Here is a 121896-nt window from a genome sequence, read left to right on the forward strand (position 1 = left end):
TCTGCAGTTCTCTGGAGTTCTCTCTGTGGCGCGGAGCGAGCGAATCTGCATTTGAATTGAAATTTCTGGTTTATGAACCATAAACTTAATCAGAGGCAAATAATCAGCGAAAAGCAAACAAGAGTCAAAGCCAAGAGTCAAAGGCAAAGGCAAAGGCAGGGAGAGAGAGGCAGAGAGAGAGGCAGGGAGAGAGATGTGGCAGGGAAGAGTGCTGGAGTCAGTGAAGATGTGGCAGGCAAAAGTGCAACTCAAACGAAGGCTTGGCTCTGGCTCTGGCTCTGGCTCTTCCATTGAATAAATATCTAGAAGGCCAAGGAGGAGCAGAGAGCAGAGAAGAGCAGGGCAGGGCAGGGCAGGGCAGGAGGAGGCCACTTGGCACTTGGCATTGGCCAAAAGTCACACAGAGAGAGAGAGAGAGAGAGAGAGAGAGGCGTAGGAGAAAGCCAAGCCAGGGGCAGGGGCAAGGGTGCCCCCAAAAGTGTTGCCTCAACTTAAGGCCAATCTGCATTTTGTTTTTTTTTTCTCCTGCAATGGAGGGGGGGGGGGGCAGGGGGGAAATTGATTCAAGGTGAAAATGCATCTCTCTTTTGCAGAGATTTTCCAGAGCTCTTCTTTGGTTTATCAAATTCCAAACTCAAGTGGCACTTAGGATAGCATTTCTCTCCCTCCCTCCCCTCCCTCCCTCTTTCTCTGCTGATTCCCTGTATCTGTGGCTGCCTCCTCCTGCCCCTCCTGCTTGGCTGCTCTTTCTGTTAAACTATTTATTCGTTCTAACAGTTTTGCAAATTGCTTCTCATGTGGGTTGAACTTTTAATAACAAGGCAGCCAGGCAGCCAGCCAGCAACTGGCAAACGAACAACAGTCAAGGCGAAGAAGAGAAATCTCAGCAATTTATACGAGTACGGGTACGGGTAGGAGTACGGGAAGGAGTACGGGAAGGAGTACGGGTGTACGGGTACGGGTATAGGTTTCGAGGCGGGGGCCCATTTCATGAATGGGTTGGCTGGCTCTTCCTTTCGATTCCTCCTCGGTGTAGGCCTAGGCCTAGGCCTAGGCGATGCCCCAAATTGTGTGTTCCGCAAACGAAGGAAAACGCAATGCAATTACTTATCACAGTATGCTGCTGCCACAGTCTCCAGTGCCACCTCCACTGCCACGAAATTACTTCACAGCCTCGCCACGCCGGGGCCCGCTCGGAGGACCGGGGGGACCGGGGGGGCCGGGAGGACCGGGAGGACGTACGAGTGCGAGTATGCAAATGTCTAGTGTATGCTGGACACGACTATTACCTGTCACATTGTCAGGTGATTGCGAAATTGTTGCGTTACGCCAGCGCCCAAGTCGAAGCCCAAACCGAAGCCCAAGCCCAAGCCCTCTGCGCGGCCTTAAATTTGTGGGAAACATCAACTGTTTGTTGGAGAGAGAGAGAGAGAGAGAGAGAGAGAGAGAGTGCCCCATTGATGGCTGGGGCTGGGGCTGCTCCTCTGGAAACGTGACTCGAACGTGACGTTTGTGTGCAAACAGGAAGATTCCTCTGCCATCTGACGGGGCAGCAGACATTCGGCAACAGTTGGCGCTCTTTTCAAGGCATAGAAGGGGGGTGGGAGGGGGGGAAACAGAGACACACCGAGAGACACACAGAGAGACAGACAGACAGACAGAGAGTTAATACAGTTCGGCGCGAGTTAAAGTCGAAGTCGAAGTCGAAGTCGGAGCAAGAGTTGACTTGATTGCCGGCGTTCCAAAACGACGTTGGTGGCTGGTTTGATGGTCAAGAAGAAGGCAACCCAAAGCCAAAGCCAAAGCCAAAGCCAAAGCCAGGGCCAAAGCCAGGGCCAAAACCCAACTTGAGGCCCAAAAACGGTACTCGCAAAATTACTTAAACTGCCGCCTGCCGCCTGCCGCCTGCCGCATGCCGCATGCCGCCTGCCGCCTTTGCTGTTGCCTTGACTCGACTTTGAATGCGTTGAACTTTTGTTTGCACAAACTTGCAGGCCCTCTGCCCCCCCTGTGCCCCGCCCTGTGCCCCCATTCAGGCCTCGAAGGCGGGCTTCCCTGCTCGCCTGCTCGCCTGCCTTTTTATCAGCACTCACATCATATTTACAATATGGAAATCATTTGCATTGTAATAATTTACAATTTTCGCTGGGGCTCTCTGCTTGTGCGTAGGTTGAAAGAGCTCTCCACAGAGAGAGGGCCACCGAGAGAGAGAGAGAGATGCAGAGAGAGAGAGGCAGATCCATGTCCAACAACAGACTTGTAATTGATGAAAGCCTCAGCGCAATCGCTATTAATGTCATCGATAACATTTCGATTCGTTCTCTTTTCCCTTCCCCCTTCCCCTTCCCCCTCCCCCTTCCCCCTCCCCGTTCCCCCTTCCTGTTTCTGTTCTGTCGAGATCTGTCGAGTTCTGGAGGCCCTCTCGTCGTCCGTTAGCCAAGCATTGCTCTAGTGGTTTCTTCGTCTCTGCGTCTGGCTCTGCGTCTGGCTCTGGCTTTGGATCTGCCTTTGGCTCTGGGTCTGGGGAGGTCTCTGGCCATTGTAATGTTTTGGCAGAAAGACTTACAAGCCTCGCGTCGTAAACGTCGTCGCCGGACCCAAACACACAAATCAAAACATGTCACAAACAGTTGCTACGCCTCGAAAATTCCTGGAAAGTCAAGAAGGGGATTGCCATTGTAGAGCATTTACTTCCTGGTGTCGGCGATCTCCCGCTCCGTCAAGGCACCGCAAGTCATCATAATCGCAGGGGCAGCAATAGGGCTAGGCCAAGAAAGGCAGAAAGGCAGGGGAAAGGGGCACTCTGGCCCATCCATCCATCCCGCTCCACGTAGCCAACGACAGACCAATGCAATCCTCAGCCAGGACAGCCGGATAGATCCCGGCGTGAGGCCAGGGAAAAGAGAGAGTGTGAGACTGTCTTGGGTTGGATCCAAGGCCTGGCGTTATATTTGATTCAGATCTCTATTTGAGCCCCAGAATGCTGTCGTATCCAGTCCAGAAACGAAGAGACTCTGGTATAGACCGTAGGCAGGTGGGTGGTGCAGTTCCGGCTGAGGCCATGGGAGGTCACTCCCAGGAGTACGAAGTCCCCGCCGTCCTTGAGCACCAGGGGTCCCCCAGAGTCCTTTCGGCAGGGCGCATTCCCGCTGGGGGCGATGCAGATGAAGGATGCCGGGAACATCCCCGGCACGAGGGGTCGCCGCCTCTCCTCGCACTCCTCGTTCGAGATGACGCCGATGTCGTAGTACTTCAGGCGATCGTGCCAGAGCAGCTCCCCACTGGCCGAGGCTGGAACGGAAGCTGGGATGAGAACCGGGGACCCGGGAAGCCGGAGAGAGGACTGTACCTTGGTACGCACCCCAGCCGGAGACGGTGGCCTCCGCGTTCACGTAGTCGTTGGCCGGCTGCGGCAGCCTGGCGGCCCGAATGTACTCACTGAAGGGCACATTAACGGGCAGTCTTATGAGGGCGATGTCGTTGTACCACGTGAGGGGCTGGAACTCCTCGTGGATCACCACGCAGCAGCGGTCCACGACCAATCGCCGTTGTCCCTCTTCGCTGGCGCTAGACTTGTCCACGGCTCCGAGGTAAATTCTCAGGGCTTTGCTTTCGAAGTCCAAACAAAAATCAAATGAATCTTCGGGGAGGGACTTGCTGGGCTCTGGAGGAACTCACATGTAGGGATCCAGCGCGAAGCAGTGGGCAGCCGTCAGGACAATCCGCCTGGAGACCAAGGTCCCTCCGCAGGTGGGCCTCCAGAAGGAGCTGTCCTCGAGCACGAAGGTGTCGTAGAACACCTGGTAGGGGAACTGTTTGGCAGTGGCGTTGCCGCCGTTGATGATGCGCGGCAGCCCCCCGCCGCCGTGGCAGAGCTCCAGGAGGAGGCCGCAGCACACGAGGGCTACGACTATTCGGCCTCCCATTCCGGCTGAAAACTGGTCCGAGTGTCCGCCAAACGGGGAGTACTTATACCCCAAACGCCTCGAAAGGAATGTCTTTCAATTAGTGGCACATTCCTCGAGCCAAAACATTGTCTCGAGCGAACCCACGAAAGATTGTGCAACACTGGAGTGCGTCATCTCGGAACGTCAGCAACGGAGACAACGGATAGTCTCCGGTGAAAAACATACAAAAAAGCAATCAACAGATGGGCATCCTGGATTCCGAGCTCGAGAGGGGAGAGAGGAGCCCTCAGAGAGAGAGAGAGCAACGCCTTAAATCATTTTAAGCAAACACTTGGAGAGCCCGCGTCCACGCCCATTGTATGAACAGCAGAGGAATGAATGCCCGAATACCCCGAAGAATGGGGATCTCTTATCAAAAGAAAGCTTATTAATAACTCATATACATAATGCACACAGAGCGAGAGAGAGGGAGAGAGAGAGATCGGTGGAATATAATCACTAAATCACAGCCAGACATGAGAAATGCGAAAATTGAAAAACGTTTCAGCACTGAGCCCAAGGAAAAGAGCAACCGAAGCGCGCGAGTGCGGATTCCGAGAATCCCCCAGCCCCCCCCTCTAACCCCCTCTCCCTGTCGCCTCGAAGAGAAATCCACCGAAAAATCTGAGCAGCAGAAAGACGCCCAAAGCGCGATACTCAACACTTTGGACAAGTTCTTGACACCGGACCGGGGCCGGACCCACCGAAGGGAGATGTGGCATGCAGCACATCTCTTGGAAAGGGAAAATATTGTATTTTTTATTGGCCATTTCAATTATCTTAATGCACTTTAATATGCCATATGCGAGGGCACTCTTTTACGCATTTACCGTTTCCCCCAGACGAGGATCCCAGAGACCAGACCCGAGCCCTGCCCCTGCCCCAGCCCTGCCCCCAGCCCTGCCCCCAGCCCTGCCCCACCCTTGGGATCCTTCGAGTGTTGTGATTATCAGCTAATAAGGCATCAATAAATTTTGGTAAGCAGCAGCAAGAGCCGCAAGAGCAGTCGCTGGCCCCAAAAAAAAAATGCCAGAGAGAAGAGATCACTGCCTCGAGATGATGCCGCAGATTGAGGCACGCAGATTGCAATTAATTTGCAATAACTTTTGATAAATGTTCCACTGGACTGTTCTCGACTCTGTCTGTGTGTGTGTGTGTGTGTGTGTGTGTGCTGGCTCTGAGAGTGGTTGCAACGTCACACGATAACGAGTTGACGCGATTAACTGCCAAAGATATGGCAGAAAGTCGGAAGATACAAATGGAGAGGCACAGATACAAACCCACAAAGGGTTACCAGAGACTCCTTCCACCACGGACCTGCTGGATCTGCTGTATGTACTGGAATCTATCATCGAAAAGAGTCCCAGAAACGCCTGTGCACTCCGCATCCCAGAGATAGTCATAGATACACCTCCCCCCTCTCTCCTCCTCCCCTCCTCCTCCTCCCATCTGAAGGACTACCGTTATGCCTCAAGTGAGGCCGAATCGATTCCCATCATTCTGCCCAAAGCTCTGCCTCCTGGAAGAAATATCGAAGAGTATCTTTTTATGGCAAGTATTTTTCCATCAAATTTGATGTCCATCCGAGAGTACAGGGAGGGGGGGGGACGATGAGTGGCCCCAAGAATGCCCCCAAAACGATCGAATGTGTAAAAGTCTCGCATGCGACAAATTTGCCAATGCATTTCCCGCTGGCGATTTAATTCCTTCCTTTCCAGCAGAAGGAATGCTTTGAGGGGTGGAGAGGGGGGAGGGGGGGCGAGGGGCATGGGGGAATGTCTCCTGTCCGCGGGCAGGCAGCAGGCAAGTATTTGAAATATTTTATCAATGAGCGAAAAGTTAATAAAAAATAATTAATTTAAGCGAATTTCTGCAGCAGAGAGGGAGAGGGGGAGAGAGAGGGAGAGACAGAATGAGAGGGAGAGGGGGAGAGATCACAGGGCGGGGCACTGGCAACACTGTGGCAACATATGGGAGGCCACGGAATACGCTGCAAGCGCATTTAAATTGAATAAAACGCTGCAATGCTGAAGAGACGCCACCAAGCGCTCGGGGGATAGGCTGCCCCGTTGACGACAACGTTGCACGCTGCACGGTGCACGGTGCACGTTGCAACTGCCTATTGCCGCTGCCACTGCCACTGCCGCTGCCGTTATGCGCTTAACATCTTGGCATCCAATCAATTAGTTTTTATGCGCTTCCATTGCCAACTGTTGGCTGCCTGCTGCCTGCTGCCTGGGCCAAGCCCCTCTCTTTCTCTTCTTTCTTGGGGGGCAGGGGCAGCGGCAGGGGCAGGCTGAAAGCCAAGTCGTCAGTCGTCGTGTCAGCAACAAATTGGCGAAGGGACCAGGGACCAGGGACCAGGGACCAGGGACCATGCAACAACGGGGCAGCAACGATGACAACTCTCGTTGCAGCTGCAGGCCGCAGCAAAGCCACACTTAAGCACCGAAAAAAACGAGAAGAAAAAGAAAGAAAAACTATATGGAACTGTATTTCTTATAGAGATGCAATATCTCGAATGCAGAAAGTTGTGAAGGCCGGCCTTGAGACTAGATCGTACCCTGTGCTTCGACTAGAGGCGTGGAAAGCGATGACGAGGTCCTTGCTGGATGGTGTCAGGATCCCACCGTCCGAGGAGTAGGAGCCTTCGATGGAGCGGCCAGAAGGACATCCCTCCATGGCTCTCCTTTCGGCCTCCTCTTCCTCTTCCTCTACCTTCTTTAACTCCATCTGGAAGATCTCCCATCAATATCCTGGCAATGATCGGAGCGGGAGTGGGAGAGGGCACTCCCAGGGCACTCTCCATGGAGCATTCTGTGGCCAGTGGAATCCGAGGACTCGCCACACACTCCTCTATCCTTTGTTCTGCTGCACAGCACACATCATGCCCGCGAATACCCCGCATAATCGGGCAGGAGAAAAGCCATAATTGTTTCTGCGGATTGTTTCCACGGGGTTCTCAAGCCCCAGTTGTCTAGTGTTTTAATGTCAACCAGCAGTTTTGCCCTCTCTCTCTCTCGTCTCTCTCCCGCTCTCTCGTCTCTCTCCAATGAATGCCGAATATCCGAGTGCGAGTGCGCCCCATACTTTCTTTCCTCGCATCGGGAGGCGGAGAGGCTTAGAGGCGGCGGGGCTGAGGGGCGGAGGGGCTGCCCAGCCTCTGGCAGAGGTCTCCGAGTCCCGGCTTTGTCTCAACTCCCGCTTTGGGGACCCGCGGGAGAAATGTTATTCAAATGGCTTTCAAATGCCAAAGAAGTTTGCGGTTTTTCGTTTCTTTTTCGTTTCTTTTCTTGTTGTGTGTTTGCCAGCGATTGACAAATCAATTTGGCGATGGCTTTTGGGGGGATTTTGCATTTGAAGTTTCGAGGCAGCAACACCTGCTGCCGCTGCCACTGCCACTGCCGTTGCTGCCACTGCCGCTGCCGCTGCTGCTGGTGGCTGGCATTTCTTATTCTTATTTTTTTCGGCCAGAAGACACCTTCTTCTTAGCCAGAGGCTGGGTCTGGGGCTGCGGGGGCTGCGGGGGGGGCAGGGGGCACGTCGATCAAAGCCATTCGAACACTTGGCAAATATATGCGCATTGCTAAGCAGCTGCTGGAGAAAGGGGAGCAGCATGAGAGCTGTGGATGAGGCAGAAGATGAGGATGTGGCTGGTGGCTGGTGGCAGGGGGCAGGGGGGCAGGGGGCAGGCCTGCTGGAGGTGATGCTGCAAGGTAAATCGACGACAAGCTGGCGGCAGCACTGCGTCTGCGTCTGCATAAATGCATGAGGATGAGAGGATGAGGGGCGGTGAGGAGGGGGTGAGAGGTGGATGCCTCCATTCCGGCCGCATCTGCATTTTGTTGGCGGCTTAACTGCTGTGCCGCTGCCAATGGGCTTTTGGCCAAGTCATTGCCGCTTCTCTGTGTGTGTGTGTTGGTGTGTGTGTGTGTGTGTGTGTGTGTGTGTGTGCCATTGTTGCTGTTGTCCAAACACAACTGAAGTGCTAAAAACATTCCAATGTCAGGTATTAGCAATTTAAGTTAAACCCCCCTCCCTCCCTCCCTCTCCCACCCTCTCGCTCTCCCTCGAATGCCACCAGTCGAATGCTCTTCTCTGCTCTGTGGCATTGGCGGCTTCTCTCTCTTTCTCTTGTGATGAATCCACACACAAAGTGCGATCCCCTCCCCGCCAAAGCAGAAAAATAAAGAACATTTCCCATTTGATTGCAACAATGTGAATGCCTGCCCCCGTGCCTGCCCCCGTGCCTGCCCCCGTGCCTGCCCCCGTGCCTGCCCCCTTGGCCTGCCCCCGTGCCTGCCCCCTGGCCTGCCCCCTGGCTGCTGTCAATGCTTTGGATGCTCGCCACAAATTAGACGCTTGGCTAATTTACAGCTCATAAATCATATTCGCCAGGGCGGCAAAAGGTTCTCTTATCACTTGAGGGGGCGGGTGGGGGGCGGGGGGTGTCTCCCCTGATGGACAGGCAAGGCATTCACAGTCGCATTTGCATTTCCATTTACTCGTATCTCCGGCTTCTTGGAACTCGACAAAAACATTGTTGGAGCTCAGCTATTTTAGTTATCGTAGAGCACTGATACGATATATATCGCCTAACACCAGAAACAGATCCCAGAACAGCCTTTAAGATGAGTTTAAGACTGGGGAAAGGGGAAATACGATTAATTTCGAGACCTTTGGGCATAAATTATTCGATCGTCCCCATACAACTGGCCATTTTCCAACTGAAATCGAACTATGGGAAACAAAATACAAATTTCACGCCACGCTCTTTTTGTAGAGTAATCCAATTTATTGGCACATTATCTCCGCTTAGGCCATAGCCATGGGGCTCTTTAGTTTCGTGTGGCAGGGCTTGGTGCACGCCGGACCATCGTCATATACCCAGCGAGTCATCACTAACAGGAAAAGAACCAATTCAAGGTAATACTTATTTGCAGATATCGCCAAAACAGTCTAAGGGAAAACCTACTCCACTTGGAACCCGCGATGACGGGGCAACCCGTGTGGCGTGTTCTCATATCGTGATCTCCGGAATGGGCCAGCTCTGTGAACAAGGTGGCGCCGCCCTGGGGCACATCGCTTAGCTGTGACAATAGGCAGAGGGAAGGAATCGTCGTCCATCATTCACTTACGTCAAATATGGCCGTGGCAATGCGTTCCCTCACTAGATATTAGTGAATATCAATTAGATGGAGACTAAGGACATGCTTACGGGGTGCAAAAGGTCACTGTGGCGCATGAACGAGCCTCCCATCCCATAGTTATTGACCTGGAACATTTCAGAGTTGCTAATGCTCCGATCTGCTCTTCGGGTCGCCTCTGTAATGGTCGGCTCCAGCCAGACGAAGTGCGCTGTCCGGGAGTTAGACAACTCATGCGGCGCATTAGGATATTGAATGGTGATGGGACAGGGACACCACATCGGAGTGGGTCAATACATCGTAGGACAACGCAATAGAGGGATCGTCAGAGAGAATCTCAGTCCTAACCCTCGCCAAGAGCAGAAAGGGGGATCCTCGTCAGAGAGGCTTCGAAGGTATTCAAAACATAAGCAGCGATTCGGCAGTGAGAAAGGATCATTCCCCATCCACATACTACATGAGGGCACGAGGGGATATCTATTCGAACTATAAGAAGGTATTCGGATCGTACGATAGGATATTGAGCTATGGACAAGTACATATATGGCATGTTGTTTCTAGTAATTCCTCCAAGTTCTACAGAACTCATTCATCACTTTCCCTTTCCCCAGCCCCCTGCCCCCTTCCCCCTGCCCTTTCCCAAGGAAATATAAATATTACAAAAATCCATCTCTCGGCGGAGACGCCAAAAAACGAATAAAAAAAGAGACTCAAATCCAAGGCTGAGCCCTGAGGCCTTAAAGACAGAGAAAAAAGGGTTATGTTCCACAGGAGACACGGGACAGGAGACACGGGACAGGCGACAGGAGACAGGAGACAATCCAAAAATACAACAACCAAAAACAGAGAGCAACAAAAACTCGCGATGTTCTGCTGCTTTCTGGTTGTTTTGTGTTAATTGAGTTGTTTGCTGCTGCCGCTGCTGCTGCTGCTGTTGCAACGACTGTGTGTTGCAGGCTTCGTTGTTGCTTGTTTTGTTCGTTTGTTGCATTCATTCCGTTAAGATTTTTTCTGGTTAAACACAACGCTGCCGCTGCCACTGCCACTGCCACTGCTGTTGTGATTTTTGTGTTCTGCTGTTTGTTCTATGTATGTCTGCCTCCTGGCTGCATGCCCCTCCCCCCATCCGCCATCCACCATCCCATGTGGCTCCATTCTCCAGCTCCTCCTCCAGCTCCTCCCCCTCTCTGTCTCTCCATCTCTGTGTTTGCAATTTTCCAGCAATTAGTGTTGCCTGTGTTGCCTGTGTTGCACAGTCTGACAGTTATTTCTCTCTGCAGATTTTTCGAGTCAAGTGAGTGTTTGTGGCCGTTGCCCGTTTCTACTGCTGCTTTTTTCGCCTCTTAATGTCGCGCGCATCAGCCAAAATGAGTCATGGGAGCGAACCCCTGCCTTGGGTTCCGCTTCGATGCTGCCACTGCTGTTTGTGGCATGCTGCTGACTAATATGCGAGAAACTTAAATTGAAAAACGGACACTAAATTAAGGAAAGCCAAAGATAATTCCCTGGTAAGCCGCACTCTCGATGCACTATCTTTTATTTATTCCTTTATTCCATTTATCTGAAATATTCGAGATTATTTCATCGACTTTCATCCTCTTGCATTGCATTTAAAATTAATTTAAAATAAAAAATAGAAATAAATAAATAAAACAATACAAGTTTTACATAATTTTTGGGCCTCGTCTTTTTTATTTTTATTAATTTTTAAATAATTTCCTTTTTTGACGATTAATTAAGATTTAATTAATTAAGATCACATTTACGGCCACCTTTAGAGCATTTTAGAGGTGGCTTACTCGTATATAGTTTGTAGCTAAATATTTCGACCGTTTTGAGGTTATATCTTGCATTCTTCAAGTGTTTTTTGTTGCCAATTTTTAAGATACTTTTTAGATACATAATTCGAAGCGCTTTGAGGTCCTACTTCTATCTTTTTAATTGTTTTCCCTCCGGTTTAAGATCATTCTATAAATCGTATTTAAGTGAGTTTTTTGGATACTGCTTTTGGATCATTTATCTGGGGCACTGTGGCACTCACTGTGGCAGACACTTCTTCTCAATGATTTGCTTCTCTAACCTTCTCTCTGAGCGTTGAACCTTCACTTTCTGGGACACCTAGAGGGCACTCCAGGGCAGCAGACCCTATCGATAGGGTTATGCGATAGGGTATACGAGGCATTTAAACCCATGGGGGGGGCACCGCCCGAAGAACACGCCCAAAAACTAGAAAAATGGCCAAAGATTTGCCACAGACAAAAGCCAAAAAACAAATATGCAGCGAGACCCACAGCGGCAGTCAATGCTGCCACAAGAGAGCTGCAACTGCCACAGCAACGGCAACAGCAACAAACGTTTTGTGTCACAAAATATTTGAATGTAAAGTGCGCCTCGGTCTCCGATCGGGTCTTTGCTGGCGTTTTGCTGTCTTTATTCCCGTCTCTGGCTCTGTCTCTGGCTCTCTGGCTGTGGCTTTGGCTCTGACGTGCGCCTGCGCGACCACGCCTCCTCCTCCCCCTCGCTCATAGCCGATTCCCCCCCCCCCAGTTGGATCACTAATTGGTCACGACAGGCAGCAGCCATAGCCACAGCGTTTCGGTTTATTTTCTGCCTGCTTGTTTTTTGTGGGGTTTTGTGGGGTTTTTTTTGTGTTTTTTTGGCTAAACGAAAAGTAAAATCCATTGAATTTGGCAAGAGGCCCGTCCGTTTCTGTTTGTGCGGCTGAAACCTTCAATTTTGGTAGCTTTTCGCTTGCCACAGACGGATGGAGAGACGGACGGACAGCCACCTCTCCCACTGTACTGGCAGTGCACCAGCACCAGCCACCCCCCCTGGGCCCCATCCGTTGTTGGGGCATTAAAGTTTAGCGTCGCAATTGATTTTAGTCGTCAGTTTTATGGGCTTTTGATTTTTCTTCATTGTTGTAGTTTATTTTGTTGTTGTATCTTTTTTGCTATTCCAAAAGATATTTGTTGGTGTTGTTGTTGGTGTTGTTGGCCATGAGATGGCGCAAAACATTCAACATTCAACATTCAACAATTCGTTGGGGAACTTCGTCTGGGGGGCCGTTTTGTTAGCCAAATTTATGCGATGCTGCATTTGGTTGTTGTTGTTGTTATTATTTCGGCTTTATTATTCGAATATAAATCTAAATGCATTTTTAATCATTTTTTGATGTCTGCCCAAATTGTGCGGCCATTATTCACGATGCCATTAACTTTTATAATCCAACGATTTTCCAATAAGAATTTTCCGCTGCCTGGGTCTTGGCTCTTCGATCTTTTGTTTTCTGTTTCGTTTTTCCGTGCAACAAGTGGCCGGGCCGGGCCGGGTCGGATCGGGTCGGATCGGTCTTTTGTGTTGCAAATTAAATCGATACGGATTATAACTAATCGGAAGATTGCTCAGACGAGTGCTCGAGGGGAGTGCTTAATGGGTTTTGCTGGGCTCTACTTTGATTCGAACTCGAAACAGATCCCAGGACAGCGCGCAGGAAGGATCAGGGAGCAGGATCAGGGACTCTTTCCCACCGCCAGACCTCCTTGGAGAAGCCCACTTATCGTCCAATCATCAACGATCTATATACACGAAAATATTGGATGCATCTCGGCCGATTATTGCCCCCCAAAAGTCTTCTACCCTCCCCTCTGTACACCCTCTATAAGCGGGGGGGAAGCGGAGAACAAATGCGCACACATTTCCATCACAAATGGAGGCTAGCCTTGGAGCTGTTCCATTTTAATCTTCCATTTTCGGTCCATGAAATTTCGCGTAAAATTCTTTGGTCCCTTATGGGTTATTATTGGATCTTTTTCAGATGTGATTGCTTACAGGGACATCCTTCTTCGCCAAAGGAGGACGAACCACTTCAGTTGGGAAGCCTTGCGAGCCTCTCTGCGCCCCTCCACTGGGCCCATGTCCTTGGTGGCCAAGGGCTTCTCCCAGAAGGGTCCCTCCACAGATTATAGACTATATATATAGGGTGGTATCGTGGTGGAGGTGCCCCTGGTCCATAATCTCAAAATACCCTCTAATTGGTATTCAATTCCAAGTCCAAATCCAAATCCAATTAAATATTTCCCGACCAATTTGACTCCCACATTAATTTCGGGTGCATTATTTATGGCATCTCTTTAGTGCCGCTGCCGCCGCTGCTGCCGCCGCTGCTGGCCACCAAAACAAAAAACAAAAATCACAGCAAACGGCAACAATCGGTGGGGGGGGGGGGGCGGTGCGGTGCTGCAAGGCGACGGAAAAAGACCAAAAAGACAGCGTCATTCATCAAATAAAATTTACTTAATGAAATTAATAAATAAATTATGATATAAATCTTGCAACAGTCACCGCGAATCGAACGCGAAGCTGCCACCGCCAACGGTGTTGCTGCTTATTGCTGTTGCTGTTGTTGCTGTTGCTGTTGTTGCTGTTGTTGTGGCTGCAACAGCAGCAACATTTTTATTAAAAGCTCTAAATTATTGGCAGTCGCATGCGATGCCGACAAACGAGGCAAGAGTCGGTCGATCGGTTGGTCAGCTGCTGCTCGATTGGAGTCGAATCTTGGCCCGAAGCCATGGGACCCAAGAGCCACAGCCAGGCCATAGCCAGAGCCAGAGACAGAGTCAGAGCGGTGGCGGCGGGGCATGCAGCACGGCACACATTAACGAGCAAATGTCAATTTCCAGGCAATCTTTTTGCAATTTCTGTGTTTTTTAGTTAATAATTTTTGGCTGTCCAAGCGGCTGTCCCCCCACCCCTCCGTGCCCCAGTCGATGCGCTGCGGCGGCGGCGGCGGCGGCCACAACGAATCGAATATTTCGTAATCGCCGCAAAAAACAAAGTATGAGTATTTTCGCGACTAGCAAAATTAAGTTAATAATTCTCTTATTTTTAATTGGGGGGAAGCCAAGTGGCAGAGCTACCCTCGGCTGAGCTGCTGTGGAGGGGTATGCCAGGCAGGAAGGAAACAAGAAAAATTCCAAGAGATGCAACAGAGAACGGAGAACGGAAAAGGCCCCCAGAAAGAAATCGGCAAAGAAGTTTAACCTTTTAATAATTATCTTTTATAAGATAAATTCCTATAAATCCAAAATCTAATATAAAAAAAATAATATATACATATATAATATAATATAAAATATAAAAATATAAAAATAATTCTTAAAATATCCTTCATGTAGGTTTTTAGCACCCCATAAGGAATACATTTCGAATACTTTTCTCATATTGGATATTCTTTGAGTTCGTATCCTGAATAGGATCCTTGAGAGGGTATCTCTCATCCCTTCTCGAATGCTCCTTCTCTTCAGCCGAGTCCAGGGTATTCTGTCGCTAATATCTCCACAAGACACCCAACGAAATCCTTTCCCTTTCCTTTCTGCAACTCAATTGATAAATTTCGGAATTTCTTGAACTCTGCCGCTGAATATTTTCCTGGCTTTTTATTCGCTGTTTTTACACCGATTTCTCTAACGCCGCGTAAAATCTGTCAGATATTGACAATTTTTATGGGGGGGAAAAAAAGCAACAAAAAAAAGACGCTGAAAATATCGAATGGTAAGAAAATAAACGACTACGAGAGCTCGATTGGTTTTTTTTTGTCTTTGTAATTATTTCTTCTGTGTGTGTTTTTTTTTTCTTTTTTTCTTTCGAATATTTGATTAGTGTTGGTGTTGGAATTGTTGTTGTATTTTCTGATTTTTGTAGGCGTTGGAATGGTTGTTGAAATGATTTTATAAGCAATTGTTGTTGTAGTTGTAAAAAATGAATGAATTTATTGTTGTTGTTGTTGTTGTTGCTGTTGGAATCATTGCAATGGCTTTTGTTGTTGTTGTTGTTGTTGTTGAAGCCTCCACAGTGCAGTGTAATTTTTGTATTGAAGTGAGTTTTTCGTGTCTGTTGTTCTTGGAATTATTGTTGCAATTGCAATTGTTGTTTCTGCTGTTGCTGTTGCTGCCTCTGGCTGTTGCAGTGGCTGTGGAGATTGTTATTTGCAACCCGCTGTGCGTACGAGAGGCACACACACATACGAACAACCGCAAGCTCTGGACAACAACTTAATTTGGCCAAAAACGTCCGCTTGTTAGTGTTGCTGTTGTTGTTGTTGCTGTGGCAGTTGTTGCATTTGTTGGTCGGTCGTTGGTGTCGCAGTTTGCGGTCCATACACGATCGCCGCCACATCATATTCGCACGCGGAATGCCAGCCACCAATTGAGGCACAGACCGAATATGAAGCCACATCTTGGGGTCCCTCATTCTGGGGCCCGGGGAGTGTTGGAGGGGTGTGGGGGGGGATGGACAAGTTTTCCTGTTCATTCGAATGGCAGGGAAATGGGAATCACAATTAGAGAAACATGAAATTAGAATGGGAAAATCGAGTAAATCGAGTGGCAGTAGGAGGAGGCTGTTGGAGGCTGTTGTTGGAGGCAGGAGTGGCAGCCTCCATGGATTTCCTGTTTCCCACACATCAGACCGACCAGATCCATGCCTCCCTCGAGCATCTGGGGGCATCCTTGGGGGGCTGTGCCTTTGTTGCCTTTGTTGCCTGTTAATTGCTGCACGTCTTTGATTAATTTGTTGACAATGGCCATGCCCCAAAGTGTTGCAGCTGCGGCAAGCAGTAAGCAAGCAACATGAAAGTTGTCACGTCACAAAATGCAGCAAAACGACAAACGACAAGCGACAGGCGACATTTATCATGTTTTTAACCTTTGAAGTGCATTTGTGTCTAGACGTCTTCAACGAGTCGCTTCTTGTTGTTGTTGTTGTTGTTGTTGTTGTTGCAGCAGTAACCGATGTTGCCACTGCCTTGGCCCCTTCCGTTGCCGCTTTTCCCTTCATTCTGTTGCATGTGGCAGCGGCTAAAAATGCGGAAAAAATCGCGCACAAAAGAGGAATCATAATAATTTGTAATAAATTAACGCCTCTCCTCGTGTCGTGTCGTGTGTGTGTGTGCGTGTGTTGCAGTGACAACCGTGCAACACAGCAACACCTAGGCACTCGGCGGCTTGTCTATGGATGGAAGGTTGAAGGATTAAAGCACACGCCTCCTGTCTGTCCTTCGAGGAGCCTCCTTCGAGCGGTCGCCGTCGTCGTCTTCATTAAGTCAAGGCGCGTCCTAGCCGCCGCTTGGAGAGTTGCTCTTGCAACCCCCGAGCAGGCATGGAGTTGCACATGTGGCACACACACACACGGGACACACACACACATACACCTTCCTCCCCCTCTGCTTTTGTCTAATTTCACGCTGTCGTTTCTCATCAAAGAGTGACGCGCGTCCCCGGCGAGTAATTCATCATTTCGCGTGACGTACTCCACGGACTCGCGAGGATACCAGAGACTCCAGCCAGACAGCCATCCAGAGCCAGCGAGAGAGATTCATTCCGCAGGGGGGCAGTAGGGGGCAGGGGGGGGCAGGGGGGGCAGGCACATAAATTCTCAAGTGCCAAATGCATTTTTTATAGAGGCGCACCTCTCCGGCTGCCGGTTGCCGATTGCCGCCTTTCGTCTTTGACTTTGACGTTGGCCTGGCCTGGCCTTAACTTCTGTTGGCGTGACACAATCATCGACAAGAAGTTGAAAGCAGTCTGCACTCGTCCGTCCGTCTCGTGTTGCAGTTGCAAGTGTGGCTGCATTTGTTGTTGCTGTTGTCTGCTCTCATCGTTCGGCTGCTAATTATTCAAATTAATTGTTTCGAACGAATCGCAGAGGCGCAGGCGGAGGCGGAGGCGCAACTCAAACGCCAATCAACGGTGGCGAGGCAGACAGTTGGCTGCCACAGGGGAGGGGCTGCCACGGTGCACCGCAACAGTTGACAACTTGCAACACATTTGCGGTGCACAAAAGGGGGGGGGGGGGGGGAAATAATGCTAATTTGTGGCACTTAATGCTAGATAATTGTCCATCTCGATTGTTTGGGTTTTTCGTGCTGGCAAAAATGTGCAAAAATATGATAGGAGGGAGGGAGGAGGGAGGGAGGGAATCCCAGAGGATGAATGATCGGGTCTGAGTCCTTCAAGGGCCGCTTCCATGCGCCTCCCAATAGATCTCCTCCAATCGGGGATATCTGTGGGGATTTACAGAGATCTGCCTCATTCTCATTCTCCTTCTCCTTCTGGCCCCAAATCGAATCATTTGCTCTCTGCAAAGTTTCCGCCCGCCCCTTTTTCGTACCCCCTACAGCCCCTACACCCCCTACACCCCTTCAACCGCTCCACCATTCCGACAGGCAATGGACAACGTGGCCAACCCATGGCGACCTGAAATCGGATTCGGATTCTGATTCAGATTCGGCACTGAAAATTGCAATTTCTATTTGTTTTCCCTGACAGCTGTGCCACAACATGTGCAACATGTGCCAGCAAATGTGGCAGGTGGGAGGAGGAGTTACGATGAGTGGGTCGCGTGTCTATCCGCCAAAGGCTCCCCCAAAACGCGCTGAGAACCCGTTGGATATTGAGTTGTTAGCCACATTCCATCCTCCATCGGCCATCCTCCATCCTCCATCCTCAATGGACCATCCTCCATCCTCCATGGACCATCGACCACCGATAAAGGACGAATTCGAGAATCGAATGAGCCACAGCGACAACTCCATTCATTGGTTTGTCGACATTTGTTGGTGTTTTTCTGTTTGTATTTCAGAGGAATCGGAAATACTCTTTCGGGGAAGCCAGACCTCTCAAGGGGTCCCCCAAACTCCCTCAGAAGTGGGGAAAAGGTTTGAGGATCCAGGAGGATCCCCATCATAATCCCAAGTCCCGAATCGCTTCGTTTTTACAGGGCATCCAAGGGCAAGCTTCGAGCGGCCACAAGAAGTTTCGGCTTCTTGCCCCAAAGATTAGCATCGATTTGTGGCTACTGTTGTTGCTGGCTGTTCCACTCCTGCCAGCTGATGATTTGCCTGGCAATTGTGGCAGCCGTGGCAGCCGTGGCAGCCGTGGCAGCCGGAAAGCGGGTTCTTATTTTTGGTCTTGAATGCTCTTTTGCGGAGTCGCGCAGAAACCAAAAGAAATCGGCCACAAAAATAAACACTGTTGCCTCCAAGATTATGACGACTTTTCGGAGTGAGAGTGAGAGAGAGAGAGAGAGGGGGGGAGAGAGAGGGAGAGAGGGGGAGAAACAACGAAAACGTTTTTGGGGGATAAATGTTAAACGAATGTTTATGCAAATTAGAAGCGATCGCCGCTTCTGTTTGATGTCCTTTCCGCCCGAAAGAAAAAAGGAGAAGGAGGAGGAGGAGAAAAAAGAGTTGTTGCCGTGTTTTGTATTGAGGGGCAGAGCAGGGGGGGAGCAGCAGCCAAAGGAGGATCCATCGAACCAAACGAAGCCCCGAAGATGATGATGATGATGATGAGATCAAACACTGCCACTGCCACTGCTGCCTGCCCCTCGCTTGCGTTGCCAAAGCGATTTTGGGCAACACGGGTAGCCGCTGCCGCAGCAGAGAGAGAGAAAGAGATTAAAAAACGATACCAAACAAAAAAAGCACTGAGGCTGCATCTACAAGATACTTCTTTCGGCAGCGGCAGCCTGTCGGGACTGTGGCAAAACGGTAGCTGCAATTTGGCATAACATTTGTGCCAACAGTTGGCCAGCCAAAAATCACTGGCAACTGGGGGGCATGCCCCCCCCCCCCCCCCTCGACAACGGCCAGGACCAGAGGAGGAGGCGCCTCCCGAAAGAGAGACATTTGTTGTCTTAAACAAATCGAGAGGTGGCGTTCGAATCGAACGCATGGGGCATTCCCCCACGAGGGAGAAATGCGAGATGCATTGTAATTAAGTTAATTGCGGGCTGAGGGGGCAAAGATACTCGCGTATCCCACAGATACTCACGCTCTCGTCCGCTGCTGCTGGCAATCATTACTTTTATCTGCACCGCCAACAAGCCAACAAGCTAGCAAGCCAACAGACACTCGTATTAGCCAAATTGAACCTTAAAATGTCACAAAAGCATTAACACAGTACGCGAATCCAGCAGATACTATCCCACAGATACTCGTACACACACACACACACACATGCAGTGCCTCGTTCGCAGCAGCTGCCACAAAGAGGCTCGCTGGGTTCGCTCCATTCGAAGGCTTTTAAGGGGCCAGAGCCAGGCCAGCAGAGACCCCCAGATAATTTGCGACCATTCCACATTGATGGCATATCGATGATGAGATGATGCCGCAGATACCGCCGCGCGCACTCTCCCCGGATCGTTGCGGCATGCAAATATTGTCACAGCAGCAGATCCCGCAATTGGCAACAAGTTGCGGCAACGTTCTGGGAGCCTCCCTCTCCCTCTCTCTCCCTCTCTCTCGCTGTCTCTCGCTGTCTCTCGCTGTCTCTGTCTGTCCCAGAGATCGTGTAGATAGTTAAGATCGCTTATCGGATCCCCTGAATTATGGCAGAGCTAAAAGCCTGCCAATGGAACTCTCTTATTGCCACCACTCTCTTTTCTTCTCTCTCTCTCTCTCTCTCTCTCTGTCTCTGTCTTCCTTTTTATACCCTATACTCAAAATGAGTCCAGGGGTATACTGGATTTGTGGGGAAAGAAGGAAGTGTTTCCGACCCCATAAAGTATATCTATTCTCGATCAAAGCGCCCGACGACGTGTCCAGACACGTTTACTGTCTCTCCCGTAGCCCCACTGACTGCGTATCGGGTATAAGTGTAGAGTTGCGGTCGCAGCAGCAACACCCAATGGTCCCCCTCGCTAAATTTCAGTAGGAAGCCATCGCCAGCCGACTGCTGAAACCCTCCCTTTTGGTGCTGGACTGAGACTCTCCCAGAAGGCTCCTGCTCCTCCCGCCTGGAGGCCTGGAGGCTTTGCTCAGGGCGCAGGATCGTCGGTGGCCCAGTCCGGCTTTGGACTTGGACTTGGACTTGCTCCGGCCTTCGGGGTCGTCGAGAGTCCCACCTTTGGGGAAGCCCCAACGTCTCCGCAGCACCAGCCGTCGGAGCCCCAGGGACACTGGCACTGGACACAGGCGGCAACATCTTCGATTCCTTGGGTGGACAGATATCTGGCTTATCCTTTGATAGATAGATAGATAGATAGACAGATAGATAGATGGATGGGTCTTGGTCTGTTCGGAGCTCTTGCTGCTCAGCTCTGACGTCCTCCGATCTCCTGGAGGAGCCACTATTCGAAGATCTAATTAGCAGAAGCATCCATCTGCTGTGTTTCATTTCGGCCGCTCCTTGTGGGGAAACCTCCTTCAACGAGGTTGGAGATCAGCAGCAAATGCCATGAAGAAAGCAGGCTGTAGATCTGACAGAAAGCCGGTGAAAGAGACGGCGGTGAAAGACGATGAAAGAGGCTAAGGATCTAGCCAAGAAAGCTCAACGACGAACGGAGGCTCGAGATTGGATTTGCTGGAAAACTTTCGATTTCACCTGACCGACTGGACGACTGGGCGACTTGGCGACTGGCACTGGCACTGGCTCTTAGCCTGGCTCTCAGCCTGGCTCTTAGCCTGGCTCTGAATCTGTATCTTTCGATGGGGTTTCCATTGGCAATTCAATTAAAAGTCCCAGCTAAATGTCGAAATGTTATCGAAGTCGACAAAAACAAACTCCTTTTTGTTGTTGTTGTTGTTGTTGCTGTTGTTGTTGTAGCAATTGCAAAAATTGAAACTCCACAAAACTCGATCGCTGTTTGGGCTTTCTGGTTCGATTTGTGCCTCAATTTCTGCCTCATGCTGAGCTCAAAATGAATGTCGTGGCTAAAAGTGAAGCTGGTCTTAGCCAAAAGCCATAGCCACCAACCCGTGGTGGTGTTGTTGTTGTTGTTGTTGTTGTTGTTGTTGTTGGTAGTTGCCTCTAATATGACATATCTACTAATAACAACGGATTGAGTGCATCTGTATCTGTATCTGTATCTGTATGGCTGTATCTGTATCTGTATAGCTGTATAGCTGTGTGTCTCTGCCCCAGACTTGGTCTGCCAGTATAAGGGCTCGTTTCCCATTCACTTATGGATTCGCGAGTCACAGAGAGGCCCCAAAGAGGCAAAAGTGGGGCCACAGCCAAGCCAGGCCAGGCCACGAGTCGCGCCGCGCCGCGTCGAGTGCATTGGTGAAAAGTCATAAGGCAGCAGAAAAGTACAACAACAAAACTGTTGAAGAAAACCCACTAGGTAGTAGGAACGAAAAACCCACGATATCACTATACAAAGCAGTGATTCGACTGCAAAATACCCTGTAGGAGAACTGCAACTGCAAGAACTTCAACAACTTCCCCAACAATTTCAGAGGGCAGCCCCCAAGAGACGATTTCCGGGACATAGAAGCCCATCTTTATCCGGAAAGATGTCGAAATTAATTTCCATCTTTAGGTAGAAATTATCTTTCGAGTCTTGTGTCTGCCTTGTAGACTCGGAATACTCGGAAATCCCAAATCGCTGGCCTTTCGATGGGTTTCAATCAGCTTTCAACTCCATTCTATTTCCATTTCCATTCCTTTCGAATACCCTGTAATAATATGCTTGTAAAAATGGTTTATTTTGGTTCAAATTGTCGTCGGTTAATGGCATAGAAAAATGTCAAGCAAAAACAAAACCAAAAAAAGGTTTGCCCAACGATTCATTTTTTGTGTTTCGTTTCGAAGAGTTTTTTATATGAAATATGAGTAATGTGGATGTGTGTGTGTGTGTGTGTGTGTGTACGGGGGGCGGTGGCGACATTTGCTTGTAAATGATTCACAGAACTAATAATCGAATCGAATATATTCCGTCGAGTATTCCCCAAATTGAATTAAAAGTCAATGGAGCGTAAAAGATATGTTACGCTGGTGTCTCGAGGGGGATCTCCCCCCCTCCCCCTCTCCACACCCTTCAGGGAGGGAGGGGCCTAAGCAATGGGGCCCAATCGATGCATCGATGAGCCGCACATTAATTTCATTATTCCAAAATACAACACGGGGCAGCAGATCTTTTCAATGGGGAATCCGCTCTAATGGGATATTAAAGCCACAAAAGCCTGAAGAGCCTCCTTTGGCTTAAACGCACTATAAAAAAAAAGCGAAGAGAAACGAAAAAACGGACGGGACGGGACGGCTGGAGGCCGCCTCTCAAAGAAGTCCCCAAAGCGGGGGGGGGGGGAGGGACAGGGGACAGGGGACAGGGAAAAGGCACAAACAAGTGCCCATAAAATATAATAAAAGGAAGTGCTTAAAACTTGCAACAACAAGAAGACAAGAACAGAAGGAGCGCAGCAGCAGCGGCAGAGGAAGGAGGCAGAGGAAGGAGGCTGCAGGCGGGTGGGGGGAGGCAGTGTGGCAAGTACATTGCCAGGAGATTCATGAGAAGAGAGAGAGAGGAGTACGATGGCAGAGCGACAGAGGGACAGAGGACTCTTTTCCTTTTGCATAGTTTGGTGTCTAAATTTATTACCCGCGATCTAACACGATTTCTCGCACTTGTACCTTACAATAATCATTATATGCACAGCATACACACACACACACACACACACACACACACACACACACAGATGCGCGGGGCAGTTGGGGAGCAAAGAAAATTACATGCGCCAAAGCCTTTTTTGCATATTTGGCATCCAGCAGAAGAAAAAGAAAAAGAAAAAAAGGCACCAACAACAATTTAAATTGATGCCAACGGATCGAGAGTCGAAGAGGGAGATACCCTGGAATGAATACAATGCAGGGAGCCCAGGATTATGCCTAGAGACGGCCTCCAAACGAGCCCCTTGGCAGGCGGCCCTCCGAGGCACAGCTGGCTGGCCAAGGCCAACGATTCTCCGACTCGAGCAATACTTTGCTATAAGAAACCGTCCCGTAGTGTTTCCGATTCAAGACACTTGCCAGTCGAAATCGCATCCCCCCACGGATGCTTCAAATCTTCAAAATATCGATTCTCCTGGTGGTGGCCAAAAGCATGATACCCTGTTTTCTGTTTCCCTGTGAAGGGTATATAGAAAACGTAACAAGTGCAACGACAGCGACAACGAAAGCTTGGGAAACTGGTCTGCTGCTCGGCTCCTCTGCTGCTCTGTGCCCTGGGATCTGTGTGTGGAATCTGGGGATGGGATGGGAAGGGGATGCCTCATGCCTCATGCCTCATGCCCCCTCTGTACGAGTATGTGTGTGTGTGTAGATATAGTTTATGTATTATATAATTTGGTGGACGCTGTGCTGAGATTCAGCCACCGCCACCGCCATCGCTGGCGCTGCAGCAGCTCTAATGAGGCAGAGGAGTCGGAGTCGTCTCCAAGTGCAAATATGCAGGGTATTCCAAAGCGATGGGGTATGCCAGATAGCGAGCGGCAAGGGGGCCAGAGGCAGAGGCACAGCTGATAACGAGATTAAGGAATGAGGCAATGATTAATTGCCATGCGGTGCAGCGTCCAGGCAGCGTCGTTTGTGCAACATCTTCATGCAGCCTGCCAGCCAGCCAGTGAATCAATTATAGGGTATTCTACGAGTCGACAAGTCTTTGGGCCTTCGAATCTCGATAATAACCAAATACTATACCATAATAATACTAAATACTAAATACAAAAAACTGGATACACCGAAACATACTCGAATTATCGATCAGGATCCAGCCGTGCGCAATTCGGCCAGTTCTCCGGGTTTATGCAGCCCGTGCCCGTGCCCGTGCCCGTGCTCTTTGAGTTTCTCCACCAACTGGTTGTGGAGCTGAAGATGGGCCAGATGGCCAGCCGGAAGCCACACACATGGATCGCATGCTCTATGCCCTGGAGATTTTCTGCGAGAACCTCGAGGAATGCCAGGATTATGCCAAGTCTGCACATAATTTTAGTCCTGATTGTACGTCTTTTTTATGTCTCGTGCATGTGATGAAACTTCGAAATCCTTTCCTCAGCTTCCTAGACGTTTATCGACGGATGAACAGAGATCAAAGTTCAGGCGAAATGTTGATAGGGATTGCCATGGGAGTGGCTTTGACTCAAGAAACAGGAAGAGGGCAAACCCTGGCCCCATTACCAATAATAGATATCTGAGTTTTATACGAAATTTCCGCCAGAGCAACAGGACCTCAACATTGGACCTCAAGCCGCAGGATGTGATACGACAGGCGGCCAAGGCCTGGCGCCGACTTGCAGCAGCAACTCCCAACGGCCTCCTCGCTCAAAGAGTTTTGGGTACGAAGAACTGTACGACGTATACAAAGCTCTCCAACAGATGAGCTGCTGGAAGCCGTCCCCATCCTTGGCGTTCAATGGCAAGTCTACTCGTAGATACATTGACGATTTGGGGCGGTATTTCTAGTATTTCTAGTATTTTTGTATTTAAATTTAGTTTCTGTCTTTCAGCTGCCATCCACACTTGTCAGATGGGCATCAGGTGCGGGTCCTGCCAGAAACATCATTGTCCTGCCTTGTGGATGCATCTGGAAGAAGTGCATATACCCTGCTACCCTATAACTACCCTATAACTACCTGAAATAGCAATCAACAGAGCCTGCAGCAGAAACAAGAGCTACAAAGGCGTCTTGTCTACAAAATATTTTGCGTTTCTGCGGCTGGGAGCTGCCCCAAAAGCACGGGGTACATCGTACTCGAATTTATATGTGTTTAGTATAAAGAAAATACAGGCTGGAGATTACAATCGCTTGTAATAAATACCTTAAGTATCGCATATATCAGTAACCCAAGGACGTGGATCGTAAGTCAGGCCCCGGCTTCGAGCCCGAACATTATTATTAAGCGGAGAAACCGAGCGGAGCAGTAGCCACCGCCACAAGATGTGGCAGACGCAGACGGAGATGCAGACGTCGACGAAGGCGGGGACTCCACTCACCGAACGACGGACATCCGTCGCAGGGGCAGGCAGCGGGGATCGGGGAGCAGGCAGCAGACAGCAGGCTCTTGACTTACGTGCAACAATTTAACAACTTAATTATTGCTAAACTACGCGAGCAACAACCTGCAACCTGCAGCAGCACGAAAGAGGGAGCAGGGAGCAGGGAGAGGGAGACCGGCACCAAACTCTATCCATAAATAAAACACCAGTGCGTATGAGTAATAAGAGCAGAAATAATAAGGCTGTTGGCTGCCACAAAAGATTGCAAGACTGCGATATGCCCCCAAAAGATGATCATCCCCGGGAACGATGGAGAGAGCGAAAATAGAAACAACAACTGGAGGCGGCTGCTCCTGCCTCCTGCCTCCTCCTCCTCCTCCTCCTGGGCTTCCTTGTCATTGAGTAATCTATCGACAGGTTGGCCATTTAGTCCCCCCCCCCCACTCCCGAGGGAACGTCGCGTCGTACGAGTCGGGGAGTGTGTGTAAATTAGCATAAAAACGCAATTTTTGAATATTAATGTGCAGCGGCAGTGGCGACATCTTCCCCCCATTCCATCCCCAGCCCCAGCCCCCGCCCAGAGTCGCTGTGCCACCGATTGCGTGCCACTTGGCTTACACGATGCTGCTCTCCTGCTGCTGCTCTTATTCTTGTCACACATCTCCAGTTTTCCAGCTGCTGCTGCTGCTGCTGCAGCACTCATTGCCACGGCCGCTAATCAGATTCCCCCGCATTGATAACACCCCCTGGCAATGGTGCCACCGATGCCACCGATGCCACTGCCACTGGGCTACGAGAGTTGCAGGTTGCACTATCGGTTTCTGGCCGCATCTCTCACTCCGTTTCGAGTGGCACTGCTGGCACGCATATGGCTCTGGTTTTAGTTCTGGCTTCTGGCTGCTGGCTGCTAGCTGCTGGCTGCTGGCTCCTGGCTTCTGGAGATACATGAGAAATGTATCCGTATCTCCGGGAATGCATCAAATATGCCTTTGCCGTTGCGTAATATGGGAAGCTGCCAATGAAATCTCCAAAAGATTGTCAGAAATTGTAACCAAAAATGGACCAAGCCGTGCCAGGGACCAGAAGAGCATCTTCCATTGGAAGAGGGCTGCGACAGGAGCTCCCGCATCTGGTGGGGGCAGGGAGAGGCATTCGATTTCGACTACCCCACTGGGTACCGTTTTACTTCTCTCCTTCTCCCCCTTTTGACAGCCGTCAAAAGTCAAGCCGAACATCTGTTGCAACAGCTGATTTTGAGCTATTGAATGCCTTTATAGGGGTGACCCGAATAGTCGCGTGTTTAAACGATAAAAATGAGATTTTGAATGAGTTTAGGACCGGTTTCTCGACTTCTGGTTATAGTATGATATAGTTGACCGATTCTAATGTTACACGTAGAGTGGATGTGGCCGTTTCGCCCACTGTGCAGCATCCCGCAGCAGATCTAGGCGCCTACAGGGGCAGAATACTATGAAATATACTATATAGGGTATGAGTCTGGCAAAGGGGCTCTGACATTACACTTGGCTAACTTTCTGCGAAGAGAGAAGGAGATTGCCTGAATGACTGAAGCACGATTTGTGGCAAAATTGGATCTTAGGAGTTTAACAATCGACTATCTCTGTCGCAGCGCTACAATGCTTTCAGCTCTCGCATACAATGAATCTCTCGTTCCCACTGCATGCTCTTCCCATAGGAATACCTCTTTTGCAGGAATCATTTGAACACTTCCACTTTGGAATGGGAACTGCCGATCGACAGTTTGGTCCCTCCCCATCCTGAGGAAGTAGGTAAGTAGGTTCTCCTAATCATCCAGAGTTGTCCAAACCGGAAAAGATATGACGCAGTTATAGGGCAGTAAAATCAATAACTGCAAATACAAAAATATCCACATTTCTCTTGATGCCAATCTGTCTCCCAACAATAGGCACAAGACTCAAGAAGACTCCCGATCACAAGAACCCGCGGCACGTCCAGAACGGACGATAGATGGCGGACAAGCAAAACCATTTAACATAGAATTAACATAACATGACCGTTCAGTATTAACATTCGACATGTAATAAGTAATGTCACATCTGCTCAACTACATAAGGGAGCGCCACTGCGCCGCCATGTAGATGACTACGACATGTCCATGTAGCTGCACAGCGCCGCTCCAAGCATTTGCTACATTTTGGAAGTGTTGCAGCCGCCCTTTTTCGATTGCTAGCCGGATATGACGTCACTTGCCATACTTTTGGTGGGGCAGAACCTTAAAATTCAGAAAAACCATCCAAATTATCCATAAAAGGCGTTTATTTAAGAGTGGATTCTGGGCGAAAGACAGATGGAATCATCTGTCATGTGTTGACAGGAAAGGTAAACACTTTTCTACGAAAAAAAATTAAGTTAATGATAATCCGCTTACGTTGAACATCGATGGGTCGATGGATCGATGGATCGCCTACACATTCTAGAGAACGAAGAAGCTAAAAATGTGGACAAGTTTAGATAAAATATTGAATGGCACACGCTTTTCGCATCTTCAAAAAATAAAACAAAACCTTGCCTCTGATTTTACAATGTGATGATTCATTTCTGCAAGTAACATAATAATTTTAACAAATCAAGCGAAAGGCCAACCATCTTTGACATCTCTTTATAATGTGCCTGCTGATGGACTCTTCGTCGGTTTGCCTTTGGGACCAGCCACGAAAGAGGCATTTGGCACACGGACCTGCTTGCCGTCCGAAAACTCCTCGCCCATCGATGGAACGCTGCGCATATAGCCGAGCGAGGCAATGTGGAGAGCCTCGTCGGTCTCGGCGGTTAACGGGCGGTTGGTCTGGGCCGTCAACTGCTGGTAGCACGGGTGGCTGGGATCAAGGACCGGCTCTGGGTCGATCCTGTACCCGCCTTCATTGGACTCGGCGTGGGCCAAGGAGTGCGAGCTGGGTTGCTCTGGGTCCAGTAGCTGGTGCTCTTCCTCCATCACGGTGTCGTGCGTGGCCCGTGTCGGGCCGGTCTCGTCCACGCCAGAACTTGGCTCGCACTTGCAGGTCGGCTCTGAGGGGAACATATCACCGAACTCCTCGGCAATCAGGCGACGGGCCAGCGGTACCGAGAAGTACTCCTTGTAGTGCAGCTTGCGGCGGCGCTCGAACTCAATGCGCCGCACCTTCTCCTCCACGGACTCGGGGAAGTCCTCATCGTCCGACGAGTCATCGGAGTCCTCCTCTATGCCAAAGCAGGGCGTCGCCGACTGCGAGGTTAAGCGCAGTTTCTCCATCAGTTCGGCGGTGTCCAGCTTCTTTGGCAATTCATCCTCGAACACGAACGGGGTCTTCGGCTCGTCAATGATCATGTGTCCGTAGGTTTTGCCTTCCGGATGGAAGGTCGCCAGCACGTTTAGTTCGTCGAACTTGGCCGTCTTCTGGTCTGCTGGCTTCTGCGGTGCCTCGTTGCTGCCGCCCTTCAGTATACCCTTTAAGTCGTCAGAGTTCATTGTGCGTTTGTGGAGAATGTTTGTCGCTTGTGAAATAAATTATTATTGTGCTATCTGATATTTTGTATTGTTTCGCTACGAGTGCTGCTGTACAACTGCTTGTTTTACTCGAATAGGCGACCTACTGGAAGGTGACAGGACAACAACGGCTTGCTTCCTTGCTGGCTTTCTTCCTTTTTTTCTTTCTTAAATTTCGAGTAATTTCTGTACTTTTGACTTTGTTTTCTAAACAAACTTCTCAATTCCCACATATCTCAGCCTCGGCTTACAGGTTTCTGCCTTGGGAAGTGCTTTTCAGAGTATTCCCTTAGAATTTCAACGCATCCCAGTGCAATACTGGACGACCTATTGCACCAGATGAACGAAAAGAACAACATGACCACCAAGAAGATGATGTCGCCCATGAAGGAGCTGCAACTGGAGGTCAGGTGCCTGTTGAAGAAGAGAAGGCAGCTACGGGGGAATGGCAATGCCACTGGCACACCGCAGGACCCCCACCCAGACCCCACAAAACCCAGAGTGGCCAAGGGACTCAGACAACACCAGGACTCCGCAGGAACGGACCAACACCCCGGGACAAGGAGGACGGCGTGCACGGTAAGCACAAACTACCGACGCCAGCCGACAAGAGGCGACCAAGAAGCCGTCGAGCGGCGAACTTCTCCTCAGGATGCAACAACCGTCTGATCCTGCCTGGACTTGACCTCTGACCCAGTAGTCTTAGAAGGCAAACCAGGCAGTAATATCTACCCTAGCAGTCGTGAAGCCCATCCAGCAGATAGTGGCGGACGAAGTGCTCGATGTAGACGGCTGCGACTTGGGGCAAGTACCGAGCAGCACCGGGGATGCGAAGAGTGTATGGTGCCCGCAGGTGGCCACACAGAAGTCCCAGCCCGCCCTCGCCCAGACGCTCCTGGGTTGTGTGCCGCATGCGACGACGTATTATGCCGATTACTACTACTGCTACAAGTGTATGGCCTAAGGACAGGAACAGGCTGTGGAGAGGCCCCTCTCCACATGCAGAACCATTGCAAGACCCCCCCAAGTGTCTTCAGTGCGTGGGCAACAACGGAGATACTCGCTCAACAGCTCCCTTGGTCCTCAGTCGCAGCCGTCCGCAGAACAAGACGGCCATTTCCCAGCTTATTGATGGGTAAGCTACTCCATCTTAACCTCAACCACTGCCGTACTGCCCAGGACTTGATGACACACACGGTTCTGAAGCAGCAGATCAACGTAGTGCTGCTCAGTGGGCCCTACAAGGGGACAAATCTGTGGAAGCGATCACATAGAGCATCCAGGTTGGGCTATATGTATATTTGGTAGTCACATCTTTGTATAGCTACTATATAGGGCCTCGCTTCACGCAGCACGAATATCAGGCGATCATCAGAGATCACAGATCCCCGGTCATAACAGCGGGGGACTTCAACGCCTGGGCCACGACTTGGGCACGCCCCGTGGAACAGCGCTCCTGGACGAATTCACAAGCCTGAACGTCTGTCTCCTGAACATAGGAAGCATCCCGACGTACAACAATGCGGGCCGGGAGTCATCATAGACCTCACCTTTGCAAGCATGGTGACGGACATCTCGCCATTAGGAATGAAACAAGGGTGCAACAAAGTGTCATTCAAGGCCAACTGGAAAGCCCTAAGAGACGCCATCAGAAGGAAACCCGCAAGGTCCTAAGCGACCACAGAAGCACCCAAGACGCGGCTCCAGCTACCGGAAGCGACAAATGCAACGTAGCGGTCGGAAGTATAACATCCTGGCTCGCAATGAATGGTCTGTCCTTGCCTTCACTACCTAGGGGTATTTGAAGAGTCCTCCCTCTCCTAACCAGTAAAGGTTTCTTCGCGACTACCACAGGGCAGCCACCTAGACCCCTTACTCTTCACACTCTTTATCAATGACTTGCCTTCGGTATTAACATACTCTCGAATACTTATGTATGCGGGTGATGCTAAGCTCTGTGTCCAGTATAAGGACATTTCATTACATTCCCGCTTGTAATCCGATCTCAACAACTTTCAGTCGTGGTGTTGTGCAAACTTGTTGCACCTCAATGGCTCGAAATGCAAAGCTATGACATTTCACCGTTCTAGCCCCTTGTTGGCTCCCTATACCCTATGTGGTGCTTCTCTTGGGAAAATTACCCTGGTGGATGATCTTGGTGTTATGTTAGATGCCAAGCTAAAGTTTTCTGAACACATTTCTACCATGGTAAAAAAGGCCATGCGCGTGCTTGGATTTATTAAGAGGTGGTCAAAGAAATTGGACGACCCCTATATAACAAAGACTCACTACACCTCGCTAGTTCCTGTGTATGGTGCCCGCAGTACAAAGTACACCAGGACCGTATAGAATCAGTACAGAAAAGCTTTTTACTCTTTGCTCTGCGGGGCCTTAACTGGGATGCGGGTGGGAGACTCCCATCTTACTCTAGCAGACTGCCATTAGTAAACGTCCCATCCTTAGTTGACAGTAGAAAAATGCTTGGTGTGACTTTTGTGCACAACTTGATCAGGGTTGACACAGACAGCCCTGTTGGGATCTGTTCCTATTAGACTCACTGGAATTTTGATACCGTTGTTCCTTCCTCTTTGTATATCGAATTATTCCTTTCATGAACCGTTTAGGGTCTTATGCTCGGATTATAATTCCGTCTACCATATTATATCCACCACTGATTCTCTTCCTCTTATTAAGTTACTAATCCTCACCAACCTTTCTAGTAATTATTAATTGTAGTGGTATTTGTATTTGCATTTGTATTTGTACGGGTGCGGTTCGGCTACGCGCCGCGCGTCACGCGGCAGCGCCCCTCGGTCGGTTGGGCGGGAGGAGGGCTGCGTTTTGCCTGGCATCCGCGGGCCACTTGACGGGCCACTTGACGGTGCAGTAATTGCATCGCCTCTTGTAAGATCCAATCATTGCCTGTCAACGTCCCAGATAGTGCTAGACCAGAGGCCTACTTTCAAGGCACACCTCGAGTACGCATGCGCGAAGGCAGCAAAGCAACGGCGGCCATTAGCAGGATGGTGGCCAACACAGGATGTCGACGACCTTCATAGTCCTACATGGATCAGTCGTGTGAGCACCAGCAATGAGGCGCCGTCATACAGCACAGACAGCAGAGGCGCATACAGACGCTGTGCCCTCAGGGTTGCATGCTGGTCGAACGGCTAAGCGGCAGAATGGCATGACGGTTCACGATGGGACAAAGCCGAGAAGGGAAGATGAAGGAAAATAGACGAGCCCAGGAGTAAACGCAGACACCCTCACCGAACGGATGATAGCCGACGAGCAGACGTGGCACGTGGCTGCCAATATGGCAGCAAGCGTCATCAAGGAGCCGAGCCAAGGAGCGAAGCCGGGAAGACCCCACACTCCGCACCACGAAGTAATACCTCCCCACAACATCCCGTTATTTACGTTCGACATGTAATAAGTAATGTCACATCTGCTCAACTACATAAGGGAGCGCCACTGCGCCACTGCGCCGCCATGTAGATGACTACGACATGTCCATGTAGCTGCACAGCGCCGCTCCAAGCATTTGCTACATTTTGGAAGTGTTGCAGCCGCCCTTTTTCGATTGCTAGCCGGATATGACGTCACTTGCCATACTTTTGGTGGGGCAGAACCTTAAAATTCAGAAAAACCATCCAAATTATCCATAAAAGGCGTTTATTTAAGAGTGGATTCTGGGCGAAAGACAGATGGAATCATCTGTCATGTGTTGACAGGAAAGGTAAACACTTTTCTACGAAAAAAAATTAAGTTAATGATAATCCGCTTACGTTGAACATCGATGGGTCGATGGATCGATGGATCGCCTACACATTCTAGAGAACGAAGAAGCTAAAAATGTGGACAAGTTTAGATAAAATATTGAATGGCACACGCTTTTCGCATCTTCAAAAAATAAAACAAAACCTTGCCTCTGATTTTACAATGTGATGATTCATTTCTGCAAGTAACATAATAATTTTAACAAATCAAGCGAAAGGCCAACCATCTTTGACATCTCTTTATAATGTGCCTGCTGATGGACTCTTCGTCGGTTTGCCTTTGGGACCAGCCACGAAAGAGGCATTTGGCACACGGACCTGCTTGCCGTCCGAAAACTCCTCGCCCATCGATGGAACGCTGCGCATATAGCCGAGCGAGGCAATGTGGAGAGCCTCGTCGGTCTCGGCGGTTAACGGGCGGTTGGTCTGGGCCGTCAACTGCTGGTAGCACGGGTGGCTGGGATCAAGGACCGGCTCTGGGTCGATCCTGTACCCGCCTTCATTGGACTCGGCGTGGGCCAAGGAGTGCGAGCTGGGTTGCTCTGGGTCCAGTAGCTGGTGCTCTTCCTCCATCACGGTGTCGTGCGTGGCCCGTGTCGGGCCGGTCTCGTCCACGCCAGAACTTGGCTCGCACTTGCAGGTCGGCTCTGAGGGGAACATATCACCGAACTCCTCGGCAATCAGGCGACGGGCCAGCGGTACCGAGAAGTACTCCTTGTAGTGCAGCTTGCGGCGGCGCTCGAACTCAATGCGCCGCACCTTCTCCTCCACGGACTCGGGGAAGTCCTCATCGTCCGACGAGTCATCGGAGTCCTCCTCTATGCCAAAGCAGGGCGTCGCCGACTGCGAGGTTAAGCGCAGTTTCTCCATCAGTTCGGCGGTGTCCAGCTTCTTTGGCAATTCATCCTCGAACACGAACGGGGTCTTCGGCTCGTCAATGATCATGTGTCCGTAGGTTTTGCCTTCCGGATGGAAGGTCGCCAGCACGTTTAGTTCGTCGAACTTGGCCGTCTTCTGGTCTGCTGGCTTCTGCGGTGCCTCGTTGCTGCCGCCCTTCAGTATACCCTTTAAGTCGTCAGAGTTCATTGTGCGTTTGTGGAGAATGTTTGTCGCTTGTGAAATAAATTATTATTGTGCTATCTGATATTTTGTATTGTTTCGCTACGAGTGCTGCTGTACAACTGCTTGTTTTACTCGAATAGGCGACCTACTGGAAGGTGACAGGACAACAACGGCTTGCTTCCTTGCTGGCTTTCTTCCTTTTTTTCTTTCTTAAATTTCGAGTAATTTCTGTACTTTTGACTTTGTTTTCTAAACAAACTTCTCAATTCCCACATATCTCAGCCTCGGCTTACAGGTTTCTGCCTTGGGAAGTGCTTTTCAGAGTATTCCCTTAGAATTTCAACGCATCCCAGTGCAATACTGGACGACCTATTGCACCAGATGAACGAAAAGAACAACATGACCACCAAGAAGATGATGTCGCCCATGAAGGAGCTGCAACTGGAGGTCAGGTGCCTGTTGAAGAAGAGAAGGCAGCTACGGGGGAATGGCAATGCCACTGGCACACCGCAGGACCCCCACCCAGACCCCACAAAACCCAGAGTGGCCAAGGGACTCAGACAACACCAGGACTCCGCAGGAACGGACCAACACCCCGGGACAAGGAGGACGGCGTGCACGGTAAGCACAAACTACCGACGCCAGCCGACAAGAGGCGACCAAGAAGCCGTCGAGCGGCGAACTTCTCCTCAGGATGCAACAACCGTCTGATCCTGCCTGGACTTGACCTCTGACCCAGTAGTCTTAGAAGGCAAACCAGGCAGTAATATCTACCCTAGCAGTCGTGAAGCCCATCCAGCAGATAGTGGCGGACGAAGTGCTCGATGTAGACGGCTGCGACTTGGGGCAAGTACCGAGCAGCACCGGGGATGCGAAGAGTGTATGGTGCCCGCAGGTGGCCACACAGAAGTCCCAGCCCGCCCTCGCCCAGACGCTCCTGGGTTGTGTGCCGCATGCGACGACGTATTATGCCGATTACTACTACTGCTACAAGTGTATGGCCTAAGGACAGGAACAGGCTGTGGAGAGGCCCCTCTCCACATGCAGAACCAATGCAAGACCCCCCCAAGTGTCTTCAGTGCGTGGGCAACAACGGAGATACTCGCTCAACAGCTCCCTTGGTCCTCAGTCGCAGCCGTCCGCAGAACAAGACGGCCATTTCCCAGCTTATTGATGGGTAAGCTACTCCATCTTAACCTCAACCACTGCCGTACTGCCCAGGACTTGATGACACACACGGTTCTGAAGCAGCAGATCAACGTAGTGCTGCTCAGTGGGCCCTACAAGGGGACAAATCTGTGGAAGCGATCACATAGAGCATCCAGGTTGGGCTATATGTATATTTGGTAGTCACATCTTTGTATAGCTACTATATAGGGCCTCGCTTCACGCAGCACGAATATCAGGCGATCATCAGAGATCACAGATCCCCGGTCATAACAGCGGGGGACTTCAACGCCTGGGCCACGACTTGGGCACGCCCCGTGGAACAGCGCTCCTGGACGAATTCACAAGCCTGAACGTCTGTCTCCTGAACATAGGAAGCATCCCGACGTACAACAATGCGGGCCGGGAGTCATCATAGACCTCACCTTTGCAAGCACGGTGACGGACATCTCGCCATTAGGAATGAAACAAGGGTGCAACAAAGTGTCATTCAAGGCCAACTGGAAAGCCCTAAGAGACGCCATCAGAAGGAAACCCGCAAGGTCCTAAGCGACCACAGAAGCACCCAAGACGCGGCTCCAGCTACCGGAAGCGACAAATGCAACGTAGCGGTCGGAAGTATAACATCCTGGCTCGCAATGAATGGTCTGTCCTTGCCTTCACTACCTAGGGGTATTTGAAGAGTCCTCCCTCTCCTAACCAGTAAAGGTTTCTTCGCGACTACCACAGGGCAGCCACCTAGACCCCTTACTCTTCACACTCTTTATCAATGACTTGCCTTCGGTATTAACATACTCTCGAATACTTATGTATGCGGGTGATGCTAAGCTCTGTGTCCAGTATAAGGACATTTCATTACATTCCCGCTTGTAATCCGATCTCAACAACTTTCAGTCGTGGTGTTGTGCAAACTTGTTGCACCTCAATGGCTCGAAATGCAAAGCTATGACATTTCACCGTTCTAGCCCCTTGTTGGCTCCCTATACCCTATGTGGTGCTTCTCTTGGGAAAATTACCCTGGTGGATGATCTTGGTGTTATGTTAGATGCCAAGCTAAAGTTTTCTGAACACATTTCTACCATGGTAAAAAAGGCCATGCGCGTGCTTGGATTTATTAAGAGGTGGTCAAAGAAATTGGACGACCCCTATATAACAAAGACTCACTACACCTCGCTAGTTCCTGTGTATGGTGCCCGCAGTACAAAGTACACCAGGACCGTATAGAATCAGTACAGAAAAGCTTTTTACTCTTTGCTCTGCGGGGCCTTAACTGGGATGCGGGTGGGAGACTCCCATCTTACTCTAGCAGACTGCCATTAGTAAACGTCCCATCCTTAGTTGACGGTAGAAAAATGCTTGGTGTGACTTTTGTGCACAACTTGATCAGGGTTGACACAGACAGCCCTGTTGGGATCTGTTCCTATTAGACTCACTGGAATTTTGATACCGTTGTTCCTTCCTCTTTGTATATCGAATTATTCCTTTCATGAACCGTTTAGGGTCTTATGCTCGGATTATAATTCCGTCTACCATATTATATCCACCACTGATTCTCTTCCTCTTATTAAGTTACTAATCCTCACCAACCTTTCTAGTAATTATTAATTGTAGTGGTATTTGTATTTGCATTTGTATTTGTACGGGTGCGGTTCGGCTACGCGCCGCGCGTCACGCGGCAGCGCCCCTCGGTCGGTTGGGCGGGAGGAGGGCTGCGTTTTGCCTGGCATCCGCGGGCCACTTGACGGGCCACTTGACGGTGCAGTAATTGCATCGCCTCTTGTAAGATCCAATCATTGCCTGTCAACGTCCCAGATAGTGCTAGACCAGAGGCCTACTTTCAAGGCACACCTCGAGTACGCATGCGCGAAGGCAGCAAAGCAACGGCGGCCATTAGCAGGATGGTGGCCAACACAGGATGTCGACGACCTTCATAGTCCTACATGGATCAGTCGTGTGAGCACCAGCAATGAGGCGCCGTCATACAGCACAGACAGCAGAGGCGCATACAGACGCTGTGCCCTCAGGGTTGCATGCTGGTCGAACGGCTAAGCGGCAGAATGGCATGACGGTTCACGATGGGACAAAGCCGAGAAGGGAAGATGAAGGAAAATAGACGAGCCCAGGAGTAAACGCAGACACCCTCACCGAACGGATGATAGCCGACGAGCAGACGTGGCACGTGGCTGCCAATATGGCAGCAAGCGTCATCAAGGAGCCGAGCCAAGGAGCGAAGCCGGGAAGACCCCACACTCCGCACCACGAAGTAATACCTCCCCACAACATCCCGTTATTTACGTTCGACATGTAATAAGTAATGTCACATCTGCTCAACTACATAAGGGAGCGCCACTGCGCCACTGCGCCGCCATGTAGATGACTACGACATGTCCATGTAGCTGCACAGCGCCGCTCCAAGCATTTGCTACATTTTGGAAGTGTTGCAGCCGCCCTTTTTCGATTGCTAGCCGGATATGACGTCACTTGCCATACTTTTGGTGGGGCAGAACCTTAAAATTCAGAAAAACCATCCAAATTATCCATAAAAGGCGTTTATTTAAGAGTGGATTCTGGGCGAAAGACAGATGGAATCATCTGTCATGTGTTGACAGGAAAGGTAAACACTTTTCTACGAAAAAAAATTAAGTTAATGATAATCCGCTTACGTTGAACATCGATGGGTCGATGGATCGATGGATCGCCTACACATTCTAGAGAACGAAGAAGCTAAAAATGTGGACAAGTTTAGATAAAATATTGAATGGCACACGCTTTTCGCATCTTCAAAAAATAAAACAAAACCTTGCCTCTGATTTTACAATGTGATGATTCATTTCTGCAAGTAACATAATAATTTTAACAAATCAAGCGAAAGGCCAACCATCTTTGACATCTCTTTATAATGTGCCTGCTGATGGACTCTTCGTCGGTTTGCCTTTGGGACCAGCCACGAAAGAGGCATTTGGCACACGGACCTGCTTGCCGTCCGAAAACTCCTCGCCCATCGATGGAACGCTGCGCATATAGCCGAGCGAGGCAATGTGGAGAGCCTCGTCGGTCTCGGCGGTTAACGGGCGGTTGGTCTGGGCCGTCAACTGCTGGTAGCACGGGTGGCTGGGATCAAGGACCGGCTCTGGGTCGATCCTGTACCCGCCTTCATTGGACTCGGCGTGGGCCAAGGAGTGCGAGCTGGGTTGCTCTGGGTCCAGTAGCTGGTGCTCTTCCTCCATCACGGTGTCGTGCGTGGCCCGTGTCGGGCCGGTCTCGTCCACGCCAGAACTTGGCTCGCACTTGCAGGTCGGCTCTGAGGGGAACATATCACCGAACTCCTCGGCAATCAGGCGACGGGCCAGCGGTACCGAGAAGTACTCCTTGTAGTGCAGCTTGCGGCGGCGCTCGAACTCAATGCGCCGCACCTTCTCCTCCACGGACTCGGGGAAGTCCTCATCGTCCGACGAGTCATCGGAGTCCTCCTCTATGCCAAAGCAGGGCGTCGCCGACTGCGAGGTTAAGCGCAGTTTCTCCATCAGTTCGGCGGTGTCCAGCTTCTTTGGCAATTCATCCTCGAACACGAACGGGGTCTTCGGCTCGTCAATGATCATGTGTCCGTAGGTTTTGCCTTCCGGATGGAAGGTCGCCAGCACATTTAGTTCGTCGAACTTGGCCGTCTTCTGGTCTGCTGGCTTCTGCGGTGCCTCGTTGCTGCCGCCCTTCAGTATACCCTTTAAGTCGTCAGAGTTCATTGTGCGTTTGTGGAGAATGTTTGTCGCTTGTGAAATAAATTATTATTGTGCTATCTGATATTTTGTATTGTTTCGCTACGAGTGCTGCTGTACAACTGCTTGTTTTACTCGAATAGGCGACCTACTGGAAGGTGACAGGACAACAACGGCTTGCTTCCTTGCTGGCTTTCTTCCTTTTTTTCTTTCTTAAATTTCGAGTAATTTCTGTACTTTTGACTTTGTTTTCTAAACAAACTTCTCAATTGCCACATACTCGTATCTCAGCCTCGGCTTACAGGTTTCTGCCTTGGGAAGTGCTTTTCAGAGTTTCCAGCAGGTACAGGCCCTGCAAGAGTTCAATAAACCCAGAGAACCCAAGCCTACGATTCATTTTGGGGCCACATTTCATCATCGCAGTGGAAGACAACGTCATGGCTTCATTGAGTGTGACCTGTGCACGTCTGGAGGGGGTCTGGGCGGTAGCTCTGGGGTGGAAGGGGGAGGGGAGGAAGTGCATTCGCATTGGCATTGACCCCCACACACACTGCGCCATGGGAAGGTGACCCACTTTCCGAGAGAGAGAGAGAGAGGGAGAGGGAGAGACTTTCGCAACAATCAAACAAAATTGCAGTGGCATCGAATGGGTGGGTGGCAGTGGGTGGTCGGGGGGGGGTGAGCTGAAGTTCATTCGTCAGCTGTTGGTGACGTAGTAAATGAATAAAATCGTGAAATCGAGAAGGGAAAGAGAGGGAGAGAGAGAGACCGGTAGAGCGTAGACTGTAGACTGCAGAGTGAATCATTCGTGCGTGTCCGTGTGTCCGTGTGTTCGTGTGTCCGTGTGTGTGTGCGGCTAGTCACGAACGCCGGCAAAAAACTTGTGCAGCGGGTATTCTCGCACTCTCCTTCTACTCTCTCTCTCTCTATCTCTCTCTCCCTTGCCCTCTCCGGTGGCGAATGGTGGTGAAATGCATGCATTGCCTCTCGGCAGGTAGACGACACGATTTACAGGGTGTTTTCAGAGTCTTAGCACGAGGCATAGACGATGACGTTCGCACACACCCGAGGTCTTCAGATGAAGATGGTATACCCTCTAATCGTGGGATCTTCCTTTTGATACCTCGTCACCTATGGGGCATCTCTTTCCCTTTTTTGGACTTATTCGAGTCCAGGAAATACCCTTTGCCTGGGCTAATCCCCTCTCGTATTTATAGGGCATTGAAAGTGCGGGAAATTCACACTTTTATAAATAAATCGCACGTCTGCCGCCAGCAGCTGTTGGCTAATTTAGTGCCGGTTCTGCAGCCGCCTGACTGGGCTCTTGGCCAAGAACAATTCCATACCTATTGACTGGATCTCTGGCGGGGCACGTGCCCCGACAGCTGAGAGCCCCGAGAGCCCCGAGAGCCCAGCTGTTGTCACGAGGCGACGGCAACGGACACAAACAACCACCGGAAAAAAGATCGTAGGAATCGGAATTGCTCAGAGATCCCGAGATCTCAGTAATTTATGGCTGAGGGAATGAATAAATGAACTCCTACGACAATGATATTCTGTGCTCTGATCCACAATCCACCTCTCAAGTGGCTACCCTCCCCTCCCCTCCTCTCCTCCCACTCCACCCACAGCGGAGCTGCCACGAGCTCCAGGAAAAGCAAAAAAACAACAAATCAAATAAGCCCCAAAAAACGTGAGGCCTATAAATAGCAGCAGCAGCAGCAGCGGCCGAGGAGGAGGAGGAGGAGGAGGAGCAGAGAAGCAGAGCAACCCACTGGCAAAAGGTCACCTTGACTTCGAACATGGCCCAAATGTGGTGGAGCCGAAAATTCTGGAGAGCCAGAGAGCAACCGAAGAGAGCAATGCTCTCACTTTCACCATGCCACTGCGGCGGTTTCGTCATTTCATCCTGCCCCGGCCGCTGCCGCTGCCTCTGCCCACAGCCACCGCGACTGCGGCTGCGACTGCGACTGCGAGAGAGCCTACAAAATCCAGTCGGCGGCGGCGGCAAGCTACAAATTCCATCCGCAGCCCGCATTTGTGGAGCCAACAGTTCGCAACGAACCCGCAAAGTGAACGGAACAAACAGTGTCGACGACCTCAGAGAGCGGTCCGAAAAGTATTTTCCATTTGAAAAAGTGAACCCAAAAAGAACCAAACAAAGCAAAAAGTAAGCTAAAGATACTACAGATAAATACTGGGAGAAGTATGGAGAAATCTGAAGTCTCAAATCTCAGTTGGCTTTTCTTTTTTTTTGACAATTTTTGAAAGTGACTGAAAAAGAATTCCCCCCTTCTTGGCCCATCGAAGGGCGGAAGGAAACGGGGCGGCAGTGTCCCCCCAATGGGGTTTATATATCCCGTTCTATAAGAGCGCCAAAAGAGCGGATCCCTGCCTCATCATCGAAAGTGCATTCAACTTTCGAAACCCTGCCCTCCCCTGCCCACCCCTGCCCTCCACCGCATCCAAGCCTCGCCCTTGGCCTTACACATTTGGCATTTCCCGGACTCGATTGGGTGCCCCCACAGCACCCCCCCTGCCGTCCCCTCCCCTACTCCCACTTTCACTTTCATTCTCATTCGAGAGCATGCGCTGTGCGCCGCCAAACAGCTGTTCGGACGGTGGGGGGGGAGGGGGGGGGGGGTCTTTGACTTTGAAGGAAGGTCATTCGTTCCGTGTATTTCCCGTATTTCGTGTGTAAGAGTGTCCTCCTGCTGCTTGCAACAAGTGATTCCACACTCACATTCCGTCTGTGGATGTTTATTGGAAAATTCGAGCACAAATACATCCCCCCGCCCCCAACCCTCCGCCCATTTTCTATAAATATTTACGAGTTTCCAACGAAAATAAACACGGGATGCTTTCCAATCATTCATCATTATTAAAGATCTCATTTCTAGCATTGCATATCACGGATCGCTATCGCCCTTTCGGAGGGGAAATTGCGCGGGGAAAAACACTCGACACCTGCGACAATATAGTTCTCATTAAAAACGTGCTCGAAATGCATTTACAATCCAGCGAATAATCTTATCGTGCGGGAAAATCTATCTATATGTGGCAAATGTTGCAAAGATACGGGGATGACGCACTATTCCTGTGACGCAAACCCTCCTAAGGTCTGTCCACAGTGGTGGCTTCCCATAGAAACTCTTCCTCCTAGAACCTCCTTTCGTATTCCCAAGTAGCCAATTCCTGGGGCACCCCTTTATACGGAGCTCTTCCCTGAAACACTCTTCTCCATGCGATCCGTACCTTTCTATAGGGTACAATCCCCTGCATTCCTCACACCAGATTCCATTGATATTCCACTGATAATTGGGATTAGCTTCAAGTGCTTTAATTGCCTCGATGCCTCCGATAAGATAAGCCTCTGAGGAAGCAAAATCTTCATCATTCTCGTATCACTAATGAAACGATTAATTGGGAATGGTTTTTCGCAATCTATTTCATTGATAAATCATCCCGTTATCATTCCGATATCATTTTGGTATCAGTTTTCGCTTCATTTGTGAAAATCTGAGCCTCCGATGAGCGGGTCGGGGGCTTCTAATTGAGCACCACGCCCCAGTCCTCCAGTGGGTCTCCAGCGATCAAGTGACAAGACCAGATCCCCCCCTGATTGCTGGCTTTCCCCCCTGCCCAAGCCCCTTCGGTGGTCACAAGTTTTCGGTCTATGAATTTCTATACGAAAAAACCTCGAAAAAGTTGAATTTTTTCGGCAATGTGTTCCCGCGCCAGTTGTTGCGTGTGGCTCTGGCGATGTCGCATTTTTCTCATTAATACGACCTTGGTGGAGGTTAAACAATGCCGCTATGGGAGCGGTACGTGCGTGAAATCTGTGTGAAACAGAGAGAGAGAGAGAGAGAGAGAGAGAGAGAAAAACCAGTGGATAAATTCTAAAGAAAATACCTTCCCTTTTCCCCTTCCCCCACAGCAATGGCCGCCATTAAGGATAGCCTCTTGGCCCAAGTAGCCGAAGTTCTGCCCAGCTCGGGTCACAAGGTCACCGTGGTGGGCATCGGCCAGGTGGGCATGGCCAGCGCCTTCAGCATCCTCGCCCAGGGCGTCTCCAAGGAGGTCTGCCTGATCGACGTCTGCGCGGACAAGCTGCAGGGCGAGCTGATGGACCTGCAGCACGGCTCCAACTTCCTGAAGAACCCCCAGATCACGGCCAGCACCGACTTCGCGGCGTCCGCCAACTCGCGGCTGTGCATCGTGACGGCTGGAGTCCGCCAAAAGGAGGGCGAGTCCCGTCTGTCGCTGGTGCAGCGCAACACCGACATCCTCAAGAACATCATCCCCAAGCTGGTGGAGGTAGGTGCCCCGCGGAGACCCCGCCCCCGCAGGCCTCCTCTCTGAATGTCCCCCTTGCCCTTGCGTCTCCTTGCAGTACAGTCCCGATACCATTCTGCTGATGGTCTCCAACCCCGTGGACATCATGACCTACGTGGCCTGGAAGCTGTCGGGCCTGCCCAAGAACCGCGTCATCGGCAGCGGCACCAACCTGGACTCGTCGCGCTTCCGCTTCCTGATGTCGCAGCGCCTGGGCGTGGCGCCCACCTCCTGCCACGGCTGGATCATCGGGGAGCACGGAGACAGCTCGGTGCCCGTGTGGTCGGGCGTCAACATCGCCGGCGTTCGCCTGCGTGAGCTGAACCCCATTCTGGGCACCGGCGAGGACCCAGAGAAGTGGAACGAGCTCCACAAGCAGGTCGTCGACTCGGCCTACGAGGTCATCAAGCTCAAGGGCTACACCTCGTGGGCCATCGGCCTGAGCACGGCCTCCCTGGCCTCGGCCATTCTGCGGAACACGAGCAGCGTGGCAGCGGTCTCCACCTCAGTGCTGGTAGGTCGTCGCCTGGTCGCCGGGCTCGAACACCCTTCACTCAAGCAATCGTTTCCTTTTCCAGGGCGAACATGGCATCGACAAGGACGTTTTCCTGTCGCTGCCCTGCATCCTGAACGCCAACGGCGTCACCTCCGTCGTCAAGCAGATCCTGACGGCCACCGAAATCGAGCAGCTGCAAAAGTCGGCCACCATCATGGCCGACGTCCAGGCAGGACTCAAGTTCTAGGCGGGGACTAATCCTAGAGGGGGGAGGGCAGGGAAAATCCAGTGAAAATCCCCACAAGAAGCCATCAAGTATTTCCCCGTACCAAATGTGTTTTATTTCTCTTTTTTTTGTTATTTTTTATCTTTCTCATTTGTATTTATTATTTAAACAACAAAAATAATAATAATTAAAAATTTAAGTTGAAAGATTTTTTTTTTATGGAATTTCTACCCCCAAAACCTCCCTCCCTCTCACTACTCCCCCCATTTTCTGTTCTGTAGCTTCTAAGGATCGTATTTTTAAGGCAACTCTCAGGAAACTCTCCTTCTCCCCCCCAGAGAGGGGCGGAGGAGGAGCAGAGAGAGAGAGAGTCTCGACCGAAAACAACCGCCGCTACCTCATTAGCAGAAAATTAGCGTAAATTTGGAAACACACACCAAAAAAACTCGGAATAAAATTCGGGTTCTAGTCGAAAAATTTACAACCACATATGAGAATATATTACAATATAGCCACAAACAAAACATAAACAAAAACAAAAAGGACACAAAGTCGAAGCAAAAGCCAATTCCGGGCGGAATGAGCGCCCGAAACGATGGGCGCTGCTGCAGGACGCGTGTCTGGAACAAAATCTAGTATAAATTATATATGTATCTTACCCTAGAGCACCCTTAGATATGTTGGCATCTCCAAGCACTCGAAAGCATCTGAAAAAGAACAAGATTAAGTAAAAAAGTGAATGAAAAATTTAATCTCGAATAAAGGAAACTTCTGGCACGAACGATCTTTGTTTTCGGTTTTTGAGAGCACGATTCGATGCCGAAAAAAAAGACATAATCAATCATAGATTGGGGCACATATCTCCAAGAGATATATCCACTATCTTAAGGGGTGTTTTTTTCGGCAGACGCTGCCCAGACGTCTCAGACGTGGCGTGGCGGTGGCTGTGGCTGTGGCACGAACTGCCAGATAAGAGAGAGAGAGAGAGAGAGACGATCGATAAGAACGTAGATCTATAAAAGCTCTGGTCGGAGCACCTTCAGCCATGAGAGAAGCCGTGGCCATGGAAACGATCACGTCAAACGCACTGAAGACCCTCCTCGTGGCCGTGGCCGTGCTCCTGCCCTCGATGATGGCCCTTGCGCAGGAGAATAAGCCAAAGACACCTGCAAGTATAGAGACCATCCAGAAGCACAACATTCAGCTGTTGACAGAGCAACTGAATCGCGGGTGGAGAGCCTTCTGTAAGCCAACTCCCCATCTCTTGCCCAGTCCATGTCTAACTTGCCTGCTTTTCCACCGACTCTTAGGCGATGCCCCTGTGGACGAGGGCGTCATGTCTCTGTTCCAGGGCATTAATCCCAGCGATGCGGCACTCCACGTGATGACCGTCACGAATCGGAGCGTGGAGCTGCCCATCAAGTCGATTTCGCAGCTGAGAGACTTCGACATCAGTCCGGAGAGGAAGACCCTCATCTACGTGAATGCCTTCCACACGGCCGACAGCTACTTCAGCGTCCAGGAGCACCTGTCGCTGCTGCAGAACAGCCGGCGGGATCTGAATGTGATTGTCGTGGACTTTGCGAGGGACGTGGCACAGCTCTACTACGCGGTGCGGCATCATCTCTCCGTGCACGGATATGCCATCTACAATGTGCTGAAGGCCCTCAGGGAGGCGGGCATTGCCCCGCAGGACATCACGCTCGCCGGACATTCGGTGGGGGCGAACATCGCCGCCCTGGGCGCACAGCTCTTCGCCAGGGGATCCAAGCAGCTGGTGGGCCAGCTGGTGGCCATCGATCCGGCCACCATGTGCCGCACCACCGATATCCTCGTCAAGCAGGGCGTCGCGGAGCGCGTGGTGGTGCTGCACGGGGAGGGCGATGTCTTTGGGGTGCGTGTGCCCGTGGGGCACATCGACATCTATCCGAATGGCATTGGGTACTTCCCGCGCAGGAAACTGCAGCCCGGCTGCGACTCCAAGATCTGCAGCCACATGTATCCGTTCGTTCTCTTCATGGAGGTATGTTCTGTCTCTCTCTCTCTCTCGCTGGGGTTCCCTCAATGTCCAACTCTTCTCCGCTCTCTTTCTCTGGCAGGCACTCATCGAGGGCGTCATGATCCCCGCCACCAAATGCGAAAGCTGGGCCAAATTCCGGCAGGGCGACTGCCAGTTCCAGAACACCCTCAACATTGGTCTCATTTACCCTTCGACTGCCAGGGGCCTGTACTTTTGCCTCACGCAACCGAACCCCCCCTTCACCTACATGGAGCACGGGCTGCGCTACAAGACGTCGCCGGCGCGTACCCGAGATCCAGAGAAATCCGCAAAGAGCGGAAAGAAGATTACCAAGGGAACCAAGGGTTAATACCGGTGTGGCAAGGGTTAAGCTTAGCTAATTTGTTTTTTTTTTGTTTTTAGTCTTTAGTTTTTGTTTAATAGTTAATTTATTAAAGTATTTTGTTAGTAACGAAAACGTTTACTAGTCCGAAAACTGGACATGCCCAAAAGTATGCTGCACTTTTTGGCGCATGCAATGCGACTGGAATTATTGCGGGTGCCCAAAAGTAGGCTTTGAATTTTTCCCGCGTCTTTGCCGCAGCAAAATGGCGCCAGCCCAAAAGTATGCTTTGCTTTTTTTGAAAATGTTCCCCTGCACTGCCAGATGGTGAAAAATGCAATTAAATTGATTAAATCTGCCCTGAAAAACTAGGACATGAAAGGAACAAGGGAAATTCTGGCTCACCACTGGACCAACCAAACTCCCTTTAGTTGTCCCTCTCTCTTCCATGGTGGAATTATTCGCTTTTCTCTTCTAAATGAGTATTACGCTCCCTCGCTCCATCGCTCTCTCACTCTCTTCGCTGATCTAAAGCCGAAACAGCTGATCAAAGCCACATCCAAAAGCCGACTCTCAGAGCGGCACAGAGTTTGGAAGAGAGAGAGAGCGAGTGCGAGGAGAGAGTGCATTGTATCTCCCTTTGAAGAGGCAGTGGCTGAGTGGCCCCAAAAGGGGTTTTTGGTTTTACCCGAGAAACCCCCCTCTAAAAGCGGACACCCGCCCCTGCCTCTAGACCCACATATACACTCGAAAATTTCAATGGAAGCCGACTGTCTGCCGCTGTCTCTGCCGCATGTCTCTGCCTCTGCTGCCTCTGCTGCCACTACCTGTTGCCAAGCTGTAGGAAAAACACAAAAAAAGTTCAGTTAAGAGCCGCTTGTGGCCAACGGTGGAGCACAGTTTCGTAGCATTTGGCGAGCCGTTTGGTCGGACATCGGAATCGGCATCGTCGGACATCGGACATCGGGGCTAAGCTAAGTCCAAGTCCAGCGTTAAACCCGTCGGACAGACGTCGGACATCGTGTCGCTGTGCGGTGCGCTGTGGTGCGGTTCGGTTCGGTGGTACGTTTTGTTCAGTTTCTGAGCTGGGGCCCACAGGCGCCCCAAAGCCCCCAAAGCCAATCGCCAGTTGATCGTGCGGAACCCCTTGCGTTGGGAGCCCCCTCCGAGGTCTGTCTTTGGCTCGCAGCACTCCAACACAATAGAGAGAGAGAGAGAGAGAGAGAAACAAACAGAAACACTATAATATATACATATACGAAAAAACAGACGCTGTTGCCACTGGCTGCTGTTGCACTGCTGTTTTCCGTGTAATCGTCGGATGAAATGCCTCCAAAATGCAAGAACAAAAATCAAACTAAAGTGCAAGTGCAAGAACATCAAATATTACCCAGGGAAGCCCAAAGACACGGTATCTTTAGCTGTATCTGTATCTGATGTATCTGATGTATCTGTATCTGCTGTATCTGTATCTCGCGCGTTGATCTGTAGTCGTAAGCACACGCCAGCGCGTGGCCTAGATGGGCGGCTCCACGTAAAGCCGCCGTCTATTCAGAGCTTATGTTTTTTTTTTTTCGTATATTTTTGTTGTATTTTTTGTTGTTTTTGGGTGTCGGCGGCAGCATTTGGCTCAAAGCCAAATTCGAATGCAATTTTTCAATTGAATAAAAGGCTAAATGATGCGGCAATTACGAGTAGATACAAGTATATAGATACAAGATACATATAGTAGAGTGGGATTAGCCATAAATAGCTGTGGAAGATTGTTGTTAATGAAGTAATTGATGCACTTGTGTGAGCCCCAACGGCATGGAATGATAAATGAATGGGGAAACATGGGAAAATCCACGACTAAATTGATTTAAAATCGTTACGGGCATGGAAATATTATAATCCACCAATTAATGTCCGAGAAAACTCATTAGATATCCTATTAGATATATTAGAACAGGAGAGAGAGGGGGCCTTTGGCCCAAGGGGCATGGATGTCCTCCCCACAAGGCACAAGGACTCATTCTCAAGAGAGATGCATCCGTTGGGGCGACTCTCCACAGGGGCTATCCATCTATTCATCGCTTTATTGTGTTAAATCTATAATTACTTAACGAACACGCTAATTTTATACCCAATTTACATCAAGAGGTGCCCATTTTCCCGTATAAATCCGCTCGTTTCGAGTGGCTTTCGATTGGAAGCACCTCAAATGAGTTTATGGAAAATGCTAACGATGCTAACAGAAGTCGGGCTGCCCCTCTTTTATTGTGTGCTAATGAGGCAAGAAATACTCCCACTGCCGTCTCAAGGGGGGGGATCCACCGCCCATCAATCTGTGGGGGGGGGGCCAGGGCCACCGTTTAGGCCCACTTCGGCGCCTGACTCATTTGTTAAACAATTCGGCGATTTCGGGCCCGTCCGAAATACGTCAGAAGAAAGTGAAATTTATTCGAGTCTGAATTTCGTCACCAATCAATGTCCGTGGGCACTGGCACTGGCACTGGCTTTGCTTTGCTTTGTTTGTCTTTCTTTGTGTTTGCCCGTGGCTTTGCGCCGCAGTGAAGGCTGCCTGGCAGGCTTCGCTCCGGAGATGTATCTCAGTATCTTTTTATCTCGGCATGTACACGGTGTAGCCTCTGTATCTGTCAGCTCGCTGTTTGCCCTGTTTGATAATATATTACGGAAGAAGGGGACACTTATTTGAGCTATCTTTTGAGCGGGTCAATGGGTGACTGTGGCTATTTACAGCCTCCGGCTGGGCGAGTGGATTTTTGGGCAAATTGCGAAAGAATTGCAGTTGTTTTCGGAGGCAGATACGAGGCGGACAGACAGACAGATTAGCCGGATCCCAGCTCGTAAGTGCGAGAATTTTTCATGGAAATCTCTCTATGGTAATTGTGCACTAGGCATCCAATATAATTATTCAGTATTCAGCAATACAATCGCTTGAGATACCCATCGGATAGTTCTTGGGAAACACACACACACACACACACACACTACATGTGTATCTATGTATCTAGCCACTAGATCGAGGGACAAGTGGGTGGTGGATGGCCGCCGGAGGGGCGACGGCTATCGTGACTTGTGACAACAACAACAACAACAGCAACCGGTTATCCATTGGCTGGAGAATTGGGTGGAATCTCGTATCACTCGTACATTCCTGAAGATCACCTGCCATGTTTGTAAACGAAATTAACGCCGCACTAGAGTGAAAACTCTGCCGTGCCCCTAGCCCCCTCCACCCCCCCATCCACCCCCTGCCGATACAGCCGATCCAGCGATGGAGAGAACCCGTTTCGGTTAGAACTCCCTCTCAATCCCCCTCCCTCCCCCTCCCCACTCCGCATTTATGCAAATACAAATATTTGCAGCTTTAAAAAATAAAAAATACAAATCGTATGCCTGGCGACTAGCCAAAAGCAAACGAAAAGGAGTAAAAATAACCTCGAAAACTTCTCTCCCTCTCCCTCTCTCTGCCTCTGTCTCTGTCTCTCCGGGCAACACGCAACAGGTTTCTCGGTTTCTCGGTTTCTCAAAATCAAAGATTTAGCTTCGACCAAAAATGATTCGATTAATCACAATTTTTAGGGAGAGAAACGCAACATAAACGAAATACACAACGGAATAAATCAAAAACCCTCCCCCCCCCCCCCCCCAAAAAAAAGTAAACAGACGGAAACTGCGACTTCGGGGGGCTGGGGGGGGGGGGGGGGGACTGTAAGGCGCTGACGGGGCACGAAATAAAGAGAGAAACAATCAAGGTTTTTCGGGTGAAAAAAAGAAGAGAAAAAAAGCCAAAAATTAAAAGATGATAAAACAGTTTTTGGCATTGAGCGTGTATCCCCCCCACCACCATCCCCGTCCCCTCTATCCCTTGCCTCCTCTCCGCTGATCGTATTTTTGGGGAAATCCTGGCAGCAGAAAACAAAAAAAAAAAGAGCCACAAAATAATTATGCCTCGAAGGTGAATGAAGATTGTAATAAAAAATAATACAAAAAATAGTACAAAAAAAAAGTGATGTGCGTGAAACTAAAAAAACAAATTAAATATACATATATAAATATATATTTCTGAGGTCTAAAGTGTTTCGCAGAGCCTTAAAACTCTATAAATGCAAATAAAAAACAGAAAAAACCTAAATCAAAAATAGTAAATAATTACAGATGATACCCCTACCCCCTACCCCCTACACCCTCCCCCGCCCCGTCGCATTGGAAAGTGCAATCGAAATTAAATGTCAAATAAATACACAAAAAACAAAACAAAAAAATATAGAAATGGAAAAGCAACAAAAACCCTTCGAAACGAAACGAAACGAAATGAAACGAAATGAAACGTGCGGGAATTTCGGTTTTAGTTAAAATTGTATTTTTGTTATTTGCATGTAACGAAAACATACGATATATATATACACTCGTGTGTGTGTGTGTGTGTGTGTCTTTGCTTTACAGTTGGCTTTTTCTCTCTCTCTCTCCCGCTTGTTCTCTCTCTCCCTCTTCCGCTGCAGCAACTATTGTTATGGCTTTTATTTTCATTTTTTGTTGTTTTGTTTTTGCAGGAGAGAAGCTTACAAAGAGAGGAGAGGGACTCCGTTTCGCAAAGAGAGGCAGAGAGAGAGGGAGAGGACGCCTTTGAAGAGAGGAAGAGATCGCTTTGGCGAGGGACTCTCCTCCGAAGAGAGCGGGAGAGCGACATGCGACGACGCCGTCGTGGCCGCTGCTGTCAATGACGAAACAGCGACGAAACATACAACAAAAAGCCAAGCAAAAACAATATTCGCGTACAAAATCAATCAGCAAGCAATTCGGATACGGCCTTCCCCCCACAGCAAAAGATACAGATACACTCCACACGAGTAGAAGTGTGGCCGAAAACCAAGAGCCGCCCCAATGACCGTCTCGTACGCGGGCGAAGTGCCGAATGGCAGCAGTTTCGGCTGCTTCTGGAAGATCCTATGGAAGTGAGTACCCATCCCATCCCATCCCATCCCATCCCATTCCCCGGTGGAGAGGGGACTTAAGTGGGTCACCCAGTGGCTCTGGTGGTACTGCTTCCTCGCACTGCGGGGGTTTTTCCCCTATTACTCATCTTTCCACTTGTGCCGCTGGCTGGCTGTTTACCAACGAAATTAACATCGAAGTTTTGTGTAAACAATCGCCATGGCGACAGCGACAGCGACAGTTCCGCTTCCACAACATCTGCTATTCGAGAGGTTTTTTGCATTAATTGTTTCCCCGAAAGTGCACTCACTCGTAACCGTCGAAACGGTAGGGCCATCGGGCCATCGGTCCATGGGGCCCAAAAAGTGATTCCGATTCCGATTCTCTGATGCTAGGAATGTGCGTTTTAAAACATGTTTTTTCTTTTTTTTAATAGTTTTAATAGTTAATCTCTCCTTGAGGCCTTTTAAGCAACAGATCACAGAGGGACCTTGGATCAAAACAAACAGAACAGAACAGAACAAAGACCCCGAAAGACCCTCATTGGGGGCGGGGCGAGGGGGAGTTAGACCAGTTTCAAAAGCGTGTTTCGATTCACAGACAAACACCATCGAAAGGCCATCCCCCAACCCCAGCCCCAAGCCCCAACCCCATTAGAATTCATTGGAAGCGACATGCAAGCTTATAATATCATCATCATCATCCATTAAGCATGAAAAATAGTGAACAAATACCAGGGTAGGGGGAATGAGGAAATCATCGTCAAAGCTCAAAGATATTCCATCGAACTCCATCGATCCAGTAATACCCAATACCTTCCCCTCTTTGCAGATGGCGCGGCAGTGTCTACAAACTGATCTGGCGCGAATTGGTCGCGTATCTGTGCCTCTACTACACCATAAATGTTATCTATAGATTCGCCCTGACCGCCAACCAACAGGCGTGAGTATTGGCCGCGTCCCTGGGCGTCCCTGGGCCACTGATTATCTCTCTACTGATCTACTCTCTCTCCTTGGTGGGGCCAGGATCTTCAACAAAATCCGGCAGTACTTCGGACAGCAGGGCGAGAGCATACCCATGTCCTTCGTGCTCGGCTTCTACGTGAACCTCGTGGTGAAACGCTGGTGGGAACAGTACCGCCTGCTGCCCTGGCCCGACACGCTGGCCCTCTTCATCAGCGCCGCCATCTCCAATGCCAACGGCGGAGTAAACGTAAGCGCCACAGACAGCGAGAGTGTATCGATATTAATCCCTTGGTCCCTTCAGAACGAAACGGGTCGCCTGATGCGCAGGAATATCATGCGGTACATGGTCCTGGCCTACGTCATCACTCTGCAGCGCATCTCGCTGCGTGTGAAGCGGCGCTTCCCCACCACCCAGCACCTGGTGGACGCCGGCCTCATGCACGAGTCCGAGATGAAGATCTTCGAGGCCCTGAACGCCAAGAGCCCCATGTCCAAGTACTGGATGCCGCTCGTCTGGGCCACGAACATCATCAATCGGGCGCGAAAGGACGGCCTCATCGCCTCCGACCACATCGTGCAGACGATTCTCGTCGAACTATCGGATATTCGTAGGCGTCTGGGTGGCCTCATCGGCTACGACACGGTCTGTGTTCCTTTGGTCTACACGCAGGTACGATACGCAGGGGGGGGCCCCCCCTCTCTCTCTAACGACTCCTTCTGCCGCTTACCAGATACTCTTCACAGGTGGTCACCCTCGTGCTGTATACCTACTTTATTGCCGCCCTTCTGGGGCGACAAATGCTCCCGAACGTCCTGGATCGCAATGGACGCGAGGACCCCGATTTGTACTTTCCGCTTTTCACCGTCCTGCAGGTGAGTTTTCCCCCCAACATCCCAACCGATGGCCACTGCTGCATGTCGCGTTCAATTCTCAAATTCAAAATTCTCAAAGAGCATTTAGAAGTTATTTGCTTATAATTTGCACGTTCCGCTTTATTTAAGCCATAAATCTTTAACAATTTTGCACGTCTCGTTGACGTTTTGTACAAATATTAAACAAAAACTTGTTGCGGTTTCTCTGCTTCTCTGTTTCTCTGTTTCTCTGCTTTCTGTTTGTTTTTTCCCCGCTTATTATTGTTATTTTTTCTGTTTAATTTGTGGCTCATTAACGTAAATGTAACTGAAACTGTGGGCCAGGTAGAGCCAGGCCGGGCCAGCCCTGGCTACCGCCAAATGTAATGGCGATACCTTGTCACCGATACGGAGGATGCCGATACGATACCCTCTCTCTGGGGAGTGCAGTGTGCACTGCAGATACATACATATAGATCTGTCTATCTATCTGTAGATATCATGATATTCGGCCAGCTACAAAGGCTGTTTCTGCTCTGCGGTTTCTGCGGGTTTTCTCTGTCTGGACAGATTTCAAGTGCTCGACGCCTGCCTGCCCCCTGCCCCCTGCCCCCTGCCGCCGCCTGCCACCTGCCTTCTTATGTAAACGATTCGCGGTCACGTCTGAGAAATACTTTTCCCCCAAAGTTGCTTCAGATAGACGGATGGATAGACAAGTGTTTAGCCCATTTAATTTATACTGTTTTCGCGCGAAAAGGTACCGAGAGAAGGCAGGAGAGTGGTGCTGTGGGGCTGAGGGGCTGTGGGGCTGGTATCTGATTCGATTTAATCGTGTTTCCCTTCCCCTTCTCCCCTTGCAGTTCGTCTTCTATGTGGGCTGGCTGAAGGTGGCCGAGGTGCTGATCAATCCCTTTGGCGAGGATGACGATGACATAGAACTCAATTGGCTGATCGATCGCCACATAAAGGTGAGTCACGCACACAGAGACGAGGCACAAGGTGTTTCATGGCTCGACATGAAAAATCTCTAATAAGCAATCATCAATATACAAATAATCCCCGCGGCGTATACGTGATATTTTCATTAAATTATTAGCAACAAAATCCCCCCCCCCCCCCCAACCCCCAAATGAAACGGCTGAAAACCTGTCCAACTGCCAGTTAAAATTATTTAACATACACTTGAGAGAAATTTAAATTAAATTAAATTTTAAGCCACCGATTTCCAAATAAAACCGAAAGAATTTTCAAATGAAACAGAAACCTTAAGTGCAATTAAGACACAAAGACCTTGGGGCGGGACAAGGCACATCCACATCCACATCGACATCCACATCCACATCCGTGTATCCATCAGATACTTAACAACAAACCATTCACTCCGCGTCCGAGTCTGAGAGCACAATTATATCCGTAATTATGAGCGCTTCCAAGTATCATGACTGCTCGGATCTTGGCCTTTTTCGAGACTCTGCTAATTGGGTTAGCGTGCTGCAAAAAAATAGTCAAAAAAAGGGGCAAAGGGGGACTATCTCGGCGATAATCGGGCGAGAAACTGCTGCTCCAGAGATTCTCTTCCGACTCCTCTCGATCATACGATTTATGCATAAATCTATCTTTAGTTCTGGTTCTGTCTATCTGTCTATCTATCTATCTGTCTTTCTGTCGTGTATAAATCTTTATTAATGTGTGGAAATCTTTGTACATATCCGAGAAATGTGTTTGTGTGCCAACTTAAGATCGTGGCCAAAGCAAATATAAATTTCCATTTGATTTAATGCGGTATTCGATGAACGATCGAATATCGACCATCGACTAACAGGGGTGTATTCGATGCATCGCACAGAACATGTCAAGTGTTTCCAAGCCGATCCATACCCGACCCGATCTCAAGTCTCCGATCTCCGGTCTCCGATCTCCGATCTCCGGTCTCAACCCGCAACCGCAGACTAATGAATAATGATCTCCTCTTTCTGGCTGCCAAAAGTCATAGCCATCGGAATCGATTTGGCTTTTTCTGATAGTAGCTTTTTTTTTGGGTAGTTAATTGTTCAAAATGAATACTTTAAAAACCCAGCAAAAGTCGAAAAAAATAGTTTCTTATTTTGTGATACATTTTTTCGTAAAGGTGCATTCATTGGGCGTCGTTTAAGGTATTGTTTGTAGCAATCCATGGACGAACGGCTGAGGTGGGCCGCATTACTCCTCCGAAGGATGCTGGGAGTCGCTGAAGAGTCGCTGGGGAGTCGCTGGAGAGTTGCTGGAGAGTCGCTGGAGAGTCTCCTCCAAGAAGAAAACCTGCCTCATCGTGGCATTCCCTACTCTGCGGTTTATCGCTTGTTTTTAGATGAATATTCGCTAATATTCGTATCTCGTTCCGTTCCAAAGATCCAGTATTCCACCTCGCCGCCCCTCCGCCTCTCCGCCCCTCCGCCCCCGGTTCTCTGGGGTATTTTCTGGAACGTTTGACTTCGGTTTAAAGCTCTGTTTTTGCATATCTGTATCTCTGTATCCACAAATGCTGTCTGCAGTGTGCCCCCATCCGCCCCCGTCCGCCCCTACCACGCCTGCACCACCTGTATCTGTATCTGTATCTGTATCTGTATCCGTATCTGTACCTGCATCTGTGTGCGCGCGCGTATCTGTGTGGGGGTCTGCTGTGGGCCGCTGTTTTGTTGCTTGCAATTATTTACAAAAATCCAGCAGCCGAGCCGAGCCGAGCCGAGCGGCCAGCAGCGGCAACAACAAATTGAAAACAGGTTTTTTTTTTTGTATTTTGTATTTTGTTTTTTGTTTTTGTTTCGTTTAAAAACTGAAAACATTGAAACCTCTTTTGTAGAGCGCTTTTATCATTGAATTTTGTTTTTGTTTTTTATTTTTTTTCGTACGAGTACGTCTGCCAGTGTGTGTGTGTGTGTGTGTGTGTGTGTGTGTCTTTTTATGGCTTAAACTCCGAAATTTCAGTGGAGAATCAAGAGTGTGGGGTGGGGTGGGGGGCAGGTGGAGGAAGAGGGGGATGGCATGGAATGGAGGGAGAAATGCATTTCCAAGAAAACGCTTAAATGCTTCGCTTATCACCCAAGAGAGAGAGAGAGGGGGGGGAGGGAGAGAGGGAGGGAGGGTGGGAGGGAGGTTATTGTTATTGCAAAATACTTCTACCATTCTCCCATCCCATCTATTTCGTGGCCTATTTCGCACCTATCGCACCCCACACCCCCACCAAAACGTGACTCTTGACGGTTAACGGTTAACGGTTAACGGTTTGAGGCTTTGACGATTGACGTGTGCCCATAAATAGAAAAAAAAAATGGAAAAAATAGAAAAACAGAGCACCACGAAATGATTAAACAAATGAGTAACACTCGTACATTTTTGTATTCATATTTTTATTTTTATTTACCCCAACAAATTGTTTCGGAACAGATGGTTGCCCACAGAGAGCCTCCTTGGGCCACCCCATTAACCCTGTACATGTGTCCTACCAATATACAGCCCTTAGAAAGTCTTAGTCTTGTTTCCTAATACAATGCAGTCGAGTTCCTTCGAGTGGGAGAGATCTATGGCATAAATCATGCACGGATCCTGGATGGGGGCTGTGCTCAGGGGATTCTAAAGTCCTCGAGAATCGATGTGCCCGCAGCCCGTGGCAGCTTATAGATAGGACCAAGGACGATCAGTCATTTCAAAAATTGGGACTATTTGGGAGAATAACTTTGGTCTTTCTGAAGATAACTCATGGATGCCCCAAGCCCTGGATATTACTATTTCATAAACAGAGTCCACAGTATTTTCCACGGTCCTTGAATGTGCTGGATCAGTGGGGATCCTTCAGGGCTGTTTATGCCGAGCCCTGCAGGGCGGACATCAACAAGTATCCATCTCGGATGAGCACAGCCAGGGAGGAGGTGTTCTACAAATCTCTGCCCCAATCAGAGGCAATAATCGATCCGCAAGGCAGAGCATTCCTTTCTCACTCTCTTCCTTTCTCACTCTCTCCCTCTCGATGTCTCTTTTTAACGCTACAATTTGTAATATCTTTGCAAATAAAAGTATCTGCTGTTGTGGGCTGCGAAGAGCCGAGCACTTGGGTTTTCGTGTGTGTTTTTTGAAGTGCGGCCTGGAATTATGAAATAAATTAACAAAAAAAAAACCATAAAAAAAAACTTATCAACAATTTCACTTTTTCTTTTGTTTCAAAAGTGGAACAACAATAAAAACAACACACAAAACAGTGGATTGGCATTAATATGTTTTTGTTTTTATTTCATTTATTTTTTTTGTGATGTAATTAGGTCTCAGTGCCGCCTCCTCTCTCTTTCGCTCTCCCTTTCCCTCTCCCGCTCCCGCTCCCGCTCTCTCTCTCTCTCTCTTTCTCCACTTGAAATGCCATCAGAAATGGGAAGCACGTGCCCCACATCCACCACCACCACCACTCCTGATTTCCATATATCTACCACTCGACTGATCTGATCCACTTTTGATCGCGAATTGATTGTGATCGATACATTTACGATGCATCAACGATACATTAACGAACCATTTACGATACATTAACAAACCATTTACGATGCATTTACGATACATCAACGAACCATCTACGATACATTTACGATACATTTACGAACCATCAACGATACATTAACGAACCATTTACGATACATTTACGATCGTATTTATTCGTAGGCCGCCTACATGATTATCGATGGGATTACATTTATGAACCATTTACGATACAATTACGATACATTTACGATACATTTACGAACCATTTATGATACATTTACGATACAACAACGAACCATTTACAATACATTAGCGAACCATTTACGATACATTTACGAATCATTTATGATACATTTATGATACATTTACGAACCATCTACGATACATTTACGATACATCAACGAACCATTTTTGATACATTTACGATACATTTACGAACCATTTATGATACATTTACGATACATTAACGAACCATCAACGAACCATTTACGATACATTTACGATATATCAACGAACCATTTATGATACATTTACGATAGATTAACGATACATTAACGAACCATTTACGATCGTATTTATTCGTAGGCCGCCTACATGATTGTCGATGAGATGCACGAGGAGCATCCGGAGCTGCTGCGCGACCAGTACTGGGAGTGCGTCGTCCCCAAGGACCTGCCCTACACGGTGGCCTCCGAGCACTACCGCAAGGACGAGCCCAAGGGATCCGCGGAGAAGTACAAGGTGAAGAAGGAGGACGCGATGTACGCGAACATAATGCCCGGCGGGGGCGGCGGAGGCAAGCGAATGCTCAGCGACGATGTCTATGCGGACTACGTGAGTACCCTGTAATATCCTGCAGCACACTGCAATACCCCAATACAACACCCTGTGCGCGCTCTGCAGGAGAGCGTCGACACGCCGATGGTGGAGCGCCGGAAGAACAACTGGCTCGTGCGGCAGCTGTCGCGCATGGGCTCGATGCGGAGCCAATCGACGGCCTACTCCTCGGGCGGCATGCCGTTCAATCGGCATCGCCTCAACTCGGTCTACTCCAGCCCCGAGTCGGGCCTGCCCCTGACGATCCTCCAGCAGCAGCAGCTCCAACAGCAGCAGCAGCAGCAGCACCAGCAGCAGCAGCTCCCGTCGATGGGGGGCTCCCAGTCGCAGCAGAAGTCGAGCCTCTACGGGAAGTTTGTGCATCGCAAGTCGATACGCGCCCAAAGGCAGTTGATAAAGCAAAGTGAGTATCTACCGCGGTACAGATGCATCTGCAGATACATGCCCCCAAAAGTATGCTTCACAAATGAATGCCAAATGATTCACGTTTATTCATTAGATTCAAAGCTAAATGGCCTGAATGTGAATGTGGCCAAGACACGGCCGCGGATCCCCACTCCGGAGGTGGCAAAAGACGGCAGCACGAATCCAGGTGAGCGGCATGCGTCTTTCCCCCCCTCCCCCTCACCGAGCACCCCACTCATGCACCGTATTGTGTATCCGTATCCACTGTAGCCTCTAGTGCCGTCATAATGGCGCCATCACAACACCAAAGCGCACCACAGCAGCCCCCGCAACAGGCACAGGGAGGGGCGCACCACGTGTACCCCTCCTCCTACACCACAACCAACACCACGAGCACCAGTACGGGAATGGGGGCAATGGGGGGAATCGGGGGCATGGGCATGGGCATGGGCATGGGGATGGGCATGGGCATGGGCATGGGAGGGGGCATGCATCTGGGGCACGATGGCGGCGGACAGGTGCTGGGCACGCTCCTCCTGTCGCCCATCAAAGAGATGGACAGCTCCTCATCGAATAACACTCTGATTCCAGGACACCCAGCCACAGCGGCCCTGGCGCAGGCCATCAACATGAAGGATGGCTTTCCAGCAGTCAGCAGTGAGTACCGGGCATAGATATTCCCGCAGATGCAGATGCAGATTCAGATTCAGATACTCTAACCACAATCTCTCTCCGTAGCCCTTTCTGCTGCCACGAACATCACGACGCTGTCGTTTCCCTTCACGATGGCCAACAGCAGCGGCGGCGGGGACACCATTCCCACGGGGACCCTGAGCATCCTTCCCATCGCGGCGAACGCCCAGCTGCCGACCATCACGACAACGGCCAGTGGCTACGAGCCCAATGACGTCATCACCACGATCCCCGTCTCGCTCTCCATTCAGCGCTCCCCCTCGTCCCTGTCCATCGTGGACCTGGGCCAGGATCAGGACGGCTACAGCAACAGTGGCTCCAGCAACGGCATGACCGTGGGACCGGGAGCGGGCGGCGGCATCACCACCACAGCCCTCCTGTCCGTGAAGCCCCTGAACGGCAGCGGCAGCGGCAGCGGCAACGGCAACGGCAACATTTCGCGGAACAACAGCTTCAGTCTGAGCTTCAACCTGCAGGACCCCACAGTGCGGTCCTCGGTGCGTTCGGCAGGAGCCCCCACAGTGGATACGGTGGACAACTCTTCATCCGGTGGCGCGATCGCCCTGCCCCAGAGCGGCGCCACGGCAACGGCCACGGCCACGAGTGCTCCCTCAACCCTCGCCAAACACAGTCCCGAGGCCAAGACAGGAGAGGTCTATGTCTGAGCGGAGGAACAGGACACCTACTCCGACCCATCCACTGGATTATAGCTTTCGTCGTAGGTTTAAGCACCCCCTTCCAGAACCACTGATACGATATTATCATCTAGGAAAGAGAACAAAACAAGAGTAATCCTCTCTTCGGATTGTACATACATATGCACACATCAATATACACACATACATGTATAGCCCACAGACGGATCGTATCGTAATGGATCGTAATATCGTACGGCACACGCGAGTCTTTCTCGATAGTTGGGCGAATAAATTACGAATAAAATCTTTACCAAGAGAATCTCCACTATATATTACCCGTGCAAACATTGGACCGTGTAAATACTTTGGAACACCCCGCCCCCCCTCTCCCCCCGCCGCCCCAAAAAACATAATATGTGATATGCGATTATTGTATGTGTTTTTTTTTTGTTTTTTGTTTGTTCAAGCTATAAAATTTGTGCATCTTTAGGATTAATGTGGAACTCCATGTAACTCCATGTAGAGGATGGTAGAAGAACACAGATCTAATAAATTCTAGGCTCCTTTGTACAGATACAGATACAGATACAAATGATCGACGAGGCAGATGAAGAATTTTCATTATTTTTTTTGGTAATTTTAAACTTTAAACTGAAATAAAATCAAATTTACTTAACAGAAACAAAAAAAAAAGAGTACGTTCAATCTGGAACTGGTTCTAGAAGCACGAGCACTTCTCGATAGTTAAGCGATAGCGAACAAATTGCGAATAAACTGCGAGCAAACGCTCGAAGGAACGCTCCACGATACCGATAGATGTCGACCATCGATATGGAATGGAAATCTCTTTGGATTTGACATCTTTTGCATACAAATTAATCACTGATTTAATATCGAAAACCGGATGGAGTATAGACAGGAAATAGGAACTAGTCCAATATTATAGCGAAGGCTGTGCAATACCAGAACTATACCATAACTATCCGTTACTGTCCGTAACTGTCCGTAACTGTCCGTAACTCTCTCACTTCCAACACCTGTGGGAACAGCGAAAACAGATTTGAGTTCTTATCCCCTCGAAAGTTATAGCCGTGGAACGGGAAATGGCGAAGCACTTGGGTTATTCTCTTACAGACCCTCTGGGGTGGCTTCATAGCTGCCTCCCGGCACTCCTGCTCCTGTTTGTTGTACACCTGTAGGCACGAAGGATCATGTATGTCGGGGATCATATCTGCCTGGCCCCATGCCGATTGGGTTGACAATTTGGAGCTGGTAGATGGCAGGTTATCCTCTTCTCGGCCCGTGATCGTTGGAGGACCCGCTTTGGGTGCCAGCCAGTCGGGTGCCGGCAGGAAAACCCCAAAGTCTTCAGAGATTGCACATGCAAAAGATACACAGGTATTCCGCAAGGGATTCATTCCTTATCTTGAACGTGGAGCGGAGGATCTTCTACGCGCATGTTTCCTTGATAGGCTACACAGTACCAGGTACCAGGTACGAGCTACCAGGTACCAGGATGTTCCATAAAGCGTGGTCAGCCCCGCCCAGGACTGGGTCCCAGAATCCTGCGAGGCCGAAGCCGAGGCCGAGTCCTACGCTTGTGGCGCATATACACTTGGTTTTAGTGCCAGTCTCTGATTTTAGCAAAGCCCACTCTGAACCTCTTCCAGTCTCGGGCTGTCTCTGTCTCTGTCTCTGTCTCTGTCCCTATCTCTGTTTTCTCAGTCAGTCTCCAAAGCAGGCGCTAAAACTATTGCCACAAGCAAGTTGCTCGTTTTTAGAAGTCGAAAGGCTTACCCACCAGGAGACGGAAAAGCCGGAAAAAAACGAGAAATGCCAACAAAAAAAAAAATGAAAGGAAACGCTAAAGGTAAAGGAAGTACTCGGTTCTGCGGCCATCGGACAGTCGTAACTCATTTCTCATTTCGTCTCATTTCAGCTGGGAGTATACCGGTGGCAACCGCGACTGTGGTTCGGCGCCAAATGCCGCCGCGCGCCTGCAAGACCAAGAGCCAGAGCACCGCCAGGCCCAGTCTTACTCCCAGCCGCCAGCAGCCCAGCCGCCTGGCCACGAAGCCCAGCCTGAAGCCGACCACTGGCTCCCAGGCGCCATCGCAGACCATCGCTAAGTCGAGGCCCACCGGTCTCGAGACGCAGCAGAAGCGCTGCCTGGAGGTGCGCAACACCTTGGGCGAACGCAGCACCCGGCACATGATGGCACTGCGGGCGCTCCGCCCTACTTTGGACAGCGTAAAGCCCTGGGACTCGGACGATGAAAGCGAGTCGGTCGGAGTCGCTCCCGTAGCTGGTCCCGGAGTCGCTCCCGTAGCTGCTCCCGAAGTCGCTCGCGCTGGAGGAAACGCCGGTACAAATCAGCCGGCACCATTCGTGCGGCGCACCAGCAGGAGGCTCAAGAGTCTGCCTCCGTTTTAGATTGTTGCACCTTCCACCCTCCACCTTCCATCCACCACCTTCCACCCTCCACCTTCCACCCTCCACCTTCCCGAATGCATTTCTCGTACAAAATGAAAGAAAAAGAATAAAGAAAAGAAAAATCCTCTACAGAATGTCTCTTTTACTCTCATTGTAAATTGGAGCGCCTCTTTCGGCGGAACCTACCCCAAGAGCGGAAAGCGGAGATCAATTAGAATTGTGAACCCCAAAGCGAGCGATTGATACGATACACTCACGAGTACTCATGCCCCAGCCCGAGTCCGAGCCCGAGCCCGAGCCCGAGTACTCTGTCCAGCATCCACATCGGGGAATCAACATAAATGGGTGGCTCCGCGGACGGTGTTCCAGCAGTCGCGCTTGGGCGGTCCGAGTGAGCAGTAACGGATCTTCCGCAGAAATCAGTGCATAGATACAGTATCTCAAGGATCAAAAAGTGTTGAAAATCAATTAAAAGGTGATCATCCATCCCACGACAAGGAGACGGGGTAGGGGGCAGGGGGCAGGGGTCGAATGGCGCCACACAGATTTCTGTACGGGCCTCTGATTCCAATCGAATCGAATCGCTCCAAATTGGCGTTGGAATGTCCAATAATAAACGGTAGATTCTATTACTCGTTAACCCCGCGGGTCAATGAGAGAGAACTATGGCAAAAGATACAAAGTAGCTGCTGTACCCTTGCCACAGCCACAGCCACAGCCACAGATACAGATACATGCCTCTGAGAGTGTGGCAGTAATTGAATTAACCTTTGCGTGCCGCCTGTCTGTGTCTGTGTCCGTGTCTGTGAATAAATCGCGGGTCTTGGCTCGAGTAACACTATTCCTCCGTCCTTCGTCGTACCGATAGATGGACGAGGCTTCTGGCACGACGACAACCGATGGCAAGTCCCTGGATGAGGCCCCGGTAGCCGCAGGACTGGAGCCCACACAGCCGATCGGCTTCCTGCAGCTCTTCCGCTTCTCCACCTGCGGGGAGATCGCGTGGCTCTTCTTTGGGTTCCTCATGTGCTGCGTCAAGGCGTTGACCCTGCCCGCAGTGGTCATCATTTACAGCGAGTTCACGTCGATGCTGGTGGACCGGGCCATGGAGTTCGGGACGAGTTCGAAGGTCCACGCGTTGCCCCTCTTCGGGGGCGGAAAGTCGCTGTAAGTCGAAGGAGGACCTGCCTATCCGTCTATCCACCTATCCGCCTATCCGCAGAGGCTGATCTACAGAGCTCTTTCCGCTCTTTCCGCTCTTCTCTCTTCTTCCGTTCTTCTCTCCGTTTTCCCCTGCAGCACAAACGCCACTCTGGCGGTGAGGAATGAGGCCCTCTACGACGACTCCATCTCGTACGGCCTGCTGCTGACCATCGCATCGGTGGTGATGTTCATAGCTGGCATCTTCTCGGTGGACATCTTCAACGTGGTGGCCCTGCGGCAGGTCTCGCGCATGCGGATCATGCTCTTCACCTCGGTGATGCGGCAGGAGATTGGGTGGCACGACCTGGCGAGCAAGCAGAACTTCGTCCAGAGCATGGTCGAGTGAGTCCCCGCCAGAGGAGTCCCCGCCAGCGAGTGTGCTCATTGCTTTTGCCTTTGCTTCTGCTTCTGCCCTTCCAGTGACGTCGAGAAGATACGCGACGGCATCTCCGAGAAGGTGGGACACTTCGTCTATCTGATTGTGGGCTTCATCATCACGGTGGCCATATCCTTCAGCTACGGCTGGAAGCTGACGCTCGCCGTCAGCTCCTACATTCCCATCGTGATCCTCGTGAATTATTATGTGGCAAAGGTGAGATGCGAGGCGCACAGATACACAGATGCAGATACATTTGTATCTTTTGCTAGTTTCAAGGAAAACTCACGGCCAGAGAGCAGGAATCGTATGCGGGGGCGGGAAACCTCGCCGAGGAGATCCTCAGTGCCATTCGCACGGTCGTGTCCTTTGGCGGGGAGAAGGCGGAGGTGCAGCGCTACGAGAACTTCCTGGTGCCCGCGCGGAAGGCCAGTCAGTGGAAGGGCGCCTTCTCGGGCCTCAGCGACGCCCTGCTCAAGTCCATGCTGTACCTGTCGTGTGCGGGCGCCTTCTGGTACGGCGTCAACCTGATCATCGACGACCGCGGAGTGGAGGACAAGGAGTACACTCCTGCCATCCTGATGATCGCCTTCTTCGGCATCATTGTGGGGGCGGACAACATCGCCCGGACAGCGCCCTTCCTCGAGTCCTTCGCCACCGCCCGTGGGTGTGCCACCAACCTCTTCAAGGTCATTGACCTCCAGTCCAAGATCGATCCCCTCTCGACGGATGGAAAGCTCCTCAACTACGGCCTGCGGGGCGACGTGGAGTTCCAGGATGTCTTCTTCCGGTATCCCTCCCGCCCCGAGGTCACCGTCCATCGGGGCCTGAACATCAGGATCCGCGCGGGGCAAACGGTGGCTCTGGTGGGCTCCTCCGGCTGTGGCAAGTCCACGTGCGTGCAGCTCCTGCAGAGGTTCTACGATCCCGTCTTCGGTTCCGTGATGCTCGACGACCTGGACATCCGCAAGTACAACATCCAGTGGCTGCGCTCCAACATCGCGGTGGTGGGCCAGGAGCCGGTGCTCTTCCTGGGAACCATTGCCCAAAACATCAGCTACGGCAAGCCGGGGGCCACCCAGAAGGAGATCGAGGCAGCTGCCACCCAGGCGGGGGCCCACGAATTCATCACGGGACTGCCAGAGGTGAGTGACACCCCATCGATATCGACATCGACATCGACATCCACATCCACGTCCCCCTCCCACCCACAGAGCTATCGCACAATGATCGGGGAGCGGGGATCCCAGCTGTCGGGCGGACAGAAGCAGCGCATTGCCATCGCCCGGGCACTCATCCAAAACCCCAAAATCCTGCTGCTGGACGAAGCAACGTCCGCCCTGGACTACCAATCGGAGAAGCAGGTGCAACAGGCCCTGGATCTGGCCAGCAAGGGACGCACCACCATTGTGGTGTCGCATCGTCTGTCCGCCATTCGCGGGGCCGACAAGATTGTCTTCATCCAGGACGGCAAGGTCCTCGAGGAGGGCTCGCACGACGACCTGATGGCCCTGGAGTCCGCATACTACCGAATGGTGCGTGCCGGCGACATCCACATGCCCGACGAGCTGCAAACGGAGGACGAAGAGACGACCATCGATGACGCCAAACGTAAGTACGGCAGAAGGAGAGACACAGCAAGAGACAGATACAGTGGAGAGTCCCCAGAGGAATCACAGTTAGGAAAATACTACTAGCAGGCGAGCGAAAATACCATTCAAATCCGTAAAACCATAAAACTCCCTTCTGCAAGTCTCTCTGAAAAAAAAAACAACAACAAGAAACAACTCGGGACTTACTGGCGCGAAAATATTCCACACAGGCATGAGACTCCAGCGCGCTGCCGCGCAGCCGCTGCGTCGGTAAGCCGAAGAGGGACATTGCTTTCCGAATTCAGTTCGGGTGATCGGCTCGGCTCGGCTGGGCGACACACACAAACCTCATACTTGATTGGGCGGGCTACTGTGGGAGGGGAGTAGTTCTCGCACAGAGAAGCAGACAAACAACTCACTTTATGGGGCTGTGCCTTGCCGACGGCGACTGCAACGTCGACAGCGAAGGCGACAGCGAAGGCGAAGACGAAAAGGGAAACGATGCAAAATTGTTTTTGCAATTAACATGGGCTTGTGCTAATCGAGTGATGTGTCGCCAGTGCGTGTGAGGGAGTGGCGGGAGGATGCAGGGCGCACCAAGCAGCCACTTGTTCCCTATTGCTCTCTCTTTCGTTCTGCCGAGACTTTTGTAAATAAAACGAAAGAAAATGTACCGTGTACCTCCGAGGGTATATTCGACTGGGCATTCAGTTCCATGGACTCCAGTTCTCCCAAGCATCGCAATAACATTTCAATCCCTTTCCAGGCAAAAGCCTGGCACTCCTCGAGAAGTCCTTCGAGACGAGTCCCTTGAACTTTGAAAAGGGTGCCCACAAGGAGAACAGCGTGCAGTTCGACGAGCCCATCGTGAAGCCCCTCCCGAAGGACAGCAACGCACTCAAGCTGCAGGACGCTGCCACCGCCGCAGAGAAGCCCAATTTCTTCCACACCTTCGCGCGGATCGTGCGGCTCTCCCGCCCCGAATGGTGTTACCTGGTCCTCGGGACAATCAGTGCCATTGCCGTCGGCTGCCTCTATCCGGCGTTCTCCATCATTTTCGGTGAATTCTACGCCGCACTCGCGGAACAGGACCCGGAGGACGCCCTCAGCCGCACCGCAGTCCTCTCGTGGGCGTGCCTGGGCCTCGCCTTCGTCACGGGACTCGTGTGCTTCCTGCAGACGTATCTGTTCAACTACGCGGGCATTTGGCTGACGACCCGAATGAGGGCCATGACCTTCAAGGCGATGGTCAGCCAGGAGGTCGGGTGGTTCGACGACGAGGACAACTCCGTGGGCGCCCTGTCCGCCCGTCTCTCGGGGGAGGCAGCGGGCGTGCAGGGTGCCATCGGGTATCCCCTGAGCGGCATGATCCAGGCCCTCTCCAACTTCACTTCGAGCGTCACCGTCGCCATGTACTACAACTGGAAGCTGGCGCTCCTCTGCCTCGCCAATTGTCCGATAATCGTCGGTTCAGTCATCCTGGAAGCCAAGTATGTCTCCCGTCCGTGATTCCGCGGATCACGTGATTCACTCCATTCACTCGATTCACTCGATTCATTCCATTCGCAACCCCACTCGTTTCGCTAGGATGATGTCCACCGCCATCGTGAGGGAGAAACAAGTCATTGAGGAGGCCTGTCGCATTGCCACCGAATCCATCACTAACATCCGCACCGTGGCGGGGCTCCGGCGGGAGGCGGACGTCATTCGGCAGTACACGCAGGAGATCCATCGGGTGGAGGGCCTCATCCACCAGAAGCTGCGCTGGCGGGGCGTCCTCAACTCCACGATGCAGGCGTCCGCGTTCTTCGCCTACGCGGTGGCCCTCTGCTACGGCGGCGTCCTGGTCTCCGAGGGACAGCTGCCCTTCCAGGACATCATCAAGTGAGGGTCCCGGCCCCGGCCGCTCCTCTGCTCCTTCCTCCTAACGGCTTCTCCCTTCCTTTGGCAGGGTCTCGGAAACCCTGCTCTATGGCTCCATGATGCTCGCCCAGTCGCTGGCCTTCACCCCCGCCTTCTCGGCGGCCCTCGTGGCCGGGCACCGCCTCTTCCAGATCCTCGACCGCCGGCCCAGGATCGTCTCGCCCATGGGCACCATCCGGAACACCCTCGCCAAGCAACTGAATCTCTTCGAGGGCGTGCGCTACCGCGGCATTGAGTTCCGCTATCCGACGCGACCCGATGCCAAGATTCTCCAGGGCCTGGATCTGGAGGTGCTCAAGGGCCAAACGGTGGCCCTGGTGGGGCACTCCGGCTGCGGCAAGTCCACCTGCGTGCAGCTGCTGCAACGCTACTACGACCCGGATGAGGGATCCATCGTAAGGGATCCATTCATCGCCATAGACACTCATTCTACAGATACCTTCCTCTCTCTCTCCCCCCACCCACCATTGCACAGCACATCGACCACGATGATATCCAGCACGATCTGACCCTCGAGGGCGTACGCTCCCGCCTCGGCATCGTCTCGCAGGAGCCCACCCTCTTCGAGCGCTCCATCGCGGAGAACATCGCCTACGGGGACAACCGTCGCTCCGTCTCGATGGCCGAGGTGATGGCCGCCGCCAAGAGCGCCAATGCCCACAGCTTCATCATCTCGCTGCCGAACGGCTACGACACGCGGATGGGGGCCCGCGGCACCCAGCTGTCGGGCGGGCAGAAGCAGCGCATCGCCATCGCCCGGGCCCTGGTGCGGAACCCCAAGATCCTGCTCCTGGACGAGGCCACCTCGGCCCTGGACCTGCAGAGCGAGCAGCTGGTGCAGCAGGCCCTCGACTCCGCGTGCAGCGGACGCACATGCATTGTCATCGCCCACCGCCTGTCCACCGTCCAGAACGCCGACTGCATCTGCGTGGTGCAGAACGGCCGCGTGGTGGAGCAGGGCACCCACCTGGAGCTCATTTCCCAGCGCGGCATCTACGCGAAGCTCCACAAAACCCAGAAGGATCACTGAGGCGCCGACGAGGCCGCGCCTTCCGGGGCAAACGATCGCCGGAGAACATATATTCACTGCAACTTGTATCCCAATATCCAAGAGATTCACGCTTGCCGCGTATCGCGTATCGCGCATCGCGTATAGCATTTTCTTTTTTAAGCAGGACTTTTTTTTTTGCATTTTAATAAATAAATAATATCACAATTAACAAAAACGACAGCATTCCACGTATTCCAGTATACCCTTACTGCCAGAAAAGGGAGCAAGGAACCACGCAAACGAGCTGAAGCGCCCTAGGGACGAGCCCCTGGACGAGTCCTGGTCTCCTGGCCAGCTCTCTGCAGCGGCGATCTGTCCCAGGGGGCACGAGGTGGCACCGGGAAGGGGCTCCCACCGAGCCTGGACCTGCTCCGCCATTCGCACGAATTGAAATCTGTGTGCAGCAAAATGGCAACAGTCGAATGTACGAATGGCTCCAAGGATACGAGCTCAAGCCAAAAGGATATGGCACAGAGATCGGAGATGGTGGCGGCACAGCCCTGCGGATCGGGCGGGACTATCTGTGGCGATACTCCTACGCCTATATGAAGTATAGAGAATTCATTTTCAAAGGCCCCGAGGTCAGAGGCCTCTGACGTGCGTTCCGTAAGCCGTAATGGGATGTTTTTTGGATAGACTTTTGCACACACTTCGAGGTGAATCTCTTGAGGGCAAAGAGTAAGGGAAAAGACGGGCTTTCGCATTGAAGTTGACGGAATTATCTCTCAATTGGTTCAATTAATATAATAATATAATGCGAAATACAATCTCCAATTAGAGAAATTAAATTCCGAAGTCGCAGTTGCAACTTCTACAGCGGGCTAGAACGACATCTGGGACGACCTCTAGGGCTGCATTGAGGGTTAGGGGGGGTTTATGGGACCCGACTGGGTGGACACGGAGATCCCGGGCGCTCCGCTCCACAGATCCTGCGAGCGTGTCGTGTGTCGCTTGTCGTTCCAGAGTTTCTTCCATTTGAAGAACCTTTTTCCACACGAGACCCACAAACTGCTTTTTGCTATCTTTCATTCGGAGCGATAAGGAAGCGAAATCTTTAGAGAGCTCTTTATGGCATGGATATCTGTCATCAAAGAGGAGCGTAGCGCCACACGAGTGCCACTCTGTGGAGGAGTGGCATGGTGTCAAGGTCAATGGCATGTTAATCTTAATTATACGGATACGTAAGACCATTAACGTACGTACGACCGTGGGACCGTGGGACCGTGCGCCCGGGGCGTTCCATAAACGTTCCATTTGATAACAGAACAGATCTTCCTTCATTCCCCATAAAAGTGCTGTCTCTGGAGACAGTTGAGATCATATTTATAGGACGCAAGAAATCAACGAATTGATGAAATGCAAATTCCGTGACCTATTTCCACCGATCTATAAATCTATAGTAGACTTTTTTGGAAGGGGGAGCGGGAGGGGTGGGGGTGGGGGAGCACACCTTATGGCACGTGGAATGGGGAATGAGGAATGAGGAAAACCTTGGGCCGCCAGGCTGCTAAAATCAATTCAAAATTCAATTGAAATTAATAGAAAGAGACTTTCGTCAGAGTCGGAGGGAGAACCCACTGCCGATCCGGAGACGCAGACGCCGACGCCGACGCCGACGCCGACTCCGACGTAGTTGTACGATCTTTTCCGTATTTGAACCGTATTTAATAGAAGAAAAACCTTTGAAACAAAAATACAACAACTGGCGGCATCGCCTCTGGGGAGGCAACAGTTGTATTCTGCACTTCGAACGGAACGGAACGGAACAGAACAGAACAGAACAGAACAGAACAGAACAGATCTCCAAAGATCTGGTCACTGCGGATCTTGGAAATTGGAATATTTTCTTCTGTGCGTGTGTGTGTGTGTGTGGAATGCATAACAATTAAAAGCTGTAAGCCCCATCGAAGGCAGAGATCGGTTCGGGTGCGGGTACGGGTACGGGTACGGGCTCGGGTTGGGGTTCGGGCTCGGATTCAGATTCGGATTGCATCTGGCAGTGGAGTTAATTAGCCAAAGCCAAGAACTCATTGAAGTTCCATTAAACAAATTGCGGCAGCAGGCCACAAGGGGAGCGGCGCGAAGTGCCGGGTATTCCGGTTTTTGGTTTCGTTTTGTGACATTCAAACGGTTCTTAACTATTAATTGACCTCCCAGGAGGGGTCAATAGATACAAAGATAGATTCCCAGTCTGTTCATTTGAGAGAGAAAGCAGTCCGCAGAGATGCCACAGCACGCTGACGTGGACGATGACCACCCGGAGGAGGAGGACGGTTCGGGCAGGGGAAAGGCAAAGGGAAAGGGGAGGGAAAAGAAGGCCAAAAAGGATGCCCATCCGATGGTCGGCTACACGCAACTCTTTCGCTACATCACGGCCTGGGACTATGTCCTGTTCGTGTCCGCCCTGATAGCAGCCCTCCTGCAGTCTCTGGTCTATCCGATCGCCATTGTGGTGTACAGCGAACTGGTGGCCATGTTCATCGACCGGACCCTGGGGCAGGGCACCAGCTCCATTACCATCGGGCTGTCGCTCTTCGGAGGCGGAAAGGTGCTGTAAGTAGTCCAACCACCCCACCCCCGCCCATGCGGATCTCTCTCCAGGCGAAGGATTCCATCAGGCCCTTCGTTTTGCAGGACCAACGCCACGTACGAGGAGAACATGGAGGAGCTGCGCAAGGACAGCGTCTCCTTTGGCATCCTCATGACCTTGAACACCCTCCTGATGCTCTTCTCCGGCATGTACTACGTGGACGCCTTCAACCGCCTCGCCCTGCGGCTCACGGTGCGCATGCGGAGGGAGTTCTTCAAGGCCACCCTCAGGCAGGAGATCGGGTGGCACGACATGGCCAAGGACCAGAACTTTGCCGTCCGCATAACAGAGTAACCCCAGAGGACCACCTCCCCTCCCCCTCCCCACCAGTGCACTTTTCCTGATTCCTGATTCCCCTTTGCAGCAACATGGAGAAGATACGCAGCGGCATCGCCGAGAACCTGGGCCACTACGTGGAGATCCTGTGCGAGGTGCTCATCAGCGTGGTCCTGTCCTTCGTCTACGGCTGGAAGCTGGCTCTGTCGATAGTCTTCTACATACCCCTCACCCTCGCGGTCAATTCCGCGGTGGCACACGTAAGTACCAGTGCCCCGAAGGCTCCCCTCACGCAATCTTCGCACAACTTCGCACAGCCCCAGATCAACGCACACTCGAGTATCCTCCCGGCGAACGAAAGAGAGAGCAATAGGGAACAAGTGGCTGCTAAAATTATTTACTGGTGCGCCCTGCATCCCCCGCCCGCCACTCCCTCACACGCACTGGCGACACATCAGTCGATTAGCAGAAGCCCATGTTAATTGCAAAAACAATTTTGCATCGTTTCCCTTTTCGCCTTCGCCTTGGCTGTCGACGTTGCAGTCGCCGTCGGCAGAGCAAAGGCACAGCCCCATAAAGTGAGTTGTTTGTCTGCTTCTCTGTGCGAGAACTACTCCCCTCCCACAGTAGCCCGCCCAATCAAGTATGAGGTTTGTGTGTGTCGCCGAGCCGAGCCGAGGCGATCACCCGAACTGAATTCGGAAACCAATGTCCCTCTTCGGCTTCTCGACGCAGCGGCTGCGCGGCAGCGCGCTCTGCCCGACTTATGCTTATGCGGCTGATGCTTATGGGGACGGGGACAGGTATTCGAGTGTCGCTGAGGGGGGGAATAACTATAATTTGTGTGGAATAATGGGACTACTCTCTGTGCTTCCCGCTCTCTCGCCCGCTCTCTAGTACCAGGGGAAACTCACGGCGAAGGAGCAGAGCTCGTATGTGCGCGCCAGCTCTGTGGTGGAGGAGGTGATTGGCGCCATTCGCACGGTGGTGGCCTTTGGGGGCGAGAAAAGCGAGTCCGTGCGCTACGACACCCTCCTGAAGCCCGCCCTGAAGGCGGGCAAGTGGAAGGGCGCCTTCTCGGGGCTCAGCGACACGGTGATGAAGGCCATGATGTTCATCACGGGGGCGGGGGCCTTCTGGTACGGCGCCAATCTGATTCTCTTCTACAGGGACCCCGCGATTCCCATCGAGGAGCGGGTGTACACCCCAGCGGTGGTCATGATCGTCATTTCGGGGATCATCGTGGCCGCCAATCAGATCTCCCGCACCTCCCCCTTCCTCGAGACGTTCGCGATGGCTCGGGGATCGGCGGCGGCCATCTTCGAGGTCATCGATCGGCGATCCCTGATTGACCCGCTCTCCAAGGCGGGCAAGATCCTCAACTACGGGCTGAAGGGGGCCGTGGAGTTTCGGGACGTGTTCTTTCGGTACCCTGCCAGGGAGGACGTCATCGTCCTTCGGGGACTCAATGTCGTCGTGGAGGAGGGACAGACGGTGGCCCTCGTTGGACCCTCGGGCTGTGGCAAGTCCACCTGCATCCAGCTTCTGCAGCGCTTCTACGACCCCATCTTCGGGCAGGTCCTTCTCGACGGCGAGGACGTCCGCAAGTACAACATCCAGTGGCTGCGCTCCAACATCGCGGTGGTGGGCCAGGAGCCGGTGCTCTTTCAGGGCTCCATCGGGGAGAACATCCGCCACGGGAAGCCGGAGGCCACCCAAAAGGAGGTCGAGGATGCCGCCAAGGCCGCCAATGCCCACGACTTCATTGTGGCCCTCCACAAGGTAGCTGATTCGCTCATCCGCTGATCGAATCCCATAGATTAAGATCAAGACATTAACCCTTCTCCCACTCCTTTCGCCCAGGGCTACGACACAAACATCAGCGAAAAGGGAGTCCAGCTGTCGGGCGGACAGCGACAGCGCATTGCCATCGCCCGGGCCCTCATCCAGCAGCCCAAGATCCTGCTCCTGGACGAGGCCACCTCCGCGCTGGACTACCACTCGGAGAAGCTCGTCCAGGAGGCCCTCGACAAGGCCTGCAAGGGGCGCACCACGCTGGTGGTCTCCCACCGGCTCTCCGCCATCCGCCACGCCCATCGGATCGTGTACATCGAGCAGGGGAAGGCGGTGGAGCAGGGCACCCACGAGGAGCTAATGAAAATCGAAGGATTCTACCACAAAATGGTCACCGTGCACGCGTACGACGACTCGGCCGAGGAGCTAATGAACGAAATGGAGGAGGAGGCCGCCGTCCCGAAGAAGGAGCGCAAGAGCTCCGCGTACGATGCGGAGCCGCAGGCGCTGGAGAAGAACGCCTTCCAGATGAAGCACCTGAACGGTGTGGCGCCGCCCAGCACGCCGCAGGAGGACGTGGACCCCCAGGAGCCTGCGACGGGCGGCAACTACATTCGCACCTTCTTCCGCATCGTCGTGGCCGCTCGGCCCGAGTGGAGTTTCCTCATCATTGGAGCCATCTGCGCGGGCATCTACGGCGTCACGATGCCCGTCTTCTCCATCGTCCTGGCGGAGCTGTACGGCTCGCTGGCGAAGCCCACCGACGAGGAGGTGCTCGATCAGAGCTCCTCGATGGCCATCATTTCGCTGGTGATTGGCGTCGCCGCCGGCATCGTGTGCTTCATTCAAACGTTTTTCTTCAATCTGGCGGGTGTGTGGCTCACGATGCGAATGCGGTGAGTCCTTGTCCCTGTCCCTGTCCTTGTCCTCGGGGAGAGTCCTCTACCTCTACCCCCACTTGACTCTCTTCTTTTGCAGCTCGAGGACCTTCAGCAGCATCATGCAACAGGAGATGGGCTGGTTCGACCGCAAGGACAACAGCATTGGGGCCCTGTCGGCCCGGCTTTCGGGCGACGCAGCCAGTGTCCAGGGCGCCATCGGCTTCCCGCTGAGCAACATCATCCAGGCGCTGACGAACTTCATCTGCAGCATTGCCATCGCCTTTCCGTACTCCTGGGAGCTGGCCCTGATCTGCCTGAGCACGGCTCCCTTCATGATTGCCTCGATCGTCTTCGAGGCTCGCTTCGGGGAGCGGTCGGCGCTGAAGGAGAAGGATGTCCTGGAGGAGACGAGTCGCATAGCCACGGAGACCATCGCTCAGATCCGCACTGTCGCCGGCCTGCGCCGCGAGGCGGAGCTGATTCGGGTCTACGACCAGGAGGTGGAGCGCTACCGCGTGCAGATCCTCACCCGCCTCAAGTGGCGGGGACTCGTCAATTCCTTGGGCAAGTCCCTCATGTTCTTCGGCTACGCGGTGACCCTGACCTACGGCGGACACATGTGCGCCGACGGGAAGATCAAATTCGAGACGATCATGAAGTGAGTCCATCGTCCAGCGTGGTACCCCCCACCCCCACCCCCACATCGCATGATCTAACATGATCTATCCTCTCCTGTCTCCCCTCACAGGATCTCCAATACCATGCTCTACGGACTGTTCATCCTCGCCCAATCGCTGGCCTTCACGCCGGCCTTCAATGCGGCCCTCCTCTCCGCCAACCGCATGTACGAGATCATCGACCGGCGGCCGCAGATCCAGTCGCCGGATCCGGGGATCGCGTCCCTGCTGCAGAACGGCAGTGGATCGCCGCACAAGACGAATGTGGGGGTGCAGCAGGGCGTCTGCTACCGGGGCCTCCAGTTCGCGTATCCGTCGAGGCCCCACCTCAAGGTCCTGCAGGACTTCAACCTGGAGATACAGCAGGGACAAACGGTGGCCCTCGTGGGCGCCTCCGGGTCGGGCAAGTCCACCTGCGTGCAGCTCCTTTTGCGCTACTACGATCCCGACGAGGGCAAGATTGTACGTATCCGTCCTCCTATTCAGTGTCTTCCCTGTCCGACTCCCCTCTCCACTCCACTCCTCTCCACAGCTGATCGATCAGGAGAGCATCCACCAGGATATGGGGCTCAAGACCCTGCGCCGCCGCCTGGGTCTCGTCTCGCAGGAGCCCTCGCTCTTCGAGAAATCCATCGCCGAGAACATTGGCTACGGGGACACCAGCCGCACGATTCCCATGCAGCAGATCATCGACGCCGCCAAGATGGCCAATGCCCACGAGTTCATCATGTCCCTGCCCGCCCAGTACGACACCGTCCTGGGGTCAAAGGGCACCCAGCTGTCCGGTGGCCAGAAGCAGCGCATCGCCATTGCCCGGGCGATGGTTAGGAACCCCAAGATCCTGCTCCTGGACGAGGCCACCTCCGCCCTGGACTTCCAGAGTGAAAGGGTACTTTTCCGAGCCCCCCCCCTCCTCTATAGCCCCCCTCTATGGCACCCCTCTCTCAATTGGTTTCCTTCTCGCAGGTGGTGCAGCAGGCCCTCGACTCCGCGTGCAGCGGACGCACCAGCATCGTGATTGCCCATCGCCTGTCCACCATTCAGAACGCGAGCGTCATTTGCGTGATTCAAGCGGGACGCATCGCGGAGCAGGGCTCCCACGCGCAGCTGCTGGCCAAGAACGGCATCTACTCGAAGCTGTATCGCAGCCAGACGAAGGCATCTTGAAGATACTCTCAACGCACACAAGTATGCAGCACTCGGGGGCCAGTCTTCCCCTTCTCTGGAGCGCGCTAGCACGGACTCAAACCACAAAAGCCACAAAACCCACAAAACCCATCAAAATATTTTATGTTCTTCCAATAAAAGTTATTTTGTTTTGCCTTTTTATTAAACGATGTTGCCCCTTTCTGGCGTCCATCCATCCTACTTTCCTGCGAGTCGCTTCCACTCAAGGGAGGCCCACAAATGCACTTCCCAAAGGTCAAAGAGTAGCCGACACTGGAGCCCTGCATCATCGGTACTCGCTTCCTTCGCTGGATTATCAGCGAAATATTAGAGCTGTATGATGTTTTTTCAACGGACTTGGCTTGCCAAATCGCCAAAGGATAAGCCAGATATCTGTCCACCCAAGGAGTCGAAGATGTTGCCGCCTGTGTCCAGTGCCAGTGTCCCTGGGGCTCCGACGGCTGGTGCTGCGGAGACGTTGGGGCCTTCGAAATTGCGAAACGTTGCGGCTTCCCCAAAGGTGGGACTCTCGACGGCCCCGAAGGCCGGAGCAAGTCCAAGTCCAAGTCCAAAGCTGGATTGGGCCACCGACGATCCTGCGCCCTGAGCAAAGCCTCCAGGCCTCCAGGCGGGAGGAGCAGGAGCCTTCTGGGAGAGTGCACCAGCACCAAAAGCTCCAGAAGCTGTCTCAAATCTGTTCGCCCCATTTTCCAGCAGCTGATCTTTTGGAGAGCTTTGTATACTTCGTACAGTTCTTCGTACACAAAATTCTTTGAGCTTCGTACTGAAATTTAACGAGGGGGACCGTTGGGAGTTGCTGCTGCGACCGCAACTCTACATTTATACCCGATACGTAGTCAGTGGGGCTACGGGAGAGACAGTAAACGTGTCTGGACAAGTCGTCGGGCGCTTTGATCGAGAATATATATACTTTATGGGGTCGGAAACGCTTCCTTCTTTCCCCACAAATCCAGTATACCCCTGGACTCATTTTGAGTATCGGGTATAAAAAGATACTATATCTTCCGCCAAATAAAAGACAAATATTCGTTAAAAGCCGAATAAGCATAGCCGTAAGGTGTTGCTGGCTTGAATCCGTAGTTCCCGAATTCCATTTTCAGTGATTCGAAGCTGACTAAAGGCGGGATTCGTGGGAAACGACTGGCGGTGGACACGGCTTCCATGAGGATCTTGTCGAACAGTCGAACTTGTTCTGGAAATAAACTATGATACGCACTCCCTCCCCCCTCTCTATCCTCTCTATCCGCTTCGAATGTCTTCCTTCGGGCGGGGACTCGTCTCATTCGAATTCGAATTCGAGTTCGAGCCGTGCTTTCGGGTGGATCCATGCAGAGATCCAATAGTTTCTATAGAATTTCTATAGATGATGATATTCTTTATCTATTTGATTGTTCAACTAAGGCGTGCCCGTAACCCGTAACCCGTAACCCGCAAACCGTAATCGTAATCGTAACCGTATTCTTATCTCCTGTTATCAGCGTATTCGCCTAATTAAATTGCGGCTATAGATTCGTTGGCGCAGTGCGCTTCCCACTCTTGCCGTCGGCGGTCACGGGCTGTATCCAAAATGAGCACCACCCTGGTGATGGGTCTCCTCTTCCTGGGTGCGTAGTACTTCCCAAAAAAGCACCTTCCAAGCCTAATCCCGTGCCACCCCTCGCAGCCTGCACATTCCTCTACATTTCCGCGTGCCTCTCCACCTCCGTTCGATCCCCCTGCCCGCCGGAGGAGAGCTGCACCCAGGCGGAGGGGCAGTCGACTGCCATTTGCGGCTTGGACGAGGACGAGAACTGTATTCGAAAGTATCCGTCCAAGTGCCTCATGGACATTGCGGCCTGCCACGCGGGAAGAAGTGAGTAGAACAGAGTCCCCCCCTCCCACCACCTTCAAGATCGAACCGAACTCACGTACTCCCACAGCATTCACGGACTACAGCAGTGTCTACTGCGCCATGGAATCGTTCCTGTGCGAACAGTCCTCCACCTACGAGAGGTGGACAGTTTTCTTTGGCTACGAAAAGGATTAGGAGATGCCATGGAGATGCCGAAAACATTTGTACAATATTTCTTTCTCGGCACAAAATGTTCCTCAAGCTATTCCCAATCGAAAATTGAAAAATGATTACAGATTAACCAGAAAAAAAACAAATCAAATATATATTGAAATGAAAATATCTCTCGGGGAAAGGGCATGGGAATGGCACACTTTTACAGCGACTGAGCGAATGAAATATCGAATGTGTTAACTAATTAGCCAGCGATTAAATCAATAATTCATCAATCGACGAGCTCGGCTCGGAGCTCACGTGCACCCAACGAAGACGTCAAAGACCGGTAGGTAGATAGGTGGCAGCCACAGCAGCAGCAGCAACAAAGGCAACAACAACAACAACAAAGACAGCTGTGGCGACAGCCCGTGCGCCCCCAGGCGTTTGGGGAGGGAGACAGACAGAACGCCGCCGATGCCTCGAGCCTTTTATTCTGTTTTTGTCTTGTCTTTATTTTCGGCAGATACTTTGCATAATCTCCCGCACGACGACACCAGACACCAAACGGCAGATACCAAACGGCAGATACCAGATACGCCAGCTAGCAGGCACCACCCGCCCGTCCATCGCGTCCATCGGTTGGTCTCCTCCTTGAACACCAATCAGCGCAGAGCAGAGAGCATTTCGGCCGTGGTCTCTTCTGGTATATAAATTGGGGAGGCATCCGTACTTCTTCCGTCAGTTAATGCCACAGATCGGACCGATCCAGAGATCAATCAAACATCAAACATCAAATATCGAACAGCATGTCGTCGAAATTCGACTTCTTCCTCGCAGCTCTACTCGTCTGTGGTTAGTGTCGAGTGTTTTGGAGTCGAGTCGCTTACAGGGCATTTATCACTGTACCTTTGCAGCAATGTGCAGCAGCTTGGCCGCGGGACGACCCACGGAAAAGCCCTCCCGCCACCAGCTCGAGGACGTCTACTGGAGCACGGGGGCGGTGCACGACGAGCGGCTGGCCGATGCGGAGCACGACAGTGCCTACGAGCTGTTCAAGCTGAGGTCGTCCAAGCCGACGACCCCGAACAGCATCGCGAATCCATAGACATAGACTCTTGGACCTTTTCTTGGATGTTTTCTGCTTCTTTTTTTTCCGGTTACATAGATTTCGTGTTAATTATGGTTATGGCTATGTGTTTGGACTTAAATTTAAATATATGAATAATAAAAAGAGACAATAGTTCGGTGAAACGTGCGCACTGCTTTCCACTCCACTCCAGTCCATTCCATCACGTAGATCAATCTGGGGCGCTTCTCTATAAAGTTCCGCTCTGCTGGGCCATTCGATTCATTCCGTTATCAAGAACCAAGTGAAAGACCAAGCGACATGCACTCATCGAAGACCTTGGCGGTACTCCTCATCGTCGGAGCCACGATTCTCACGAGTAAGTGCAGGGGAAACACCCTCCAGCAGACACCCTCTCACCTCTCATCCTCGAATTCCCTCCCCTCCCGAAGGCCATTCCCTGCCGTACCGCGAGGAGTTCAGCGACGAGGACGACGACCGCCTCAACGAAGTCAGCGGCGAGTGGGGCAGCCGAAGGCTGGTCTTCCCGCGACTCGACCGCCTCTTCGGCAGCGCCGAAATGCCGTCGGGAAAACCGAAGAGGAGCAAGGCCTCCTCCTCCCCCAGGGTCAAGGTCAAGAGAAACAACGACCGGGGGGGCTCCGGGGCCCCTGGCGACACCACGGAGAGCTCCAAGCACGCCCACTCGATGATCACATCGATGCTGACATTCGTAAGCAGCGTCATGAACTTTGGCAGGTCCTTCGTCAAGGACCAGTAGTCCCAAGGACCCCACACACATATCTCGTGAATCGTGCCAGAAATGACAAAATCTTAGATATATCTTCTGTAAAAACGTATAAATAAAATAATCTACGTCTAGGTATACAATATCGAATAGAAATATCCAGCAGGCCAAAGGCCAAGGCCAAGTACAGATACAGATACAAATACAGATACAGATACGTATGATTTTTCTACGTTTTTTTTGGTTTCAACCCCAAGTCTCGTGAATCCAAATGCTAAACAAGATACATATCTGTATCTGCTGAACCAAAGTATCTGAATCTGAACCCACACACAAATGCCACCACCAAAATTCCATGACGTAGCCGTTTGAGACTAAAATCACGTGAATCTCCCAAATCGAATGTGTGTCGAAAAGTTCCACAAATTAAGTCCTAATCAAAAATCTATGACGTCTGCATATCATGGAGATGGAGATACTGTGCCATAGGAATATGTGTATGCCATGCAAATGTGTGGTAGATACAAGATACATTCGGGCACATGCCATCAATTCTGTGACGTCTTTGTTGCGACCATCTTTTGACCCATCTTCTGCTTGTGTGAGTGCTTCAGAGATAAAGATACAAATACACAATGTTGTTGGCAAGAGAATTGGCTAAAATTAAAACAGGCATCAATCATCTCTGAATGATTAATGAATGAATGAATAGTCTCTCTCTGCGGGAATGACGTCTCTATTCCGTCTCGACCAAGCCCCTCTTTTCTCCCTCTCTCGCTCTCTCTCGCTCGCTCGCTCGCTCGCTTCCTCTTGACATCCAAAAACGGGGATTTTTTGGCTACTTAATTTGATGAAACCCATGGTTTTTGCTGGCCGCTAAGATGCTTATGTGTGACGTCGCAACAGACGACGCGATCGAATATTAATTTTGCATGATTTCTGTTTTATTTATTTTTCACCTTTTTAGCCCGGCTTTAATTGTAAATACTGCTGGATTGCCGCCTTGCGCTGTTGTTTGTACAATCAGTCATAACGAGATTTCAGGGAGAGAGAGGGAGGGAGGGAGAGAGGGAGAGCAAGAGAGACCTGTTTCACGCTGGTCATTTCTGGGGTTTCTGGGTTTTCTGGGGACTTTGTGGGGAAACTCCAAAGCTCAGGCACTATTTGGTCTATCTCTGGCGTGTAATTCTTCGAAACAGTTTTTCGAGTTCCACTCGAATGAATGCAATAAAGAATTAACTGGAAATGAAAGACAAAAAAAGAACTGGGTGGGGGGGCGAAGGGGGTTGTGCCTCTGAAGGTCATCGAATTGCCATTCTACTGCCGAGCCGATACCCCGAAATGAGTTCGAGTTTCCAAAGTGCGGGTGGCATTGGTTTTTTTTGTTGGGTTTTTTGGTTTTTTTGGTTTTTTATTTGTGGATTCCATAACAAAAGACTTGCTTGAGCCACTCTAAGACTAAAAAATTAGAAAATAACGAAGGATCTCCACACAATCTACATTTGTATGTATGCTCTCCATGTCCGGCCTCCTGGCGCTAGGAGATCTCCAGCAAATGATATTTAAACATTTTGTTGAGGGAAGTCATGTTCTGGGACAACTCCTGGCAGACACGTGCCACGCAGCCTGCAGGGAACAGGAAAACCAGCAACAGGAGCACAAAACGGGGGGGTGGGGGGGGGACACATGGAAAACAAACAAAAAACAATGATTCGGTTGATGATAAAGTCACCAACAAATACTCTCACTAACCCACTAGATACTTGATCACTTTCAGCAGCACCATGGCAGAGAACGGAGGAGTGCGGAGGAGTGCGGAGGAGAACGGAGGAGAACAGCTGCGCCGCGGCTCCATGCACCACACGCGACGAGATTAAGAACCAAATTGAACGCCGATCCGAACATGCAATCGCGAATAAGTGAAAACGCGTCCGAGTGAACGGCGACGCCGACGGTCGGCGCCAGCGCCGGCAGCGCTGCCACAGTGGAGCGAATGAGATGGCAAAGGTCAGGCCACCTGACGGCCGTAAACCGTAAAGAGCTACAAGAGTTCCCAACCCGTCTCCCAAAGTTATCGCAAAGTGAAACAAATCTGGCGCGAATGTTCAGAGAAAGCTATGGGACACAGGGAAGGGCAGGGAAGGGCATGGTGTGTGCAATAAAGATCAATGAAATAAAAAACCACTTACCGCCATGGCATGACGTTTAGCCTCATTTCGGCCCACTGTGCCGGGTGGGTTGAGCGGCCTGTGCGGCCTGTGCGGCATGCACGGCCTGTACGGCTGTGTGGGACAGGCTAAATCAAGAACTTCTTGTTGGATGTGGCAATCGCGGAGGTTTTTTCCGACCACTAATGTTTTTCATATAACCGAATATTTCCATTTATTTTTCCGACAATGTTCATTTGCGTGCATTGCATAAAGCGCAGCGACAGCAACAACAGCGGAACGAGCAAGACAAACGGTAAACGTCGCGGCGAATTACGTCATAAGAACTCGTTTGAATCCAGCCGCAGAGACGACCGACGAACCGACGGACCGACGGACCGACGGACCGACGATTGGGGCCGAAAACAACTCGCTCTGACACTCACGGCAGTGGCAGTCTTTATCAATGCAATTATTTTTGTCATTGCGATCCGATCGCCCCCCGAGCCGATCAGCCAAGAGGCTGGCTGCCCCCAAAAAAAGAGCCCGTGCTGTCAACAAGTGGCAGCAGTGACGCTGGCAGCGCTGCCGACGCTTTGGTCATGAATTTCGCGCGATTTCTTGGTTCTGATCGTGATTTTCAAATGCTGGCAGCGCTGCAGCCGCGCGGCAGCCGCTGCTGGCTGGTTTCCTCTGCATTTGGCTTTTTTTTAATCGGTATAGCAATAAACTTCAACATTTTGGCGATGGTGGGCTGCATTTTCTGCTTTTGGACAGGCTTGAACGAGTTTGCGTTTGCTTCGACTTCACCTTCGATTTCTTCGCGCACTTTTGTACACACACACACACGCACTGACACTAATGTACCAGCTGTAACGGTGCTGAGAATTGCGGTACGCGAAAATTCAATAAATAACAAGTCGAAAAAAAGATCTAACACGTGCAATATTTAGTTTTAATTAGAGTTTATACTTGATGATATATTATCAACGAAATTAGCGACCTTTTAAAGACCTTTAAAATTCACTCGCGCACTTCTTTCACACACACACACACGCGCGCACTGACACCTGTAGAGCCAGCTATTTCACAAGATTAGTGGCGGCTGCTCGCTGCTTTTCCTCTGCATTTCGCTGGTTTTAACGGTAATGCAATAAATTTTCGGATTTTGGCGATGACGGGCTAAACGAACGCGAATTGAATTTGGTTTTGGACACGATTGGACATGTTTGGGATGCTTTAATACATCACCTTCCTGCACACCAACGGCACCTGAGCATGGCGGGTGGCCATTTTGGTAAATGGTAACGCACAAAAACAAAAAAAAGGTATAACACTTCTGGAAAGCAAAAAAAATAAAATCGACTCGAGCTTACTTTTAATTATAACTTTCTCTGCATCATTCATTATAAATTTAACAAAAAACGAGACATTTTCATTTATTTTCGCACTTCACACACACAGACACCAGCACTATAACGGGATCATAGACTAGCGGGGGCCCATTCCCCTAGCCTATTTCACTTTCACTAGATCACTTTTACTTATGAAGAACTAAAGAAAATATTAAAATATTTACGCACATTTGTACGAAACTTCCAAGTGCCCTGCGGACTTCTTTTACACAAAACACACACACTTGTTGCACTGGCAGCATAGCCTAGGCGGGGCCCATTCCGCTAGACTATTTCGCAATTACACTTTTCTGGCACAACACCACGATTATAAACGCGACAAAACATTGAACATCTATGAATTATTTCCACGCACTTTTCTTTTTACGATCGCGGGCCCGCCACCGTCACGAAATTCCCGCCGCGCCGGTGCACTTGCCGCCATTTTTCAGTGAAAGTGATGGACGATCAGTATCGATAAGACTGATTGAGCAATCGATGCTTGCATATTTTGGTCAGGGGTGGGGGGAAACATCGGCAACTTCTATGCGATGCTAATAGGAACTGCTCTCGATATGCTATCGACTTACATGTCTGTTGTTACAAAAAAAAATACCGCGAACAAGAAGTTTTCGCGCCAAAATTAGTCAATTCCAGACTAATTAACAATAATTATGTTGAAATTAAGCAGCATATCTTGTACCGTTGGATTAACTAACAGCAGTTGTCATCGGTCTAGTGGACTCTACTAGTTTTTGGCATTTTATTGGACGATGAAGCGCGGTGGGACATTTACTAACCACGGCAGAGGCACGCATCCCCCTTTGGTAGCCGCTGTTTGACGATGGATTGTTGCTCATAATTAGTGGAGCTTCCTAAGCGTTGTTTTCTTGTTAAAACTGATACTCATAAAGAATCTTTCTAGGCATGGCCCTCCCGGCTGCGAGGACGCCATCTATGCGCCTTCGGACTCAGAGAAGAAGCGCCGCAGCCTCTTGGCAGAGGCTCTGCCACCAGGATGGAATCCATAGATACCCCATTACATGACTGGCGTGAGTGTCAGATTCTGCCACAACTCTTCCTTTAAATATAGCTTTAATTGCAGGTACACATACACTGTCCACGAATCGCTTGGACAAACAGCTCAAAGGTGAGCTCAATGGATTGGAAAGCCACAATTTGTTGCCGTTTCAAACGGCATCACAAAAGCACCCTGCCCCGTGGTAGAGCATTCAAATGCAGAGAGCAAAAAACTCCAAATAGTAACATCCATTCACCAGCAGACAGAGACGACGCACCAGATCGATTCGATTCGATTCCATGCATTTCCTCAGAGCAAAAAACCAGTTTTTTCCATTTGTTTGGCTTCGATTCCGTTTCGTCTCCGAGCAGCCAGCCAGCCGGCCGGCGAAAAACGAAGCATACAGCAAAGAGAGAGAGAGAGCGAGCAGACAAACAAAAGTAAACAATAAACGGTGAGAGCACAACAAAGGCTGAAAGAACAGATTACTTCATGCTCCAAGGGGGAGCCAGCCGAAGACGAACGAGAGACAATCGGGTCGGATCGAATCGGACACGAAGAGACCCCGCGACTCGTGCGAGAGATTAAGGTTTCTTCTGGGAACGGATCGGATCGGATCTGGGGTCGGTCTCGAGGAAAACTTCTCGCTGCAGTGACATCACTTGCTCGCGAGGAGCCATCCAGTGCGGTTGGATGGGCTCTCTGAAAGAAATACCAAAATAAAACGAACCGAAAACCGAACCAAAAGATAAGAAAGTGAAAATCGACAAGACAAGAGTGAAACCGGAAGCAGGGTCTTTGGAAAGGATTCTCCTTATCGCCAGCCCAAGAATGGGGCTACCAGTGCCTGTGGGTGTGGCCCTGTGCCTCCTGCTAGCAATAGCCCAGTGCCAGGCGGAGCTAACGCCTCCGTACTTCAACTTGGCCACGGGCCGCAAGATCTTTGCCACTGCCACATGCGGCGAGGACACCGATGGACCCGAGCTCTACTGCAAGCTGGTGGGCGCCAATACGGAAAATGATCACATTGATTACTCGGTCATCCAAGGACAGGTACGACAAGGGACAGCGCCACCAACGCCCCAAACACAAAAAAAGAATGGTTTTTTTTCATGGGTATACATACAAGATCGTGTGTGTGCCCCATGTGTTGCACGTTGGACTCTAAAAATACTCTGGAACTGGAACTCTGTGGATTTTTCTAACATGTGTGTCTTTGATCTTTGCCATTCCTGCAGGTCTGCGATGTGTGTGATCCGAATGTGCCGGACAAGAATCATCCGCCAGAGAACGCCATCGATGGCACCGAGGCCTGGTGGCAGAGTCCGCCCCTGTCCCGAGGCATGAAATACAATGAAGTCGATTTGACCATCAATTTTGAACAGGTAAGGCCAATGGCAGCACCACCAGAAGAAAACGCACAAAAGAAAGGACAGCGAGAGAGAGAGCGACAGAGGCAGAGGCAGAGGCAGAGAGGGAGAATGCAACTTGTTTTTCGGGGTTTCAGGTTCCTCTTTGTAACGTGTGTTGGCTCTTGTCTCGTAAAATTTCGAAATCAATTTTTAATGGGTTTCCACTTCGACACACGACAGCAGAAATCGCCTAAAAGCAAAAGAGTCCGAACCCCAATGAAATGTTTTGCTGATGTCTGGATGTTCTGGAGCTAGGGAGTTTTTTCGTGGGGTTATCAGCGGAGTATAGTTTTCTATATAGGCCATATATACTCGTACATACATATGTGTGTATATAGAGCAGAGCAGAGATAGAGATATTTACTCGTTCATTTGAATGAATGAAGGGAGTCTCGGCTTACATGTTGCTCGCTTCTGTTCGCTTAGAGCATTGACTCTTTTTTGTGTTTTTGTGTTTTTGTTTCTGAGGCGATAAGCACATGGGCATGGAATCCAGCATGGAATCCGCAGCATGCTGCGACACTCGAGAACGAGAATTGGGAGCACCAGAAAGAAGTCTGCTTATCGCCGGGGCAGCGACTAGCAGCCTGCTAGAAGCTACATACAGCGGCTTATCTTCTTGAAAGAAATGTCTCAAATGTACTCGTATATATAGTCTGTATATGTAGTGTTCCCTGAGGTCAAATCCATGTGGCAGCGGAAGTGGGATACGATACGCATGTGGACATGTGGGGGCAAGGCAAGGGTTTTCTTCCATCATCTCTCATCATAGAATAATTGCTCCAGAACATGATCTCATCTTCCGTTGCGGGGGCAGGCATTCATTTGCGAGAATGCACTTGGCACTTCTGTGCAGTTTCCCCAACCAGAGAATGCCATGTCTGTAGCTACATATGTACTTATATTGTACATGGTTTATATTTAGCTGACTGGGCTTTTTCGGTTGATTTGGAGCTTCGTTTAGGGGCGAACATGTGGCGTGGGGCGTAATTATGCTGTGGCGAAGATCTCTCTGCACTCAGGCAAGCATTTCAATGAACTGCCTTCAGAGAATATCAGAAATCTAAACAAATCAAAGAACATATGTACATATGTATGTATGTACATGCATGCGTGTGTGTCTGTGATCCGTTTGTATGTTTTTCGGTCTCCCTTTTCAATTGAAACCAAATTGAAAAGCAAATAAAGGCCCAAAGAAAACCAAATAAACGCCCGAGACCGAATGTTTGGAGTTCCTCCCCAGTGATCTCATGCTCCCAAGCTACCAGTGGCCTCTGTCTGTATCTGTGAGACACATACGAATGTATCTGAATGATAAATTTCAATGAATTTGTTTGCTTCCCCTTGCTCGTGCCCGTTCCTTGCAGGAATTCCATGTCGCCTACCTATTCATTCGCATGGGAAACTCGCCACGTCCTGGTCTGTGGACGCTGGAGAAGTCGGTGGATTACGGCAAGACCTGGACGCCATGGCAGCATTTCTCGGACACGCCCGCCGATTGCGAGACGTACTTCGGCAAGGACACGTACAAGCCGATCTCGCGCGACGACGATGTCATCTGCACCACGGAGTACTCGAAGATTGTGCCGCTGGAGAACGGAGAGATTCCCGTGATGCTGCTGAACGAGCGTCCGAGCAGCACGAACTACTTTAATTCGACGGTGCTGCAGGAGTGGACCCGTGCCACGAATGTGAGGATACGTCTGCTGCGCACCAAGAATCTGCTTGGACACTTGATGTCCGTCGCGCGGCAGGACCCCACGGTGACGCGTCGCTACTTCTATTCGATCAAGGACATCTCCATCGGTGGGCGCTGCATGTGCAACGGCCATGCGGACACCTGCGACGTGAAGGACCCTAAGAGTGCGGTGCGAATACTCGCCTGCCGCTGCCAGCATCACACCTGCGGCATCCAGTGCAACGAATGTTGTCCCGGCTTCGAGCAGAAGAAGTGGCGCCAGAACACCAATGCGCGACCCTTCAATTGCGAGCGTAAGTACACGATGTGTGGTCTGAACGAATGATTAATGATTCCCCCTTCCCCTTTCCCTTTCGTTTGGTTAGCCTGCAATTGCCACGGCCACAGCACGGAATGCAAATACGACGAGGATGTGAACCGGAAGGGTCTGTCGTTGGACATCCACGGCCACTACGATGGCGGTGGCGTGTGCCAGAACTGTCAGCACAATACCGTCGGCATCAACTGCAACAAATGCAAGCCAAAGTACTACCGACCCAAGGGCAAGCACTGGAACGACACGGACGTCTGCAGTCGTAAGTGGGGCGACGACGACGACGACGAATGCAACCCCATGAATGGTCTTTTGATTTTCGCTCTCTCTCTCGTTCTCCACAGCCTGCCAGTGCGACTTCTTCTACTCGACGGGCCACTGCGAGGAGGAAACCGGAAACTGCGAGTGCCGCGCCGCCTTCCAGCCGCCCAACTGCGATTCCTGCGCCTACGGCTACTACGGCTATCCGAACTGTCGCGAGTGCGAGTGCAATCTGAACGGAACGAACGGCTATCACTGCGAGGCGGAGAGCGGACAGCAGTGCCCCTGCAAGATCAACTTCGCGGGCTCCTACTGCAAGCAGTGCGCCGAGGGCTACTACGGGTTTCCCGAGTGCAAGGCCTGCGAGTGCAATCAGATTGGATCCATCACGAACGACTGCAATGTGACCACCGGCGAGTGCAAGTGCTTGACCAACTTTGGGGGCGATAACTGCGAGAGATGCAAGCACGGATACTACAACTATCCCGCCTGCTCGTGTGAGTAGGGCTTCCGCGGAGCGGAAGCGAAGCTTCTATCCGTTGCATGTCCATGATGCACTGTTTCTTGTTCTCTATTCAGACTGCGATTGCGACAATCAGGGCACCGAATCGGAGATATGCAACAAGCAGTCGGGACAGTGCATCTGTCGCGAGGGCTTTGGCGGTCCCAGGTGCGACCAGTGCCTGCCCGGCTTCTACAATTATCCCGACTGCAAGCCCTGCAACTGCTCGAGCACCGGCAGCTCTGCCATCACCTGCGACAACACGGGCAAATGCAACTGCTTGAATAACTTTGCTGGGAAGCAGTGCACCCTCTGCAGTGCCGGATACTACAGCTATCCGGATTGTTTGCGTGAGTTTTGACGGGCGTGCAGGTATGGCTAGAGGCGGTTCTAATGTGGGAGGGTCTTCGTTTTCAGCCTGCCATTGCGACTCGCATGGCTCCCAGGGCGTCACGTGCAATGCCGATGGCCAGTGCCTCTGCCAGCCGAACTTTGATGGCCGTCAGTGCGACTCGTGCAAGGAGAGCTTCTACAACTTCCCCAGCTGCGAGGACTGCAACTGTGACCCTGCGGGCGTGATAGACAAATTCGCTGGCTGCGGATCGGTGCCCGTGGGAGAGCTGTGCAAGTGCAAGGAGCGCGTCTCCGGACGCATCTGCGACGAGTGCAAGCCCCTGTACTGGAATCTGAACATCAGCAATCCCGACGGCTGCGAGAACTGCGATTGCTGGACAGACGGCACCATCTCCGGACTGGATACGTGCGCCTCAAAGTCCGGCCAATGCCCGTGCAAGCCCCACACCCAGGGACGGCGCTGCAAGGAGTGCCGCGATGGCACCTTCGACCTGGACAGCTCCTCGCTGTTTGGCTGCAAGGACTGCCAGTGCGATGTGGGTGGCTCGTGGGCCAGTGTCTGCGACAAGACGAGCGGCCAGTGCAAGTGCCATCCCCGAGTCACGGGCCGCGCCTGCACCCAGCCCCTGACCACACACTACTTCCCGACGCTCCACCAGTTCCAGTACGAGTACGAGGACGGGGCCCTGCCATCGGGCACCCAAGTGCGCTACGATTACGATGAACAGAAGTTCCCGGGATTCAGCAGCAAGGGCTACGTGGTGTTCAACACGATACAGAACGAAGTGCGCAACGAGCTGACGGTGTTCAAGTCCTCTCTGTATCGCATCGTCCTGCGCTATGTGAATCCCAACGATGAGAACGTGACAGCCACCATACTCATACAGTCGGACAATCCCCAGGAAGTGGATCAGAAGTAAGGCATCAGAAAGACCTCTATGGGGAAATATCCTGTAATATCTGTAATTTCGCATCTTTTCACAGCGTAAAGGTCCTCCTGCAACCGACAAAGCAGCCGCAATTTGTCACCGTATCCGGACCCAAGGGCCTCAAGCCCTCTGCCATTGTGCTGGATCCCGGCCCACGCTACGTCTTCACCACGAAAGCCAGCAAGAATGTGATGCTCGACTACTTTGTGCTCCTGCCCGCTGCCTACTACGAGGCCTCCATTCTCACGCGACAGATCTCGAATCCCTGCGAACTGGGCAACATGGAGCTGTGCCGCCACTACAAGTACGCCTCCGTGGAGGTCTTTGAGCCCGCGAGCGTGCCTTTCCTCATCGGATCCAATGGCAAGGCGGCCAAGCCCGCCGAAGTGTACAGCGACCCAGAGCATCTGCAGATCGTGAGCCATGTGGGAGATGTGCCAGTGCTCAGCCGATCCCAGCCAGAGCTCAATTACATCGTGGATGTGCCACATAGCGGGCGCTACATCTTCGTGATTGATTACATCAGCCACAGGAACTTCACGAACACGTACTACGTGAATCTGCGACTGAAGAACGATCCGGACTCGGAGACGTCTGTGCTCCTGTATCCCTGCCTGTATTCCACGGTCTGCCGCACTTCGGTGAACGACGATGGCCTGGAGAAGAGCTTCTACATCAACAAGGAGGATCTGCAGCCAGTAACCATCTATGTGAGTGCCACTTAACACTTAATCTCTCCGCAGAAATTCACCCATAAGTCCCGCGCCCGTTTCAGGCTGATATCTCGGATGAATATCGCGTGCCCATCATTTCGGTCACTGCCATTCCTGTGGAGCAATGGTCCATTGATTACATCAACCCCAGTCCCGTCTGCGTGATCCACAACCAGCAGTGCTCAACGCCCAAGTTTGTGTCGGTGCCAGATTCCAAGAAGATTGAATTCGAAACGGACCATGAGGATCGCATTGCCACGAACAAGCCCCCGTACGCGGTGCTCGATGAACGCGTTAAGCTCGTGCACTTGGACAGCAAGCAGGAGGGAACCATTGTGATAGAGTAAGTGCACCTCTAATCAACAGATATTCGTCTCTTCCTTGCAGGAATGCATATATTTAATGGGTTTTGAGGGGGGTTTTTACTGCTACTTGAACTCTTTCTGTTTGAATTCCGCTTTGAAATCGATTGGCCCGCCTATCGATCTATGTGGGGCGCGTGCGATAGTGCCCATCGATAGCTGGCTTCAGGCTATGTTTATTGGGGATATTCTATGTATAATTCTAGAAGCTAGATAAATAATATTCTAATGATGCTCCCACAGTTCGAAGGTCGCCGAGCCTGACCGATATGTGATTCTGGTGAAGTACTACCAGCCGGATAATCCCAAATATCAGGTTTACTTCACCTTAACGGCAGCCAAAAACCAATACGATGGACACTTCGACATCCAGCACTGTCCCTCGAGCTCCGGCTGCCGAGGCGTGATCCGTCCTGGCGGGGAATACGACTGGTTTGACATTGACGATGAGTTCCATTTCACAATTACGGTAAGAAGTGCCTTCTTCCTCGCCGGAAAGTGCTCTTGTTTGAACTCCACTGAAACCCGTTACAGAACGATCGTCCGCAAGGCGTTTGGCTGGACTATCTGGTCGTGGTGCCACTCAAGCAGTACAACGAGGATCTCTTGGTGGAGGAAACCTTCGACCAGACAAAGGAATTCATCAAGAACTGCGGGCACGACGACTTCCACATCACGCACAACGCCAGCGAGTTCTGCAAGAAGGCCGTGTTCTCGGTGACGGCGGACTACAACAGCGGGGCATTGGCCTGCAACTGCGATTATGCGGGATCCACGAGCTTCGAGTGTCGTCCGTTTGGGGGGCAGTGCCAGTGCAAGCCGAATGTGATTGAGAGGCAGTGCGGCACCTGCCGCAGCCGCTACTACGGTTTCCCCGACTGCAAGCCCTGCGAGTGCCCCACCAGTGCCATGTGCGAGCCGACCACAGGAGAGTGCATGTGCCCCCCGAATGTGATCGGGGATCTGTGCGAGAAGTGCGCCCCGAACACGTACGGCTTCCATCAGGTGATCGGCTGCGAGGAGTGCAATTGCAACTATCTAGGCATTGCCAATGGCAACACACAGTGCGACATGTTCAACGGCACCTGCGAGTGCCGCGACAACATCGAGGGGCGGGCCTGCGACGTGTGCGCCCATGGCTACTACCAGTTCCCGCGCTGCGACCAGTGCTCGTGCCACACGCCGGGCACAGAGCTGGAGGTCTGCGACAAGATCGACGGCAGCTGCTTCTGCAAGAAGAATGTCGTGGGACGCGACTGCGATCAGTGTGTGGACGGGACGTACAATCTGCAGGACAGCAATCCCGATGGCTGCACCACGTGCTTCTGCTTCGGCAAGACCTCGCGCTGCGACAGCGCCTATCTGAGGGTCTACAATGTCAGTCTGCTGCGTCAGGTGTCCATCAGTACGGCGGAGTTCAACCACAACAACAAGACAATCGAATTCGAGCTCTGGGCCGTGACCCCCGAGGAGCTGCAGCTGAACGAGACGACGCTCCAGGCGGACTTCACCTCCCGCGAGGTGAGCGACGAGCGTCCCGCGTACTTCGGGGTCCTCGACTACCTCCTCAACCAGAACAGTCACATCTCCTCTTATGGCGGGGATCTGGCGTACACGCTGCACTTCACCTCCGGCTTCGATGGCAAATCGATAGTCGCACCCGATGTGATCCTGATGGGAAAGGATAAGGTCTTGGTGCACCAAAGCTACGAGCAGCCGAGCAGGAATATGCCCTTCACCAATCGCCTGCAGATGGTCGAGTCGAACTTCCAGACGCACGCCGGAAAGACCGTCTCCCGGGCGGACTTTATGATGGTTCTGCGCGACCTGAAGGCCATCTACATCCGGGCCAACTACTGGGAACAGACGCTCGTCACGCACATCTCGGATGTGTACCTGTCGCTGGCGGACGAGGATGCCGATGGCACAGCGGAATATCAGTTCCTGGCCGTCGAGCGATGCTCCTGCCCGCCGGGATATGTGGGCCATTCGTGCGAGGACTGCGCGCCCGGCTACTATCGTGACCCGAACGGACCCTACGGCGGCTACTGCATCCCCTGCGAGTGCAACGGCCACTCGGAGACCTGCGACTGTGCCACGGGCATCTGCACGGGCTGCCAGCACGGCACCCAGGGCGAGCACTGCGAGGATTGCGTGTCGGGATACTATGGGAACGCCACCAATGGCACGCCCATCGACTGCATGATCTGCGCCTGTCCCCTGCCCTTCGATTCGAACAACTTTGCCACCAGCTGCGAGATCTCCGAGTCGGGCAATGAGATCCATTGCGAGTGCCGTCCCGGCTATACGGGACCCCGCTGCGAGTCCTGTGCGAATGGCTTCTACGGGAATCCCGAGAACGTGGGCGATGTGTGCAAGCCCTGCGATTGCTCTGGCAACATCAATCCCGAGGATCAGGGCTCCTGTGACACGCGCACGGGCGAGTGCCTGCGCTGCCTGAACAACACGTTTGGGGCCGCTTGCAACCTGTGTGCGCCCGGCTTCTACGGGGACGCCGTGAAGCTGAAGAACTGCCAGAGCTGCGACTGCGACGATCTGGGCACCCTCGAATGCGATCCCTTCGTGGGCAAGTGCACCTGCCACGAGAACGTCATCGGCGAGCGCTGCGATCGCTGCAAGGCCGATCACTACGGCTTCGAGTCGGGCCTGGGGTGCCGCGCCTGCGACTGCGGCGCCGCCTCGAACTCCACGCAGTGCGACGCCCACACGGGACACTGTGCCTGCAAGCCGGGCGTGACGGGCCGCCAGTGCGATCGGTGTGCAGTGGATCACTGGAAGTACCAGAAGGAGGGCTGCACCCCATGCAACTGCAATCAGGGATATTCGCGGGGCTTCGGCTGCAATCCGAACACGGGCAAGTGCCAGTGCCTCCCAGGAGTGATTGGCGATCGGTGCGATGCGTGCCCCAATCGGTGGGTGCTCATCAAGGACGAGGGCTGCCAGGAGTGCAACAATTGCCATCACGCGCTCCTCGATGTCACCGACAAAATGCGCTACCAGATCGACAGTGTCCTGGCGGACTTTGGCAGCGTGACGCTCGCCTTCTTCACCAGCCAAAAGCTCAACTACTACGACAGTCTGGCGGATGAGCTGGCACCGAAAATCAAGGCCTTGGATCCCACCAGCGTGGACCTGAATCCATCGAAGAAGTCGAACAGCGATCTGGAGGCAGACGCGAAGTCCTACGCAAAGCAAGTGAATCAAACGCTGGCGAACGCCTTGGACATACGCGATAGGTCGAGCAGCACTTTGGGGAATATAACCAGCGCCTACGACGAGGCACTGAAGAGTGCGGACCAGGCCAGAGAGGCCATTGCTGCCGTGGAGGCGCTGTCCAAGAATCTCGAGACAGCGGCCAGCACGAAGATCGATGCGGCCCTGGAGCAGGCACAGCATATCCTGGGACAGATTAACGACACCCAGATCCAGTTGGTGGCCAACGAGCAGGTGCTGGAGAAGTCGCGTCTGCTGTACGATGAGGTGGACGCCCTGGTGCAACCGATCAAGGAGCAGAACAGGAGCTTGAATGCCCTGAAGAACGACATTGGGGAGTTTAGCGACAAGCTCGAGGATCTGTTCAACTGGAGCGACCAATCGGAGACCCAGTCCGCGGAAGTGGAGCGCCTGAACGTCGTCAATAAGCAGTCGTTCGACAACTCCAAATTCGCCACCGTCTCGGAGCAGCAGCAGGAGGCGGAAACGAACATCCAGGACGCCGGGAACTACCTCATCAACGGGGACCTCACACTCAACCAGATTGGCCAGAAGCTGGACAACCTGCGCGATGCCCTCGAGGAGCTGAAGTCCGTCAACAAGAATGTGGACGAGGATCTGCCCTTGCGCGACGAACAGCACCAGGAGGCGGAGCAGCTGACGGCCCAGGCGGAGATGAGGGCCGCAGAGCTGGCCATCAAGGCCCAGGATCTGGCTGAACAGTACACGGACATGACGGCCCACGCTGAGCCCGCCATCAAGGCAGCCACCGCCTACTCGGGCATTGTGGAGGCCGTGGATGCGGGCCAGCAGTTCAGCCAGGATGCCATCACCGCTGCGGGCAATGCCACACAGATCACCGACGGCATCGAAGAGCGGGCGGGCCAGGCGTACTCCGAGTCGGCGGATCTCCTGCAGAAGGCACGCCAATCCCTGCAGAAGGTGCAGGACGATCTGGAGCCGCGACTGAACAGCTCCGGGGGCAAGGTGCAGCAGATCTCGCAGCGGAACAATGCGACGGAGCAGCAGCTGAAGGACATCAACATATTGATTGCCCAGCTGCCGGCGGCGGCGCAGCGGGACATGTGGAAGAGCTCGAATGCGAATGCCAGCGATGCCCTGGAGATCCTCAAGAATGTCCTCGAAATCCTTGAGCCTGTGAGCGCACAGACGCCCAAGGAGCTGGAGAAGGCGCACAACATCAATCGGGATCTGGACTTGACCAACAAGGACATCTCGCAGGCCAACAATCAGCTGGATAATGTCGAAGGGTCCGTCTCGAAGCTCGTGGAGCTGGCGGAGGACGTGGAGGATCAGCAGCAGCGCGTGGCCACCCAAACGCTGCAGCTCGGCCAGGACATTGAGAACCTCAAGCGGCAGGTGGAGACGGCCCGCCAGATGGCCAACAACATCAAGGTGGGCGTCAAGTTCCGCCCGAGCACCGTCCTAGAGCTGAAGACCCCCGAGAAGGCCAAGCTCCTGGCCACTCGCACGAATCTGTCGACCTTCTTCCGCACCAACGAAAAGTCGGGCTTCCTGTTCTTCCTGGGCAACGACAACGCCACGGCGCAGAAGAACAAGGACTTTGTGGCCGTGGAGATTGTCAATGGCTACCCGATACTAACCATCGATCTGGGCAACGGACCGCAGCGCATCACCAACGACAAGTACGTGTCGGATGGGAAGTGGTACCAGGCCGTGGTTGATCGCGTGGGCTCCGTGGCGAAGCTAACGATTCGCGAACAGCTGCCGAACGGAGAGGTTGTGGAGCACCAGAGCGATCCCAAGCAGCTGGAGGGATCCCAGAACATACTGCATGTGGACCGCAATAGTCGCCTGTTCGTGGGCGGCTATCCGGCTGCCCCAGACTTTGCGGCGCCCGAGGACATCACCGCCAACTACTTCAATGGCGACATCGAGGATCTGCGCATCGGTGACGAGAACGTGGGCCTCTGGAACTTTGTCTACGGCGAGGATAATGCCGAGGGAGTTCGCGAGCGGGATGTCCTGCTCGAGAAGAAGAAACCGGTGACGGGGCTGCGCTTCAAGGGCAAGGGATTCGTCCAACTGAATGCCACGTACAACTTCAAGAGCCGATCGACCATCAAATTCAACTTCAAGGCCGACAAGGACAGCAGCAACGGGCTGCTCTTCTTCTACGGCCGCGACAAGCACTACATGTCCATTGAGCTGGTGGACGGGGCCGTTTTCTTCAACATTAAGCTCGGCAACGGCGGCGTCTCCTCGGGCAGCAGCAATCGCTACAACGACAACAAGTGGCACACGGTGGAGGCTGGGCGGGACGGGCGCACGGGCCTGCTCAAAGTCGACGATATCCTGCTCTTCCATGAGACAGCGCCCGCGGAGGCCGACGAGGAGCTGCCGAAGCTGCGGCGCATGTACTTCGGTGGATATCCGCGACGATTCAACAACTCGGAGATTGTCCGGCAAAACTTTGATGGCTGCATCGATGATGTGATCATCTCCGGCATTGTGGTGGATCTCACGGAGTACGTGAATGGCACGGGCGTGGAGGAGGGCTGTCCCGAGCGGTTCTCCACTGTCCTGTCCTTTGCCCCGAACGAGTATGGGTTCCTGCGCTCCCACAACATCTCGTCCGACAATAATCTGCATTTGAATCTGCGCTTCAAGACCCTCCAGCCGAAGGGCATCCTCTTCTACGCCACAAACAATGACCAGAGCTCTGCCATTGGCCTCACACTGGACGATGGCTATCTGAAGCTGAGGAGCCAAGGCAGCGAACTGGTCATCGATCAGCGGCCCTTCAACGACGGCGAAGATCACGTGGTCACAGTGCAGCATAATGCCGGGGAGCTGCGTCTCTCAGTGGATGATGAAGAGGAGGAACGGTAGGTTATCTCTGGTGGGAATCTCTGCTTCGTTGAAATCTAATCTGTGCTTTTTTCCTTCAGACTGGGCTCCCCAGAGCCCCTGCAGATCGAGGCGGGTGATATATTCTTCGGGGGTCTCCCAGACAACTACCAAACACCGAGGGGTGCCCTCTCGACACTGGCGTACTTTGTGGGCTGCATCAGCGATGTCACCGTCAACGACGAGATCATTAATTTTGCCAACAGTGCGGAGAAGAAGAATGGCAACATCAATGGCTGTCCACCCGATATACTAGGTAAGTGCTTGAGCTGATTGACGCTAATTGACGCTGATTGAAGCTGATCCCTGACGATATTCATGTGTGTTGTTTTGTGTCCTTCCTGGCAGCCTACGAGCCGGATCTGCTGCCCAACTACTATCCAAGTGGCGCCAATGAGCTGGAACCGCCATCGCCGGGCAGGATAACGACACACAAGCCCCTGGCCACATCGGCTCCAACCACGACGAGCACTACCACGACCACGACCACCACCACAACTGCTACTCCTGCCACAATCACTAGCACAACGGTCCGGCCGACACCAGCAGAAGCAGCAGAAATAGTGCCACAGAAAACACTGACCACTCGACCCACACCGAAGATGAATCAACCGAGCGACAAGCGCTGCAAACTCCCAGTGGAACCCAACTATGATGTGGATTTCGAGACGGCTGGCTACCGCTTCTACTCGCTAAGGGAACAGCGGCTGGAGATCAACTCCCTGCCGGTGAAACTGAAGAGCCATCACGATGTGAGCATCTCCTTCCGCACAGAGCATCCGAATGGACTCCTGTTCTATGCGAGCAGCAAGCAGAAGGATGACTTTGTAGCAGTGTATCTGCTGGATGGGCGGGTGACCTATCAGCTGAGAGTGGGCGCTGGCTTGACGGCGAACATTACCAGTGAGGCGGAGCTGAACGACGGCAAGTGGCACACGGTGGAGATTGTGCGCACTGCTCCACGGGTGAGCCTGATCATCGATCAGACGATGCAGCCGGGCTCGGTGGAGGTTAGCCAGGAGCGCAGCCCCCCTGTGTTCTCCGTCGAGATGCCCATCTTTGTGGGCGGCATAACGAAGTTTGTGGAGTCGGAGCTGAGGCGACACACGTACTTTGGGGGCAACACTTCGTACTTCAATGGCTGCCTGACGGACATCAAGTTCGATGGCGTGGCCCTGGAGACGGAGCCCACAAAGTACTCGGTGGTGCCATGCTCCGAGCAGGTGGAGCGGGGAGTGTTCTTCCACAGCAGCTCCAACCAAACAACGCCGCCGTACGTGAAGCTCTTCGAGCGCTTCACCGTTGGCGCCGAGATGGCCATCAGCTTTGATTTCCGTCCCCGAGAGCCGAACGGTCTGGTCTTTTCGGTGCACGGCAAGAACTCCTACGCCATTCTTGAGCTGGTGGACAACGAACTCTTCTTCACCGTCAAATCGGATGCAAAGAGCACTCTCGTGACCAATTTCACGCTGCCCGCCAACGAGAGCTTCTGCGATGGCAAGACACGCCACGTGCAGGCCATCAAATCGAAGTTTGTCATCAACATAGCCGTGGACTTTGTCAGCTCCAATCCGGCAGTGGGCAACGAGTCCTCTGCCCTGACCAAGACGAATCGTCCCTTGTTCATGGGCGGACACCATGCCTTCCAGAAGGCGCCGGGCATCAAGACGAAGAAGACCTTCAAGGGATGCATCAGCAACGTGGAAATCAACAAGAAAGCGATTCGAATTACGCCGAACATGATCGCTGGCGACATTTGGCAGGGCTACTGTCCTCTCAACTAGAGGAACAAAGAGAGTGAGCAGTGGAAGAGACCCTCGAGGGTGAAGGACCCTCGCAAAATTCTAAAAGGACAAACGATTTTGGATTCTATAAAATAAGAAACTATGCCCAATGGACAATGGAGTGAAAGTTGACGAAACACGCAATCGATGGACAACGAAACGAACAAATTACCAAAACGAACAAACACAATCGACAGGCAAACGTAGGGCCTGGGGCTCCTGCAGTTACTTGGAACCTCAGCACATCTGCCAGTCGTATAAGCAATGTAGATTCTAAGCTCTTTCTTTGTGCCAATTTTTATCAGAACTTATACATATATGTTAATTGCTTTGTATTTTTCAATTCTTTGAGAGAGCACCACCAAAGATTGTGGAACGCATACAGAGCCGAATGAACAGCTTACGCTCTCATTCTCTTCGTTAGCCTTCCCCCTGGTAATCTACAATCTTCGCCATAGCTCTCTCTCTCTCTCTCTTTTGCACTTGTATTTTGCCTTTGAAATCAACTAAATAAATATTAGAATCATTAAATATCCAATTAAAACAGCAACGCGGCATGCTTTTTGAATTTCGGATCAGAAAAAGCTGAAAAAGAGCGGGAACGAGCCTTGTGAGCCCACACTTGTGCCCGAAATCAAAAGGCTATAGGGCTATGCAAGCTATAAGTATACCCTGGAGAAGAACAAAGCTAATGAAAACGAAGTACAAGGTGACTTCTTCTGTGCCCCCGAAGTGGATATCTTTCGGCGTGCTTGCAGATAGAAGGACAGCAATCCCAGCTACGACATCAGGACAGTATGAGTATGAGTATCGATTATCTGCTGCATGTGGTGCGTCCACAGCGGCACCTATTTCCTATTTTAATCATTTTTAAACCCACTGAAAACGGTATTTGGTTTCTTTTAGTAAAGACGGAAGCTGGGCAGTAGAGTAATCGGTTATTCCTTCAATTCAGACTGCATTCAGTTAAATATAAATGGTGTTTGACAAATTTATCTATCTCTGTCTCTCTCTCTTTCATTTCTCACACCAACACCAGCTTGTCTCGCTTCCCTACGGCAGACCGTGCACACTGCACGAGGAATAGTGTATGTGAGAGAGAGAGAGAGAGGGAAAAAGATATAGTAGTAAGCGGGTAAGCGGGTGGATGGCGTAGCGTAGCCACCAAAATTGCATTTGTTCCTGGCTTGTGGCTATAAAATTCATCCGATCTGATGCATCGATTCGGCAGACTTTTCTCTATGATTCTGCATTTTCGGTTTTCTTGTATCTTTAAAATTATGAGTAGCATTGATTTTCGTTCTTTGTGTCAATGCTTGGCATGCATTTCATTGTTTCATTCACGAGCAATCAAAAATCTCCGAGCAAGGGGAGCAATTGGAAGCAGGACACGCCCTCGAAGGCGGAGTAAAACATTGTATCTTTTTGTTGATGGTAATGTTATACATACATATTTATTCAGATATAGTATATATAGTTTCTCAATTATCGACGAATCATTAAATGGAGTTTACAGTATAGCAAATATTTTGAAAAACCAGAAAGAGGACTTCTTTCCAGTTTTTCCGAATATTTGCAACATGTGTATAGAGGGCATCGGATCGGATCATATATCCAGTATATATGTATATTTATGTGTACTTTAATTTACTTAGAAATGTTGCAGATCAGATCTATTATTAGAGAGGTGGGGGAAATAGAGTAAAAACAAAATCTATTTAAGTCGGAAATTCAAATTTTTTTTCTTAACCGCAGCTGAATTTTGTAATACACGTACATTTTGTAATTGAGAAAACAAACATGCGATTTACGATCCTTTTTAGGATCTGCAAAAAATTATCCTTTCTTTGATTCTGAACTCCATTCTCTGTTCTGTTCTTTTGTTCTTATTTGTAGTTGTTGAATTTTCTTGTCCTAATTTTTGACCTAACACATTTCGTGGTGAAAAATCATAGAACAAAATCCTATGCTGCATATTTTTCTTTATAAATATATTATATTCATATGTATATATGTATATGTTTATGAATGTGTGTGTGTGTGTGTGTATTCAATGTGTGTGTGTGTGTGTTGATTCCTATTTTGTTTTTGTTTTTGTTTTGTTTTATTTTAGTTACTGCTTAAACGCTAATCACTAAGATCACCCGAGAGAGATACAAACGCACGCGAACGCGACCGGATTCCGCGATGAATCCGGTTTAAGGTACAACGAAATCACGATTTTTAGTTTCATTTAGTTTTGCAATTGGTTTATTTTGTATTATTATTAATAGTTTTCAAGTATTTTTTTCATTATTATTTGGGACTCGGGGGCGAAAGTCCCTTATTTTTTAGACTTTTTTGCTGTTTAGTTTTAGTTTGAGTTTAACGCGACGCGAACGAACGACCCGAAGTTACATTATTATCACACGTTCCCCCTGGTTTTTGTTTTTTTTTTTTTTTTCTCGAAACGAAATAAAAAATTAACACAAACTTAAACGAAGTTTGCATTTAATTACATAATACTATTACTTAGATTTACTTGGTTTACTCATCATCTATCTCCTTAATCTTTTTGTTTTATTCTGACTGAGTTTTGGTTTTAGTTTCTCTATTCTCCTCTTTTTTTTGTTTTTTTTTTTTGTTTTCATTTGTTCCGCGACAATTTCAAAGACTTTTGTTTCCATTTAGTAGTACATTGTTTTTACACCCTAATCATCGAATAATTGTAAAAAAAATACAAATTTCTGTACAATATAAATGATTATTTGGGAAAGAGGATCTTACGCAAAAGACGAAAGCCTATACAATACAAAATGAAAGCAAAAGTTTTCGATAAAAATTATATGTAGTACTCGTATAATGATAATTTTAATTACACTTGTCCCTATACAACGCAAACAAATTATATAATAATACTTTAAAAAGTGATCAGTCAATTGTTTTGTATTCAGTTATTCAGATCGCACAAAAACAACAAATTATTATACTCAACGAAATCCTAATCTCAATTTTCTTCCTTTTTTTTCTCTCTTTAAAATAAACAAAAATCTATAATTTTGTAAATAAATATCATCCGTAGTAATGTTTGTGTGTGTGTTTGTGTGTCTGTGTGTGTGTGTGTGTGTGTAGTGTATAAGTAAATTTTTGTATCTGTAACAGTTGCATTTTGTATTGTATTATTGTAATCCTTGTATTATTTGATTTTTGTTTTTCCTTTTTGGTTTACCCGACGAGATACGATACCACGCACGTGACGACTGACGATTGACCGATTACCGATTACCGATTACGATTTTACGAACGAACGGACGAGAGCGACGAGAATACGCGAACGCGAAGAACCCGAAACGCGACGATTTTTTGGTTTTTATTATCATTATTATCCATGAAAGTGTTGGGTTTCAATTGTGAAATATAAATCGTTTGTTGATGTATGCTGTTTGTCTTTGAACGGATTTGTTTTTCTTAATCTTTTTTGTTTTGTTTGAACATCAGTCTTTATTTTGATTTGTAAGAGTTTTGGTTTAGCTGAATCTTTTCCACGTATGTATATTCATTTGCAATTTCTATTCACTTTGATTTCACAATTAGCCCAACGCTTTCAGTTAACGTTTATAGTTTAACGCGACACGAGATACGACGATCGATTTGATTTTTGTTTGTATTATTATTATATTCATGAATTACCGAATGGGGAAAACACCCGTGTGTCTACCCATTATTAATTTCCCTATTTCGCTTGGGGCTGATTCTGAGTGTATTGTTGGATTGTTGGGCTGTTGGGCGGTTGGGCGGTTGGGTTGTTGGGTTGAATATGTTCTATAGCACTTGGATCCGGTTAAGTACGTCCGGAACACATAATTTCATCTATGGATATACTTTTGTTGTTTTCTATTGATACTTGATCTAAACAGACGGACAGGAGAGGACAGGACAGGACAGGACAGGACAGACTGCCTAAAGAAGCTCTTGGCCAGATCTAGGATCTGCTAATCTTTTTTTCCTTTTTCTTTTTTTGTTTTTGTTTTTTTTTTTTGGATATATGCATGCATGCTGGATATCTAGCTCAATCTCTATAAGATATATCGATATAGTATATGTGGTTATGCATATGGTTATGTGGTTTTATGTGTGTTTTTTTCTTTTCTTTTGCTGTTTTCAATTTCAATTAATTAACGTAACATTCGAACAGCATCGAATCGGATAACTTAGGGCTGTGTTAAAGATTAAGACGAAGCCATGAACGTTGCTACGACGCATGCTTGTACATAATTGTCTAGTTTTAGAACTCTGTCTCCTGTCTGCTCCGCTCTGCTCTGCTCTGCTCTGCATTCCGCTGGCTGATGTGGGCTGCTTAGATGTTGTACATGGTGACCAGGCGCTCGGCCAGTGTTGTCGGGAATTGTTCCACAAATCTACGCCAATTTTCCTCACCCACCTGTGTCTTGAAGCCATGGAGAATCTATGGGAGGCGTTTACTCAATTAGCATCATTTCTAAGGTTTTTTTTTTCATTTCAAGGGAGCGCCCGCCCCTTACCTTCTGGATCATCTGGTGCAGATCTTGTGGTGGATTCACCCACGAGGCAATGGCATCGCAGAAGAATATGAAGTCGGGCACCACGCCAGCTGGATTCACCGTGATCATATTACACATGCCACGAAAGGCCGAGTCCTTCTCATCATTGTCCCGGATGTGTCGCAACGATGTGCACCTGTATACCGAATGGTTTCGGGTGGAAAGATCAATGTAAAATCAAGAGATTTAGTAATTTTAGAACGGGCACTGGCATTGGTATTGGTATTCTTATTGGGGCAGCGACCCGCAGGCGAAAGTTCAAATGTAAACGTTTGAAATTCCAGTCAATTTGTGAGGCGACAGGCGAGAGGCGAGAGGCGAGTGGGGGAGTACAAATGATAGATGAAGTGTGTGTTACTGGTGGGATTGTTTGATTTTGATTGATTGATTGGTTGTTTCAGTGTTAAGCTCAATTTACGGTAAGGCGATAGGTAGAGGAAAAGAAAGCATAATCTAGTTGAATTGAATAAAACGTGTTACACACCACTGTCGCACAAATTCGGGCAAATAAGGAGCCACTTCAACCGGGCACACATAACCTAGACGACCGATTGTTATTGCTAAAATGAACAGAAAACAAAAGTGGAAATCAGAAAATCATATATTAACTAGAAATAAATCAATAATTAACACAGATATTTAGATTCGATTCGATTGATAGTACACACTCAAATTGATATATAAATTATCGTATTTCTTAGAATATCTATATCTATGCATGTGGTACGGGTATGTGAATGGATTTCGGTTCGTTTTGATTGTTCGTTTTGAGACAGAAAATAAGACAGAAACAAATGTTCAAATATTCCACATACACACATACATACAGAGATATATGTTAAATAAATATCATTGATACACATATACATGTGTTCATATACATACACACATATATGAGCATATATATACACATATATATATATTTAAACAGCAGCTTCTCTTTTGAAATCAATGACGAGCCTCCTCGAACCACTCACCTGTGTTCTCCAGCAGTGTCTTGGGCGTATTCGGGCGATTGATTATAACGAACAGATCGCTGAGTACAAGATGTATGTACTGCTTTGTTTCCTCGCCTGCAAATCGATCAAAAATTAATCTTCGTTTGTTCCGCGCTCTACTCGACCCGAGATTGGGCCATCGAAACCAAACCAACCATTTAATTATGCAAGTAAAAAGCCCCCAAAACTCACCCAATTTCATGCATATCTCTCCTATGGCCCATGTGGCATTATTGCACACCGAAATGAAGTCGGGATTCAGATTTTGGCCCAAAATGGGAAAGAACTCGGCCATAAAGGGATGCACGTGGGGGAAACAGGCCTTGGTTAGATCCCCCAGCAGTGCAAACGACGATTGGCGCACCTTAAAGAACGATTTGCTAATGAGATACAATCCAAGAAAAGGCCCAAAAAGTGACCCACCTCTGGGAGCACATCTTGCATGCACTGATAGAGCAGATGCATGATGTTGCTGTTCGCCACCAGTGTCTCAATGTGACGATCCAGGCCCTCGGCGAGGCCCGACAGCAGATCCAATGCCACAATCATGCGCTCCTTGTCCGGATGATCGAATGTCTGGCTCTGTTTGCACAGCTACAAGTACAGGCTAAAGTAAAATCAGAGATTTTGGCAATGAAAACACACGCACCATTTCCTGGTTAATAGTCTGCTCAATCAGGGATATGCAGCGTCTGTACACCGGATCGCAGTAGGGCAGAAAGCCGGATTGCAGGGCTGTGGCAATGCTCGAGAGGCATTCTAGGAGTGGGAACAGGTCCTTGTCATCGTCCTTCAGCAGATTCCACTTGTCGATCAGAGGCGGCATCAGAATGTCAATGTACTGCGACTTATTGAGATGATGGCCCACCGAGTCGGCCAGGGTGCCTACGGCATCGTACAGGATCAGCAGATTCTTGTGCTGGTACTTGGAGAAGGCAAAGACGAGCGTCTTGAGGATGTACTCCAGATAGGGGACCAGCTCCGTGCAGGCCTCCTCCTCGAGGGTAGCAAAGGCCGAACAGGCGGCCTCCTGCACGCGCTTGTTCGAGTCGAGGATGCGCTTGAGCAGCTCCTCCATCAGGGGCTTCAAGTATTGATCGTGCGGCTGGTTGACCACCCAATTGGCGTACCGCGAGAGCGTCCAGCAGGTGATGGAGCGCACCAGGGCCTTCTTGTCGGACAGACAGCTGATGAGGTACGGAATCAGCTCCGGCAAATGTTGAATCATTCCCTGCATGCAGCCCTCGGCAATGGCGCCCAGGGCCAGGACGCCACTCTCCTTGATCACCCACTCCTGGTGGAAGAGCGTCTCCTTCAGGATGGGCAGCACAATGGGCAGACAATCCTCGCGGAACACATTCGCCAGGACGTCCAGAGCGGCCGCACTGCACTTACGCAGATTCCACTCCGATAGAGAGCTGTCATCGTCCAGGCCATCATCGTAATCCTCGTCGTCATCCTCGCCGGCGGCACCGGCCTGGCCGCCGCCCGCCTCCTGGCCGCTCTTGATTGTGTGTGTGCGGGACTTGTGGAATCGTGGGCGTATATCCTCCTCGCGATCCGGCACCATGTCATCCTCCTCCACATTTCCCTTGAGCAGGATAATATCAATCTCCGAGTACCTCATGCCGCGCACCAGTATGGGCGCCAGCTGCGCCAGATAGGGGGCCAAAACATCTTTGCAGATACTCTGTTCGGCGAGCGACAACCAAAACTCAGATGCCTCCAGGGCCACACCTTCATCGGAGTCTTGGGTGCGCAGCAGCATGTACTAAAACGGAGATGGTGGTTAAAGGTGGCCAAACGATTGCCTACATTGTTGGGGAACTTACCTCGATTATCTGCGACATGTGCGGCATCAATCGATCCATGCGCACCTCGAGCAGCATGACGAGTCCGTGGCAAACGTTCTTGCGCACCTCGTGATCCTCATCGGACGACAAGTGAAACAGATTCTCAATGAAGGAGTCGATGTTGATCATCAGCGCCTGAGAGCGATTAATGATGAATTGATTGATGCAAGCGATGGCATGGGAACGGATCTTGGGGCTGGTGTGCTTGAAGTACTGCAAGAACTTGGGAATCATCACGTTCAGGGGTCTGTTCAGGGCAGCCGAGTCCAGGATCTCGGCGGAATCTTCGCATATCTTCTGCAGAGCACTGAATGCACCCTCGCACACATTGAAGTCTGGATTATCGAGCATCTCACAGAGCGACGGCAGCAACTGGGGCCAGTTGTGCAAGCCTCCATTGCTGGCAATCGTCGTGATCAGTATGCCAACTGTGGCCCGAATCAGGGGCGAGGTATCGCCCACAGCCTGCAGGCATTCGTGTTTGATATACTCGACGATCTCCGGCTGCAGAGTGCTGCCGTGCATGCGGATGTTGTTCTTTAGGATTAGGCCGCTCAGCGACCGTGTCGGCTCGTCTTCTGTTTTTAGTTTTGTCAGCACGTAGATGAGATAATTGTTGAAGTCTGGATACCGATTGAATTCCTCCAGTTTCTACAGCACGAAATACAACGCATAGAAATTAATAATCAAAAGGTTCCTCCTTTCCCCTGTTGAATTTGCGGAGAGCTCTCACCATTTGTACGGCCATTTGGGTCGCTGTGTCCGGGGATTGAGATTCTTTCAAGATCGCAATGATCTGCTGCAGACCGTCTCCTTGTGGTTCCCACGTCATTGTGCAGCTCTTCTAAAAATGCACACAAACTTGAATTTTCGAATTTTAATTCTAATTCGGCGGCAAGTTGAATGCCCTCTCGAAAGGGTAGGACGGACGGATGGACGGACGCACGGACGGATGGATGGACAGAGAGACACTTTGTTCGAGGCCACACTCCCCTACACATTCGCACATTCACAAACACACACACCCTCGCGCTCACAGACACTGTGTGCAAACTCGCGCAGATGCACATGTATTTTGCAGTACATATGTGCATATAATATTTACATCATCTGCAAATTGCCCTAATCGCATTTATTTTAAGTATCTCGCCCGATTGTTGCCTCCCTGCGGTGGTTTTTTACATGCGTGCGAGCGAAAGAAATACTTTTGGTGGGCGCACAAGCACAAGCCACACAAAAATTTCCTTCAGGAGCACCCGCCTATCACCGCCATGTTCTAGCACGGTATTTCACAACGGAAAACACTATATAGGACATTAGATGTGGTTTAATTAACCACCTTCCACTTACTGTTTATAATAGCGGTATGCGTTAAAACCAATTCACTCGAAAAGTACTTGAACTTTTTCTATAAATTTCTCTTTTTTCGCCTTTTCTTTGCACAATTATCAGGGTTGTGTGGGATATCGATTGGTTTTGCTATTGCCACTGAATATTCGTGGCGCGAATATTTATATTTTTGGGAATGTGTTGAGAACTAACTATTTTAATGTATGGTTTATCATGGAATACTTGTCCTGTCGAATGTCAAAAGGATTTTATATATTGTATAAATTGTTGCTCCTAATATGGTCACACTTAGGGGTGGCAACGGTCTCCATAGAGAGGTTATCGAATAATCGCAGCTTCAACCCTAGCACCAATTTTGTTTTGGTTTGAGGCCAGACAAAAGACATTAATTTTAAATTTAATTTTTAAAGGTATACTTAAGAACAAGGGATACAGAAACTTCCATACGCAGGTTTTTGAATTTTTGCTATCTCAAAACGTGCTTCCGTGCATCATTTATTCCAACGGACTTCATTTAAATCCTTGTTGTTTATTCACTTTCAAACCTTCACTTTCAAATTTCTATTTGGCGCTCTCTTCAAATCGGTTCAGGCTCTCTTCGATCGGACATAGATTGGAACTGCATTTCCCAACCAGTGCAAAGGTTGTCGGCAAAAATAGATCTAGGTATTCAAGGCTGAACCACTTTAAAAGCCAACATTGTTTACTTGGTATTGAAAAGTTACTTTAATATGTATTTGATATACACCACATATAATATATCCAACATTAATGGAAACGGTTTGTAACTAAAACGGTTTTGAATCCGAAACGACGCTATTTTTGCTTTCGACCAATAAAAATCGTCAAAAACGTATTGCAAAAATTTGCAGCAAATATTAATTTGATGGCCCGATTCATGTGCCCAGAAAACGAGTATTCATGTCCCGCAACATGGGCAACATTCTGCTTAACCTAGGGAAAAGGATATTATAGAATTGAGAAAATGTTTGTCATCCCAGGCTCCGTAGGTATCAGGATCGAAATAAATATATACAAGATACTAATAATGTACTTGAATATGTCTAAAGAATATCAATTTGAGAAAATGTCTTTATAAATTACGTTATATCTTCATATAAAATTATCGAAATAGGGTGTACAAAGGCCTATACACGCAACATGTCTTCAAAAACCAGCAACACTGCGACTGTTTTTCTTGTTGAACTTGTTTGTTTAAACCTTGTTTAAGACAAAATACAATAAAAGCAAGGACTAAAATCTACCCAATCTTGAAGAAAATGTATTCATCAATAATATTCATTTATGTGGGCATAACTAAGGTTTTTAGTTACCCAGAGTAAGTCAACGGAATCTCTAAATTGAGAAATATGAACGACAATACTCTTTCGTTTGTTTGTGTCACCTATTCCGCTAAAACCTTTTTTTGTTTGATCATGTTTGCTAAGACCTTTTTTTAGACAAGTTCCAATATAAGCAAGTATTTAGAATAAATCATTTAATTACAAAATTGATTCAAAAATCGTATACAATTAGTGGGCAGGGCTGAGGGTTCTATTTAGCTAATAATATTCCACGTAATATCAAAATTGAACAATAGGAACGACTATCCTCTTTCGTTTTTGTTTGTTTGACCATTTTCGCTAAAACCACTTTTTACGTAAAATGCAATAAAAGCAAGTGTTTAAAATAAGCCAGTCAATTAGTAAATAGGTTCATTAATCTTATAAAATTAAGTGGGCATGGCTAAATGTTCTATATAGTTAGTAATAACCCAGGGAATATCAAAAACGAGGAATATGTAAATTAGAACTTGAATTCGTCAGTATATTTACGGTATATTTTTAAAATGAGACGGTATGTTTCGGTATATCTCTGAGAGTCGGCCGGTTTCAACCCTAATACCAACATTGTTTAGGTTTGGGGCCAGACAGACATTAATTTTAAACAAAGGACGAGACCACGCTCTTCAGGACATTCATCCCGGGGTCAAACAAAGCCGCCTAGCTTACCAGACAGCCGAGTGAAAGTTTCTTAACTTGTCGCGTTTCAACATCCGTCGCGACCAGACGCGCCATGAATAAGCGCAACCATGTGAGTGCTGCCAGTGAAAGGAAAACTCCAGACAGAAAGTAAATGAAATATTTGGTGCATTTTTCTTGCAGATCCGCCTGCCGCCAGAGGTGAATCGGCTGCTCTATGTGCGAAACCTGCCGTACAAAATAACATCGGATGAAATGTATGATATTTTCGGCAAATTCGGTGCTATACGTCAGATACGCGTGTAAGTTGGCCCATTGTGTCTCGTCTGCAGCATCATTTATTAATGGTTCTTTATCTGCTCTCTCCACAGGGGCAACACACCAGAGACGCGCGGCACAGCCTTTGTTGTGTATGAGGACATATTTGATGCGAAAAACGCCTGCGACCATTTATCCGGCTTCAATGTGTGCAATCGCTATCTGGTGGTCCTCTATTACCAGTCGAACAAGGCCTTCAAGCGTGTCGACATGGACAAGAAGCAGGAGGAGCTGAACAACATCAAGGCCAAGTACAATTTGAAGACACCAGAGGCTCCCTAGAAGACAGACACAGGCGTGGCCCATGGCGTCCGAAATTGGTTCACATTTTCCACAGTTTAGAACACTTCTTGCTTTACTCAATGTATACAAAATTTTTGCTATCTACTTGTAGATTTGTTTGATCACAATTTTGTATCATTTTAATCTAATCTCATTATCATCCATCCATCCATCCATCACTCCATCTATCATATGAACTGGCGGACACCTCGGATGGTTTTTTCGACGGTGTCCTCACGGTTTGCAATCATTTGACGACATTCAACCACTCTCTCATAAAATAACAAGCAAGTGAAAGTAAAAAATACAAAAAAATCGGAAAAACTTTAATCCTGTGTTTGCTTAAACTAAACCCTCGGCCCGACACCTTTTAAACTGAACTTAAAGTTGCTTCAAGTCTTAACAATGGGTTAAATATTAACCAGCAATACTTTCTTCTCAGTCTGGAACCAAAAAGCCTTAACTATACTCCTCTGGGAGGGCAACCTCAACTGCCAGTTGGGGTGGTGGCCACCGCCTCGGCAGCTGCCTGATACTTTTCGTAGGTATTCTGCTCCTTCTCGAGGGCTCGCTGCTTTTCCAAGTCCTTCAGCTCCTCCTTGGCGGCCTGGGCTATCTCCTGACGCAGTGCCTCCACCTTGCGCTTGCGCTCGCACCTCTGGAGCAGCTTCTGGCGTGCCTTGTCTGTGATTTCCTTAGGGGGTTTCGCCGGCCTGGGTGGCTTTTCGTCGTGCACCTTTTGGTGGCGGATGAGAGCCGCCTCCTGGCGGAAGTGGGTGCCACAGGTTTTGCAGGCGTAGGGCTTCTCCCCCGTGTGTATCCACTCGTGCTGCTTGAGCGACTGCGAGTTGGCGAAGCGTCGCGAACAGAAGCGGCACTCGAAGTCCTTGACCTTCTCGTGGATGCTCTTGTAGTGTCGCTTCATGTTCCCCAGATTATTGAATCCCTGATTACACCCCGGGCACAGATGCATGCCCTCCTTCTGGACAAACTTTGCCTGGGGCGGCGCACTGGAGGGCAGCGATACGCTGGGGATGGGATTAACCACTGTGCCCGCTAATTGGGCCATATCAACACGTTCAACGCGTCGCGGATCCCGAGGGATTGTGGCCACCGATTCCGCGCAGACTTTCATCAGGTGATTGGCATCCACTTGGGCCTGGTCCTGGTCGGCAGAGGTCTCTCCCTGCCGCTGACGATACGTCTCCAGGGCTCGCTCCACGCTCTTCTCGTGTATCTTCAGGTGCTTTGTGAGGCTCTCGGTGTACAGGAACTTCTTTCCGCAGACCTGAAATAAAGAAAGCTGTTCTTTGAAGGAGACTCCTTTCATTTCGAGGATCTCATCTCTCTCTCTATTACCTTGCACTCACACCGCTTCTCCCCCGTGTGTGTCATCTCATGGATTTTGCAGGCGTGCGACTTGCCGAACGTCTTCCCGCAGTACTGGCAGGCAAAGTTTCGGACCTTCTCGTGGACGATCTTCACATGATTGTCGAGCGCACGCTTTGTGTGCGTGGCATGGTCGCAGGTGGCACACTTGAACTGCTTTTCCTGGGTGTGTGTCAGCATGTGCTTGCTCCACTCCTGTCGTGTCGTCTTGCCCACGCCGCAGTACGGACAGACGTAGTTCTTGATGCCCGCATGCCGCAGTAGATGGTTCTTGAGAGCGCTGTTGATGTGGAATCCCTTGCCGCAGATGTTGCAAGGGTAGGGCAACTTCTCGCCGGTGTGCTTGTACATGTGCTTCTTGAGGGCCACCTGACAGCGGAAGACCATGCCACACTCGCCGCACGGCTGCTCCGCTCGCGGAGCACTCACCCGAGTCTGGTTGTGGACCTTCTTCAAGTGAATGGTGAGCAGCCGCAGCCGGGGAAACAGAAACTTGCACCCTTCCACGGTGCAGGGTATCTCATCCGCTTTCCTAGTGTGCGCATAGTCCACATGGAGACGCAGTGCGCCGGCTGTGGTGAATCCTTTTCGGCAGGTCTCCTCTGTGCACTGGAAGGGCAGGAGGTCGTTGTGATACTTCATGTGCTCGTCGAATTTCGATTGCTTTTTGAACTTTTGCGGGCAAATGGTGCAGGGGATGATACGACGGAGGCGACGCTCGGCAGGTGGAATCTTTTTTCGCTTTGCCCGTTCATTGGCCGTCTCCTCTCCCTCTCCCAGCAAACGACGGGCCAATGGAAGTTCGTCATCAGTGGAGCTCTTCTCTTCGCCATCTTCCGGCTCCTCATCGGATGTGTAGTCGGAGAAAACGTTCTTGTCCACAGTCACCAGCATCTTGAAAACCTCCTCCTCGTTCTCAATAATCTCCAGCTTATGATTTAGCAGTGGATCATAGCTAGCCTGCTCCTCCGGCCCTACAATCACTTCCGCTGCCTGTTCCGCCACCGGCTCCAACAATTCGATGGTGATGATTCTGTTGGCGGCCACCATTTCCTTGAATCGCTGCACAGAGTCCAGGCATAGTTTTTGAAACTCTTGCAACTCGTTCAATTTCCCAAAGCATCCATGGCAGATTCTCCGGGGAAAGCCATCCTGCTGATCCACATCGAGGGTGGTGCAGAGGGTTAGCTTTTTGGCCAGATCTGGCTCCAGATAGAGATCGTGGGCGGGGCTCTGGTCCAGGTACATCAGACAAAGGCGGCATATTGAGTTGGCGGGATATGGTTCGCTTGCAACCATATCCATGGAGGGAAACCCGAGCTGCGACTGAAGTTGCTGATTGCAACAAAAATGTACGCGTTTTTAGAGATGTATAGCTTGAAGCAGTTGTGGCAGCTCGGCGGTTTAGTCTGTACCAGCGAGAGCTGGTTAGCTAGCTAGAGCTAGGAGCTAGTGCATCCGATGCTGTCTGATGTTTAGCTATAACTGTAAGTGTGGAATGTGTGAATGTTACATGTATGTGCTTCAATACGAGCCATGATGCTCAGGAAACAGATTATTACATTTTTTGTATCCATGACTACTTCAAATTAGAATTATATCATCTAGCTTTTTTCTAGCCATGTGGCATCACTGATACCTAACCGAGTACGAGTACATTTCTCTTATTGCCACTCGCCCATTTTTCGCTGACGACGAGTATACGTTTTTTTTCTGTGTCAATATTATTTTTATTGCTGGCTGGCTGGAAAAACGCAAAAGCAAATCTCAATTGTTGAAAACGCTGCCGCAAAACACAAACCGCAACATGGATATGGCCAGGACATATTCGATACACACCTTGTGTCGCATTTGCCTGAACCACTTGCAAAACGATGCCGCATACGATTTGTATCTAGTGCCAGGCCTGTCGAAAAAACTGTGTCTGTGTACGTCCCTCTCCGTCGAGCAGAACGATGGTTTTCCCAAGAATCTGTGCAGCAATTGCTACACCAGGCTGAACGACCTGCACGAGTTCCAGAAACTGTGCGTCGACTCGGTGCAGAAGTTCCAGGACCTTGTCGCCAGCAACGTTTTCACCTGCCAGACGAACTTCGATGTCTTGGATCCCAGTTCGACGGCCCACGATCTGCCCGGAGAGGATGAGGATCACATCAACTTTGATCCCCTGTTAAACCACAAAATGGAGCTGATTGAGAACGAGGAGGATGTGTTCAAGATGCTGGAGCATGTGGACAAGGAGGCCGAGGAGTGTGAGAACGAGAGCGTCAAGCAGGATAAGGTGAAGGCTTCGCCCAGCAACGTACTGAAAATGTTCGACGACGACTCTTCTATTGAGAGCGGCAATGACAACGACAGAGATCTGGACTTTGAGCCCAACAGCAGCGACGACGACATTCCTTTGGCCCAACGCATGAGGGGATCCACCCAGTCCCAGTCCACCCGTACACCAGCCAAGTCGAAGCCCAAGCCCAAGAAGAAGAAGGTGGAGGACTACGACGACTTCAGCAGCTCCACCTCCGACTCGGACGACGACGATGACAACGATGGCTCGAACAGGGAGAAGCCCAAACGCAAGAGGATTCCAGCCGATGAGCGGCACCTCCATCGTATCATCGACTGCCACATTTGTCATCAGAAGTTCAAGAAGGCCATCCGCTACGAGGAGCACATGAAGTACCACAACGATCTGCTCCCCTTCCAGTGCAAAGTGGAGACCTGCCGGAAAGGATTCACCACAGCGAATGGCCTGCGCATCCATGTGGACCATGCCCACACCGAACTGTCCGAGGTGCACCACTGTCCCGCGGAGGGATGCGAGAAGACGTTCCCCCGTATCAGGCTGCTCACGTTCCACATGAAGAAGGTGCACAACATAACCAAGGCAGCCGCACCGCTGCGCGACTTCCCCTGCCCGGAGTGCGATACCGTCTTCCGCTGCCCCACGGCCCTCAAGAAGCACATGTACAAGCACACGGGCGAAGAGTTGCCCTACCCTTGCAACATCTGCGGCAAGCGGTTCGTGATCAACAGCGCCCTCAGGGATCACTTGATGCGACATGCGGGCATCAAGAACCACGTCTGTCCCTACTGCGGCGTGGGCAAGACCACGCGCCAGGAGTGGAACGCCCACATTCTCACCCACACCAAGGAGAAGAAGTTCAAGTGCCGGCAGTGCGACCACGCCTCGCACAACAAGCAGGCCCTTTCGAACCACATCAAGGTGGTGCACGAGAAGCGGAAGGATTTCGCCTGCCAGTACTGTGGCAAGACGTTCGGCAAGTCGCATGCCTGCAAGGTGCATGAGCGGAGCCACACTGGAGAAAAGTGCTGCGAGTGCAAGATCTGCGGCAAGATCTTCCTCTGCGAGAAGAGCCTCACGAAGCATCTGAAGACGCACGAGAAGCGGGATCTGCCACCGTCAGAGCCGCAACGGCAACAACAGCTTAACATTCCCATTCCGATACCAGGCCAAATGCAAGGCGATGGCCTGGGGAATCCCAACACCAATACCAACATCAACCCCAATCCAAACGACGACATGCTCAAGGCTTGCGCTAGCAGTGGCGGGCCCGCTGCACCGTTGGCCAAACAGAAGAACTCCAGACGCGTCCAACGGGTGGACATTTCGCAGCTGGCGGGCACTGCCGTCAATCCCATACCTTCTGTGTCGGTGCCCTCGTGGTCGCCCCAGGTGAACTTCACCAAGAAGGAGGGCCAGCATATCTGTCCCGGCTGTGGACGAGGCTTCAACAACATTGGCAACATGAAGCTCCACTACAAGATCATCCACGAGAAGGTGAAGGACTTTGCCTGTCGCTTCTGCCCCAAGCGCTTCTCCAAGGCACAGATCCTGCGGCACCACGAGTGGATCCACACGGGAGAGAAGCCCTTCGAGTGCAAGATCTGCAACAAGCATTTCCGCCAGGAGACGGCCCTCAAGAAGCACATCAAGACGCACGAGAAGCCCGGCCGCCGACATGTGCCGGAGAGGAGTGCTCCGACTGTACCCACCTTCATGAAACTGGATCCTGAGGCCGAGCCGAGGAACTACGATCTGTATCAGGATCCAGCTGCCGAGAGGGCGGCGGCAACCGCTGAGCTGCTCGCCCACCAGATGGAGGAGAACGAGGCCAAGCGGAAGGCGGACATCGAGCGCCAGAAGATCGCTGCGGCTGCCTGCGAGCAGCTTACGAAGCTGCAGAAGCAGCAGGAGATTATGAAGGCCACCACATCCTACGACGGCTACTATCAGCAGAAGGCCGAGGCCGATGGCACCAGTCTGGATTCCCTAAAGATCGATCATGTGTAGAGTGTCGGATGGATTCGTAATATATCGTAAGATTTATATTGTATTAACTTTTACAGCGCAAATTGTCCCGGAACATTTGTCTTCTGCCTCGAATTGCTCTCTCTAGTTGAAACGGAATAGAAAACTTCATTTATTCGAGTACATTTATAAAAAATTACGCGATTTTTTTACATACATGCAGTTGTGTATTTCTGTTTTTTTTTTTATCATGTACTACATAAACAACAACAACAATCTCCTGTGCTTACTTAGAGTAAATGGATTAAATATTACCTACATTACATACAAACATGCCTATGCTCTGCTCCCCTTACATATTTCATGCACCATACATACACTGTACAGTGGGATACATACACATCCATCTGGTGTGGGGTTCGTGTTTCAGTGGATTGGCACACGTACAGTCGCACGGTCTAATACGCCCATCATACCCTCTCTGCATGTGTGTATGTGAAAGCAAAACATCTTCGTTGCAGATCGATCGTCTTTATCAATACTATATCGAAACGAAGCATAAAATACCCTTGAAAAATGCCAATGGGGCATGTATGCTGCTGTTGCAAACAACTGGGCGTAATCATAGTACCCCCCCTAAAAAAGGTATAACAAAAACATCCATCCCTATGCATGTGTGCGAGTAATTTCGAGCGAGTACTCGTTAGTAACGAGCACTGCTAACGTTTCGTTCATGATGATTGAACGAACTTAACCAACGTAACCCCCCTCTATTTAAACAGGTGAACCACCTTGTAAATTATTATTGTAGATTCACCCTATCCTCTCCCTTCACTAATAAGATGTCTTTCAACTGAGCTGGAATAAGATTCTTCAAGTTTCATAATATTTGTCTGTGTTTTAGATACCTATCATGGACAGAAAACGATTAACCCACTGTAGGTTAATCGTTTGCTGTCCATGATAGGAAGTCATATTCCTTTATTTTGTTATTCCATTAATTATTACTAACAAGATAGGACCCTTAGCACTGAACACATAATTTTACCCGATTAATGAATACATTTTCTCATAGATTGGCTAATTTTAAGGATTCTTTATTAAGTTGTTGATCAAATATGCTGTAAGCCTAGTTTATAGATCCGAAAAAAGGGTATGCCAACAAAATCAGTGTTGATGTTTGTACACAGATTCACTCTTCTGTTTTTTGGTGGCGACATTATTGTGTACCCTTTTTTTAACGATCAGACCACGTTATTTATTCACCATGCTGACGTCTTTTACATTTTTTTTGCTGATAAAATGAATAATTAAGCTGTACTTAAAGAAACCAATCAAATTGATGAAAATAAAAAACTTCAGAACAAATTCAGTGGATTTGATTCGTATCTGCATACATTTATATATAAAGATAAAGTGGACAGAAACAAACAGAAAGAAAGCAAACAAGCGATTAGTGCAACAATATTGCAATTAATAAAGGAAGTCAAGCAGGGGGGATTTTTATATAATTTAGGCCACAAAAAACTTGTTGATTGCACTTCTGTTCCTCAATAACGGATTTATCCACAGCTCCCACAAATAATACATTCTTGCTTGCTTTCATAATTTCATTCTTAATGCAAAGTTTGAATTGTTAACTGATTTTAATTGTAAACAAACATAACAGTGTAACCGTAGCGCATGCAAGCCTGGTCACACTAGACCGCTAGCAAAATTAAAATAGGTTTATAGGTCAAAGTTAAATTGTTTAAAAGTGCATTCAATGAGTGCCAAGGTTATGAATGCAATCAAGTGGAATAAATGTTGCAGTGATTCGATTTGACAATTTAAGTAATCTATGATTGAAAGACTATACTCTATTATGTATCTCAGAATATTTTTTATATATTTTTGTATAGTATTTTTGAGTATTTTCTAATATTTTTTTTATTTTCCAGTACTTTTAAATGCTTTAAATGGATAATGTTATACTTTTTGTAGTATTTTTGAGCATGTTTAATATTTTCTAGTACTTTCAGTATATTTACTCATTTCCCCTCTAGAGGCGCTGTTGATAATTCCATAAATATGTAGCAAATGTGTAGCGTGTTAACTACACCGCATGTACAAAATGTGAAAATTTACCTTTTTGTTTAAACTTTATTTTATAAGTAATTCAATAAAGATAACTTCTTACAATAAACCATACTTGTATACAATTAATAAGATTGTTGGATACAATTTTATTTTCAGTTCTGAGGGTCCTAGTTAGCTGGCAATTTTCAACCGAATATGAAAATCGACAAATATGATGGTATATGAAATACAAATAATTCATCGGTATACTTTCGGTATATTTGTAAAATAAGACGGCATATTTCTGAGAGTCAGACCGTATACTTTATTAATAAATCTCCGGCCCCACTGGCTTTCGTTTGTCAGTTTTGTTGTCAAAATAAAATTGTAAGCAATGCTGCCAACATTTTGCAAATTCCTGGCCATTTTCTGCATATTTGCTAAACAAACATATGCGACGACCAACCTGAGTCCAGGGGCCGTTGGCGTGCACCGTCGATTCGAGTACAAGTACTCGTTTAAGCCGCCGTATTTGGCCCAAAAAGACGGCACCGTACCCTTCTGGGAGTACGGGGGAAGTAAGTAGAAGAGCTCCACGTCAGTTGTTTTGGCCCATTCGCCGCCTCCAGCGAGTGCGAGCGAGACGGCGATGGCCCGAACTGGCTGCTGCCAAGCGGCAAAGTGGACACGCAGGCACTTTGTTTTAATTTAAATTTAGCCCCGATTCGCGACACCACGATTACAACTTGTTGCTTTAATTTTCAGATGCCATTGCCAGCTCCGAGAGTGTGCGTGTGGCACCGTCGCTGCGTTCGCAGAAGGGTGCCATCTGGACCAAAACGCAGACCAACTTCGACTGGTGGGATGTGGAGATTGTGTTCCGCGTGACGGGACGTGGCCGTATCGGAGCCGATGGTCTGGCCTTCTGGTACACCACCGAGAAGGGAGACTACAATGGGCCGGTGTTCGGCTCCTCGGACCGCTGGAATGGTCTGGGCATTATCTTTGATTCCTTCGACAACGACAACAAGCATAACAATCCCTACATCAGTGCGGTGGTCAACGACGGTACCAAGCAGTACGATCATACCAATGATGGAACGACGCAGTTGCTGAGCGGTTGCCTCAGGGATTTCCGTAACAAGCCCTTCCCCACCCGTGCGCGCATCGAGTACTACAACAACGTGCTCACCGTTCTCATTCACAACGGCATGACCAACAACAACGACGACTACGAGCTGTGTATGCGTTCCGATGGCGTGAATCTGCCCAAGAATGGCTACTTTGGTGTCTCGGCTGCCACCGGCGGCCTGGCCGATGATCACGATGTGTTCCACTTCCTCACCACATCCCTGCACGCTGCTGGGCAGGTCCAGGAGAACCAGAAGGTGGACAACCAGAAGCTGACTGCGGAATACAACGAGTATCAGGATAAGCTGGAGAAGCAAAAGCTGGAATACAAAAAGGAGCATCCGAACGAGGTGGGTGCCACGACGACAACAGATAAAGCCATCCGCTGGCGGCCGACGGTTGGCGCCTAGCGGCTTATCTGTTCCATTGATACGCCATAATCTGTTTGTGATTTAATCGCTTTCGTATGCCTCTCTTCTAGCACAAAGACGAGGAGGATTTTGACGAGTTTTACGAGTCGGAAGACCAGCGCGAGCTGCGTCAAATCTGGCAGGGACAGAGCCAAATCGCCGAACACCTGCGCGAGCTGTCCCGCAAAGTGGACGAGATCATTGGACGCCAGGAGAACACGTTAACGCTGGTCTCTCGCGGCCTGGCCGCCAACGCCGGACAGGCCCTGCCACCAGCAGCCGCAGGCAGTGTGCCCCAGCAGCAGCAATTGGGTGGCGGCGGTGTGGTCAGCAGAACCGATGTGGACTTGCTTCTAACCAATCAAAATGTTCTGCTCAGCTCCATACGGGAGATACGGCAACTGGTGGGCGATATCAATGTGCGCACTGATAACATTCAGACAAATCAGAAGCACGCTCCCACAGCCCAGATCCAGTCCACCGGCTACGATGTGCAAACGCTCATAGCCGAGATGCGTGATGGCATGAATCAGGTCAAGCAGGGCATCTCCCATGTGGGACAAAAGTGAGTTGTTCAGCTACGCATAGAGAATGTGCTGTGATTCTCAACTTCCGTTTACTTCCGTTACTTTACAGATTGGCATCTGCGCCACAGGGCGCAGCGCAGGTGGCCAACTGCCCCACCGGCAGTTGCGTGGGCGTCACACTGTTTCTAAGTGTAACCGTTGTGCAATTGCTGCTAGTATTTATCTATAATATATTCAAGTGAGTAACAGATCTCTAACATAGAATCTAGCATCTTCTTTATTTACTTACTTTCTTTTCGTTTCTTTTCATTTGCAGGAACCGCAGTGAGGCGCAGGCGAAAAAGTTCTACTAGGCCAAAATGCTAACAAACAACAACAAACACACGGAACACACAGAACACCAGGAACAGAAGGAACACATGGAATACAAACACAATTAACAACCACACACACACACACACACACACACCTGACTAGGCGCAACTAAATTTAGTGAAAATGATTTACTTAAGACTACAGCGTAGAGTGCTCTACAATTATGCATATGTAATTGTTCCGTTTGTATTGTATTTGACGAATATTGATTGATTGATTAGTCAGGTGCCGGATCGAAATTGAAGCCATTAACTACTTAAACTGAAGAATGAACAAGAAATCTGAACAATGCAGTCGCCTCATGACAATGCCAAGCAATACAAACAATCGATCGATCGAAGAAGCCACAAGACAAACCTATACCCCTATACCCCTTTCCCCCGGCTCCCCCTCTCCAACTAGAACATAGTCTGATGAAGATGTTTTCCAGCAGGGCAAGTCGAAAGTCACTATTCTCAACGCTGCATATCACGCGCGTGCAGGCATTTCTTACAAAAACACAACAACAAAAAACCAACAAAAAAAAAACATAAAAATTGAAAAAAATCTATATAAATATATGTATGAGATGATTCCGTAAATGTAGCAAATTTTCCATAATATCGTTTATTTAATTGAATGTGCGTTGAACTGATGAATGGGCAACAGAAATCTTTCCATTTTCAAAAGGATAGCCAGCTTTTTGTTGTTATTTAGCTTGAAAGTGAATTTATGTAAGAATTATTATGACGGATGACGGTTGATGGACGATGGACGATGGATGATGATTGATGATGAAACTTCTCTCTCGCTAAGTTTTTTTTTGTTTTTTCATGAAAGTTTTATACTGAATAATATTAATATATATACAATACTGATAAATTATGATTACAAATGGAAGTCAAGTGTGTTTTTTATAAACGAATTAGAGTACGCGTATGAGTACGAGTACGAGTACGAGTATAGTCTGTTGTCCATTCCACTCTCGATAGAAATGTTTAAACTGAAAAAAATAAAAAAATCCTTTTATAGAAAAAAATCATCTGAAGAACATTTCCTCCATAACATTAACGTCATTTCTTATAGTTTTTCTGCTTTGTTTTTATATTCCTGCGAATGTTTTATTTTTGCAAAAACTCTGCGCTAGCATAAACTGGAATTGCCGTCCTGTCTGAAGCCCCCCTCTCCACCCAGCCTCGATGAGAATGCGGCAAAAATGGCGCCACTTGGTCGCCAAATGCGTGGGGCTCTGAGTGGGGCACGCGGGGGGGTTTGAGGCTTCTGGTGAACTTTGGCCATAAAATGTAACTGCCATTGGTGGCATTGTGGGCATAGTCCAATGTGGTTTGGGTGCCATTCTCCTTCTCCTTCTCCTGCTCCTTCTGGTTAAAAAAAAAAACAACAAACAGCCAGGAATACATCCAGCCAAAGATAAATGGACAGAAGCCAACGGCAGTCATGGGCCATGCTATAAATTCCGTCCGGGAGTGGGGTTTGGGTCCGGGGTTGGCCTCCGCAGCTGAAGAGTGAGATGTAGTCGATTGTGTGGTTGGATGGATGGCACATGGCCCACGGCCCACGGTCCACGGCCCAACCATTTATGTAAACCAAAGGCTTCTTATGTACTGGCCAGAGCCGATAGTGCGCAGGATCAGGACCAGTCTACACATCGCACACCAGTCGCACATCATGGCTGGTGCCAGGGTGGGAGGCGCTCACGGAACTGGGGGCAGTTGCACGGCTACTAACATTTGACAACAGCCAATCGGAGCGAGGCTCACAGGGATAGAAAATGGCTTCGTTCTGCTTTGGGGAATGAATGCGTAGGGATACACTGAGAGAATATTCTTACACACTAGATGTGTGATGAGGAGATAGATTCAGTTCAAAGATAGATAGATGCAGAGATAAAGTTTGCCAAGTAAATAATAAATACAAAAAATAAAACAAGCATTAAATACTGTTGATTGTGGAAAAGACCTACAAAAAAGAAATTATGTTTATAAAGTGATTCAAAAATACAAAATAAATTTAAAAGTCCTATTAAACCTATTAACCTATTAAAATAAGCCAGAGCTTAACATTCCTGTATTCAGTCCTGTTTTCCTTTGCTATTATCTCCCATGAGAAACATGATACTTGAGAAAAGATTCTCCTCAAAGTCCCTATACTTGGAAATTAACACAAAATATTTCATTTATTAGTATGAAGAAATGTTATACAGATAGTCCCACCCAATCCGCAGAAGTTTTCCACCGCAAAAAGCGCTTCTGTTTTTGGTCAG

The 121896-nt window shown here is 50.3% G+C and overlaps 22 protein-coding genes across 26 annotated transcripts; 15 read left to right on the forward strand and 7 right to left on the reverse strand.

The window, feature by feature from the left end:
- Positions 1-2923: 2923 nt before the first annotated feature.
- Positions 2924-3944, reverse strand: LOC6900956 (collagenase-like). The gene is made up of 3 exons (XM_002134621.3): positions 3679-3944; positions 3350-3609; positions 2924-3291 (listed from the first exon to the last, which is right to left on the reverse strand). The coding sequence occupies exons 1-3, from the start codon at positions 3924-3926 to the stop codon at positions 2957-2959; spliced, it is 843 nt and encodes a 280-aa protein (XP_002134657.3). The 5' UTR covers positions 3927-3944; the 3' UTR covers positions 2924-2956.
- A 23478-nt stretch (positions 3945-27422) lies between these two features.
- On the reverse strand, positions 27423-28470 carry LOC117184874 (protein phosphatase inhibitor 2-like). Its single transcript, XM_033383969.1, has one exon. The coding sequence runs from the start codon at positions 28355-28357 to the stop codon at positions 27512-27514; it is 846 nt and encodes a 281-aa protein (XP_033239860.1). The 5' UTR covers positions 28358-28470; the 3' UTR covers positions 27423-27511.
- Positions 28471-29395: 925 nt separating this feature from the next.
- Positions 29396-29927, forward strand: LOC117184688 (uncharacterized). 2 transcript variants are annotated; one of them, XM_033383304.1, is made up of 2 exons: positions 29396-29658; positions 29711-29927. In XM_033383304.1, exons 1-2 carry the CDS (start codon positions 29507-29509, stop codon positions 29916-29918), a joined length of 360 nt encoding a protein of 119 aa, XP_033239195.1. In that variant the 5' UTR covers positions 29396-29506; the 3' UTR covers positions 29919-29927. The 2 variants fall into 2 exon arrangements, with proteins under 2 accessions (XP_033239195.1, XP_033239196.1); XM_033383305.1 differs by having other exon boundaries at positions 29728-29927.
- A 2467-nt stretch (positions 29928-32394) lies between these two features.
- Positions 32395-33240, reverse strand: LOC6900954 (protein phosphatase inhibitor 2-like). The gene has a single exon (XM_002134619.2). It carries the CDS (start codon positions 33238-33240, stop codon positions 32395-32397), a length of 846 nt encoding a protein of 281 aa, XP_002134655.2.
- Positions 33241-34127: 887 nt separating this feature from the next.
- Positions 34128-35566, forward strand: LOC26532853 (uncharacterized). Its single transcript, XM_015186939.2, has 2 exons — positions 34128-34541; positions 34594-35566. The coding sequence occupies exons 1-2, from the start codon at positions 34258-34260 to the stop codon at positions 34799-34801; spliced, it is 492 nt and encodes a 163-aa protein (XP_015042425.2). The 5' UTR covers positions 34128-34257; the 3' UTR covers positions 34802-35566.
- A 1711-nt stretch (positions 35567-37277) lies between these two features.
- LOC6900953 (protein phosphatase inhibitor 2-like) lies at positions 37278-38123 on the reverse strand. The gene has a single exon (XM_002134618.3). It carries the CDS (start codon positions 38121-38123, stop codon positions 37278-37280), a length of 846 nt encoding a protein of 281 aa, XP_002134654.2.
- A 1987-nt stretch (positions 38124-40110) lies between these two features.
- Positions 40111-43273, forward strand: Ldh (Lactate dehydrogenase). The gene is made up of 4 exons (XM_001354187.4): positions 40111-40266; positions 42034-42413; positions 42490-42945; positions 43010-43273. Exons 2-4 carry the CDS (start codon positions 42036-42038, stop codon positions 43172-43174), a joined length of 999 nt encoding a protein of 332 aa, XP_001354223.1. The 5' UTR covers positions 40111-40266; positions 42034-42035; the 3' UTR covers positions 43175-43273.
- A 910-nt stretch (positions 43274-44183) lies between these two features.
- LOC4814155 (phospholipase A1 member A) lies at positions 44184-45624 on the forward strand. The gene is made up of 3 exons (XM_001354186.4): positions 44184-44397; positions 44464-45176; positions 45253-45624. The coding sequence occupies exons 1-3, from the start codon at positions 44199-44201 to the stop codon at positions 45520-45522; spliced, it is 1182 nt and encodes a 393-aa protein (XP_001354222.4). The 5' UTR covers positions 44184-44198; the 3' UTR covers positions 45523-45624.
- Positions 45625-46340: 716 nt separating this feature from the next.
- Best2 (bestrophin 2) lies at positions 46341-59659 on the forward strand. 3 transcript variants are annotated; one of them, XM_002134617.3, is made up of 12 exons: positions 46341-46557; positions 50055-50456; positions 51268-51378; positions 51462-51648; positions 51703-52071; positions 52146-52274; positions 53114-53221; positions 57342-57590; positions 57660-57996; positions 58093-58185; positions 58269-58655; positions 58737-59659. In XM_002134617.3, exons 2-12 carry the CDS (start codon positions 50386-50388, stop codon positions 59354-59356), a joined length of 2661 nt encoding a protein of 886 aa, XP_002134653.3. In that variant the 5' UTR covers positions 46341-46557; positions 50055-50385; the 3' UTR covers positions 59357-59659. The 3 variants fall into 3 exon arrangements, with proteins under 3 accessions (XP_002134653.3, XP_033238099.1, XP_033238100.1); XM_033382209.1 differs by having other exon boundaries at positions 46342-46557; positions 58590-58655; XM_033382208.1 differs by lacking the exon at positions 53114-53221.
- Positions 59660-61050: 1391 nt separating this feature from the next.
- On the forward strand, positions 61051-61843 carry LOC6900951 (uncharacterized). The gene is made up of 2 exons (XM_015186937.2): positions 61051-61199; positions 61269-61843. Exons 1-2 carry the CDS (start codon positions 61163-61165, stop codon positions 61760-61762), a joined length of 531 nt encoding a protein of 176 aa, XP_015042423.2. The 5' UTR covers positions 61051-61162; the 3' UTR covers positions 61763-61843.
- Positions 61844-62096: 253 nt separating this feature from the next.
- Positions 62097-67898, forward strand: Mdr65 (Multi drug resistance 65). The gene is made up of 10 exons (XM_001354185.4): positions 62097-62237; positions 62631-62929; positions 63062-63307; positions 63386-63557; positions 63614-64486; positions 64556-64952; positions 65700-66423; positions 66521-66817; positions 66885-67251; positions 67332-67898. Exons 2-10 carry the CDS (start codon positions 62631-62633, stop codon positions 67884-67886), a joined length of 3930 nt encoding a protein of 1309 aa, XP_001354221.2. The 5' UTR covers positions 62097-62237; the 3' UTR covers positions 67887-67898.
- Positions 67899-69648: 1750 nt separating this feature from the next.
- Positions 69649-75459, forward strand: LOC6900950 (multidrug resistance protein homolog 65). Its single transcript, XM_002134615.3, has 9 exons — positions 69649-70460; positions 70542-70787; positions 70862-71033; positions 71671-72555; positions 72637-73463; positions 73546-74106; positions 74197-74587; positions 74658-75014; positions 75092-75459. The coding sequence occupies exons 1-9, from the start codon at positions 70132-70134 to the stop codon at positions 75290-75292; spliced, it is 3969 nt and encodes a 1322-aa protein (XP_002134651.2). The 5' UTR covers positions 69649-70131; the 3' UTR covers positions 75293-75459.
- A 1348-nt stretch (positions 75460-76807) lies between these two features.
- LOC6900948 (uncharacterized) lies at positions 76808-77486 on the forward strand. Its single transcript, XM_002134613.3, has 3 exons — positions 76808-76917; positions 76977-77165; positions 77233-77486. The coding sequence occupies exons 1-3, from the start codon at positions 76881-76883 to the stop codon at positions 77337-77339; spliced, it is 333 nt and encodes a 110-aa protein (XP_002134649.3). The 5' UTR covers positions 76808-76880; the 3' UTR covers positions 77340-77486.
- A 97-nt stretch (positions 77487-77583) lies between these two features.
- On the forward strand, positions 77584-78533 carry LOC26532935 (BG642312). Its single transcript, XM_015186936.2, has 2 exons — positions 77584-78152; positions 78215-78533. Exons 1-2 carry the CDS (start codon positions 78107-78109, stop codon positions 78403-78405), a joined length of 237 nt encoding a protein of 78 aa, XP_015042422.2. The 5' UTR covers positions 77584-78106; the 3' UTR covers positions 78406-78533.
- Positions 78534-78619: 86 nt separating this feature from the next.
- On the forward strand, positions 78620-79257 carry LOC4814093 (uncharacterized). Its single transcript, XM_001354184.3, has 2 exons — positions 78620-78745; positions 78819-79257. Exons 1-2 carry the CDS (start codon positions 78688-78690, stop codon positions 79145-79147), a joined length of 387 nt encoding a protein of 128 aa, XP_001354220.2. The 5' UTR covers positions 78620-78687; the 3' UTR covers positions 79148-79257.
- A 1247-nt stretch (positions 79258-80504) lies between these two features.
- Positions 80505-81016, reverse strand: LOC117184660 (uncharacterized). Its single transcript, XM_033383245.1, has 2 exons — positions 80867-81016; positions 80505-80740 (listed from the first exon to the last, which is right to left on the reverse strand). Exons 1-2 carry the CDS (start codon positions 80967-80969, stop codon positions 80652-80654), a joined length of 192 nt encoding a protein of 63 aa, XP_033239136.1. The 5' UTR covers positions 80970-81016; the 3' UTR covers positions 80505-80651.
- Positions 81017-84261: 3245 nt separating this feature from the next.
- Positions 84262-98681, forward strand: LanA (laminin subunit alpha). Its single transcript, XM_001354183.4, has 13 exons — positions 84262-84729; positions 84915-85061; positions 86456-87080; positions 87153-87362; positions 87445-87858; positions 87941-88213; positions 88281-89133; positions 89202-89856; positions 89922-90202; positions 90465-90690; positions 90756-96325; positions 96389-96603; positions 96696-98681. The coding sequence occupies exons 1-13, from the start codon at positions 84508-84510 to the stop codon at positions 98129-98131; spliced, it is 11127 nt and encodes a 3708-aa protein (XP_001354219.3). The 5' UTR covers positions 84262-84507; the 3' UTR covers positions 98132-98681.
- A 1547-nt stretch (positions 98682-100228) lies between these two features.
- Positions 100229-107163, reverse strand: LOC4814091 (transportin-1-like). Of its 2 annotated transcripts, XM_015186935.2 has the most exons (10): positions 106892-107163; positions 106275-106385; positions 105521-106192; positions 104338-105459; positions 104112-104282; positions 103881-104052; positions 103668-103763; positions 103175-103250; positions 102652-102826; positions 102212-102575 (listed from the first exon to the last, which is right to left on the reverse strand). In XM_015186935.2, the coding sequence occupies exons 2-10, from the start codon at positions 106371-106373 to the stop codon at positions 102468-102470; spliced, it is 2691 nt and encodes an 896-aa protein (XP_015042421.1). In that variant the 5' UTR covers positions 106374-106385; positions 106892-107163; the 3' UTR covers positions 102212-102467. The 2 variants fall into 2 exon arrangements, with proteins under 2 accessions (XP_033237973.1, XP_015042421.1); XM_033382082.1 differs by lacking the exon at positions 106892-107163 and having other exon boundaries at positions 100229-102575.
- A 1596-nt stretch (positions 107164-108759) lies between these two features.
- Positions 108760-109803, forward strand: Sf3b6 (splicing factor 3b subunit 6). Its single transcript, XM_001354181.3, has 3 exons — positions 108760-108985; positions 109057-109175; positions 109245-109803. The coding sequence occupies exons 1-3, from the start codon at positions 108968-108970 to the stop codon at positions 109471-109473; spliced, it is 366 nt and encodes a 121-aa protein (XP_001354217.1). The 5' UTR covers positions 108760-108967; the 3' UTR covers positions 109474-109803.
- LOC4814083 (zinc finger protein 14 homolog) lies at positions 109772-112269 on the reverse strand. Its single transcript, XM_001354180.4, has 2 exons — positions 110833-112269; positions 109772-110761 (listed from the first exon to the last, which is right to left on the reverse strand). Exons 1-2 carry the CDS (start codon positions 112165-112167, stop codon positions 109961-109963), a joined length of 2136 nt encoding a protein of 711 aa, XP_001354216.4. The 5' UTR covers positions 112168-112269; the 3' UTR covers positions 109772-109960.
- Positions 112270-112527: 258 nt separating this feature from the next.
- D19A lies at positions 112528-115459 on the forward strand. Its single transcript, XM_001354179.4, has one exon. The coding sequence runs from the start codon at positions 112670-112672 to the stop codon at positions 115172-115174; it is 2505 nt and encodes an 834-aa protein (XP_001354215.1). The 5' UTR covers positions 112528-112669; the 3' UTR covers positions 115175-115459.
- A 2060-nt stretch (positions 115460-117519) lies between these two features.
- On the forward strand, positions 117520-120139 carry ergic53 (protein ERGIC-53). Its single transcript, XM_033382878.1, has 5 exons — positions 117520-117768; positions 117956-118671; positions 118803-119296; positions 119368-119496; positions 119575-120139. Exons 1-5 carry the CDS (start codon positions 117585-117587, stop codon positions 119609-119611), a joined length of 1560 nt encoding a protein of 519 aa, XP_033238769.1. The 5' UTR covers positions 117520-117584; the 3' UTR covers positions 119612-120139.
- Positions 120140-121896: the final 1757 nt, after the last annotated feature.

Source organism: Drosophila pseudoobscura, chromosome X (genome assembly GCF_009870125.1).
Source record: "Drosophila pseudoobscura strain MV-25-SWS-2005 chromosome X, UCI_Dpse_MV25, whole genome shotgun sequence".
NCBI classification, from domain to species: Eukaryota; Metazoa; Arthropoda; class Insecta; order Diptera; family Drosophilidae; genus Drosophila; species Drosophila pseudoobscura.

Bases quoted from the DNA above. Each gene is read 5' to 3' on its own strand.
- LOC4814091 (XM_033382082.1), bottom strand. From the start codon at position 106,373: ATGACGTGGGAACCACAAGGAGACGGTCTGCAGCAGATCATTGCGATC. The intron at 106,193-106,274 runs GTGAGAGCTCTC...TTCGTGCTGTAG, and splicing joins CCCAAATGGCCGTACAAATG to AAACTGGAGGAATTCAATCG. The intron at 104,053-104,111 runs GTGGGTCACTTT...TCGTTCTTTAAG, and splicing joins TGCAAGATGTGCTCCCAGAG to GTGCGCCAATCGTCGTTTGC.
- LanA (XM_001354183.4), top strand. From the start codon at position 84,508: ATGGGGCTACCAGTGCCTGTGGGTGTGGCCCTGTGCCTCCTGCTAGCA. The intron at 87,363-87,444 runs GTAAGTGGGGCG...CGTTCTCCACAG, and splicing joins CGACACGGACGTCTGCAGTC to CCTGCCAGTGCGACTTCTTC. The intron at 89,857-89,921 runs GTGAGTGCCACT...CGCCCGTTTCAG, and splicing joins TGCAGCCAGTAACCATCTAT to GCTGATATCTCGGATGAATA.
- LOC4814093 (XM_001354184.3), top strand. From the start codon at position 78,688: ATGCACTCATCGAAGACCTTGGCGGTACTCCTCATCGTCGGAGCCACG. The intron at 78,746-78,818 runs GTAAGTGCAGGG...CCCCTCCCGAAG, and splicing joins CGGAGCCACGATTCTCACGA to GCCATTCCCTGCCGTACCGC.
- LOC26532935 (XM_015186936.2), top strand. From the start codon at position 78,107: ATGTCGTCGAAATTCGACTTCTTCCTCGCAGCTCTACTCGTCTGTG. The intron at 78,153-78,214 runs GTTAGTGTCGAG...GTACCTTTGCAG, and splicing joins CGCAGCTCTACTCGTCTGTG to CAATGTGCAGCAGCTTGGCC.
- Mdr65 (XM_001354185.4), top strand. From the start codon at position 62,631: ATGGACGAGGCTTCTGGCACGACGACAACCGATGGCAAGTCCCTGGAT. The intron at 63,558-63,613 runs GTGAGATGCGAG...ATCTTTTGCTAG, and splicing joins TGAATTATTATGTGGCAAAG to TTTCAAGGAAAACTCACGGC. The intron at 66,424-66,520 runs GTATGTCTCCCG...TCGTTTCGCTAG, and splicing joins TCAGTCATCCTGGAAGCCAA to GATGATGTCCACCGCCATCG.
- Best2 (XM_002134617.3), top strand. From the start codon at position 50,386: ATGACCGTCTCGTACGCGGGCGAAGTGCCGAATGGCAGCAGTTTCGGC. The intron at 57,591-57,659 runs GTGAGTACCCTG...CGCGCTCTGCAG, and splicing joins ACGATGTCTATGCGGACTAC to GAGAGCGTCGACACGCCGAT. The intron at 57,997-58,092 runs GTGAGTATCTAC...TTTATTCATTAG, and splicing joins AAGGCAGTTGATAAAGCAAA to ATTCAAAGCTAAATGGCCTG.
- LOC6900953 (XM_002134618.3), bottom strand. From the start codon at position 38,123: ATGAACTCTGACGACTTAAAGGGTATACTGAAGGGCGGCAGCAACGAG.
- LOC6900956 (XM_002134621.3), bottom strand. From the start codon at position 3,926: ATGGGAGGCCGAATAGTCGTAGCCCTCGTGTGCTGCGGCCTCCTCCTG. The intron at 3,610-3,678 runs GTGAGTTCCTCC...GGACTTCGAAAG, and splicing joins TTCGCGCTGGATCCCTACAT to CAAAGCCCTGAGAATTTACC. The intron at 3,292-3,349 runs GTACAGTCCTCT...CTTCCGTTCCAG, and splicing joins CGGCTGGGGTGCGTACCAAG to CCTCGGCCAGTGGGGAGCTG.
- LOC6900950 (XM_002134615.3), top strand. From the start codon at position 70,132: ATGCCACAGCACGCTGACGTGGACGATGACCACCCGGAGGAGGAGGAC. The intron at 71,034-71,670 runs GTAAGTACCAGT...CCCGCTCTCTAG, and splicing joins TCAATTCCGCGGTGGCACAC to TACCAGGGGAAACTCACGGC. The intron at 75,015-75,091 runs GTACTTTTCCGA...TCCTTCTCGCAG, and splicing joins TGGACTTCCAGAGTGAAAGG to GTGGTGCAGCAGGCCCTCGA.
- Sf3b6 (XM_001354181.3), top strand. The intron at 109,176-109,244 runs GTAAGTTGGCCC...CTCTCTCCACAG, and splicing joins GCTATACGTCAGATACGCGT to GGGCAACACACCAGAGACGC.
- D19A (XM_001354179.4), top strand. From the start codon at position 112,670: ATGGATATGGCCAGGACATATTCGATACACACCTTGTGTCGCATTTGC.
- ergic53 (XM_033382878.1), top strand. From the start codon at position 117,585: ATGCTGCCAACATTTTGCAAATTCCTGGCCATTTTCTGCATATTTGCT. The intron at 118,672-118,802 runs GTGGGTGCCACG...CCTCTCTTCTAG, and splicing joins AAAAGGAGCATCCGAACGAG to CACAAAGACGAGGAGGATTT. The intron at 119,497-119,574 runs GTGAGTAACAGA...TTTCATTTGCAG, and splicing joins TTTATCTATAATATATTCAA to GAACCGCAGTGAGGCGCAGG.
- LOC6900948 (XM_002134613.3), top strand. From the start codon at position 76,881: ATGAGCACCACCCTGGTGATGGGTCTCCTCTTCCTGG. The intron at 76,918-76,976 runs GTGCGTAGTACT...CACCCCTCGCAG, and splicing joins GATGGGTCTCCTCTTCCTGG to CCTGCACATTCCTCTACATT. The intron at 77,166-77,232 runs GTGAGTAGAACA...GTACTCCCACAG, and splicing joins GGCCTGCCACGCGGGAAGAA to CATTCACGGACTACAGCAGT.
- LOC6900951 (XM_015186937.2), top strand. From the start codon at position 61,163: ATGCCAACAAAAAAAAAAATGAAAGGAAACGCTAAAG. The intron at 61,200-61,268 runs GTAAAGGAAGTA...GTCTCATTTCAG, and splicing joins AATGAAAGGAAACGCTAAAG to CTGGGAGTATACCGGTGGCA.
- LOC6900954 (XM_002134619.2), bottom strand. From the start codon at position 33,240: ATGAACTCTGACGACTTAAAGGGTATACTGAAGGGCGGCAGCAACGAG.
- LOC117184874 (XM_033383969.1), bottom strand. From the start codon at position 28,357: ATGAACTCTGACGACTTAAAGGGTATACTGAAGGGCGGCAGCAACGAG.
- LOC117184688 (XM_033383304.1), top strand. From the start codon at position 29,507: ATGGGTAAGCTACTCCATCTTAACCTCAACCACTGCCGTACTGCCCAG. The intron at 29,659-29,710 runs GTTGGGCTATAT...GCTACTATATAG, and splicing joins CGATCACATAGAGCATCCAG to GGCCTCGCTTCACGCAGCAC.
- LOC4814083 (XM_001354180.4), bottom strand. From the start codon at position 112,167: ATGGATATGGTTGCAAGCGAACCATATCCCGCCAACTCAATATGCCGC. The intron at 110,762-110,832 runs GTAATAGAGAGA...TCTTTATTTCAG, and splicing joins AGAAGCGGTGTGAGTGCAAG to GTCTGCGGAAAGAAGTTCCT.
- LOC117184660 (XM_033383245.1), bottom strand. From the start codon at position 80,969: ATGGAGCCGCGGCGCAGCTGTTCTCCTCCGTTCTCCTCCGCACTCCTC. The intron at 80,741-80,866 runs GTTAGTGAGAGT...TGTTCCCTGCAG, and splicing joins AGTGATCAAGTATCTAGTGG to GCTGCGTGGCACGTGTCTGC.
- LOC26532853 (XM_015186939.2), top strand. From the start codon at position 34,258: ATGCAGAACCAATGCAAGACCCCCCCAAGTGTCTTCAGTGCGTGGGCA. The intron at 34,542-34,593 runs GTTGGGCTATAT...GCTACTATATAG, and splicing joins CGATCACATAGAGCATCCAG to GGCCTCGCTTCACGCAGCAC.
- Ldh (XM_001354187.4), top strand. From the start codon at position 42,036: ATGGCCGCCATTAAGGATAGCCTCTTGGCCCAAGTAGCCGAAGTTCTG. The intron at 42,414-42,489 runs GTAGGTGCCCCG...GTCTCCTTGCAG, and splicing joins TCATCCCCAAGCTGGTGGAG to TACAGTCCCGATACCATTCT. The intron at 42,946-43,009 runs GTAGGTCGTCGC...TTCCTTTTCCAG, and splicing joins CGGTCTCCACCTCAGTGCTG to GGCGAACATGGCATCGACAA.
- LOC4814155 (XM_001354186.4), top strand. From the start codon at position 44,199: ATGAGAGAAGCCGTGGCCATGGAAACGATCACGTCAAACGCACTGAAG. The intron at 44,398-44,463 runs GTAAGCCAACTC...ACCGACTCTTAG, and splicing joins TCGCGGGTGGAGAGCCTTCT to GCGATGCCCCTGTGGACGAG. The intron at 45,177-45,252 runs GTATGTTCTGTC...TTTCTCTGGCAG, and splicing joins CGTTCGTTCTCTTCATGGAG to GCACTCATCGAGGGCGTCAT.